The following is a 144,179-nucleotide window of genomic DNA, read 5'->3' on the forward strand; positions in this document are numbered from 1 at the left end:
CAATGAGGAAGGATGAAGCTAAAGAGAATAACTTACAAGGGGTCACATAGCTTGTGATATCTGAACCCAAGTCTATTTGATTCTAAAGTCAGGGCTCTCCCAGTTCACCACAGTGTCTCCAAAGAGGATTAGAATTTAGTCAACAAATTCACTCAACAAACATTTACTGAATGTCTCTTATATGCCAGGCCCTGCTCTAGATGTTCACCATATGGCAGTGAACAAAATAAACAAAATCTCGGCTCATATTAGGTTTAAAATCTGGATGTAATTGAAATGATGGCCCTAATGTTGCTTCCAGGTTTGTCTGACCTTGGACACATGGGTTACATAAGCAAACCTGAATAAGTCTGAGGCTTGAGATAACTTGGATTCCTAATACATCCATTACTCAGCCACGCTCAGGGCCAGCTGCCAATGTCTCCCCCACCACTTGTCTGTACATAATCTGCTCCATTACATTGATTTAGAAGAAAAATATAGTTCACTTAACTTCTGTTCTACAAAGAATGAGAAGAACTCATGCTGGAGAGCAGTTAAGGACAGGGGAGCCAGAATGCCTCACCCAAGGACAGAAATAGAGGACACAATGCTTTTGACGATTGCTGATCCCTATGCAAGAATGTGTTGCATTTAGAAACAGCATCTACCCATACAATTTATACAGAATTAAGTTCTCATCCATATCCCTAAGAACAGATGGCATGCCAAGATAGGCAGGTCAAGAACATTGTAAACATATTTATACAACTGATGCTATAGCAGTATTGGCAAGGGGACCTGGTGAAAGTCAAGCTTAACATTATTGCTGGAAGCTTTCTACACCCCAGTGTGAGAGGTTCAGGGTACATGAGGCCATGATTTGACTCCCATTTTAACTAACTCATTGAAAAGGTAGTATAGCGTAATGGTTAAGAGTGTGAACTTTGGAGAAAAACTACTTGAGTTGGAATCTCTTTTGTGCTGCTTATTAGCTCTGGGATCTTGAGTAAGTGATTTAACTTCTCTTTCCTTCACATCTCTCACCTTTAAAATAAAGATAATACTTAAAAAGCTACCTCATTTTTTATTGCTAATCCAATAATAATAGGATTATTATAAGGATAAGCAAATATAACTGCTAGCTATTATCAATAGGGTGAAATTCTGTGCATCAAAGTCATGATGCATATAATGCAGTGTGTTTACTAAATCCTATTTTACTTTTCCTCTTTCAGGGCACAAAGGAAGATGATATGTCCCATAGTTCCTTTCACTTATGGTTGGATTTTAGCCAACTGCATGTTGATAGAAGTAATATAAGCCACCTACAGATGTGAGTCTTAGATCTCTTTCACCTGGAAGCCATATGATAAGATAGCAACATTCCAAGACAGTGACTCTCCCTCAGCCTAGGTCCCTGGGAGATTATATGGAACAGAGCTTACCTCACCCCACCGTTACCTTTGTTGGATATGTGGCATGAACAAGAAATAAATATTTACTGTATCAAGACACTGAGATTGAGGTTCCTTGTTACCAGAGCATAACCTCGCCTATCCTGATGGATTTATAAATCTCTGTTGACCAATAGCTGGTACTTCTTCCCAGCATGATGGGCTTTCATATTACAGAAGGACCTGAGGTTTTAAGTGCCTATGTGCTAGGTTATCTGCTCAAGTTCGAGGATATGACTGCTTCTTCATTTAAGTCCTTTAACTTTCTTCCTTTCTTTCTTTATGCTGTGCCACGTGGCTTGCAGGATCTTAGTTCCCCAACCAAGGATAGAACCCATGTCCCATGCAATGGAAGTGCTGAGTCCTAACAACTGGACTGTCAAGGAAGTCCCAAGTCCCTTAACTTCTTTAGAGCCATGGGTTCTTTTTATATTACTGAAAGCAATCCATATTTTTAAAGGAATGATGAAACATTTTTCCTTTTTTCTCAAGCTGCTGCTGTTGCTGCTAAGTCGCTTCAGTCATGTCTGACTCTGTGTGACCCCATAGATGGCAGCCCACCAGGCTCCGTCATCCCTGGGATTCTCCAGGCAAGAACACTGGAGTGGGTTGCCATTTCCTTCTCCAATGCATGAAAGTGAAAAGTGAAAGTGAAGTCACTCAGTTGTGTCTGACTCTTCGCAACCCCATGGACTGCAGCCTACCAGGCTCCTTTGTCCATGGGAAAAACATTTTTTGCTGAGATCTAGCTTGAGAAGATCTCAGCAAAAAATGTTTTTCCCACTGTCGTATTTATTCATTTTGCTATATCCTGAGTCATCAAGCTTCATTCTCTCTTGACAGACATCCTGTTCAAGAGCCTAGCCTCTATGAAATATAAAGTCTGCTTAAAACATTAATGTTTCCCTTTTCTAGAATTTTTCACACTTACAATTAACATTGGCACTTAATAATAGGAGGCCTCATTTTGGGGACTTCAGTTTTTGCTCCAGTGAGATTAAGGGCAGGTACCTTCTTTTAGATCCCCAAAGGGCCTAATGCAGCATTAGGCCTTGAGTAGGCGGCTGATACAGTAAGCACTTACTGAATTAAATTTCTAGCCAATGTATCTAAGCTCAGGCTTACCACATTCCTAACCCTTTCTTCCTGGAACAGGTCTGTGGGTAAAGAATGATGGCTGGAAATACTGCCACACTCTGACCTTTTCTTCATACTCACTGGGAGGGTGGATATGTGTGTTGTAGGCAAGCGAGCTGGGAAGGGGTGAGAGACACATTTATTTCTACTTCCTTAAATATTGGCAGGGAGGCCTGGCGTGCTGCGATTCATGGGGTTGCAGAGTCAGACACGACTGAGCGACTGAACTGAACTGAAATATAGTTAAGTTCTTATCATGAGCTTGATATATGTCCTGCTTCTACAGGTAAGCCATAGTATTCTCTGAGGCCAGGGACCACATTTCCTATAGATGTTAACAGTTCTTTTATTTCAAATAAGTTCTTTTATTTCAAATATGATCTTGTATTTCTGTAATTATTTTAAATAATTATATACTTTTAATTATGAAATTAAATGACACAGCTTAAGGTACTTTATAATTTATTGTCTCATCTTCTCTTGGCAGTAACCAAGGTTCCAAATACTTTATTCAGAACTTACTCTGAGAACTCCCAAGTTCAGAAAGAGGTTTGAAAATGGCCTTTAGGATTTTTTTGAATTTCTGTGTACTCAGCAATCATTTCCCTCACTTGAAAGTTAGTCCTGGGTTCAACTCGGTGCCCACTGCTAAGAGCCAGCATCTTACAAATACTGCTAATCTTGGCTGGAGTTGTTTACAAGAGAAGAGGCAGCTTCCTGTTTCCTTAGCCGCAGGGGCTAGGCAAATGCAGACTTGTTTACCCTCTTAAACTCTACTTTGGGACAAGCAAAAAATGATCACAGACTGAAAACCCCTTACCCAGGGTATCACTTGAGCCCCCAGACACCAGAATTCAAAGTTAACACTTGTGCCAGTTGGTCTGGGGCCCCAGCCCTAGGATTAAACCAACCGATTGCCAGGCTTACCAGGAAGCCATCAAGTGTGGCTGGGAGGTGGGGTCGGTGGAAGCTCAGAGGTAACTCAGCCTTCCTGGGCTCAGAAAGGCAGAACCAAACTGGTCTTGGGGGAGGAGAGAGAGGAAGGGAGACGTGTCCTTAGTAGAGCCCTCCCTTTTCTTGAGTTCTATGAGGAAGCCCTACCTTTTCCAACCAATCCTTCCCCTCCCTCTGCCTCACTGGAAGAAGCTTCTTAGGCCCTTGCTGGTTTGCCTGAGCCCCAGGGGGTTTCCAAGCTGGACTTTTGACTTTTAACCCAGGAAAGTGCTTGGTTCACCAGGACTAGTTGGTCACCCTGGGCTTTCTCTAGGCCTTTGAGCCCAGGTCTGGTCTCTCTCTCCACAGTCTTGGGAATTTCACTGACACTACAGCTTCCACCAGTCTTTAAGGCTTAATTCCACACTAAATCTCCACTCTGGCCTCTCCAGACCACCAGCACTTCAACCACCAGCTGGGCAGTACCGTCTGCTCATCTAAACTGAAATCCCATGAGCTCTGAGCTGACTCACCACCTCCCTCCTCCACTCCGCTAGCCCTCTCCTCACTCCTCTCCCAGTGTTTCTGTTTCTGTCAATGCCACATCACTGTCCCCGCTCCAGATGTCTTGATTCATATTTACTGAGTACCTACTTGGTGCCAGATTCCGTTCTAGGTTCTAGGGACTCGGCAATGAACAAAGCTCGCTGCCTTTGTGGAGCACGCACTCTAGCCAAGAAAAGCAAAAAAGAAGGGGGAGGGAGGAAGTTTGGGATTAACATATACACACTACTATATATAGAATAGATAACTAATAAGAACCTACTACTACTACTAACCAATGGCACATACAGCATATTAAAAAGCAGAGACATTACTTCACCAACAAAGGTCCGTCTAGTCAAGGCTATGCTTTTTCCAGTAGTCATGTACGGATGTGAGAGTTGGACTATAAAGAAAGCTGAGTGCCGAAGAACTGATGCTTTTGAAATGTGATGCTGGAGAAGACTCCATCCTTGAGAGTCCCTTGGACTGCAAGGAGATCTAACCAGTCAACTCTAAAGAAAATCAGTCCTGAATATTCATTGGAAGGACTGATGCTGAAGCTGAAACTCCAATACTTTGGCCACCTGATACGAAGAACTGACGCATTGGAAAAGACCCTGATGCTGGGAAAGATTGAGGGCGGGAAGAGAAGTGGACAACAGAAGATGAGATGGTTGGATGGCATCACTGACACGATGCACATGAATTTGAGTAGGCTCTGGGAGTTGGTGACGGACAGGGAAGCCTGGCGTGCTGCTGTCCATGGGGTCACAAAGAGTTGGATACAACTGAGCAACTGACTGAAGAACCTACTGTTATAACAAAGGGAACTCTAGTCAATATTTTATAATGGCTTTTATGGGAAAAGAATTAACAAAAAGAGGGGATATATGTATATGTATAGTTGATTCACTTTACTGTATACCTGAAACTAACATAACATTGTAAATCAACTATACTCCCATAAAAAATTTAAATTAAAAAAAGAAAGAAAAAAATATATATATATAGAGAGAGAGCCATTGAGGGGCTGAGTACTATGGAGAAAGTTCACACAGATATAAGGAGTGCTGGGATGCGTGTATGCCAAGTCTCTCCAGTCAGACTCTGAGACCCTGTGGACCATAGCCCACTAGGCTCCTCTGTCCATGGGATTCTCCAGGCAACAATTCTAGAGTGGGTTGCCGTGCCCTCCTCCAGAGGATATTCCGGACCCAGGGATTGAATCCACATCTCTTACATGTCCTGAAATGACAGGCAGGTTCTTTCCCACTAGCACCCCCTGGGACGCCAGGTTGAAGGGTGAGCTCCGGGAAGCCTTTCTGATGCACTCCCATCTGTGAAGAGGCCCTGAAGAGAGTGAAGAAATAGACCAAGAGCTCTCTGGGGTGAGAGTTTCCTGAGCAAAGGGTACAGTGAGCACAAAGGCTAGTGCAGCTGGACAGACAGACAAGAGAAAGAGTGCTACAAGATAAGTCAGGGACAAATCAGGGGTTGGGGGGCAAGGTCCCACAGAGCCTTGTAGATGAAAACATTTTATTCTGACTCTTCTACCCTCTAACTTACTGCCAAACCATGATAGTCCCCCTCCACAGGGTCTCTGTTTTCCATTTCTGCAGCTACCACCTGGTGAAGATCCTTATCACTTATTTGAATCATACTGGCCTCCTGAGTAGACTTTTTGCTTCTTGCCTCTCCCCACTCTAATCCTACTCATGACTGCTATAATCTTCTTGGAGCACAGATCCGATTGTCATCAGCATAAGATCATTAGCATACATTTATGTAGCTCTGGATAAAAGTATACTCAGAAAGGAGGGGGATGGCCCCAGGGGATGTGTTCCTGCATCTTCCCAGCACGTCCTTGTCGGAAAGAGAGAGAACCATCAAAAGTATGTTGTCAAACATGTCAGAGTTCTGTTTTTATGCCACAATGTAAAAATTGCAAAATTTTCACCAAAATGAAAAGTAAATAGAAAGATGAATTAGTCAGAACCCCTTTGGCTGCCATTAACAAAAACCCAGTTCAAGCTGTTTTTTTCAAAGGTAATATGTTAGCTGGTATAAATTAAAACCTGAGAGCTTCAGGAATGGCTAGTTTCAGGTGTTCAGCAAGGGTAGAAAGAACTCTGTGTCTCCATCTCCCAGATCTGCCTTCTCCCTCTGCTGTCTTTATTCTCAGTCAGACTCTGCCCATGCAGTGGCAGAGGTGGCCACCACTGGCTTTGGTTTACATCTTCCCAGCTTAGCAACTCCAGTGGAAAAAGAGTGCCTCTTTCAGCAACAGTCCCAGTGCGGGTCCTCACTGATGTTCCCTGGACAAAGGACTTACTCCTCAACCAAACACTGTGACTGTGGTTGGCCAAGTCTGGGTCATACAACTGTTCTGGAAGCAGAATAGGGGTGAGGTCAGCCCACCTGAACAAAACAGAAGGAGTGGAAAATGGATGGATTCCCAAAGGACCACCTGGCATTGAGGAAGGGAGAAGGAATGGTGTATAGGCAAAAACAAATTTCCACAAAGGCTAGGAGCACCGTTGTTGGTGAGCCCTACCCTCAAACACCTAGCCCTACGCTCAAAGCCCTACCCTCTGAGTAATCAATAGGCCTCCACCCACAAACACTATCATTTGAACCCAGGATTCTCTGATCCTCAAGTGCTGTTGCAAACCCACACATCATCCGGTTTCTCTGAAGGGGAGGGAAATGACTTCACACATAAGCTCTCACAGCTCTCACAGCTCTGGAAACTCCCCAGTGGCCATGACTGCCTCCCAGGAAGCAGCGAGTACCCAGTCACTAAGTTGTGTCCAACTCTTTACCACTGCGGCCCACCAGGCTCCTCTGTCCATTCAATTTCCCAGGCAAGAGTACTAGAGTGGGTTACCATTTCCTTCTCCAGGGGACCTTCCCAACCTAGGGATTGAACCCATTATCTCCTGCATTGGCAGGCAGATTCCTTACCACTGAGGCATCAGAGAAGCCCCCCCAGGCTCCCCCAGGTGGCCACATTTCACCTCATTCTACTCCTTTAGTGAATGAAAGTCACTCCGTCGTGTCTGACTATACTGGAGTGGGTAGCCGTTCCCTTCTCCAGGGGATCTTCCCAATCCAGGGATTGAACCCAGGCCTCCTGCATTGCAGATGGATTCTTTACCAGCTGAGCCACCAGGAAAGCCCTCTACTCCTTTAAGGGGCGCACAGATTGAGCAGAACCAGGATTAGTGGCTTGACAACAATACACTCGGAAAGGCAGAGGAAGTAGTGGTGCTCAGGCCCCCTGCCACGCTCTCATCTCAAAGATCTTTCTGCCAAATAGATACCACCCACCCACCTCCGAAACCTGTAAGTTGTGGTTAGAACAGTATCCGTGTAAAAATAGCAAGGCCCCTCTTGCTCCACACTGCTCCACTGCTCTGTCCAAAGGCTGTCTGTGGTCCCAGTTCACCCAATGCCTGAGCTGTTTCTACCCGCCTCTGGCTGGTGCCCTGGTCTGATCTGAGCCCTGGTCAGGCTCCTGGGCACCTGGAAAGCAGAGCTTACTGCCCCTAAGAACTCGGGCGGGGTGCTGAGTTTGCAGCCCACTGAGGTCCAGGGGGCCAACTTATTAGTCCCTCAGCAGAGAACGTTCAGTCGCTGAGTGGCCTCCAACTCAGAGGCCCCCGCTCCTACGACACTTCAACTGACCCCTCTTGGACTTCTAGCCAACCTTGCAAGGGATCCTGACTAAACCAGGGTGGGCCTTGCAAGGACTGGGTGGACTTGAAAGTCAGTCTCAGCAGAGGCACCAGGGAAGCGTGTGCACCTCAGAGGCCTAGCGTATCCTGAGCAGGTGGCCAAGTGAAGCAACAGGTGCAGAATATGGGTGCAGGTGTGGTGTGGTATACGCTTAAGGGGAGTGGGTTGGTCTGATGTTGTCAGGGCACAAGACTTCTGCAAACAGTCAGCCGGAAGCTAATGGGCTGGGCTTTCCAAGGGATGGGCGAGGCGGCAAGGCCCTAATGAATCCAGCTCTAAACACACCCCTTGAGCTTAAGGACTAGTGGACGAGTACAGAGCTGGGTAGGCCTGCTCCCATGTCTTGGGAGTGTCTGTCTAATAAAAGATTTGTCTGCTTGAGCTGAACTGAGCTGTAACTTGTCTGCTGTTTAAAACCCTTTAGTCCATCGTTCCAAATTTTTGCTGTGATGGGACAAACACATCTTTCTTTCTCCAAGGAAGAGAAATAAACTGACCTGAAAATTTCCTTTAGGATTGACTGGTTTAATCTCCTTGCAGTCCAAGGGACTCCAGAAGGTAGGCAGTCCAGGGCTAGTGTGGCAGCTCCGTGTAGTGTTTAGGGCCCCAGGCTGTTAACCCTCTGCTCTACCAGTTGTGAACGTGGTCCTCATCCTCGAGGCCAAGATGGCTAATGGAGACTCTGCCCTCTTATCTGCATTCCAGGCAGCAGAATGGAAAAGAGGTGAAGAAGGGAAAACCTCTCTGTATTGGTTTGCTAGGGCTGCTATAACAAAGTACCACAACCTGAGTGCCTTATGCCACAGAAACGTATTTATCGACTCATAGTTCTGGAAGCTGAAAGATGGAAATCCAGGTGTCAGCAGGGCTGGTTCCTTCTGAAAGCTATAAAGAAAAACCTATTCCATGTTCTCCCTCCTTTCTGCTGGAAATTTGCTGGCAATCTTTATTGTCTTTTACCTTTAAAATTATCACTGCATTCTCTACCTTGATCTTCACATGGTATTCTCCTTGTGTGTGTGTCTGTGTTAAAATTGTCCTTTTTTATAAGGACATCATTCATATTGTATTACAATTCACCCTAGTGACCTCATCTTAATAATTATACCTACAAGGACCCTATTTCCAAATAAGGTCACATCCTGAGATACTGGGGCTTCCCTGGTGGCCCAGATGGTAAAAAAAAAAAAAAAAAAAATCTGCCTGCAGTGCAGGAAACCTGGGTTTGATGCCTAGGTCAAGAAGATCCCCTGGAGAAGAAAATGGCAGCCAATTCCAATATTCTTGCCTGGAGAATTCCTTGGACAGAGGAGCCTGGCAGGCTACAGTTTGTGGAGTCACAAAGAGCTGGATACCACTGAGCAACTAACACTTTCACTTGCACTGAGATACTGGGATTAGGACTTCAACACATGAATTGCAGGGCGGGGGTGGGGGGACACAATTCAACTTATAACACTCTCCCATGAGAAGTCTCTTATACCTCTTTGCTTATCTTTGGCCAGAATTTAGTCTCATAACTACACCTCACTGGGAAGCTAGGATTTAGCTGAGCACATGGCCATCCTCCCAAAAGTCAGTTTTCTGTTTTGGAAAAGAAAGGAAAAATGGCTATCAAGGCAACAACTGGCCACCTGCTGTGGAATGTATCCTACCAGACACTTCCTATGCATTGCAAACACATCTGTGTACTTTTCAGGAGACAGTATTCAAGTTTTCATCCAAACAGCTTTACTTCTCACAGAGCACCCAGGAGGAGCCAGGCACTGCCTTAGGGTTCCTGTTTTTATCTATAATCCTCAGAACACCCTGGAAGCAGAGGCTGGCTTAGTTTAAGCCTCAGGGCCCCTCACTAACAAGGCCCTCTCAAGGCCCCACTCCCAACTGAAACTATGGATTCTTCTTTTTGAAAGAGTCCCTAAAGCTGGCTTTTATACAGATTCTGGATCTGTTCCTGCCTACCATCTAGGCATTATTATCTTCATTTTATCCATGAGGAACTTGAAGCACAAAGAGGAAAAGTATTGATAGTTTATCTAGAGGCACAGAGTCAATGGTGAAGTCGGGTTTTAAACCAAGGTCCATCTATTTCCAAAATTCAGACCATTTCCCCAATGCCTTGCCCAGCAAGGGATGCTGAAAACATCCTAGGATGCTTCTCCCCATGGATCCTCAGACACAGCCCCTGATGGGGGTCTGGACTTTTGAGAGTTGGCCGCTGACCAGGCCATCTGAGGCTGCTCTCAGACAGATCTCCTCATAGAGGGAGAAAATCTGTGGAAGAACCTGAGCTGGGGTCCATCCCAGGGGAACACACTTGTAGAAGCTTCCTTGAGCTTCTGTAACAAATTATCACAAACTAGGTGGCTTAAAACAGCATAATTTATTTTCTCACAGTTCTAGAGGCCAAGAGTCTGAAATCAAAGGCTCTACTGGGTGATCTTCTCTTGTCTCTCTCAGCTTCTGGTGGCTCGAGAATCCCTTGGCTTATGGCCACATCACTCTGCTTCCATCTCCACATGGACTTCTTCACATTCACAGGTTCCAAGATGTGGACGTATTTGGTGGAGGTGTGGGAAGTGCACCACCCAACCCACTACACACTCTGTCCCAGGACAGCAGATTTCGTTTCCAGAACCAGGGGAAGGGAATTATGGAAATATGACTATGCACACAGTCCTTCTGGTCCCTTTTAATGAGTGCTGGCAAAAGGGACCACAGTCGAACTGCAGGATAGTACTACTTATTTTGGAAAAGCATTCAAAGCCCAGAGCATTAAAGTCAGAGAAACTCTGAAGGTTCTTCCAAGAATGGCATGTGGGTGTCAAGCTTTTTAAGCAGAACTTGGTAATCTATGCTGGCATGTTTTTCTGTGTTTGCTATCCAGTTTAGAGAGGGCCCTGTGAAATGAATTTTCAACCCAGAAACCAAGTCAGGTGGGGCTCAGGAAGACAGAAGGCTGAGAGAAACATTTCCAGTTTATCAAGCTATGAGTTTCATGATGTCACTTCTTACTTAAGAGCAAAGTGTTGGCTAAGGATAGTGGTGGAAAGTTCCTGATGCCAGATTTTGGAGGTGGGAGAAAGAAATCATCTCAGCCCTACACATGTTGCCATATCTTTTAACTGATTCAAATTCAGGTTCAGCAATGGATACTCATTTACAGAGAGCACACCAGGCCGGTATATTTTCTTAGGTATTATTACTTTCTCCTCTTTCCAGGTGAGATGCCGAGATTCAGAGAAATTAAGGGACTTGCCCAAGATCAAGTAGCTGTAAATGGCTAAAGCAGGACTTTAGAATGTGTCTTTTGATTCCTAACTCAGTGCTCTTGTTCAAGCAGTACAAGACTTGAACATTCCTTCCTACTTGCTGGCTCCCATCCCGGTGAGGTGGTTGAGATGGGAGCAGGGTCTCTCACCCACTAGAGCTTGCTGCTCCCTCTCATTTGAAGAGGATGCGATAGAAGGAGGCATGCAATCTGTATGTCTGTAGGTCTCTAATAGGAGCTCAAGAAACAGCCTGATTAAGGTCTGCAGCATGGCCAGAAGCCTCCACAGCCACCAGAGTTGATTCCCGTGTCTTCTCAGCACCTAATTCTCCATGTTTTTGTGATGCGTGCGCTGTGCTCTGTGAGCTAAGTATTAGTGAGCCGATTTCTCCATCCACACAGCTCCTGAGCTACCAGAAGCCGTCCCTGTTCTAATTTATGATGGACCAGCATGTGCAATCAATAGGTGCCCCACAGGTTATTAAAGGAGAGAAAGATGGCCCCAGCGGCCCTGTTTACTAACAGGGAAATGGTCTTCTGGCAGCTTCTGGTATGTGGCCTGCGAGAGGTCACAGTTTCTTTCCAGCCCAGAAACAGAGGCCGCCCCTTTTCATCTTGGCCCTGAGCCTGAGACAGTGAGCTGGTAGAGGCTCATGCTGAGAGAGCCCTCCCCTGCACTGTCATCCCAGAGGGGGCACAAGGAAAGAGGGACTTGAGGGTGGGTATCAGCCCAAAGCTTTAATAAAGCCGTTGTGTTTTGAGGCCCCAGAGGACAGTAGTGTTCCCAGACAGGGCTAAGACTTAAAGGATGGGAGTGGTTGGATGGGTGTAAGGTTAGGCCAATGAAGCAAAAAGAAATAGGTGATTCCTGCCAGACTGCCAGACAGGAGGTGGTCCTTGGTCAGCCTTGCAGGCTCCAAAGAAACACTTTTATTCAGTCCTTTGCCTTCTCTCTGTTTTGGGTCTTTTGGTTTCAAGTATTTGCAGTATTTTTGCCGTTGACTTTTTTTTTAACAGTTTTGGAGGAAGAGGGCAGGGGTTGGATTTAAAAATAAAGCAGCAACAGCACTGGCTTTTTTGGGTAAAGGGGAAGGAAGAACCTCCTCCAACGCACTCTCTGGAAGGCAGAATGGTGCAATATAGTGGCTCTCAAACCTTTCAGTCTCAGGACCTTTTTACTTTTAAATTTTATGTAGGCTATATCTATTGGTAGAAAATCTAAAATATTTATTAGTTAACTTCAGTCACAATAAATCCATCATGTGGGTGTGTGCTCAGTCACGTCCAGTTCTTTACGACCCCATGTACTGTAGCCCGCAAGGCTACTCTGTCCATGAAATTCTCAGGCAAGAATACTGGCGTGGGTTGCCCTACCTACTCCAGGGGATCTTCCTAACTAAGGGATTGAACCTGCGTCTCCTGCATGGGCAGGAAGCTTCTTTACCACCAAGCCATCTAGGAAGCTCCCTAAATCCGTTAGACGTTAAAATAAATTACATATTTTTGTTAAAAAAAAAAAACTTTCAAGATAAGTAAAATTATAAGAGTGACATGGTTTTACATTTTTGCAAATTTCATAAATGTCTGGATTAATAGTGAACGTTGCAATATGTTGTTTTGGTTGAAGTATGTGAAGAAAATCTGGCTTTACACAGATATGTAGCCAGAAAAATAAAGAGTACTCAGTCATCTTTTTAGATAATTGTGGATATTCTTTTTTGATACTGCACCAAAACATAGCAAGTTTCTCAAAGGTTAATTGCAGTGTGGAATCTTAAAGTATATCAATGAACTTTTCATGTTCTGTTACATTAAACTTTGGTTTATTGTGCATCTTAAATGGATTTTTACCCATGTACTATTTTGTAATACCATGCATTGGTCATGGGAAAATATTGCTTCATTGAGTTATACAGATATTCTAAATATTGACCCATTTCATTATATACTATCAAAAAAATCACATTTATTAATATCACCATAGATCTCTTTGGAACAATCTTTAAGTTTTGGAATGCTGTCAAGCTCCACAGTGGTGGATACAAGTTTTCCAAAATTCTAATTTTTGCTTGGAAGCTCAAATTTTATCATTGGCAATAAATACTATCAGTTGTTTTTCCTTGAAGTGACAGGCCCCCTTTGTTCATTTTGAGAAAATGCCTGCCAAATATCCAGTCTGAAAAAGCATTCTTTGTCATCTAGCCTTTCAAGCAAGGGGGGAAAAAAAAGATGTTGCATGAGAAAAAAAAAAAATGGTTAGTTCAACTCACAGACTCAGCTCCCTCGAGATAACCATCACACAAGGAAATGCAGTAAAAGTAGTTTATGCATACTGCCCATTTTATTACACAGAATGTTTTGAAAAGTATCAATATTTAGTAAGATTCATCATTTTTACAGCTTCATCAAGGACGAAACTGACATTTGTTTTTATGGCAGGTGTGTGGTGATGATGACTGCTACAGCTTGGTGCCTGTTTGATTCATGCTCAAGAGATAGGATTTCTACTCACCACTGCTTTCGTACTTTCAGTGCAAATGTCAACAAGATGAAAAATGCAACAAATGTTGTAATACAATTATGAAGAGGGTTTTAACTTCATGAACACATGGGAAATGACTCAGGGATTCCTCAAGGGTCTATGGGCTATACTTTGAGAACAGCAGGTACAGTAGATGAAATGAATGACTAAAGGTTAGGCGCTTTTTACCCTAGCTTTGCCTCAGGCTAGCTCTGTCTTTTGCAAGTCATTTCACTCGAGTGCCGCCTATTCACTGCAATGAAGACAGGCTGGATTAAATAATCTGTCATCTCACTGTCAGTTTAGGAGCACGGTGGGACACTGAACAATCTTTATAATTTACTTATCAGTATTATTGCCTGTTTGTTTCTAGTATGGCTTGCTCTTTCTGGTGTGCTCTTGTCACTACATATGTATGGGCACATATTCTCTTCCTATCTCTTTACAAGATGGGAGGGCAACTCGCTCTCCCATAGAGAGTTCAGTTGTAGAAGATGGACTGAATACTCCACCTCTATTCTAATTGAACACAGTGCCATGTGTCCTGAATGATTCTAGATGGAGCATTTTCAGTTAAGGGTGTGCTCTTTTTCATGAAACCCAAGCCAGGAAAATCAGGTCCATGTCATAAAAATAAAATAAATACATATATTTTTTATGAAAAATAATGTAGACCAGACTGGGTGATTTTCTGAAGAAATCTACACTTGGGGGTATTGATTTGCATTTGCCTCCACGGTTAAGCGTCTGTCTGCAATGTGGGAGACCCGGGTTTGATCCCTGGGTCGGGAAGATCCCCTGGAGAAGGAAATGGCAATCCACTCCAGTACTATTGCCTGGAAAATCCCATGGACAGAGGAGCCTGGTAGGCTACAGCCCATGGGGTCGCAAAGAGTCGGACATGACTGAGCGACTTTACCTTACCAGTTGGAAAGAAGCCAGTTTTCCCCTGCCTCTGCTCTCTGACCCTCAGCCATGTACCAGAGTTCACCTCCTCACGCTACAGAGGCTGCAGAAGCCTGAGCTAGGGGAAATGCCGTGACACTCGATGCCTGAGGGACAGGCCTTGTAAGGCAGAAGAAAAGATCGGTGCTGGGGCTGCATCATCCTGAAGGAAGAAGTGATATCTGAGGAAGGGCCTGGGACCCCTGACTGGGGAAATAGATGAGGGAGGGTTGTGGAGAAAAGAAGGTTCACATATCATTAGATATCACCCAAAGGCAACACAGTTATGTTTTCCCTTTTAGAAATTTTATTTTAAAAAAGCAACAGAAAACAAAATCTGCTAAACAAAAGTACAACTGCTTGTCTCCCCCACCTTCATAAAACTTTGGAATAAATACCTGAGTCGTCCAATAAGAGAGTAGCCAATAAGCGACTCTCAAAATTTGATATGCATACAGTCTGGGGGAGATAGTGAATCCGTGTGGCAGAAGCTCTTAAAACTGACATCCACCTAACAAGTCACCAGGTTAGCAGATGCTATTTCCTCTATAAAGCCCACAGAGCTCACAGCGCACCAGAAACTCAGGTAGCAGAGATCCTCTTAGGGACTTCCGGGGCCACAAATTGAGCTGCATGCTGACCAGGGTCAATGCCATCTGTTCCCAAACCCATTTATGCTCATAATACTTCCTGATTATGTAATTCCATCATTGTGAAAACCAATAAAATGTGAGTGCAAAAAGAAGTTTTGTTCTTGTGACAACTGACGTTGTATACTTTGGAAAGGCTTGATAAGGACAAGTCATACACACGAAAATTGCTATTGAATCAATGTGGGAACACGTGAAAAAATATTGAGAAAAAAAATCATAAACGTCTTAGGATATGTCTGTACTCAGATTACCTTGAAGTTCCTACTCTACTTTAAAGAAACCAGAAATGGAAGATTCTAGTAAAATGTAAGCTCTTTGATTACAGAGACCTTGCATTGTTCACTGAGGTATCTCCAGCACCTAGAATATTCCTGTAGTTAGGCATATTCTAGGCATATTGTATGTATATTTATTGAGATATTTATAGAAATTAGTGCAGTAGAGACAGACTGGATTGAGAAGTCTTTCCTTTGAAACTTCTCTGACCTAAGAAGCTACAGTGAGGACATGTGAAGGTAACAAACACCTCCCCCATTTCAGACTACGTAGAGATTCTTTGGATTTGAATATTCTTCTGTGTATTAACCTTGTGACCTCGGACAATAGCACACTTCTTTAAGGTAGAATTCCCAACTGGTAGTAAGGAATGGGTTATAGGTCTGCTAAGAATTTTATCTTTTCAATGCTTGGATTAGCCAGGTAAGGTCCAGGGCAGCCAGAATCTCTGAGCCCATCACCTCTGGTGCTAGCAGCCTTATTTCTTTTCCATAGTCAGATATATATAAATTTTCACATATGTTTGTATACATAAGTATGTGTGTATGTGTATGTATATAGACATTTTTTCAATGGTCTATATGTATCATAACCTGGAAAAAGTTGGAAGCACTGAGAGTCACAACTTTCAGTTCAGTTCAGTTCAGTTCAGTCGCTCAGTCATGTCCAACTCTTTGCAACCCCATGAATTGCAGCACGCCAGGCCTCCCTGTCCATCACCAATTCCTGGAGTTCACTTACCGTATGATATCACTTACATGTGGAATCTAAAATTGGACACAAATGAACTTATCTATGAAACAAACAGACTCACAGACATAGAGAACAGACTCGTGGCTGCCAAGGAGGAGAGGAGTGGAGGAGGGGTGGAGTGGGACTTCGGAGTTAGCAGATGCAAACCAGAATACATAGGATGGATGTGCAACAAGGTCCTCCTGTATAGCACAGGGAACTATATTCAATATCCTATGATAAACCATAGTGGAAAAGAATATTAAAAATAATGTTTGTATATGTATAACTGAATCACTTTGCTGTGCAGCAGAAATTAACACAACACTGTATATCAGCTATGCTTAAAAATTTTTTTTTAAAAAGGAGTTGCATCTTTACTTCCTCAGCTAAACAATCCTGTTCTGTCCTTGTCCACAGGTTGTTGTGAGGATCACATGTGTGATATGCTTTGAAAACTGCTGATGGTTATACAAACAGGCGGCACTGCAACAGACCAGGTGTCAATCAGTAGCACAAAGAGAGTTCGATTTCGTGTCTCCAGCCCTAGTTTCCTTCCCAAATTCCTAAATCAACAAAGAAACAGGAAGAACTAAAAAAAAGAAAAAGATGGCATATAGAGGTCCAAACATTACCATATCTCTGATAAGTCTGTAACAATAAGTGTAACTGTAGGCATGTGAGCTTTCCAACATTGCACTTCCAACACTCTAGTGACCAGTTCACCCAGCCAGTCACAGGAACCTCTGGACCATACTTCCAGGCCTCTCACACCACAGGAAAGCTTGTCCTTGGAATTGCAGAGCAGAAAACATACTCCCTGTGTGCAACTTACTCCCAAAAGACAAGGGAGGACTGGTTCAGGCACATCAACTTTCCTCTCCCAAATTTACCTATTAGCTATGTCACTCTACCTCTCCTGGGCTGGAGTGTGTGAGGGGGAAAAGGGGTTGCAGAAGGGTTGCACTAGCTGAGCTCTTCCATGTAGAAGAATGCATATCAGATGCAGCATCTTGAGATGTGAGAGGAGAGTGTGGTCTGTTTCACCTGCTCTTTCCTGGCAAACAGGGTCAGGGAGGCACTGGATTTTTGTTCTACCACCAATGAAAGTTTCAGTGCTCTGCCACCAACTTCCTGGGGACAGAGAAGCAGGAAGAGGGACATTCATCTTGCCCAGCCAGATCAAACAGGGACAGTCTGGCCCAGCAGTGGTTTTTTTGATCCCTGAATACGGGTAAAGGGTGTGATTCTGGAGTCACGCTTACTGTGATGCCTTCTTGATTCCCCCAGCTTCTCTGCTGTGGCACAGATAACAGCCACCCTGGCTAATGTTTCTGCAGGGTTCTGCTGGTTACTGTGGGAGGTAGAGCCAAGACCTTCTCCTCTAGCCCATCCATAAATTTTTAAGCACCTAATGTTCTAAATTAAACCCTTTTCTGCTTAGAGTGTTCCAGTGGTGTCTGTTATCTGAAATATAACAATGGTTGAAGAACATTTTACCAGTATTAGCCTTTCCCAGAAACCTTCCTCCCTCTCGCCTTCCCATCTTCCCGCATTGGTTCTTCTCATTTCTTATTGACCACCACTGGGTCATATGCCTATAACCTAGAACTATCACTAGCCAAGGGAACACAAGTTCCATGCTTGGATTATATGAATCATTAAATCACCAGGCTGGAATGATGAGCATTCCACTTATCTACACCCGTATTTTCCCACTTGGCAGCCCACTTCTACTTATTTTTTTGTCTTGGGGTCCAGTGTGTAGAACTGAAAGAGAAATTGTCAACATACAAAGGCTAACCTTCTTTTAAGCTACCCCTCCAGACTCCTAGGTTCTTCTCTCCTTATAATCTAGGCTGTTTGAGAGTTCTCTTGTCTTGAACTACACAATAAATATCTGTTGAATTGAATTGATTTAATTTCTGAGTCTAGCAGTTTCATAGGCAGCCCTGAGTTACCTACAAATTAGCTACTATTTATAGAGAGCAGACCACAGAGCAATTACACTGAAGTTATAGGCTATTGAAGTCCATACCTTAGAATGGTGATAGGAAGTTCAGTGGAACTTACTGCCAACCCCTCCCCTCCAACTCATTACTTGAAGAACACAGACATCTGGTGCCCTTGAAGGAAGGAGACTGCCAACTTTCTCATGGTCACCTGGGCTTTTTTTTCTAAGGTAATCAGATCTTTTCTCCTTTCTTAGTCTGAAACGGTGATGTAATTTTTGAGTGTTCTAGTGATTTCTATTAAAAAATCTTTCCTCTTGGAGATTCAGGCCAAATGAGTGAATATATAGAGTATTCACTTCCTGCAAAGAACACTTGGGGCTGTAGAGTACATACCTCAGTTCTTATCCTCAAATGATTTATAATCCATTGGAGCAGGGGCAAGAAATGCATAGATAAGGATTTTTCTTGTTTATTTTTCACTACCCAGCTCACTGTAATGCTGGAGAAGACTCTTGAGAGTCCCTTGGACAGCAAGGGGGTCAAACCAGTCAATCCTACAGGAAACCAACCCTGATTAGTCACTGGAAGGACTGATGCTGAAGCTCCAATACTTTGGCCACCTAGTGTGAAGAGCTAACTCATTGGAAAAGACCCTAATGCTGGGAAAGATTGAGGGCAGGAGTAGAAGAGGGCAACAGAGAATAAGATGGTTGGATGGCATCACCGAATCAAAGGACATGAGTTTTGAGCAAACTTCAGGAAATTTTGAAGGAGAGAGAAGCCTGGCGTGCTTCAGTTCACGGGGTCGCAAAGAGTCGGACACGGCTGTGTGACTGAACTGAACTGAACGATAATTGCACATGGCTTTCTAATGGCTCCATGGCCAAATGGCACAGGCACAGTTGGACAAGACTTAGCGCCTGAACAACAACAACCTAGCTCACTGAAAGGATACTTACAATTTGTGCTTCTGAATCATCTGAATATGTGTGTTTGGGGAAGCAGGAAAGAATTTTACTTCAGCTTATAAAAAATCTACAGAAATCTTATAAGTCTTTTCTGGAGTTTGAACAAAACCACTATTTCAGGTCCAAGATAATTGCTGGTCATGATCCCTTTAGGGTCCTCTGCTTGAAGGGCAAGAACTGTGTCTATTTTAACCATTTTTAAATAGCTATCACAGCTGAACTGTTAATTCATCCTGGCAGGGTCTTGATAACCTTTCTCACTTGTCTATCTGCAGTTTCCCATGATTCCATGTTCATCTGCCCTGTCTGCCCTTCCCAGTGGTCTCTCCTCAACCACACTCAGCCAGTGCATCTGTTTCCATGTCATCAGTAGCTTCTGCTAATATTGAAAGTCCCTGAGGACATCCCACCTATGAAAATCAATTTCTGGTGAAAACAGAAAGAATTTTAAAGAGAGGTGAAACTTTCAAAATTCTTTAAGTCAAATGAGACTTTTTTGTAAAGTCATGTCACCTGATGAGTTCTCAAACCAAGGCATGGCAGTTAATTTGTGCAGATGATAAAAGTTCTCAGGGTCAGTGAGGAGGGACCGTTAATATCCAAATATGTGATCTGGGTCCTATGCATGTATACTAGATAAACGCTGCCTAAACATTTGTTATACGCTGAATTGTGTGCCCCAAAATTCATTTGTTAAAGTTCTAACCTCAAAATATGAATTATCTCAGACATCTGAGTTACCTTACCATGTAACCTTACCATAAGCTTTTAGAGAGGTGATCAAGTTAAAATGAGTCCGTTAACAAAAGCCCTAATCCAATCCAGCCATCCTTTTAAGGAAAGGAAATTCAGCGGTACAGAGACACCAGATGTGTGCACTCTCAGAAGAAAGGTCATGTGAGCACACAGCAAAAAGTTGCCTGCCTACAGGATAGGGTGCAGGGCCTCAGAGGAAACCAGACCTGCCCACACCTCAATCTTCAACTCCAGTCTCTGGAACTGTGAGAAGACGAATGTCTCTTGTTTAAGTCACCCAGCTTGGGCTTTTTCATTATGGCAGCCCTAGCAAACTCAAACCACGTTTATTACAGAATTCTTCACTGTGGTGTTATGACAAAGATAAGTTTCTGCAAAGCTTTCAAGTACTCACTGGTTCTGGGTGATTGGGATTACAAAATAAAGCCCAACTGACGGACAGCACAAAGAGCAGGTTTTGCTAGAGGGAAGCAATGGGCAAGACTTTTGACAGTCTCAGGAAATTATACCCCTTGGCTCCTGTAGATGAATTTTCTTACCCCTAAAAATGATTTTTTTAAATGTTTCTTTTTATCTTTTCACTCCATATCCTCTTCTCTCCCCTCTCTGCAACTCTTCCCTATTAACTGCACCCCCTACACGATCACATCCATTTGCCCTCCAGCAAGCCCTGACATCCATTTCTAGCTTTGCTGAATAAAAGATAAAATAGCTATTGTTTTGTTTTGCTTTTAAGGCTTTAAGCAGCTCTCCCCAGCCAAAAGTTGGAAGCAAGTTTTAAAACCTGATTGTAAGGGTAAGATTTTCAACTCAGCTCCTCATCAATTGAGAAGATGGGCTCAGAAAAGCAGCCAGACATCTCGAGGTACCAGGAGAGGATTCATTATGCAAGAGAAATACCTGAAGGCTCTGCTAAGGGTCCTTCCATTTCCAGGGCCAAGGGGCACAGTGGATGAGGCTCTAGGGAGGACACCTACCTGAGTGGAGCAGTGAGCGTCTCTGCTGAGAGCTTGTGGCACTTGGAACCAGGAAGCCCCAGTTAGTGACAGCGGGAGTCTGTCTCCCACTGTGGATGCCAGGGTGCCAAGCTCCTCATATAAGGTGGTGGACTTGGCTCTGGGAGACCTAAAGAAAGTCACTTCGCTCTTCTGACTCTGAACTATAAAAAGTTCTACTTCCTGTACTATCAAGTAAGATTAGACCAGATGAGTCACTTTCCATTGCTTTTAATGAGCTTTTGTAAAAATAACTATGAAAAGAGCTATAATGTGGAAAGAACTGTCCTTAAAGTCTTATACAAAGTGAAAGTGAAGTTGCTCAGTCATGTCCGACTCTTTGCAACCCCGTGGACAGTAGCCTGCACCAGGCTCCTCCATCCATGGGATTTTCTAGGCAAGAGTCCTGGAGTGGGTTGCCATTTCCTTCTCCAGGGAATCTTCCCAACCCAGGGATCAAACCCAGGTCTCCCGCGTTGTAGACAGACGCTTTACCTTCTGAACCACCAGGGAAGTCACAAAAGTCTTACACAAAAGGTCATAGTAAAAACAAGCAAACACATTGCTGGCTTAGCTCAGGACAGAGTTCCATTCGCCCTAACCTTGCCCAGCACTCCCTTCTTCTCCTTCAGGCAAAAACCAAGCACTCTCAGTGGATCTCCTTGGCTGAAGGAAGGTGAAAATCACCAGATTTCATTATCTCTAGGGCTAGGATGCTGAGAAATGTTTAACAACAAGCTTCATGGGGGGTGGTGGGTGCTGATTTGTAGTGTTTGCTGACTTCTGTGGTGTAGATACTACTACCATGGCTACTTTCAAGCTACTGATGTCACATCACTAAACTAAAAACCAGCACAGAACTAAAACTAGATAGCCAGCCAATGAATGACACAATGGCCCCAAGAGGCAATGACCCAGCTCATACTCAATAGGCTCTGTACTTCGAGTTATCTGTGCAATCAGTTGTGAGGATTTATACCCATCCAGTGACATTCTGTCATCCAGGCTTCCATGGAGCAGGAGGTACCAACTGTGGCCACAAGCTATCAGCAATGCACTAAGTTAGGGGGGTCTCCTTAGAGACCATGCAACAGAGACTTCATCTGCTGGCCCAAGCTAATCATAAGTGAAAACTCAGTCAGCCAAGAGGCCAACATAGGCTCCACCTAGACCTCCAGGCAGCCATGCTCACACTGCCCTGAAGGCATATGATCTCCTGTGTCTTATCACTTCTCCAGCTCCCCTGGTGGCTCAGACAGTAAAGCATCTGTCTATCAGTGTGGAAGACCTGGGTTCCATTCCTGGGTTGGGAAGATTTCCTGGAGAAGGAAATGGCAACCCACTCCAGTACTCTTGCCTAGAAAATACTATGGACGGAGGAGCCTAGTGCAGGCTACTGTTCATGGGGTCCAGAGGAGCAATCCCATGTCCAAGGGGTCCAGAGGAGCAATCCCATGTCCAAGGAGCGGTGGCTGCATGGGCGCAGGAGGGCCTAAAGGAGCTGTCCCACGTTGAAGGTCAGGAAGGGTGGTGGTGAGGAGATACTCCTCATCCAAGGTAAGGAGCAGCAGCTGTGCTTTGCTGGAGCAGCCATGAAGAGATACCCCACGCCCAAGGTAAGAGAAACCCAAGTAAGATGGTAGGTATTGCAAGAGGGCATCAGAGGGCAGACACAGTGAAACCATACTCACAGAAAATTAGTCAATCTAATCATACTAGGACCACAGCCTTGTCTAACTCAGTGAAACTAAGCCATGCCCATGGGGCAACCCAAGATGGGAGGGTCATGGTGGAGAGGTCTGACAGAATGTGGTCCACTGGAGAAGTGAATGGAAAACCACTTCAGTATTCTTGCCTTGAGAACCCCATGAACAGTATGAAAAGGCAAAATGATAGGATACTGAAAGAGGTAGTCCGCAGGTCAGTAGGTGCCCAATATGCTACTGGAGATCAGAAGAGAAATAACTCCAGAAAGAAAGAAGGGGTGGAGCCAAAGCAAAAACAATACCCAGCTGTGGATGTGACTGGTGATAGAAGCAAGGTCTGATGCTGTAAAGAGCAATATTGCATAGGAACCTGGAATGTCAGGTCCATGAATCAAGGCAAATTGGAAGTGGTCAAACAAGAGATGGCAAGGGTGAACGTCGACATTCTAGGAATCAGCAAACTAAAATGGACTGTAATGGGTGAATTTAACTCAGATGACCATTATATCTACTACTGTGGGCAGGAATCCCTCAGAAGAAATGGAGTAGCCATCATGGTCAACAAAAGAGTCCGAAATGCAGTTCTTGGATGCAATCTCAAAAACGACAGAATGATCTCTATTCGTTTCCAAGGCAAACCATTCAATATCAGAGTAATCCAAGTCTATGCCCCAACCAGTAACGCTGAAGAAGCTGAAGTTGAACGGTTTTATGAAGACCTACAAGACCTTTTAGAACTAACACCAAAAAATGATGTCCTTTTCATTATAGGGGGCTGGAATGCAAAAGTAGGAAGTCAAGAAACACCTGGAGTAACAGGCAAATTTGGCCTTGGAATGCGGAATGAAGCAGGGCAAAGGCTAATAGAGTTTTGTCAAGAAAATGCACTGGTCATAGCAAACACCCTCTTCCAACAACACAAGAGAAGACTCTACACATGGACATCACCAGATGGTCAACACCAAAATCACATTGATTATATTCTTTGCAGCCAAAGATGGAGAAGCTCTATACAGTCAACAAAAACAAGACCAGGAGCTGACTGTGGCTTAGATCATGAACTCCTTATTACCAAATTCAGACTTTAATTGAAGAAAGTAGGGAAAACCGCTAGACCATTCAGGTATGACCTAAATAAAATCCCTTATGATTATACAGTGGAAGTGAGAAATAGATTTAAGGGCCTAGATCTGATAGATAGAGTGCCTGATGAACTATGGAATGAGGTTCGTGACATTGTACAGGAGACAGGGTTCAAGACCATCCCCATGGAAAAGAAATGCAAAAAAGCAAAATGGCTGTCTGGGGAGGCCTTACAAATAGCTGTGAAAGGAAGAGAAGCGAAAAGTCAAGGAGAAAAGGAAAGATATAAGCATATGAATGCAAAGTTCTAAAGAATAGCAAGGAGAGATAAGAAAGCCTTCCTCAGCAATCAATGCAAAGAAATAGAGGAAAAGAACAGAATGGGAAAGACTAGAAATCTCTTCAAGAAAATTAGAGATATCAAGGGAACATTTCATGCAAAGATGGGCTCAATAAAGGATAGAAATTATATGGACCTAACAGAAGCAGAAGATATTAAGAAGAGGTGGCAAGAAAACACAGAAGAACTGTACAAAAAAGATCTTCACAATCCAGATAATCACAATGGTGTGATCACTCACCTAGAGCCAGACATCCCGGAATGTGAAGTCAAGTGGGCCTTAGAAAGCATCACTACAAACAAACCTAGTGGAGGTGACGGAATTCCAGTGGAGCTATTTCAAATCCTGAAAGATGATGCTATGAAAGTGCTCAATATGCCAGCAAATTTGGAAAACCCAACAGTGGCCACAGGACTGGAAAAGGTCAGTTTTCATTCCAATCCCAAAGAAAGGCAATACCAAAGAATGTTCAAACTACCCCACAATTGCACTCATCTCACATGCTAGTAAAGTAATGCTCAAAATTCTCCAAGCCAGGCTTTAGCAATATGTGAATTGTGAACTTTCCAGATGCTCAAGTTAGTTTTAGAAAAGGCAGAGGAACCAGAGATCAAATTGCCAACATCTGCTGGATCATGGAAAAAGCAAGAGAGTTCCAGAAAACCATCTATCTGTGATATATTGACTATGGCAAAGCCTTTGACTGTGTGGATCACAATAAACTGTGGAAAATTCTTCAAGAGATGGGAAGACCAGACCACCTGACCTTTCTCTTGAGAAATCTGTATGCAGGTCAGGAAGCAACAGTTAGAACTGGACATGGAACAACAGACTGGTTCCAAAGGAAAGGAATACGTCAAGGCTGTATATTGTCACACTGCTTATTTAACTTCTATGCAAAGTACATCATGAGAAATGCTAGGCTGGATGAAGCGCAAGCTGGAATCAAGATTGTCAAGAGAAATGTCAATAACCTCAGATATGCAGATGATACCACTCTTATGGCAGAAAGTGAAGAAGAACTAAAGAGCTTCTTGATGAAAGTGAAAGAGGAGAGTGAAAAAGTTGACTGAAAGCTCAACATTCAGAAAACAAAGATTATGGCATCTGGTCCCATCACTTCATGGCAGATAGGTGGAGAAACAGTGGAAACAGTGGTAGACTTTTTTTTGAACTGTGGTGTTGGAGAAGACTCTTGAGAGTCCCTTGGACTGCAAGGAGATCCAACCAGTCCATCCTAATGGAGATCAGTCCTGAATGTTCATTGGAAGGACTAATGATGCTGAGCTGAAACTCCAATAGTTTGGCCACCTGATGTGAAGAACTGACTCATTTGAAAAGACCCTAATTCTGGGAAAGATTGAAGGTGAGAGGAGAAGGGAACGACAGAGGATGAGATGGTTAGATGGCATCACTGACTCAATGGACATGAGTTTGAGTAGGCTCCAGGAGTTGGTGATGGACAGAGAGGCCTGGCATGCTGCAGTCCATGGGATCACAAAGAGTCAGACACAACTGAGCGACTGAACTGAACTGAAGATCACATGTTGTTGTCCAGTTGCTAAATCTTTGACTGTGTGCCCCTCCCTCTCTCCTGCCTGGGGCTAGACTGAGACTCTGTGTCACACAAGGCATTCTGGAGATTTTGCAAGATCGACATTAAATTCATGCTCAAAAAAAAAAAAAATAAATAAAAATAAAAATAAATTCATGCTCAGATTAAGATACTGCCCCCAAGCCCCATGATGCAGCCAGTCCCTGCTGAAAACCGCCCTGTACATCCATCAGAGTTCCCCCAAAACCGCACTCTGCTGCTAGCCTTGGTGTCAGAGGGTAAAATGGGAATAGTAGGAAGTTCAGTAGGTTAAACCAAGCTCTGAAAGTACTCTTGATTCTCAGTCATCTAGGCTCAGGGGTGCAGAAGAGGGTGTACAGCTAAAATCATCTGAGAAACATTCTAGCTATTTCTACAGAAGAGACGATACAGCCTCACATTCAAGGCACCTACAGCCCTCTCATGGATGCAGAATCCCTTTAAGAACATCTATAGGGCGACTCACTAGTGAATGCAATTACAGAGCACAGAGAAAGAGAGGCTGAGGGGGCGGGAAGTTAAAAAGAATGCTCAGAATGCAGTAGAACCTTTCAGGGAAAGGTTTCTAGAAGTAGTGAGTAGATTGCATAAAAATTAAAAATATTTCCTTGGTACAAGTTCAATACATGCCCATGACAAACAAATCAAAAAACATAGACAAGCAAAGAAAGGGAATTTAAAAAAAAAAAAACCACCTACAATCTCGCCCACCCAAACTCAACTTCTGTTAACACTCTCAACACCTTGACAACCAGATTTTGCAGGAGGCAATGTGCCAAGCTGGAGCACAGGTTGTGTGTGTGGGGCTGGGAAATAGCTGGGGGAAGAAGTGGTCCTAGCATTTTTTAGTCTATGCTGGAAGTGATAAGAAGTCTATTTGATGGGATTGCTGCTAAGTCACTTCAGTCGTGTCCAACTCTGTGTGACCCCATAAATGGTAGCCCATCAGGCTCCCCCATCCCTGGGATTCTCCAGGCAAGAATACTGGAGTGGGTTGCCATTTCCTTCTCCAATGCATGAAAGTGAAAAGTCAAAGTGAAGTCACTCAGTCGTGTCTGACTCTTTGCGACCCCATGGACTGCAGCCAGCTAGGCGCCTCCATCCATGGGATTTTCCAGGCAAAAGTACTGGAGTTGGGTGCCATCACCTTCTCTGATTTAATGGGATTAGGAAGTAGAAAGTTGAGGAAGAAGACTAAAAGAAGATCTCTCAGACCAGGAAGAGAGGAGAAACAGGCAGTAGTACCAAGGAGCCCAGCTAAACAGTAACAAAATTAAAATACTCATAACAGCAATAATAGCAAACATTTGTTGAGAGGTTACCACATATGAGACATTGTACTAAGCAGTTTATAGTCCCTCATCTTATTTTTTTTTTAATTTATTTATTTATTTTTAATTTTTACTTTACAATTCTGTATTGGTTTTGGCATAGATTGACATGAATCCACCACAGGTGTACATGCGTTCCCAAACATGAGCCCCCCTCCCACCCCTCTCCCCACAACATCTCTCTGGGTCATCCCCGTGCGTCAGCCCCAAGCGTGTCATATCCTGCATCAGACATAGACTGGCATTTCGATTCTTACATGATATTGTACATGTTTCAATGCCATTCTCCCAAATCATCACACCCTCTCCCTCTCCCTCTGAGTCCAAAAGTCCGCTATACACATCTGTGTCTTTTTTGCTGTCCTGCATACAGGGTCATCATTGCCATCTTCCTAAATTCCATATATATGTGTTAGTATACTGTATTGGTGTTTTTCTTTCTGGCTCACTTCACTCTGTATAATCTTATTTAATTTTCATTTCACATAAAGCTTTTCTCAAGCTTATCAATGGATGTTTCTTTTTTTTTTTTTGGCCAAACCACACATCTTGTGGGATCTTAGTTCCCCCACCAGGGATCTAATCACTAGACTGCCGGGCAATTCCTAACATTTCTTACAGAGTATTCTATAGGCTACCTGGGCAGGAGGAGAAGGAGACGACAGAGGATGAGATGGTTGAATAGCATCACCAACTTGATGGACATGAGTTTGAGCAAATTCTGAGAGTTGGTGACGGACAGAGAAGCCTGGTGTGCTGCAGTCCATGGGGTTACAAAGAGTCAGACACAACGGAGTGACTGATATGAACTGAACTGAACTGTCCCATGGTTAGATCCCAAGGTGTTTGTTAGAATTTTTTGTGCCATAGTTTGATTGCAGGTCATCTCCAGACCAAAATTTTCAAGTCACGGTCACAAGTGAGCTTGCCCAGAAAATTACTATAAAATGGGGGATGCCCACAGCTGTCTTCTAAGTAACCCACAGTCCTGATTCCTTCCCAAAGTGCTCTAAGGGTGAGACAGACTGTGCAAGAGCCCAGCCTAAGACATGAGGCCTGTGGGCTCTACAGGCCCTCATTGTCCTTGGATTCAGTTCAGTTCAGTTCAGTTCAGTAGTTCAGTCATGTCCAACTCTTTGCAGACACACAAAGGACTCTTTGTCCTTGGGTTAATGATCCCAACAGCTTAGAAAGAGCCTTTGGCAGGAGGTGTGCTGGCCTCAAGGCAATGAGAAGGTAAGTGCAGGACAAACATTCAACAGCACCTGGGGATCCAGGGACAGAATCAAGATTGGGAGAACAGGCTGATAAGGGAAGGTTGGGAGGAAAGAACCCGCACCCTGGTGTTGGTCCCTTATAACATCATGTGACCTGAGCCAAGTCCTCTGGGCTCTCTGGGCCCTTATCTCTCACATTAGGGAGTTGGCCTTAATGATATCAAAGGTCTTTCAGCTCTGGGCGGGAAAACACTATCTCAAACCAAGGGGCGTGTGCTGCTGCTCTTGTTTATCTCTGGGACAAGTCCAGAAGCTCCATGCTGCCTGGAGGACTAGGGCGGATACAGGGTGATGGGACCTCCCGGCCACAAGAAGGGTGACTGCCATGGAGGAGGTGGGGAAGACCAGCAGTTGTTCCAGCCCTGAGTTGGTTACCAGTGCCTCCCACCTCCAAAATTTTATCTCACTTGATCCTCCCCATTCTCCAGTGAAGTTAGTGAGCCCCAGGCATGACTGCAAGGCAGAGATGGAAAGAATGCTTATGGGAATAGAAATGTATTTTTAAGAACACCCAGGTAGGAAAGGAGCAGCCGGCTTTCCAGGTTCTCAATTCCAGGGTGTGAGGCAGGTTTCACAAATTACGAAGAAAGTTTTTGCAGTAGCTCTAAGGACCCACTTTCTTTCTCCTTCACTCATTCTCATTGGCTGGCTGGCTGCCACTCACCATAGAGTCAGCTCTCCTATTGGGCTAAGTTCACCCTTGTCACCTCTGAGGTACCTGTGACAAGAAAATTGTGATATTAATTCACTTGCTGTTTTTTTCCATTACCTTCTCTTTTCAGGCAGGCGTTGCTAATCAGGCTTTTTGTTTTTTCTTGCCTTAAGAATTCTTGCAGAACAAAAAGCAAAAGCTCCTTGAAGCTAATAGATCTTCCTGTCTGGGTAAAAGCCCTGGCTCATTGAGGAGATGATGCAGATATACAGAAGGAGAAGGGGTTGGGAGTAGGAAGAAGGAGGGCTTTGAAGGAAAAGGAAGGGAAACAAGAGAGATAGGAAGCCAGAAAGAGAGAAAAAGATAAACAAATAAAAACAAACTCTGATTATGATAACACGTTCCAGGGTCCTGGGTAAGGGCCAGATCTCAAGAGCACATGAGGCCTTAGATGTGAGTTGCTCAGACGTGTCCAACTCTTTTCAACCTCATGGACTGTAGCCTGCCAGGCAAGAATACTGGAATGGGTAGCCATGCCCTTCAGGGATCTTCCCGACCCAGGGATCTAACAGGGGTCTCCCGCACATTGTGGGCAGATTCTTTACCATATGAGCTACCAGACAAGCACCGTCAAATTTCCAGGATCACCAAAGATTTCTGAGCCGCAAGTGTGACTCAGAATCAAAGTCACCAAACTAAAAGAGACCTGAGGTATCAGACAAATCTCATTATAGACCATGAGCTGATGAGTGGATGGGACACCTCTACAGTTACACCCAATTGCGCACAAAGGTTCACTTTGATTAAAGATTTAAAATATTAAAAAAAAAAAAAAAGCAGAGGAATATACTATCCTTAGCTCAGTTGGGTTGTAAAGTAGGAGTCACATCCTGACATGCCTAGAAACATGAATGACCCCATTGTCCTGGCAAAGATACCAGTTACATTACCTTAATACCCCAATCTTATTAGCTCTAAGCTCCCATCAGCTAAGGGAGAAATTATAGTCCCATGCTCTGTTGGTTGGGATGCTCTAGCCGCAAGTAATAGTATTCTCTTGCTGCAAATAAAGGAAAACTCAGATTCAAACATGTAAAGAAGTACACTGTTATCACTAATGAGAATTAGAAGTAGTGAGTTCCAGCTATAGTATAAGGTGTACTCAAGGTGTAAAGGACTCAGGTTGTCTTCATCTCTCTGTTTTGCTGTCATCAAGATGTTGGTTTTATCCTCCAGCAGGCTCCCTAGGTGGTAATAAGATACCTTCATCAGACAAAATAACATCCCAAGGAAGCAAAGTACACTCTTCCCATGGCTGCTTCTTAGGAGCATGGAAACTTTCCAAAGGTCCCCTGTAGAATTCCTTTCATGTCTCATTAGGCAGAATTGGGTACATTCCCTCACTTAAACTGATCTTTGGCGAGGGGAATGGGATTGCCATGGTTGGCTTGAAGGGAAGCTCAAGAGTCCACCACAGAGAACACTAATCAAGTACTTTCCACCTTCTAAATGCAGGCTTGCCCACTGTGATGTCAGACAGATATAGTTTATCTGGGATCATTCTTAATTTATGTTAAATGCTTTCTTGGGGACCCTAGCATCCCCTTTTAAAGCCTGGAAGGCACTCAGATTTGCTTATCCATTTCTGAACCCCACATGTGAATGCTGCTCAAGTTTCCTTTCCCGAGAGATTCTTCAGAAGAAGCAGCTCCTTAGAGGAACATAATGTCTCGGGAGAGGGGTGACTCATACTGTGTATGCCAGAGAAATCTAACTTCAGATCTGGCTCAGCCAAAACCTCCAGCTTGGGCTCTAGACCTTATGTTACCTTTTACCTCCAGGGGAACATAGAGGTGGCTGGTGGCTGTTGGGCCACCAGCAATATAAGCTGCATGAGCCATGGCAGCCACATTGAGAAGAGACCAGTTGTGCTGTTTTTCTCAGAGGAAGGCTGTGTATTTGGCCTCATAGTTCCCCCTTCCAGTTACTTAGAATTTTGATATTAACCCCACTTTATGTAAGAGGAAAATGAGGCACAGACTAGTTGTGCTTAATGTCACTCAGCTAATTAAGTGGCAGTGCTAGGAACATTCTTGTTTGAGTCTTTTTATGGACATATGTTCTCCTTTCTCTTGGGTAAATGCCTAGAAATTTAATTGCTGGTTTGGAGTGTGTGCATGTCTTACTATGAGAAATTGCTGAGCTGGTTTCCAAAATCTCATGTGAGTACTCCAGTTGCTCCACATCCTCATCAACATTTGCTGTTGTCGAGTTTTAATTTTAACTATTCAGTAGGTGTGTATTTGTTTTAATTTGCATTTCTTGCTGACGACAGAGGAGCCTGGTGGGCTGTCATCTATGGGGTCACACAGAGTCGGACACAACTGAAGCGACTTAGCAGCAGCAGTAGCAGCAGCAGTTATGTTAAGCACTTTTTGACGCGCTTACCAGCCATCTGTACATCTTCTTTTGTGAAGTGTTGGCTATATTTTTTAAATTGGGTGACTTTTTTTCTATTATTCAGTTGTAAGAAAGTTTTACGTTTTGCTAATAACTTTTTTTGTTATGCAAATACTTTCTCCCAGTCTATGTTTTGCCTATTCATTTTCTTAAGGGTGCAGAAATTGTAAATTTTGATGCAATCTAATAGTTTTTTTCTTTTATGTTTATTGTTTTCTGTAAGCTGTTTAAAATTTTTTTTTTTTGCCTTCTCTAAGGCTGTGAAGATATTTTCTCATTTTCTTTTCCAGAAGATTTACAGTGTAGTTTTTACATTTAGGTCTATGACCTACCTCAAATGAATGCTTGTATATGGTGTGAATTAAGGATCAAGTTCATTTTTTAAATGGAAATCAAGTTCTTCCAGTACTGTTTGTTAAAAGACTATCATTTTCCCATTGAAGTGAGTTGGCAACATTGTAAAAAAATTTAGCATTGTTAAAAAAAAAAAAGAAACAGCCATTTTAATGTAAGTCTTTTCCTCTACTCTTTTCAACTTTGGTCTATATGACTATTCTTATCCCAATATCCTACTCTCTTGAATACTGTAGCTTTGTAATAGATTTTTAATTCAGGTAGTTTGAGTTCCCTATCTTCATTCTTTTTCAGAATTGTTTTAGTTATTCTAGATCCTTTGCTTTATCACATATTTTAGAATTTCTTTTTTCAATTTCTACCAAAAAGAAAAAAAAAACACCAACAACTCTGCTAGGACTTTGGGATATATTGAGGTAGGTAAGTGTAAAATGAAAAGCCAACAGTGTTTTTCTTCCTATGTGGAGAAAAACCCAGTTCTTCCTTACTTACGACATCTTTCCTTCCTTTATCTCTCACACGGAACAGGTCCCTTCCAGCCCTGATATTTTGTAACTCTTCAGTCTACAAAGAGGGTATTGAAGCAGGAGCAATAACAGCCTTCAGCCTGTTAGGCTGAGTGCAGAGACTGAATCCTTAGCCCAAGTTTTTGATCCAGCCAATGGGTCAGATTTCTAGGGGCAGAGTGGTCATCAAAGGTCTAGTGGCTCTTGAAGTAGGGGTTTGAGGAAAGACCCAGTGGCCTGTGAAGTAGAGGTTTGAGGAAGATGGAGAACAAGTTTGTCCTCCTTCCTCCTGGATGATCTGTGTAGAAATAACAACTTTCTCAAGATTTTGAGTTCATACCCCCAAGGATTCTGTACTCAGTCCCAACATGTGTAAGGTTTTCTCACAAAAGAGATTCTCTGTGACACGAGGTGGGTGTCCTACAATTCAACTCTGACACTATCTACGTGGAGATAGGGTCAGAGTCTATGGGTTAATGGCTCAGTTCTACAAGACTGCCCGCCTCCTTCCCTCCACTTCACCCAGGTTCAAGGTTGTTCAGGTTATCACCCGTGCTTCTGATCAGCTGGCTTACACTGGAGAAAATAGAGCATTAGAAGAATTATTGTAGATAGATTGGAGGTTCCAATGACCCCTACCTTGGGTTTGATTAATTTCTTAGAGTGGCTCATTGAACTCAGAGAAACATTTTACTCACTCGATTATCAGTTTATTCTAGAAGGCTATAACAGGAACAGCCAGATGGAAGAGATGCTTCAGGCAAAGACTATGCCCTCTGAGTTAGCCACTCTCCCCTCTTCTCCAGGTGTTCACCAACCCAGTTCTCCAAGCCCCATCCTTACTGAGGTGTTATGGGGGTTTCATTACAAAGGCATGCTTGATTTAATATTTGGCCACTGGAAACTGAACTCAATCGTCAGCCCTTCTTCCCTCCCTAGACATCAGGGAGTACAACTGAAAGTGCCAACTCTGTAATCACTTCGTTGGTTACCCTGGCAACAAGCCCCATCCTAAGGCTGTCTAGGGGCTTTCCAAAAGTCTAATAAAGACTTTTTTGCTCTCTTCACAAAAACTTCAAATAGTTTTAGGAACTCTGTGCCAGGAACCTGGAGGAAGACCAAATATATATTTCTTATCACAAATCACAACTCACTTCCACCTTAGAATATTTTTCTGCTGGTGTATCAATCGTCTTCAACTTCTCTGTCACAAAAGAGAAGGATCCCTCCATGTTTTAAGAGCCTACTTCTCTCCCAAACTTCTGATCCCATCTCAGTCTGACTTTTCTGCTCCTTCTCCAGCATTTCCAGCCTTCCTTCTCCAGTAACCTCTGCCCTGTCTTCAAGCATTCCTGCATTTAAAAAATCCTGAATCAAGTTCAAATTACCCTTAGCGTCCATTTCACTCCTGCCTTCCCCTTCCAGGATTCTCTCTAGTTTTATGTAACTGCTGCCTTCCTTTCTCACACATCTGTTCAATTCTTAAATCCTTGTAGTAGAAGGCCCACCCTTTATCAAATGTTATGAATCATCTCCAACTGACCAAACCCCATGCCTCATCAGCCCTCAGTTTCTCCTTTCTGGGACACTGTGTCCAGGAGGCTTTCTTTGTCTCCTTCATGGACCTCTCTTTTCCTGTGACTCCCCTCGCCCTGATCTGCTGCTTCTCTTTCCTTTATAACTGTTCCGATCAGTTTCTTGGTCATAGAGAGACTACAGGCCACCAGACAAACAGCCCCAACTTACCATCTGCAAATCTGAAAATTCATCACGTGTCTGATTAAAAAGGAACATTTGTCTCTTTCCTGACCTGCAGCAGATTCTCCATCTAGAAGGGAATCCCATCCATTCACACCTTTCTCAAAAAATTAGCTTCTCTTGTTCTTGAATCTTAAACTTTGCTGCTATTCTTTCCCAATATCAAGAAAACATTGTTGGACTTCCCTGCTGGTAGAGTGGTTAAGAGTCTTCCCGCCAGTGGGAGCACCAGTTCGGTCCATGATCCGGGAGGATCTCACATGCCACACACCAACTAGGCCCACGCGCCACAGCTCCTTGAGCCTGTGCCCTAGCGCCCACAAAACGCAGCTACTGAAGCCCACACTTGTGTTCTGCAACAATGAGAGGCCCACACCCCGAAACTAGAGTAGCCCCTGCTCTCCTAGAACTAGAGAAAGCCCCTGCACACAGCAACAAAGACCCAATGCAGCCAAAAATCAATGATTCTTTTTAAAAAAGAAAGAAGACATTGTCACCACCTCTTTCTCTTTTCAAAAATTGTCTTGTTTTTACCTCCTTTTATACTTACTTCACTATCAAACTTCTGAGTTATGTGTTCCCACTGTCTCCCCTTAGACCCTTTCTGATCCCTCCTCAGTCCTCTGAAACATGGCTCTTGTTTCCAATGTGTCAGTAAAAATAACCTCACCAAAGTTTACCAGCGACCTCTTTGTGGCCACAGCTTTTGGTTCCTTGTAGTTCTCTTGCCTCCTTGAGAGTACTGACATCGCTCACCGCTTCCTCCTCTGTTTTGCACTTCCCTCCCCATGACCACGCCTGCTCTGAGGGCTGCTTCCCTTCTGTACCGCGACAAACATCTCTCTTCCCACGCGGTGGCAGTGGCCCCCCTCAGGTTCCATCCTGGGCCTCATCCTTTCCTCACTTACCCTGAGGGATCTTGTCTACTCCTCCACTGCACACATATTTATTGAGCACCCACTGTAAGTCAGATGTGTACTGATTTAAGCCCCAAGGGTAAAACAAGTCCCTGTTCTTGTGGATCTGACATTTGCCAGTGGTGTCAATTCCATCTTGATACTGATGACACAAAACCCTGCTCTCGCTCTCTCTTTCTTTTGCCCATTTGGTCTGCTTGGCTATTCCACGTCACCTCAGACTCAGCATTTCCAAAACTGAATTTTTCATCCTTAGCCTACCTCCAGTTTCTCCTCTAGTCTCAGCTACACAAATCAGAAAGTGCTCGTCATCTTTGTTCATCACCATCTTTGTGTCTTCATTTTCCTTCTTCTCCTAAACCTGATTTGTAACCAAGTCCTGTCAATTACGCCTTCGAATCCTCCAAAATACCTCTGAAGCCCCTTTGTTGTTCTCCATGCCTGACACCATTACTCGCTCTTCCTTGATCCCTGACAGGTCCCTCTAGTCTAGATCACCTTCATGCCCCATCCCACCTTCCATACATTGTCCACATCATGGCCACAGTCATTTCCAATACAACTCTGGTCACATGACCTCCCTGTTTAAAACTCCTCATTGCCCTTCAGATAACAGCCAACCCCTTTAACGTGGCCCAGAGTGCTCCTGCTTACCTGTCAACCTCATGTCTCCCCATTATCAGCATCACTCTCAACTCTTCTGTCATATAAGCTTTTTCTTTCAGTGACCTGACGTTTTCTTTCAACGACCTGGATGTGCCGGGCTTTCTCCTGCCTCCCAGCCTCCCTTAGCCTGAAACACTTCCCCATGCCTGACCTCCACCCCTTCTCCTGGCTAACTCTGACTTACTCCAGTCTTAGTTTAAATGTTACTTCTAGAATACTTGCCTTAAAATCTCTAGTCTGTGGTGGTTCCCCACCTCTGCACATCAGTGCCACCCTATCTTATTTACCCTATTAAGACTTTCTGATTTTTTTTGGCATATTGAAAAAGTTTAATACATGTTTTATTAAAATACAAAATTATAATTACTGATTATAATAATTATTAGTGAAATTAAATTATAATAGTATTAATATAATTATACTTCCTTTCTCATGGGTTTTGGCAAGAAATACATCAAAGGACAGAATATGTATACATACCTGCTAGAGATCAGAGCAAAATTCACAGACAAGAAATGGCAGATTTATGATTACAACGTTATGTTATTTTGTTGACAGTTGTAACATTGTTGTTCAGTCGCTAGATTTTCTGATTTGTTTTGTTATTTTCCATGTCCTTTTTTTCCATTAGAATCTAACCCATGAGATCAAGGCAAGGGTAAGGTCTATGTCACTCATGTTTTTTGTATTCCCAACTTGTAGAAAACACCAGTCAACACATATTTGTCAAATGAATGAATAATTTCTTGCCCTCCTCCTCCTACCATCTAAATACAGACATGCTTAAGAATCATATTTCTGAGCTGTATTCAATTTTCTTCTTTATATTCCATCGATTCCTATGATTTCAATGGTCACGGCAGTGTGAAGTCTCCAATCCACCCGCAGGCTGGTATCACTCAGATCCACATCTGCATTTCCAACATTATGCTAAACACTTATGCTTGGAGGGTTTCTCAACATCTCAGATGTTTGTTTAGTTGCTCAGTCATGTCCGACTTTTTGCGATCCCATGGACTAAGGCCCGCCAGGTTGGCCATGGGATGCTCCAGGCAAGAATACTGGAGTGGGTTGGCATTTCCTTCTCCAGATAAATGATACACAACATTAAAAGCATGCAGAGATACATATTCAAGGATGTGTGATGTATCATTGTCTATAATATTGAAAAATTGAAAACAACCCAAATGCCTATCAAAAGAGAATTGGTAAACAAATTACAACGGCAGACCCTTCAGTTCAGTTCAGTCGCTCAGTCAAGTCTGACTCTTTGTGACCCCATGGACTGCAGCACACCAGGCTTCTCTGTCCATCACCAACTCCTGAAACCTACTCAAACTCATGTCCATCGCATCGGTGATGCCATCCAGGCTTCTCATCCTCTGTTGTTCCCTTCTCCTCCCACCTTCGATCTTTCCCAGCATCAGGGCCTTTTCAGATGAGTTGGTTCTTCACGTCAGGTGGCCAAAGTATTGGAGTTTCAGCTTCAGCCTCAGTCCTTTCAATGAATATTCAGGACTGATTTCCTTTAGAATGGACTGGTTGGATCTCCTTGAAGTCCAAGGGCCTCTCAAGACTTCTCCAACATCACAGTTCAAAAGCATCAATTCTTCAGTGCTCAGCTTTCTTTATAGTCCAACTCTCACATCCATACATGACTACTCAAAAAACCATAGCTTTGACTAGACAGACCCTTGTTGGTAAAGTAGTGTCTCTGCTTTTTAGAGCCTTAGAAAGACTAAAAAAGACTCATATATTAATGTGAAAAGATATATCTGATATACTGTTAAGTTAAAAAGGAGGCTTCAGAATAATAAATACGGTTTAGTTTCATCTTATTCAGTTATTCAACATGCATTTATTGAATGCCTGCTATGTGCCAATTTCTGTTCCAAGTGCTGGGGTTGCTCAGAGGACAAGACATTTCTTTTTTCTCACAGAGCTTTCTAGACAAGCTACGCGTGTGCACACACACACATGCATATATATAATATTTCAGGGCTTCCCAGGGGGCTCAGTGGTAAGGAATCTGCCTTCAATGTAGGAGACATGGCTTCGATCCCTGGGTCAGGAAGATCCCCTGGAGAAGGTAATGGCAACCCACTCTATCCTTGCCTGGGAAATCCCATGGACAGAGGAGTCCGGTGGCTACAGGACTTGAGGTCGCAGAGTTGAACACAGCGTAGCGACTGAGCACCCACTTATTGTGTCCGGTAATGATGAGTGCTATGAAAAAAACTTGGAAAAGTCAGCAGTGGCCACAGGACTGGAAAAGGTCAGTTTTCATTCCAATCCCAAAGGAAGGCAATGCCAAAGAATGCTCCAACAACCACACAATTGCACTCATTTCACACACTTGCAAAGTAATGTTCAAAATCCTTCAAGCTAGGCTTCAACAGTAGGTGAACCAAGAATTTTCAGATGTGCAAGCTGGATTTAGAAAAGGCAGAAGAACCAGATAGCAAATTACCAACATCTGTTGGATCATTGAAAAAGCAAGAGAGTTCCAGAAAGACATCTACATCTGCTTCATTGCCTATGGTAAAACCTTTGACTGTGTAGATCACAACAAACTGTGGAAAATTCTTAAAGAGATAGGAATACCAGACCACCCTACCTGACTCCTGAGAAATCTGTATGCAGGTCAAAAAGCAACAGTTAGAACCAAACATGAAACAACGGACTGGTTCCAAATTGGGAGAGGAACACATCAAGGCTGTATATTGTCATTCTGCTTATTTAACTTATATGGAGAGTACATCATGGAAAATGCCAGGCTGAATGAAGCATAAGCTGGAATCAAGATTTCCAGGAGAAATATCAATAACCTCAATTATGCAGATGACACCACCTTTATGGCAGACAGTGAAGAGGAATTAAAGAGCCTCTTGATGAAGGTGAAAGAGGAGAGTGAAAAAGCTGACTTAAAACTCAACATTCAAAAAACAAAGATCATGGCATCTGGTTCCATCACTTCATGGCAAATAGATGGGAAAAAACAGAAACTGTGACAGTGAGAGACTTTATTGTCTTGGGCTCTAAAATCACTGTAGATGATGACTGCAGCCAGGAAATTAAAAGATGCTTGCTCCTTGGAAGAAAAGGAATGACAAACAGAAGCAGCATATTGAAAGGCAAAGACATTACTTTGCCTACAAAGATCTGTCTAGTCAAAGCTATGGTTTTTCCTGTAGTCATGTACAGATGTGAGAGCTGGACAATGAAAAAGGCTGAGCACCAAAGAACTGATGCCTTGGAACTGTGGTGCTGGAGAAGACTCTTGAGAGTCCCTTAGACAGCAAGAAGATCAAACCAGTCAATTCTAAAGGAAATCAACCCTGACTATTCACTGAAAGGACTGATGCTGAAGCTGAAGCTTCAATACTTTGGCCTCCTGATATGAACAGCTGACTCATTGGAAAAGACCCTGATGCTGGGAAAGATTGAAGGCAGGAGGAGAAGGGGACGACAGAGGAAGAAATGGTTGGATGGCATCATTGACTCAGTTGACATGAGTTTGAGCAAACTCAAGGAAATGGTGAAAGACAGGGAAGCCTGGCGTGTTGCAGTCCATGGGACACAAAGAGTCGGACATGACTGAGGGACTGAACAACAACAATGAAAAAAATGTCTGTGTTATTTTAGGTAGAGTGATCAATGAAGGACCCTCTAGAATGGCAACATTTGAGCAGACATCTGAAAGAATCTTGTGAATGAATATTTGGGGAAAGGACATTCCAATCAGGGGGATCAGCCACATAAAGCCGGGAGTAGTGGCAAGTGTAACTGGCTCTGGAAGCAAGAAGGAGCCCTCTGCAACTGGAGCGAAGTGAAGGCGCGGGAGAGTGGGACTTGGGACCACAGAGGCCACCTGCAGCCAGGCCAGGCAAAGGTTCTGGAATCCATTCTAAGTATGACTGAAAGTCCATCTTTGGAGGTGTGTATGTTACAACGTGTTAGTGTTTCACATGTTGAAACACTAAAAACATTTAAGTTTTAAAAATATATACCAAACTGTTATCAGAAAATATTTTCAGGACATAGGATTACAGGAGACTTTCATTTTCAAAACCATATCCTTATGTTGTGTTTTACAGTGTGTTTTATATATATAAATTTGGTAATCAGAAAAAAAAATGATTTTAAAAGTTTGTGCAAACTCTTTGACTCATCAACTCACTTTAAAGAAACATATCCTTTAAAAAAACTGGTTAAGTTCGTAAAACGGTGTGTATAAGGATGTTCATTATAGTGTTACTTATAATAGCAAAAATTGGAAATAACTTAAATGTCTGACAATAGGGAATTGCTTAAATAAATTATGGTAAAATTATACAATGACATCACAGGAGCCCTGACAAATTATGTCATAGAATATCACCCCACGTTCAAAGCCTAGCTCAATTTCCAACTCTAAGAAATCTTTTCTAGCACCCCGGCCTGAAACAATCTCTTGAAACTTATTTGTGCATGTTGTCTACAGCACTCTTGTGACCCTTACTACATACTGTTCCATTATGGAACAACTTTGGTTCCCACTTGGCTTGCCACAAGCTGTGCTAATGGAAGCAGAGCAGGGCAGAACAATCCCAAACAATAGATAATTCATTCCTTTGTAAATCCGTCACACCATTTATCTTGCAGTGGATTCACCTTCCTAATTAGCTTTCCTTATGTTGATATCGAAAGCAACGAGCATCTCTAAGGACACACACAAGTAGCAGAGGGAAGAGATCCAGAAGCCTGAAGTTCCCCTGCGTAACCCCCAGAATTGATGGCAGGCACTGGGGTCCAGAGAGTTGCCAGGGCCCTTCCCCTGCACAGTCACCTTCTCCCTTTTCACAGAGAAACTGGAGCACTCCCCTCTTCTCAGGCTTCTGTGCTTGTGCCCTTGGCTTGCAAGGCTGGGCTTCTGGTTCTGAGCCCCTGTGTGCACACATTTCTCCTTCTGGCGCTGTCCTGGGGCAACGAAAAGCTGCCGATGAGTCACAGAAGCCCTTCTTCCTCCAGGCCCATGGCTGACTCAGCTGCTGCCACAGAGGCCAGGATACATTCCTTCCACCCATCCCACAGTTGGAAGTAGGGGCCAATGTCACTGGGGAGAGAGAGGCCACATGAACTTACTTGCTTACCCCACAGCCATCCTAAACCGAGCTTCCTTTGCTTACAGGAAGGCTCACTGTGGACATCTCTTCTGCCCCAGCAGTGCTGAGAGTCAGGCAGGGTTTCCTAACTTGTGGGACATTTGAGCAGGCTGGAAAGGAATACCCTTCTTCCCTACCAAGTCCTCTGCCAGCTGAGGACTTATGAGTCACAAATGAGTCAACATACGGAGACTATGTTTAATACTGATAAGTGCTGATACAGTGACTATGTTTCTGTTTAGGGGCCACCTACTTCTGAAGCCCAGAAGACTACCTGGATGTCTCTTAAACTTTTCCATATTGATCTTGAAGTGGACTTTTTGGTGTCTCAGTTCAGCTCCCCTTGCAGTAGCTCAGCAACTCATGTTAGGAAAAAACAAAAAACAGAAAGAGAGAGAGAGAGAGAGGATATTGAGTTTTGGAGATGGGAGGTGTGGTTGCCTCTGAAAATTTCCCAGGGGAAGAAGATCTATTGTTTAAAATCCATCCTTTTTTCTTCCCCTCTCTCTCTCACTCCTTTCTTTCCCTCCTCCTATCCCTCCTATCCCTCTCTTTCCCCACTTCTCAGTTCAGCCCATAAGTCCTCTCCCTCCACTCCTGGACTCCTATCTCATTTCCCCACCTTAGACAGGAGCTGGGAGTGATTCTTTCTGCTTTGTTTTTAATATTTTTTTTATTTATATATTTATTTGGCTGTACCAGGTCTTAGTTGCAGTATGCAAAATCTTAGTTGTGGCATATAGGATCTAGTTTCTTGATTAGGGATCAAACTTAGGTCCCCCTGCATAGGAAGCACAGAGTCTTTACCACTGGACCAACAGAGAAATCCCTGGGATGGTTCTAAAAGGAGACCAGGTACTACAATCTCCTGCAGATGCCTCCACTCTCAGACAGATCCAGGTAGCTAGCACTCTTATCTCTTGTCACCCCGCTTTGACACCATCCCATGGTCCCAACAGCTTCTGAATAAAAGTCTGGTTTCCTTTAAGAATGTTTGAAGGCCATTTCCATAGCCCTACTGGCTGAGGTACTCAGAATCAATCCTTTCCATGAGCAAGATGGTGGCTTTCAAAGTGGAATCTGGGACTCCAGAGCTTAAAAAAAACAAACAGCAACAAAAATCATTCCAGAGTTCCCTTGTTTAGCTAAACAAAGATTTGGGTGCCAGGTTCTGTGGGGAGGCCTTCATCCCTCTCCCGGGGAATTCACAGTCTGACTTCTCACTGCTAGATTTTCTGGAAAACAGTTACCAGCCAGCAGAATGAAGCCACCTGTTGGAGGTGGTCCCCTTCCTGACTCAGCCTCTAAGAAATATGGCAGTTCTGCTTCCTTTCAGATTCACAAATGTTCTGGATACGTGAACAGTCCTTCAGCATCTCTTTTTCAGAGGTGGAAACTGAGGCCCAGAAAAGAGACTTGTCCTGAGCAGGTCACAAAGCTGGTGGCTGTGTTGGGCCTGGGTCTGCTTCCTGCTCCCCACATCACTCTGCCTCCCAAGCATTCCTTTGAACTAATGAGCCAGGCAGGATCCATGACAGCTGACTGCTTCTGAGCTTGCCCTGATTGTTCCTCCCTCTTGAGAGGTGTCCAGATAAGCTTCACCAGCATGCTGAGAGGCTCTCCTCCCAAGATGGAAAAACAGTTCTCTGTGAGCATCAGAGCCAAAAAAGCTCAATCAAGTAACCACTGATAACCTCATGCTCTCTGCACAAGTTATTAATACAATAGTCTCCTGCCCTATGACCAGAGCCCTCTACACACCCAAGGTTCTGAGATGTGCTTAAGAACATGAATTCTTGGTGCTTAAAAATATCCAGTATAAAGTTTTTGAACTAGTGGTCCTAATCCATTAGTTGGGTGACAAAAAAGAAAAAAATCTAATTTTTTAAAGGAAAGAAAAATGTAGAAACTACCAGAGTCCATCCTATTTGTGGGAGGCAGAATTCTCAGATCACATCCCCAGTGACCTTTGGTCATGCCCTCCCCTTGTGTGTGGGCAGAACCTCTGAATATGACAGAACATCATTCCCAACATTACAGTAGTCATGTTAGGAGAAGCACTGGCTAAAACTGCCCACTCTGGCCAGGCAGCATAGTAACCACTTGCATGAGTTATCTCAAACAGGAAGTCCTGGTAAGGAATGAGGAATGAACAAGCTGCCACCAACCAGAAGAATTCAGAAAAGGCCAAAAAGAGAGAGGCGCCTCTAGTCCCTGTGTCCACCAACCTCCCAGAATCCTTCTGGCTGGACTCCATCTTGGCTAAGTGATGCGCACACCACCAGGAAGGACCCTGGCTCAGAGTGACTGGCCGGAGACAACTCAGAAACTAACCTCATCACCAGAAACTTCGAGGCTGTACGCCATGTGGCGGAGAAGTCTCCTGGGTTCCCTTACCCCACTGCTCTATGTCTCGGCACCCTTTCGCAATAAAATCTCTTGCTTTGTCAACATGTGTGTTTCCTCTAACAATTCATTTCTGAATGTTAGACAAGAGCCTTCTCTCAGACCCTGGAAGAGATCCCCTTTCCTGCAACAGTTACATGGCAAAGGAAGGGCTCTTGCAACATAGTCAAGATTCATAATGCAGACCCAAAAGCATTACCTTCCATTTCAGTAAACAATGACTTTTGCCCACCATCAGCATTGCAGCATTCCTGAGGGGGATTCAGGACGGAAAAAAACACCAATACTGGCCCTAGACTGTTAAGGTACATATTGAAGGAGTAATATCAACGATCCCAGGATCTTGCATCTTACCACAGATAAAAAGGAACTAAAATCATTAACTTGAGACTTTTGTCTTTTGTGATTAGCAGCGATCTTATCTTCGACTACATGATTTGTTTTGTTTTGTTGGCAAAATCTTCTATATATCCCGTCTCCTCTCTTACATCTTCAGAATGGTTCCTCAGAGCTATCTAAGAGGCTGTCTTTCAGGCTATAGTTTTCAAAGAAATTTCCAAATAAAACATAACTCAAAACTTTTACATTGTATATTATTCTTCAGTCAACAATAATCAGTTGACTTTGAGATAATCAAAAGAGAGATTATTCTGGATGGGCCTGACCTAATTATGTAATCCCTTTAAAAGAGAGGTTCTCCTGCTGGCCCTGAAAAAAACAAAAGGAACAAATGCCAACAATCCCATGAGATTGGAAGAATATCCCAAGTACAGGTAAGATGGCAGCGCCAACTGACACTTTGATAATAGGCTTGTGAGAAGTTGAGCAGAGCATTCAGCTAAAGCTGTACTTAAAACTCTAACCTATGAAAACTGAGATAATAAATGTACGTTGTTTTAAACCATTGCATTGGTGGTAATTTGTTGCACAACAATAGAAAACTAATATAATACTCTAAACCATAAAGATGAGCACTATATGTTATAACTTTTTTCAGTTTTATATATATAGATATATAATCATTAGACCATGGTATAAAATGCATTTTTGTTTTCAGAGGTGATAAAAACATTAGAAGCCACTGATCTAGTTATTTGTTGTTGTTCAGTTACTAAGTTGTATCTGACTCTTTGTGATTCCATGGACTGCCACACTCCAAGCTCTCTGTCCTTCTCTATCTCCTGGAGTTTGCTCAGATTCATGTCCATTGAGGCAGTGATGCTACCTAACCATTTCATCCTCTCCCAGCATGTCTTTTCCAATGAGTCAGTTCTTCACATCAGGTGGCCAAAGTACTGGAGTTTCAGTTTCAGCATCAGTCCTTCCAATGAATATTCAGGACTTAGTTGCTTGAGCGTTGACTGGCTGGATCTCCTTGCAGTCTGAAGAGATTCTCAAGAATCTTCTAGTCTAGAGTGTCAGCTAAAAAAAGCTGCACAACTTGAGAGTCACGAGTTAAGTTTTATTGGGGGCAAAAAGAGGATTGCAGCCCAGGCGAGAGCACCTCTCTGAGAGACTGCCCCAAAGAGGCAGTGGGGGAAGGTCAATATATAAGACTTTGGTGAAGGGGGAGTTCAATATATTAAGCACTACTTTTACAAAAGATTAACTGGAAGTGGGCAAACAGGAGATGGCAAAAGTGAACATCAACATTTTAGGAATCAGTGAACCCAAATGGACTGAAAAGGGTGAATTTAATTCAGATGACCATTACATCTATTACTGTGGGCAAAAATCCCTTAGAAGAAATGGAGAGGCCCTCAGAGTCAACAAAAGAGTCCAAAATGCAGTACTTGGGTGCAATCTCAAAAACAACAGAATGATCTCTGTTCATTTCCAAGGAAACCCATTCAATATCAGAGTAATCCAAGTCCATGACCCAACCACTAATGTGGAAGAAGCTGAAGTTGAATGATTCTATGAAGATCTACAAGACCTTCTAAAACTAACACCAAAAAAAAAAAAAAGTCCTTTTCATCCTGGGGAATGGAATGCAAAAGTAGGAAGTCAAGAGATACCTGGTAAAACAGACAAATTTGGCCTTGGAATACAAAATGAAGCAGAGCAAAGGCTGACAGAGTTTCGATGAGAGAACGTACTAGTCACAGCAAAATACCCTTCCAACAACACAAGAGAAGACTCTACACATGAACATCACCAGATGGTCAATACTGAAATCAGATCGATTATATTCTTTGCAGCTGAAGATGGAGAAGCTCTATACAGTCAGCAAAATCAAGACAGGGAGTTGACTGTATCTCAGATCATGAACTCCTTATTGAGAATTTCAGACAAATTGAAGAAAGTAGGAAAAACCACTAGACCATTCAGGTATGACCTAAATCAAATCCCTATGATTATACAGTGAAAGCGACAAATAGATTTAAGGGATTAGATCTGATAGAGTGTCTAAAGAACTATGGACAAAAAAAATAAAAAGAACTATGGACAGAGGTTCATGCCATTGTACAGGAGGCTATGATCAAAACCATCCCCAAGAAAAAGAAAGGCAAAATGGTTCTCTGAGGAGGCCTTATAAACAGCAGAGAAAAGAAGAAAAGCAAAAGGCAATGGAGAAAAGGAAAAATATACCCATCTGAATGCAGAGTTCCAAAGAATAGCAAGGAGAGATAAGAAAGCTTTCCTCAGTGATCAGTGCAAAGAAATAGAGGAAAACAATAGAATGAGAAAGACTAGAGATCTCTTCAAGAAAATTAGAGATAACAAAGGAAGATTTCATGCAAAGATGGGCACAATAAAGGACAGAAATGGTATGCACCTAACAGAAGCAGAAGATATTAAGAAGAGGTGGCAAGAATACACAGAAGAACTATATAAAAAAGACTGTAATGATCCAGATAACCACGATGGTGTGATCACTCACCTAGAGCCAGACTTCCTGGAATGTGAAGTCAAATGGGCCTTAGAAAGCATCACTATGAACAAAGCTAGTGGAGGTGATGAAACTCCAGTGGAGCTATTTCAAATCCTAAAAGATGATGCTGTGAAAGTGCTTCACTCAATATGCCAGAAAATTTGGAAAACTCAGCAGTGGCCACAAGACTGGAAAAGGTCAGTTTTCATTCCAATCCCAAAGAAAGGCAATGCCAAAGAATGTTCAAACTACCACACAATCGCACTCATCTCACATGCTAGCAAAGTAACACCAAAATTCTCCAAGCTAGGCTTCAACAGTATGTGAATCGAGAACTTTCAGATGTTCAAGCTGGATTTAGAAAAGGCAGAAGAACCAGAGATCAAATTGCCAACACCTGTTGAATCATTGAAAAAGCAAGAGAATTCCAGAAAAACATCTGCTTCTGCTTTATTGACTATGCCAAAGCCTTTGACTGTGTGGATCACAATAAACTGTGGAAAATTCTGAAAGAGATGGGAATATCAGACCACCTGGCCTGCCTCCTAAGACATCTGTATGCAGGTCAAGAAGCAACAGTTAGAACTGGACATGGAAAAACAGACTGGTTCCAAATGGGGAAAGGAGTACATCAAAGCTGTATATTGCCACCGTGCTTATTTAACTTCTATGCAGAGTACATCATGCAACATGCCCGGCTGGATGAAGCACAAGCTGGAATAAAGATTGCTAGGAGAAAGATCAACAACCTCAGATATGCAGATAACACCACCCTTATGGCAGAAAGCAAAGAAGAACTAAAGAGCCTCTTGATGAAAGTGAAAGAGGAGAGTGGAAAAGCTGACTTAAAATTCAACATTCAAAAAACAAAGATCATGGCATCTGTCCCCATCACTTCATGGCACATAGATGGGGAAACAATGGAAAGAGTGAGACTTTATGTTCTTGGACTCCAAAATCATGGAAGATGATGACTGCAGCCATGAAATTAAAAGACACTTGCTCCTTGGAAGAAAAGCTATGACCCACCTAGACTGCATATTAAAAAGCAGAGAACATTACTTTACCAACAAAAGTCCATATAGTAAAGCTATGGTTTTTCGAGTAATCATGTGTGGATGTGAGAGTTGGACCATAAAGAAAGCTGAGTGGCAAAGAATTGATGCTTTTGAACTGTGGTATTGGAGAAGACTCTTGAGAGTCCCTTGGACTGCAAGGAGATCAAACGAGGAAACCCTAAAGGAAATGAGTCCTGAATATACTTTGGAAGGACTGTAGCTGAAGCTGAAACTCAATACTTTGGCCACCTGATGCAAAGAACCGACTCATTGGAAAAGATCCTGATGGTGGGAAAGATTGAAGGCAGGAGGAGAAAGGGATGACAGAGGACGAGATGGTTGGATGACATCAGCAACTTGATGAACATGAGTTTGAGCAAGCTCTGGGAGTTGGTGATGGATAGGGAATCCTGGCATGCTGCAGTCCATGGGGTCAGACATGACTGAGAGCCTGAAGTGACTGACTATCTGCTAATCACAAGGACCTGACGTCACCATAAAGGGTTTTAGGACCTTTCTAGATATGAGAAGATGCAAGGATGCAGATCATAAAATCTGTTACTGAAAGTATCCAGCTTCTAAAGACCCATCCCACCAGATTCCCTGGATCACAGAGTGCCTCACTCCACCCTGAACTCCCTCAGGAGGTGCTGAAGGTCAATAGCTGCAGCAGCACAGGTTTCAGTCTCCACAGAGGCAGATGGCAAATGCCCTTGTTTTTCAGTCCTTGGTAATGCTCTTGGCAAGTGCCAATTTGTAGTTGACAAGAGTAATTTATCTAAGGTCAAGCAGTCATTTATAGACAAATCAAATCTAGAATCCAAGCCTCCCTGTGAAATCAAGTGGGGCCCTGTGGGGCTCCTGGGCACAGAGGCCTTTCTGTCCCCCACCTCTTGTAGGCAAGAGTCCGCTTCCACGACCCTCTCTGGGTTCCAAAGGGCAGTTTTTCAATACAGAAACCAGTATGTTTCCCTTTGTCTGGCAAAGCAATAAAACTCTCCTTTTCCACTTCACTCAAAACTCTGCCTCTAGGATCTGATTCAGCACTGGTGTACAGAGTCAGAGATTTAAGTAACACCTGGTCAATACTTTCTCCATCATAGGAGACTGCTTAATGTTGTTAGGAAATGAAACAGCAGGATCCTGTGAAAGTGAAAGTGTTAGTTGCTCATTTGTGTCTGACTCTGCAACCCCACAGATGTAGCCTGCCAGGCTCCTCTGTCCATGGGATTTTCCAGGCAAGAATACTGGACTGGGTTTCCATTCCCTTCTCCAGGGGATATTCCTGACCCAGGAATCTGTCAACTACAAAATGACACTTACCAAAGGCACTGCCTATGACTAAACAACAAAGGCGTTTGCCATCTGCCTCTGCGGACATTGAACGCCATGCTGCTGCAGCTGGTGACCTTCAACAACCCCTAAGGAAGTTCAAGGTGGAGTGAGGCACTCTGTGCTCCAGGGAATCTGATGGGACAGGTCTTTAGATAGTTGGATGTTTTTAGGAACAGATTTTATGATCTCCACCCTTGCATCTCCTCATATCTAGAGAAGCACTAAATCCCTTCATGGTGACATCAGATACTCATGAGTAACAAAAAACCATTTGTAAAATGAGTACTTCATAGTATTGAACTCCCCCTTCACCAGAACGTTATATATTGGCCTTCCCCACTGCCGCTTTGGAGCAGGCTCTCAGAGCTCTGAGATGCTGCCCCCCAGGCTGCAGTCCTCATTTTGCCCCAAATAAAGCTTAACTCGGAACTCTCAAGTTGTACATCTTTTTTGTCAACAGTTATGGCGACCACAAAGGGACCCAGAGTGGACATCCTTCCTTCAACTGGACTCCACAAGGAACCGGACCTTTGGTACCAGCAGCAGCCCCTTGGGCCCATCTACCTCCTTAGGGAGTGCAGGCAAATTTGGGTAAGTCTCTCCTGGTTCTTGAATCTGCCGTATTGGTTGAGTTTCTGAGTTTTATTTGATGGTGGAGGAGGTTACCTGCCCCTTCCCAGTAGGAAAGATACTGGGTGAAATATCCAGGGTATACCCACTCATGGTCGAGACACTGAGTGGGGCTCAGTTGAAAGATACCAAGAAATTCCCACCCACTGAAAAGATACTGGGTGGCATGCTGGCTGAAAGATGCCGGGGGAATTACCCACCCAGTGGAAAGGTACTGGGTAGAGGGGCTCTATTGGAGAAAAAAATCAAGGAATACCCGGAGCTCAGCTGAAAGATGCTGAGGTTGCTCCATGGTAGGGGACTGGATGCTTTTGGATGAGTGGTTAAGTAAGAGGCTGATCTGACACTTTCCCTCAATTTGACTGCCATTATAGAATTTCCTGGAAAGGGTAATGGCAACCCACTCCAGTACTCTTGCCTGGAGAATCCCACGGACGGAGGAGCCTGGTTGGCTATAGTCCATGGGGTCGCAAAGAGTCGGACACGACTGAGCGACTTCACTTCACTTCATAGAATTTGTCAGTATAAAAGTGAGGAAAATAAATGAGAGCTTTTCTCTGAAGAAAAGGGACAAGACTTCTCCTGGCTGGTTTGGTTTTCTCAAGTGACTGAGAAATTTACGGGAGTAGTGGAGGCCAAGTCTTCATACCGTGCAGTGGTCCCATTGGGAAACCCACTCATTAATTAAAATACTTGCTCATCCAGGGGTCACACATAAGAACTTGCCATTCAGCGACCTGAGCAGCCACGGTGGTCTTAGATTGCTGGAGGCGGAATCCGAGACATGTAAGACAAGCTGGGGTAACTCCTGGCGGAGTTAAGCTCACGCAGCACGTGGGCCCACTACCCACGTTCACTAGTGATTTTTAGCCCTGACAAATTCAGCTTAGAATGGGAAACAGAATCTCTCAAAAACAGAAACATAGGGGTGTCAGAAAGTCAGTCTCTGACTAACACTCCAGCCAGATTAGTGTACAATACGTATGGAGTTCATACTTGCAAGTACCTAGTTAATTGGAGAAATTATACTAAAAGAGATCTCAACTTAAAATGGCCAAACTGGGGTTCCTTTGATATTTCAAAATTGATATTTTTGTGCACACAATTAGAAAAGGCTGGCCGTGCTTACTTTGACTGGTATCTAGAAGCTTCTAAAAGAGGAAATGATAGAGTAACTTCTTCATAGAAAACAAACAAGAAATTGCTTGAAACTATCAGAGCTAAAAAAGGATGTTAGCACTGACTCTCCCAGGTCACAGGTCTAGTGGAACTGGGAAATCACGTTCAGCATTTATGCCATTTGGCTTTTGATTTCTGGGCATCTCTTTGCCTTTTGTTTCAGCGTACGACTCCTGGCTGGTGAAGTTCTGGTTTGGTTTGGTTTGAGCATGCAGACATCTGGTACATACTGCTCGAGCTAATATGAGCTAATATGGGAATTGCTAACTCGAAGGTTCCACACTCCACCTGGGAATTCCTTGGAAAAACAAATTTTTTTTGGACTGGTCCGTCTATAGCTATGACAAGAAAAATGGCCTAAAAATATTAGATCTTTATTGACAATAGGATAGGAAAATGGACTAAAGTTCCCTTATGATCAAGACTTCCTCCTGTAATCAACAGCCTAGGCCTGATCAAACTAAGACCCACACTTCTCGAGAGGGACAATCCCTGCTGAGACCAATCTGTCCTTGTTATAAGGGCCAATTTGAGCACTATCTGGTCTAAATTTTGGCGATAAAACTATGGTCACAGAAATATACTATTTTTGACAATGTGGTCACAATATTCTTCAGACTCCAGAGAAAGCTAGAAGAAAAAAATTCTCTTTGAGAATTCTTGCCCTGAAGAAATAACTCCTCCTACACCTTTAGACTAGAGCTCTCTGGATCCCTTATCTAGACCATCTCTAATTCCTGAAATCAAAAGAAAAAAATAGGGGAAACAAAGCCTTTTAAAACCTTATCCCAAACTTTTTTTCTTTTTACAACTAGTATTCATAACTGAGTTTGGAAAACAAAGCTATAGGATCTCTTACGTCTATTTGGATATATGTATGTCTCTGTGTGTCTTTGTTTTTTGGATAATATTGCTGATTGCTGAGATCAGTGTGTAAATGAGCTCTAATCTAATTAACTTTTTTAAAAATTAAGTGGTTAAAAGTAAGATAATTCTAAATACAAGAGAAATTAACCTAAATGAATTTCAGGTTCATGTGAACTGGGAAATATTCAGTATTAAATACCTGGTATTAATGTTTGTTTGATCTAACTAATATAGATATGTCTGGTTCCAAATATGAAAAGGGGTATGTCAAGGCTATATATTGTCACCCTGCTTATTTAACTTCTATGCAGAGTACATCATGAGAAACGCTGGGCTGGATGAAGCACAAGCTGGAATCAAGATTGCTGGGAGAAATATCAATAACCTCAGATATACAGATGACACCACCCTTATGGCAGAAAGTGAAGAGGAACTCAAAAGCCTCTTGATGAAAGTGAAAGAGGAGAGTGAAAAAGTTGGCTTAAAGCTCAACATTCAGAAAACGAAGATCATGGCATCTGGTCCCATCACTTCATGGGAAACAGATGGGGAAACAGTGGAAACCGTGTCAGACTTTGTTTTGGGGGACTCCAAAATCACTGCAGATGGTGATTACAGCCATGAAATTAAAAGACGCTTACTCCTTGGAAGGAAAGTTATGACCAACTTAGATAGCATATTCAAAAGCAGAGATATTACTTTGCCAACAAAAGTCCGTCTAGTCAAGGCTATGGTTTTTCCAGTGGTCATGTATGGATGCGAGAGTTGGACTGTGAAGAAAGCTGAGGGCCGAAAAATTGATGCTTTTGAACTGTGGTGTTGGAGAAGACTCTTGAGAGTCCCTTGGACTGCAAGGAGATCCAACCAGTTCATTCTAAAGGAGATTAGTCCTGGGATTTCTTTGGAAGGAATAATGCTAATGCTGAAACTCCAGTACTTTGGCCACCTCACGCAAAGAGTTGACTCATTGGAAAAGACTCTGATGCTGGGAGGGATTGGGGTCAGGAGGAGAAGGGGACGACAGAGGATGAGATGGCTGGATGGCATCACCAACTCGATGGATGTGAGTTTGAGTGAACTCTGGGAGATGGTGATGGACAAGGAGGCCTGGCCTGCTGCGATTCATGGGGTCGCAAAGAGTCGGACACAACTGAGTGACTGAACTGAACTGAACTGAGGACCAAGTTTAAAATAAAGTTAATTAAGTTTACCTTTTAAATAAGCTGGTGCAAAAACTTGAATTTAGCTTTTCTCTTTGTTCAGAGGACATCTTTTCTTCAGATATTGAACTGCCTTTCATAATAGATTTAAGTTTCTTTATCTCTTAAATAATCTGTTTTGAAATCCTTTATCATTACGTTGGCTAAGTGAATAGTATTGTTTCACAATGATCTATGATCCTATGTGACTGAGTGTTCTAAACCTTTTTGATATTTGTTGACAAAACTTTCTAAATCACTCTAATGAAGAAGATTTCTAGCTAACTTTGGGATGCTTCAGAGGGCCCCGAAACATCCCAAAGAGAGATATTATACTAATTAGGTTCATTTTGTATACAGAATTACATGCAGAATATTGTCAAGTGAGTAATAAGTCTCCAGTTATATTGTATGGTAAATGTTACTAATATAGATATCCTAGAAACTGTTTAGAGTTCCTAAAATCCTTATATATTTGGGTAAAATGTTATCAGATACAATTCTAGTTACTATCTCAAAATATTGTCATAATATTAACCACATTTTACAAAAATGCTTCCTCTTAAAGAAGATTTATAGAAAGGACTTTTGGATAAATGCCAGTTTCTGAACTAGGTAAGGATTCTAATGGAAAACCTGATGACTTCACAAAGGTAAACAAAAGGACTGAATGAACTGGCAAATATGCTTATACTTTCATGGTTTCAATCTAAAAAATTACTGGGTTAAATCTGTGTTTTCCAGGTGTAAGAAAAACCCTCCCCTCAAACTAATTATGACAGCAATTTGCCAAAATTATATTTTATAAACAAATTAAAACATTTATCTTTTCTCTCTATCTGAACCCTCAAGAGATTGGAAGCTGTTCAGTTCAGTCACTCAGTTGTGTCCAACTCTTTGTGACCCCATGGACTGTAGCACACCAGGCTTCCCTGTCCATTACCAACCCCTGGAGCTTACTCAAATTCATGTCCATCGTGTCAGTGATGCCATCCAACCATCTCATCCTTTCTTGTCCCCTTCTCCTCCCACCTTCAGTCTTTCCCAGCATCAGGGTCTTTTCCAATGAGTCAGTTCTTCACATCAGGTGGCCAAATTATTGGAGTTTCAGCTTCAACATCAGTCTTCCCAATGAATACCCAGGACTGATCTCCTTTAGGATGGACTGGTTTGATCTCCCGCAGTCCAGGGAGTCTTCTCCAACACCACAGTTCAAAAGCATCAATTCTTCAGGGCTCAGCTCAGTGTCCCCAACCCTGCACCAGGCCACCACTGACCCATGCCTTTGCCAGAGACTCCGACACTCACAGGCAAGTCTGGGTCAGTCTCTTGTGGGGTCTCTGCTCCTTTCTCCTGGGTCCTGGTGCTCACAGGTTTTGTTTGTGCCCTTCAAGAGTCTGTTTCCCCAGTCCTGTGTAAGTCCTGGTGGCTCTATTGTGGAGTTAATGGCGACCTCCTCCAAGAGGGCTTAGGCCATACCCAGGGCTGCTGCACCCAGAACCCCTGCCCCTGCAGCAGGCCACTGCTGACCCTTACCTATGCAGAAGACACTCACACACAGTTCTGGCTCAGTCTCTGTGGGGTCTCTGGGTCCTGGTGTACACAAGGTTTTGTTTGTGCCCTCAAAGAGTCTGTTTCCCCAGTCCTGTGTAAGTCCTGGTGGCTCTATGCTGGGATAAATGGCCATCTCCTCCAGGAGGGCTACTGCCATACCCAGGGCTGCTGCACCCAGAGCCCCTGCCCCTGTGGCAGGCCACTGCTGACCTGTACCTCCACAGGAGACACTCAGACACTCCAAGAGGTCTGGCTCAGCCTCTGCAGAGTCTCCTGTTGCACACAAGGTTTTGTTTGAGCCCTCCAAGCGTCTCTGGTGGATTTGGAGTTTGATTCTAAACGCAATTTCACCCCTCCTACCATCTTACTGAGGATTCTCCTTTGCCCTTGGACACAGGGTATATTTTTTTTGGTGGGATCCAACATTCTCTTATCAATGGTTATTCAGCAGTAAGTTGTAATTTTGGAGTTCTCGAAGGAGAATATGAGCTCACATCCTTCTACTTCACCATTTTCCATTTATTTGGAAACTCTTAGTTTCTGGTAACTTTATCAGATAAGTTAGGAAAGTTATCTCACTAACAGGTACAGAAATTTCAAGGAATTTTGGAGACCTTGAGAAGGGAGGAATTCACTTAGATCTGTTAGACAAAGTTTGTGATAAAACTTTGGGATGACTTTCCTAGCCCTGAAAGGTTTTATTTTAAAAATTCAGTCTGAGACTCTGTAAAAGTTTCAGCAAAGCAAAAGTGTCTTTGATCAATTATGGTTATATAAATCATCAGGCCTGTTCAGTCCTGTTCTATCTATTCATGATATTACAAGATGGGATCCTCTCACCTGGCCAATTAAAAATACATGCTCTGATGCTGGCCATAGATTTAAGTTTTCTCTTAGAGTCATTTGAACTCAATTGGAGTGATGAGCTAAGTCTCAATAAAAAAATTAACCTCTCATCTATTACAAGGAAAGCTCCCATGATTATGGGATGGATTTACATGGTTAACACCAGGCTATGGTCAATTAAGTTTAAAAGCTCCTTTATTTTGGGAAGGGTTAAATCATACTGAAATTGATCAACCAGGTAATTATGAGAAAACCTGGGTGCTTTATGAACTATGCCTATTTTTATTTACCCTTAGAGTAATTGGTATGGGACTCAGTGGTTTTGTGGTACTAATGTATGGCCTTGACATCTACAGGGATGGATACAAAGGTGTAAGGTCATACATGTTAAAAAAATTAGAGGTAACCCCAACCAATCTACCATTGGTATAATCTCAGTGGGTCAAAGATCTGTATTCTACAAGTATGACCATTAGGCAACTTTGTGTGTGTGTGTGTGTGTGTGTGCACGTGCGCACGTACCTTCAGTGGGGTTCAGTTCAGTCAGTCAGTTCAGTTGCTCAGTCCTGTCCAATTCTTTGAGACCCCATGGACTGCAGCATGCCAGGCTTCCCTGTCCATCACCAACCCCTGGAGCCTACTCAAACTCATGTCCATCCTCTGTCATCCCCTTCTCCTCCTGCCTTCAATCTTTCCCAGTATCAGGGTCTTTTCCAATGAGTCAGTTCTTCACATTAGGTGGCCAAAGTACTGGAGTTTCAGCTTCAGCATCAGTCCTTCCAATGAATATTTAGTACTCATTTCCTTTAGAATGGACTCATTGGATCTCCTTGCTGTGCAAGGGACTCTCAAGAGTCTTCTCCAACATCACAGTTAAAAAGCATCAATTCTTCGGCAGTCAGCTTTCTTTATAGTCCAAATCTCTCTCATATCCATACATGACTACCAGAAAAACCATAGCTTTGACTAGACAGACTTTTGTTGGTAAAGTAATGTCTCTGCTTTTTAATATGCTGTCTAGGTTGGTCATAACTTTTCTTCCAAGGAGCAAGTATCTTTTAATTTCATGGCTGCAGTCACTATCCGCAGTGATTTTGGAGTCCAAGAAAATAAAGTCTCTCACTGTTTTCATGGTTTCCCCAACTATTTGCCATGAAGTGATGGGACCAGATGTCATGATCTTAGTTTTCTGAATGTTGAGTTTTAAGCCAACTTTTTCACTCTCCTCTTTCACTTTCATCAAGAGGCTCTAGTTCCTCTTTGCTTTCTGCCATAAGGGTGGTGTCATCTGCATATCTGAGGTTATTGATATTTCTCCCAGCAATCTTGATTCCAGCTTGTGCTTCAACCAGTCCAGCATTTCTCATGATGTACTCTGCATAGAAGTTAAATAAGCAGGGTGACAATATACAGCCTTGACGTACTCCTTTCTCAATTTGGAACCAGTCTGTTGTTCCATGTCCAATTGTCTTGACCTGCATACAGATTTCTCAGGAGGCAGGTCAGGTGGTCTGGTATTCTCATCTCTTTAAGAATTTTCCACAGTTTGCTGTGATCAATGGGGTCAGAGGATGTAATTGGTCATATCAAAGCCTTAACAACTTTCATAAGCTTTAAATGATAGTAACCAGGCTATTAGCCTACTGAATTCTGAGATCTCTATGATGAGAAAGTCAGTGCTACACAACTGCAAGGCCCTTGACAACTTACAGCATCTCAGGGAGATATCTTTGCTATAATTCAAACTGAATGCTATATTTTCATACCTGATAAATCCTTTAATGTAACACATTTGATGAACCACATGAAAAATCTGTGGTTAAAGCAGAAAGATTTCTGCTTCAAGTGACCCGTTCCCTAGTCTTAATGATCTTTTTTAAAAAGCCTGCTTTGGTGTGGGAGGCTCATGGCTAAAACAATTACTTTTAATTCCACTAATGTTGTTAACTACACCATTTGTATTTTGCTTGTTTCACAAGATTATTATTTCTTGTATTACTAAGTGTATGACTGAGCTTCCAGTGAGTATAATGATGACTAAACTTAAAGCAGTTGATCAAATGTATAGCTTGATATATGATTAATGATTGTAATAGTGTAACTCTAGACATGGGAAGATGCAACAAAAGGAAATACTTTCCAAGACCTTAACTAAAAGACAGGTGTCCAGAGATCTTTGACGATTAAGACTTAATCCAGTAATAGCATATTGAGAGGACTATCAACAAAAACCTTCTCAGAACTGGGAACGAGCCTCCCCAGCAACACGGGACAAAATGGTCATGAAATGCCCCCCAAAGTACGGTCAGATTTATGACCACAACGGGGGGCATGTCAACTACAAATTGACACTTACCAAAGGCACTGCCAACGACTGAACAACAAAGGCATTTGCCATCTGCCTCTGAGGACATTGAACCCCATGCTGCTGCAGCTGGTGACCTTCAACAACCCCTAAGGAAGTTCAAGGTGGAGTGAAGCACTCTGTAGTCCAGGGAATCTGGTGGGACAGGTCTTTAGATAGTTGGATGCTTTTAGGAACAGATTTTATGATCTCCATCCTTGCATCTCCTCATACGTAGAGAAGCTCTAAATCCCTTCATGGTGACATCAGATCCTTTTGACTAACAAGAAAACTTTTGTAAAATGAGTACTTCATAGTATTGAACTCCCCCTTCACTGAAACCTTATATATTGACTTTCCCCCACTGCCACTTAGGAGCAGCCTCTCAGAGCTCTCTGAGATGCTGCCTCCTGGGCCTGCAGTCCTCATTTTGCCCCAAGTAAAACTTAACTCGCAAATTGTACAACTTTTTTTTAGTCAACAAATCAAACCCAGATCTCCCACACTGCAGGCAGATTCTTTACTGTCTTAGCCACCACGGAAGCTGGGTCCTCTGGGACCCTCCTAAGTACAAAAATATGTTTGTGTCCTCCATTTCTTATTTGTAAGAAAAGCCTCCCTGAGTTCCAAAGGGCAGATTCAAGCCGTTACTGTTAGGGAAGTCGGGGAAAGCAGAAACAAAAGAAAAACAGTCAGGAAATAATAGTGAAGCAACAAAACAGAATCTTAGTTTCTCCTCAAGGGATATACATAACAATCTGATACAGATCTTTGAGTTGTTCTGTAGGAACAAAGGCTCCTCCCAGGTGGGAGATGGTAACTGCATGCTGAGATTCCAGACTGGTTGGAACCAAAAGGCTAATGATTGAGATTTCTGTAATACCTCCCTGTTACCTCACCACCAACCGATCAGAAGAAAGTCACATACCTGCAACCCTCACCCATCAGTCAGTTCAGTTCAGTTCAGTCGCTCAGTCCTGTCCGACTCTGTGACCCCATGGACTGCAGTACACCAGCCTTCCCCATCCATCACCAACTCCTGGAGCTTACTTAAACTCATATCCATCAAGTTGGTGATGACATCCAACCATCTCATCTTCTGTCATTCCTTTCTACTCCTGCCTTCAATCTTTCCCAGCATCAGGGTCTTTTCCAATGAGTCAGTTCTTTGCATCAGGTGGCCAAAGTATTGGAGTTTCAGCTTCAGCACTAGTCCTTCCAAAGAATATTCAAGAATGATTTGCTTTAGGATTGACTGGTTTGATCTCCTTGTAGTCCAAGGGACTCTCAGGAGTCTTCTCCAACACCACAGTTCAAAAGCATCAATTCTTTGGTGATCAGCTTTCCTTATAGTCCAACTCTCACATCCATACATGACTACTGGAAAATCTATATAGTGAGGATACATCTCTGGGCACACTTTTATGTATATTTCTGGTTCTTTTGAAGCTTATTAATGTTCTATGTAATAAAAAAATAAAGTTTAATAAAGAAAGATAGGAGAACATCTAAAAGCTGGAGAAGCTCCAGCAAAGATGGAAAAGGTCTATACAGTCAGGAAAAACAAGACTGGGAGCTGACTGTGGCTCAGATCATGAACTCCTTATTGCCAAATTCAGACTTAAATTGAAGAAAGTAGGGGAAACCGCTAGACCATTCAAGTATGACCTAAATCAAATCCCTTATGATTATACAGTGGAAGTGACAAACAGATTCAAGGGATTAGATCTGTTAGACAGAGTGCCTGAAGAACTATCCACAGAGGTGAGTGACACTGTACAGGAGACACGGATCAAGACCATCCCAAGAGAAGAAAAGCAAAAAGGCAAAATGGTTGTCTGAGAAGGCATTACAAATAGCTGTGAAAAGAAGGGAAAGGCAAAGGAGAAAAGGAAAGATATAGCCATCTGAATGGAGAGTTCCAAAGAATAGCAAGGAGAGATAAGAAAGCCTTCCTCAGTGACCATTGCAAAGAAATAGAGGGAAACAACAGAATGGGAAAGACTAGAGATCTCTTCAAGAAAATTGGAAATACCAAGGGAATATTTCATGCAAAGATGGGCACAATAAAGGACAGAAATGGTATGCACCTAACAGAAGCAGAAGATATTAAGAAGAGGTGGCAAGAATACACAGAAGAACTGTACAAAAAAAGATCTTCACAATCCAGATAATCATGATGGTGTGATCACTCACCTAGAGCCAGACATCCTGCTGTATGAAGTCAAATGGGCCTTAGAAAGCATCACTATGAACAAAGCTAGTGGAGGTGATGAAACTCCAGTGGAGCTATTTCAAATCCTAAAAGATGATGCTGTGAAAGTGCTTCACTCAATATGCCAGAAAATTTGGAAAACTCAGCAGTGGCCACAAGACTGGAAAAGGTCAGTTTTCATTCCAATCCCAAAGAAAGGCAATGCCAAAGAATGTTCAAACTACCACACAATCGCACTCATCTCACATGCTAGCAAAGTAACACCAAAATTCTCCAAGCTAGGCTTCAACAGTATGTGAATCAAGAACTTTCAGATGTTCAAGCTGGATTTAGAAAAGGCAGAAGAACCAGAGATCAAATTGCCAACACCTGTTGAATCATTGAAAAAGCAAGAGAATTCCAGAAAAACATCTGCTTCTGCTTTATTGACTATGCCAAAGCCTTTGAGTGTGTGGATCACAACAAACTGGAAAATTCTGAAAGAGATGGGAGTACCAAGAACACCTGACCTGCCTCCTGAGAAATCTGTATGCAGGTCAAGAAGCAACAGTTAGAACTGGACATGGAACAACAGACTGGTTCCAAATCAGGAAAGGCGTACCTCAAGGCTGTATATTGCCACCGTGCTTATTTAACTTCTATGCAGAGTATATCATGAGAAACACTGGACTGGATGAAGCACAAGCTGGAATCAAGATTGCTGGGAGAAATATCAATAACCTCAGATATGCAGATGACACCACCCTTATGGCAGAAAGTGAAGAAGAACTAAGGAGCCTCTTGATGAAAGTGAAAGAGGAGAGTGAAAAAGTTGGCTTAAAGCTCAACGTTCAAAAAACTAAGATCATGGCCTCTGGTCCCAACACTTCATGGCAAATAGTTGGGGAAACAATGAAAACAGTGAGAGACTTTATTTTTGGGGACTCCAAAATCACTGCAGATGGTGACTGCAGCCATGAAATTAAAAGACACTTGCTCCTTGGAAGAAAAGTTATGACCAACCTAGACAGCATATTAAAATGCAGAGAACATTACTTTGCCAACAGAGGTCTGTCTGGCCAAAGCTATGGTTTTTTGAGTAGTCATGTGAGAGTTGGACTATAAAGAAAGCTGAGCACCAAAGAACTGATGCTTTTTAACTGTGATGTTGGAAAAGACTGTTTAGAGTCCCTTGGACTGCAAGGAGATCCAACCAGGCAATCCTAAAGGAAATAGGTCCTGAATATTCATTGGAAGGACTGATGCTGAAGCTGAAACTCCAATACTTTAGCCACCCGAAGTGAAGAACTGACTCACTGGAAAAGACCCTGATGCTGGGAAAGATTGAAAGTGGAAGGAGAAGGGGACAACAGAGGATGAGATGGTTGGATGGTATCACCGACTCAACGAACACGAATTTGAGTAAACTCTGGGCATTGGTGATGGACAGGGAGGCCTGGCATGCTGCACTCAATGGGGTTGCAAAGAGTCAGACACAACTAAGCGACTGAACTGAACTGAATGCTAACAAAAGCAAATAAGTCCAAACATGCCTGCTAGTGTCTCTAAGTTCGAAGCCCAGCCTTTTGTACTCTGCTTTGTGAGGTTGGAGCAAAGGTTCTGCAAACCACATTTCCACATTGCCTGCTGCCTCTCTGTTGAGCTCCATCCAGCAGAGCCAAGAGAGGCCTTGCTTGCCTCTCTGGTGGCAATTCCTGTGAGTCTCACTGCAGCCTCTCTTCACCCTGGCAGCAGAGTTCCTTCTCATAGCAGCAGTGACATGCAGCTTACAGTTTTTCCAAAACTTAAAAAATTAGCCTCATTACATCACTTTAGAGACACCAGCACCAATCAGCAGGCACCCTCTTTTCAAGCTCTTAAGTTTCCAATCCTAAGGGCCCCTTCAAGGAAGTCACAGAAGCCAGCCCCAGCCAAGTGTCCCCTTTCCCTCAGAGGAGCTTTGAGTTTCAATTCCACAATTCCTTTCTAAGTTTCTGAGTTTTAAAAATATTGACATATGGACATCATCGTGTAAAGCACAGGAAGCTCAGCTTGGTGCTCTGTGATGACGTAGAGGAGTGGGATGGGGAAGCAGGGGGTAGGAGCGAGGTCCAAGAAGGAGGGGATATATGTATGTACATAGTTGACTCACTTCATTATACAACAGAAACCAGCACAACATTGTAAAGCCAGTTTTAAAAATTCAACTTCCTCCTTTTATTCTCTCAGCAGTCGGGGTGGTAACTGCTTTCTATTGTTGCTACTATGAGAACTCAGAGTAGCAGTTCTCAGAGTGTGGTTTGTGGATCCCTCTGGAGGATCCCTGAGCCCTTTCAGGGGATCCATGAGGTCGAAAATATTTTCAAAATAATCGTAAGACATTCTTTTCCTTTTTCTGTGTTGACATTTGCACTGATGGTGCCTAAGGCATAGTGAATAAGACGGTTGACCCTTTAGCATGAATAAAGGGAGTGCCACACTAGCAGTCATTGTATTTTTTACCATTATGTACTTTCAGGGGAAAAAATCCAGTTCTACTTAAGAATAACCCTTGACAAAGCAGTAAAATGAGTAACTTTATTAAATCTTGATTCTTATGTTCAGATCCTTTTGTTGACTACAAATTGGCACTTGCCAAGAGCAAACTGGCGTAGAAGGTCTTTAGACAGTTAGACATTTTCAGGAACTCATTTCATGATCTTGCATCTCTTCATATCTAGAAAAGCACTAAATCCCTTCATGGTGACATCAGCTCCTCATGACTAGCAGAAAACATTTTGTAAAGTGTTGACTGCACTGAACTCCCCCCTTCACCAAAATCTTATCTATTGACCTTATCCCATTGCCTCTTTAGAGCAGTCTCTTAGAGCTATATGAGGTGCAGTCTGCTTGGCTGTAGTCCTTACTTTGCCCAAAATAAAACTTAACTAACAACTCTCACATTGTGCATCTTTTTAGTCAACAACTTCAATATTCTTATGATAACTGAAACATTTGTGCTGTAGAGTAAAATGTGATATTATGACTGTCTCAAGGAATAGCATTTGCACAATTGTTTTAGTTAGCTGAACTAGCCATATTTTTCATTGCACACCAATTTTTACTTTCAGAAACAATGAAGAGGCAAACTATGGTTACTCAGATTTGGACATTAAGCAGACTTTTCTCAAAAATGAACAAAGTAAGCCTGTCACTTCAAGGAAAACAACTGACAATTTTTGTTGCCAATGACAAAATATGAGCTTCTAAACTAAATTTAAAAATTTGGAATATATGCATCTGCCATTGTGAGCTTGATAGTTTCCAATACTTTAAAAAACTTTTCTGATGAGATTTGTGATGATATTAACAAATAGGAACTTTTTTGAATGATGTATAATGAAATATGGCAACATTTGAAATATCTGCATTATGAAGTCAACTGATATTTTCCAATGACCGATGCATGCAATTACTAAATCATGCATGAGGAAAAGATCCTTTCAAACTGCAAGACAGACCAATGGGTTTTAATATAACAGATTAACAAAATGTTTTTTAGATATGGTTTTAGATTATACATTGCAACCAATCTTTAAGAAACTACTATTTGTCTAGTGTTGCTGTAATATCCAAAATATAATAATTATTAGCTAAAAAGCCTATTAAAATATCCTCCCTTTTCTAACTATATATCTATATAGCCAGATATGGATTTTCTTCACATATTATGACCAAAACAACATATAATAGACTGAATGCAGAAACAGATACAAGTATCCAGCTGATTTCTGTTAAGCCAGATATGAAAAAGGTTTGCAAAAATGTTAAATAATGCCACTCTCCCCACTAAATTTTTATATAGTTGTTTTTCATAAAAATATGTTATTTCTGTTAACATGAAAGTAAAAATCCCTTAGTCATGTCCAAGTCTTTGCAACCCCATGGATTGCAGCACACCAGGCTTCCCTGTCCATTACCAACTCCCGGAGCCTACTCAAACTCATGTCCATTGAATCGGTGATACCATCCAACCATCTCATCCTCTGTCATCCCCTTCTCCTCCTGCCTTCAATCTTTCCCAGCATCAGGGTCTTTTCCAATAAGTCAGTTTTTGCAACAAGTGGCCAAAATATTGGGAGTTTCAGCTTCAGCATCAGTCTTTCCAAAGAATATTCAGGACCTATTTCCTTTAGGATTGCCTGGTTGGATCTCCTTGCAGTCCAAGGGACTCTCAAGAATCTTCTCCAATACCATAGGTCAAAAGGATCAGTTCTTCAGAGCTCAACTTTCTTTATACCACAGGCTTTAGCCAACATATGAGCTCCTTGGGGTCCTCAGTGAGTTTGTAAAAGTATTTTTAAAACTCTTGAAACCAAAAAGTTTGGGAAATGCTGCCTTAAAGTTCTTTTTAAAATCTGTGCAGGTACCTACTTATTAATACCTAATTAACAAATATTTATATTAAATTCTGTCTGTTAAAATAAATTTTGTGGGTTCTACCTCCTGACTGGACCCTGACAGGTATACAAATATATTTTAAAAGTATAACATAATCTTACTGAAGTGAGGGGGGATAATTAATCCAAAGAAATTTTGAGCACAATATTTTGATTATATACACTCAATCTAGTGAAAACAAAATCTTAAACTTTTTCTTAGTTTATTTTCTATAGTATTATATCTTCTAGTAGTACAGCAAAATTCTGAAACAATGGTCAAATGAACATATATGTCAGTGTTGTTGGGAGCCAGGGTTCTTACCATGGAGAAGTGTTCTTACCATGGAGATACATTTATGAGATATGCTGGATTGGAATTGAATGTGTTACATGAATTCATGACTTCTAAAATCCAAACACACATACTTCCACAACTGCCACCATTACCATTGCTGTCAAGGTACAAAACACTTTATCACCTCATAAAGTCCTTCTTGTGTCCCTTTGCAGTTATGTATATCCTGCATGGTTGAATTTCTTGAATCTTGTGAGTCAAAATTAAAATTTTTTTTTCACCCATTATTTTTTCAAAAATATTTTCCACTTCTCTCCTTGTTTTATTATTTTTTAAATGTATTCATTAGTTATCTTACTTTTTGGCTGTGTGGGGTCTTTGTTGCTGCTTGAGGGATTTCCCTGGCTGTGGTGTGTGAGCTTCTCCCTGTGGCAGCCTCTCTATGGTGTGAGAACTCTAGAGCGTGGGCTCAGTAGTTGTGATGTCAAGCTTAGTAGCCCCGAGACACGTGAGCTCTTCCTGAATAAGGGCTCAAACCTGCGTCCCCTGCATTAGCAGGTGGATTCTTAACCGCTGGATGGATCATCAGGGAAGTCCCTCCCCTTGTTTTGTTACTACCAACGCATGTAAGTCAGACTTTGTGATATTTTTCCATAGGTCATTAAAACTTCGTTCATTTTTGTTCATTCTTTTTCCCTGGTGTGCTTCAGTTTGAATAGTTTCTATTACTGTGTTTTTAATTTCACTAATATTTTTCCTTTGCGGTGTCTAATTTTTCATTTTAGATGTTGCATTTTTTACTTCTAAAAGTTCCATTTGGTTTCTTTTTATAGTTTCTATTTCTCTCTTGGTTATGTTTTCCTTCAAATCCTTTAGCATACTTATAATGCTTTAAAAGGGTCTCACCTGTTAATTGCCTCATATCTCTCATTTTTTGATTTCTCTCTCTCTCTGTTTTTGTATGTAAAGTAACTTTTTTAACAAATGCGGGACATTGTAAATGTTACACTGTTGAGGGACCAATTTTTTTTTTTTTCTTCCTTCAAAGAGTTTTTAATTTTGTTCTGGTGGTCAAAGTCTTTTACAGATCATTATGAGTTCGCTGGAGAAGGAAATGGCAACCCACTCCAGTGTTCTTGCCTGGAGAATCCCAGGGATGGGGGAGCCTGGTGGGCTGCCATCTATGGGGTTGCACAGAGTCTGACATGACTGAAGCAACTTAGCAGCAGCAGCATGAGTTTGCAAGCTTTGTAGGGGCTGATCTTGAGTGACCTTTAGTGCAAGGCTATTTGGGTCTCATTCCCAAGGTCTTGCTTTTCTAAGATCTTTACTGAATATTCCAGATGTTCAGTGTGGTCTCTTTATTCTAGCTGATTAGAGCTTAGCAGCTCCAACCACGTACAAGCTTCTGGAGGCGTTCAGTCTGCAGCTCCCCAGTACTTGTTCTTTCCCCCATAGTTGCTTTTTTCCTCAAAATCATGAAAACTATGCCTGTGTCCTAGGATTCAGCCAAATCCTTTTAAGAACTCCAGCAAAGCTATTTGCAGTTCTTCCTCTGAGCGGTGCTCTTCTTCCTGGTTCTCTGTCTGGCAAATTCCAGCTGACTCAGCCTCCCCTGGTCTTTGTCTCCTCCAATCAGTAAGATTTGATTTCCACATCCTGCTTGTTTTCCATCCCTGCACTGTGGTCTGGAATGTGCTTCTAGGCAAAATGCAGAAGCAATCTAGGGATCACCTCATTTTGCTTCCATTCTCTCAGCAAATGTCTGAAATTTGTGAAAACAGTGGTTTCATACACTTTGTCTAGTTTTCTAAATGTTTACCGTTGGAGAGCTGGTCCAATATTTGCCTGCTTGGTTTTTGATCAAGTAAATTGACAGGTACACTTTCTCTACTTCTAGGCAGTTCCACCTGGTCCTCTTTCTCCATATGGACATAAATGAAAATAAATGCTTAAAACCAAAGGTCCTGGATTTTAGTCCTTTAGAACCAGTCCTGCTGGTATGTGAGCTCTGTTCTATCTTAGCCCCATAAAAGAAGTTCTCTGAGGATTACCGTAGAGCTAATCATAAACTCTGGTGCTAAACGATATATCCTTCAGACACTTCCAAAAGATTGAATGGCACCACTGTATTTTTTTTTTAGCATCCATAAATAAAGTTTTATTGGCACATAACCTTGTTCATCCATTTACATATTTGTCTCTGGCTGATTTCATGCTACAACAGCAGAGTTGAGTAGTTGCAACAGAGCTGTATATGGCCTACACAGCCTAAATTATTTACCATCTGATCCTTCACAGAAAAAGTTTGCTGGTTCCTAATCTGGAGTATAGGTGGGGGCTAGCAGTCCATGGCATAAGATTGTTCCAAATAACATGAGTCTGGATGATACCATCAAGAAAGCTGGTTAGACTTCAATAGGAGGGTCATAACCCAGAAGGAATTCAGAGCCTAAGGAGAGAGGACCAAGCAAAGACACCTGGGAAGGAATGATGGGGAGGAGAGCTGGGGTGGGGGGCGGGGCACAGAACAAGACAAAGTGTTCTGTATTCACAAAATGTCTTTGTATTTTTTAATCAAAAAACACTTTTTTTTTCATGCTGCTGCTAAGTCGCTTCAGTCACGTCCGACTCTGTGCTGCCCCATAAGACGGTAGCCCACCAGGCTCCCCTGTCCCTGGGATTCTCCAAGCAAGAACACTGGAGTGGGTTGCTGTTTCCTTCTCCAGTGCATGAAGGTGAAAAGTGAAAGTGAAGTCGCTCAGTCATGCCCGACTATTCGCAACCCCATGGACTGCAGCCTACCAGGCTCCTCCATCCATGGGATTTTTTTTCATAAACAGGTATAAAATGGAATAGAAAAAGAAAGGTAGAAAATACACCAAAAGGTTAACAATAATTATCTTAGAGAAATGAAATTCTGAATGTTTTTTTCTTTTTGCTTTTCCAGAGTTTCTAAATTTTAAAATAATGAACACATGCTGCCTTTATAGCAAGAAGATGAATGATGCCATATGTTTGTGCACCCTTCCCACATAATGACGTTTCACTGTGTGTTTTTAAGGTCATGGGAGTAACTGATGTTGAGGATACTCAGCCCTCCTGGGTGATGGCCAAGCTCTGCCCTTACTCAACAGAACAGGCCTATTGAATTCTCACACCCTTCTTACTCTCTTCTCCCCAAACAAAAGATTATTTGAAGAGTTTCCTTGTTCTCTAAGCAAATGACATCAACTCCAAAAAACCTTTTTTGCTCAGAAGGGTTTCCAGGACATTCTGATAAACCCAAATCTCCTACAGGTGGAGTCCAGGGTCCAGGAGAAAGAGGAGACGCTGTTCCACGTGGGCATCGGCATGACTGTGCACTAGGTTCCTGGGCATTCTCTCAGGCACAGCTGGGAGCTGTGTGCTGTGCCTGGGCACTGCCCTCAGCACAGCTAAGGGCAGAGGAGAGGACAGAGTTTCTGCCAGCGGGACTCACAGGGCCTACACTCCAAGTCCTACATTCCCAAAGACAAAACAAGAAATCTGCTCCTCAAAACTCCAGGCCAGGAACTCTGGAGACATTAGCATACTCTGGCAAGCAGCCAGATGGCTAATAGATAGCAGGTAGTTCAGGAAACAATTAGAAGCCTGCGCCCACACAGATCAGTTGCAAAAAATGACCTCTGTCATTCAGGATATGGCCCTGGAAGTAAAGAACCCTTTCTTCTATCACTTTCGGGGATTGGGGAAATGTCAGATCTCTCTCTCTTCTTTGATGCGGTGACAAGTTAACAAGTGCTGAGTCTCCAACAGGCACTTCTGCCCCACTAAGCACAGGGTGGGGAGACCCAGCAGGTTCGCTCCAATGAGGCCTGGTGCCCGGGAGGAGGGAAGCAATCCCTCCGGTGCCAGCCACAGGGTAGGAGGCCCTTGCCAGCTTTCTTTTTCACCATTTACTGCCTGTGTCTCCAGTCTTCTTGCCCTCCTGCCCACACTTCTGCCCTGACCTGCTCCTTTCAGAGTCCATGCCTGGCTTCGGAGGGAGGTCTTTCTAGCCCTGCTTTTGCCTTCCCAACTCAGTACATTGCCCTCCCCCAGCTGGTCCCCTCCCTCTACAAGCGTACACACACACTTGGTTTGATTTGGGGAATCGGGAGGGAGCAAGATTCAGAAAGAAAAGCTTCTGTTTACTTATGACGAATGCAAGTGTATTCACTGTCACGGATTTCATCGTTTGTGTATCATTTGTTTCATTATCATTTGATGTAAATTGTTGCTTTCAAAACTATTTTTTCTTCAGAACTTTATCCTTTTCTCCAGCAAGATGTACAGAATTTGAATGTTAAAGAGGAATGCAATGACAGATTGAGGCGTTCTCACTTTCTCTTAAGTAGATGGAAACTGCTAATAATTCTCTTCTTATATATTATGTAAAATCAGTCAGACTTTGCCTGTCTTTACATTTGGTCCCCATTTTTCTCTCATAAAATCAACAGTAATAACAGTAATATTAATAACAGTACCTATTGGAGTTTCAGCTTCAACATCAGTCCTTCCAATGAACACCCAGGACTGATCTCCTTTAGGATGGACTGGTTGGACCTCCTTGCAGTCCAAGGGACTGTCAAGAATCTTCTCCAACATCACAGTTCAAAAGCATCAATTGTTCGGTGCTCAGCTTTCTTCACAGTCCAACTCTCACATCCATACATGACTACTGGAAAAACCATAGCCTTGACTAGACGGACCTTTGTTGACAAAATAACGTTTCTGCTTTTTAACACATAGTCTAGGTTGGTCATAACTTTCCTTCCAAGGAGTAAGCAGCTTTTAATTTCATGGCTGCAGTCACCATCTGCAGTGATTTAGGAGCCCCCAAAAATAAAGTCAGCCACTGTTTCCACTGTTTCCCCATCTATTTCCCATGTAGTGATGGGACCAGATGCCATGATCTTCGTTTTCTGAATGTTGAGCTTTAAGCCAACTTTTTCACTCTCCTCTTTCACTTTTATCAAGAGGCTCTTTAGTTCTTCTTCACTTACTGCCTTAAGAGTGGTGTCATCTGCATATCTGAGGTTTTTGATATTTCTCCCAGCAATATTGATTCCAGCTTGTGTTTCTTCCAGTCCAGCATTTCTCATGATGTACTCTGCATAGAAGTTAAATAAGCAGGGTGACAAGATATAGCCTTGACGTACTCCTTTTCCTATTTGGAACCAGTCTGCTGTTCCATGTCCAGTTCTAACTGTTGCTTCTTGACCTACATATGGGTTTCTCAAGAGGCAGGTCAGGTGGTCTGGTATTCCCATCGCTTTCAGAATTTTCCACAGTTTATTGTGATCCACACACTCAAAGACCTTGGCATAGTCAATAAAGCAGAAATAGATGTTTTTCTGGAACTCTCTTGCTTTTTCGATGATCCAGCAGATGTTGGCCATTTGATCTCTAGTTCCTCTGCCTTTTCTAAAACCAGCTTGAATATCTGAAAGTGTTCATTGGAAGGACTGATGTTGAAGCTGAAACTCCAATATTTTGGCCATCTAATGCGAAGAGCTGACTCATTTGAAAAGACCCTAATGTTGAGAAAGATTGAAGGCAGGAGGAGAAAGGGACGACAGAGGATGAGAGGGTTAGATGGCATCACTGACTCAATGGACATGAGTCTGGGTAAACTCCGGGAGTTGGTGATAGACAAGGAGGCCTGGCGTGCTGCAGTTCACAGAGTCGCAAAGAGTCAGACACGACTGAGTGACTGAACTGAACAATGTTTGGAACACTAAGATGTGCTGGACTGTGCTAAGTACTTGCATGCATTGCCTTATTTAACCTTTTCCACAGTCCTGTTTTATTATCCCCATTGTATAGATGAGAAAATAGATGGAGACATACAATAACTGTCCAGAGGTTTTTTTTTTTTTTTTTTTAAGATAGAGACAGCAAAGACTATGACATTCAAATCCCTGCCTGTCAGATTCCAAAGTCCTATCCTCTGTCACCTATATCCTAACTCCTTTAAGGAAGCAGCAGGTGAGAGTCCTGGGCCCTGGGAGCTGGGCTAAAAGGGATAGTGATCTGCAGAGGAGGGAGCAGAGAGCCCATTACTGATGTCATAGCATCCAAAATTGTCCATCATGCTTGGAGTTCCAGTGCTCCACAAGCATCATCTCATTTGATGCTGACTGTAGTCCCATGAGTCAGGCATTATTTTTCACCAACCGCTTCCCTGGTGGTTCAGAGGTTAGAAGTGTCTGCCTGCAGTGTGGGAGACCTGGGTTCGATCCCTGGGTCGGGAAGATCCCCTGGAGAAGGAAATGGCAACCCACTCCAGTATTCTTGCCTGGAGAATCCCATGGATGGAGGAGCCTGGTGGGCTACAGTCCACGAGGTCACAAAGAGTCAGACACGACTGAGCAACTTCACTTCACAGTGACCTTCAAAGTGACATGAATGAGGTATGTGAAAGGAGCTTAGGATCACGCTTGGCATGAAGAAAACTATCAATAAATGGAAGTTATTATTGCTACTTAGCCATTTTGCTTAGTACCCAATAACTGTATTGACAGAGAAATTTTCAGCTAATATACATTACATTTGCCTGCCAAAGACAAGCCGTCCAGACTTCTCTGCCATGGTTTGAGTTCTTCCCATGAGCAGACTCTGGGGCAAAGATTCAAGTTGCAAGTAGTTGATGGGGGTGGTGATTCCAGAAAGTTCTTTGAGAGAGTAGGGAAAGTGAGACAAGAAAGGAAACAAGTCAACAAAGGGAGTTAGTGAGCCACTCACCACTGGTTGGGGGGATGGGGGCTCTATCCTACTGGGCTCCCCCGAGAACCTAGATACACAGACCCCAAGAGTAAAGGTTGCTCCTGGGGCATTCGGTCCCTGTCCCTGTCGACCTCGGGGCTAAGCATGCTCCAGGCGCCAGGGCATACCACCAGGCAGCAAGCAACAGAAAGCTGCTGTAAGTGAGGAACACATTGTAGATGACCCTGGGGCAGGCCAGGAACATATGGGTGGGGCCATACTTATCAGCTTTACTGTAATTGCTCAGTGTTGCTAATACTCTAGAGGTATTTTTTTTTTCCCTCAAATACATTTGCCAAACAATCCCTTTCTGTGCTCTGGATCTAGTTTTGAAAAGCAAAGTTTCCTCTTTGAACTACAAGTGCCTGCTTTGAAGCGTCTTTAGAAATTCTAGATAATCAAGGCCCCCTTACTGTGCAAAATTCTGAAAGAGATGGGAATACCAGACCACCTGACCTGCCTCTTGAGAAATCTGTATGTAGGTCAAGAAGCAACAGTTAGAAGTGGACATGGAACAACAGACTGGTTCCAAATAGAAAAAGGAGTACGTCAAGGCTGTATATTGTCACCCTGCTGATTTAACTTCTATGCAGAGTACATCATGAGAAACACTGGACTGGAAGAAACACAAGCTGGAATCAAGATTGCTGGGAGAAATGTCAATCACCTCAGATATGCAGATGACACCACCCTTATGGCAGAAAGTGAAGAGGAACTAAAAATCCTCTTGATAAAAGTGAAAGTGGAGAATGAAAAAGTTGGCCTAAAGCTCAACATTCAGAAAACGAAGATCATGGCATCCAGTCCCATCACTCCATGGGAAATAGATGGGGAAACAGTGGAAACAGTGTCAGACTTTATTTTGGGGGGCTCCAAAATCACTGCAGATGGTGACTGCAGCCATGAAATTAAAAGCTGCTTACTCCTTGGAAGAAAAGTTATGACCAACCTAGATAGCATATTCAAAAGCAGAGACATTACTTTGCCAACTAAGGTCCGGCTAGTCAAGGCTATGGTTTTTCCTGTGGTCATGTATGGATGGGAGAGTTGGACTGTGAAGAAGGCTGAGCGCTGAACAATTGATGCTTTTGAACTGTGGTGTTGGAGAAGACTCTTAAGAGTCCCTTGGACTGCAAGGAGATCCAACCAGCCCATTCTGAAGGAGATCAGCCCTGGGATTTCTTTGGAGGGAATGATGCTAAAGCTGAAACTCCAGTACTTTGGCCACCTCATGCGAAGAGTTGACTCATTGGAAAAGACTCTGATGCTGGGAGGGATTGGGGTCAGGAGGAGAAGGGGACGACAGAGGATGAGATGGCTGGATGGCATCACTGACTCGATGGACGTGGGTCTGAGTGAACTCTGGGAGTTGGTGATGGACAGAGAGGCCTGGCGTGCTGCAATTCATGGGGTCGCAAAGAGTCGGACACGCCTGAGCGACTGAACTGAACTAAAGCTTCCATACTCACAACAGTCCAGCTCACCTCTGTACAGTGTGCCTTCTAGTTTACAGAATACTTTTGCACATGTGACCTCATTTAATCCTTACAGTAAGCAGTGAGGTAGATGATGGTCCTCGGAAGCAATCCCAGAGTTGTCAACCCTCCTACCAGGGATTAGAAACAGGTTAGTGGTTTCAGTTGACACACAATTCCGAGACCCTGAGGCAAGTTTCATAGCATCTCTTCTCTACCTGAATAGTCCCCAAGGTCCACTCTCCTCAGGCTTGAAAACTTTAAGAATATTGATGATTTGAAAATAATAAGGCAACCCAGTTGCTCTATTCATTTTTCTGAGTACATATATAATAAGATGTTAGAAATTTTGAAGGCAGTAGAGCTCACATTCCAAGGAGAGGTTCAGACCATGGTTCAGGCTTTGGAAGAAAGGAAGCCAGAGAAAACCAGTTTACTATCGTACCCCTCATTCATAGTGACAAAACAGCCAGGAGCTTGGAAACGAAAAAAGAGGGTTTCTAGGCAAAGTTGTTGCTGTATTGTGAGTCTAGTCCCATCCTTGGTGGGGAGAAGGGAGTATAGGGCCCTTGTCACAAGCCTAGAAAAAGAGGGATCAACTTGTCCACTGAGAGAGCGTAATATGTGTCCCTCAAAGCTTAGGGGACCCTGTGCACAGGTACAGAAAATCTAAAGGACAAGTGACGGGCTGACTATGGCTTTGATTGCGGAGTAGAGGGAAGGTCAGGAGGAGGAAGCTATGTCAGCTTGGGCTTCAAACCTAGCTTTCTGTACTCAGCCTTGTGATCTAGAGCTGCTGCTGCTGCTGCTGCTAAGTCACCTTGGTCGTGTCCGACTCTGTGCGACCCCGTAGACATCAGCCCACCAGGCTCCCCCGCCCCTGGGATTCTCCAGGCAAGAACACTGGAGTGGGTTGCCATTTCCTTCTCCAATGCATGAAAGTGAAAAGTGAAAGTGAAGTTGCTCAGTTGTGCCTGACTGATCGTGACCCCATGGACTGCAGCCTACCAGGCTCCTCCATGCTGGGACTCTGCAAATCAGATTTCACCTTTGCCAACTGGCTCCAGATTCACTCTTCCAATGGGAGACCCTAGAGGGAGACAGCATGGCTGGAGGAGTAAGGAGGGGCTTGTTCCTTCCTGCGTGGGTTTCCTGTTCCTATCCATGTCGGCCTAGTCTCCCCTCTTCACCCTGGCAGTGAAGGTGAATCTTGCACCAAAATTTGTACGCAGTTTTTATGCAGGATGTGTACGCAGTTCGCCATTTTCCCAACACTTACAGCCTCATCACACTCCCTCCTCCCAGGAGACACCGGGTCCCCACACCCTACCTCCCCAACTCTCCCTTCCCAAACCACCTGGACCCCTTTTCCCCAACACTTACAGCCTCATCACACTCCCTCCTCCCAGGAGACACCGGGTCCCCACACCCTACCTCCCCAGTTCTCCCTTCCCAATCCACCTGGACCCCTCTGTAGCTCCGAGATTCCAGCTCAGCTGAGCAGAACCTCCTCCTCAATATCTGATTTCAGGTTTCTAAGTTTTAACAGTTCCCACCTCTCCCCACTCCTGGTCCTAGGGGTGGGGGCTGCTCCTGCAGTTGCTGACCCTGTGATACCTTAATGCACTCTTTTTGCCTTTTCTGTTACCTAGATAACAACTTTACACTTAGTTCCAATCATTAGATGACCCTCTCTGTTTAAATAACTGATATTTCTGTCTCTTTGCCAATCCCTGATACCCCTCTTAATAACAACTGGAGAACTGGAGTATCTCAGGGGACAGAGTGGGGTAAAGAGTCCACGAGGCTTCTGGGGAGAAAGGCTGGAAGATTTTCAGAGTAGTTCCTCTTTCTGAATCATGGAGCTCTGTGAAAGACTGATGAAAACAATGTGCTTTCTTCTCTAGAAACTGTAAGTATCTGTCAACACACCCCCCACCTCCAAGCCTCACACACAACCCCACACCCAGTTGCAGGGGTTGTGTGTGCTTGTGAGTGTGCGTGCTGAGTCACTTCAGTCGTGTCTGACTCTTTGCGACCCCATGGACTGTAGCCCACCGGGATCCCCTGTCCATGGGATCCTCCAGGCAAGAATACTGGAGTGGGTGGCCATTTCCTCCTCCAGGGGGTCTTCCCAACCCAGAGATGGAACCCGGGTTTCCTGCATTGGTAGGCAGGTTCTTTACCACTAGCGCCCCTTTATAGGGGTTGTATGCTAGTCACTCAGTTGTATACGACTCTGTGACCCCACGCGGACCCCAAATCTCAGGTTCATAATTCCTGTGGTAAAATGCTGGCCAGGTTGAGTCTCTCTCATGGAGAAAATCTGGTTGGCTCTCAGAGGCTGTTGCCTCAGAAAAGTCAAACAAAAGGACCGTCAGTACTGGGTTGCCAAGGAGCTGTCCTAGATTTTCAAACTCCCTGAATTTGAGAGAAATATCCCGACTGTGGACCTGCCAGCCATCCTGGATCTGTAGTTCTTTTGCATCTGAAGCTTTAAAACTGTATCTTTTTCAGTAGCAATTATTTTACTTATGGGGGTTTAGCCAACAAGAATGAAGCATTCTGAGGCAGAGCCTTGTTTGGGGGCTCTCCTCCCTGAAGGCCCTGCCTGGCTGACCCAGCCAGCCGACCTGGCCAGGCCCAGTAGCTCTGCGCCCTTCAGTGGCCTGCTACTGTGGAGACCTCCTGGAGAGAAAGGCGAGTCGCCACCTCCTGGGCGGCTCTATTATTGCATGTCAAGTTTCCGGAAAGCAATTGTTCACTCAGTCGTGTCCGAGGTTTGGGACCCCCTGGACCGTAGCAGGTCAGGCTCCCTGTCCTTCACTGTCTCCCAGAGTTTGCTCAAACTATGTCCTTTGAGTCGGTGATGCCATCCAACCATCTCATCCTCTGTCGCCCCTTCTCCTTTTACCTTCAATTTTTCCCAGCACCAGGGTCTTTTCCAACGAGTTGCCTCTTGGTATCTGGTAGCCAAAGTATTGGAGCTTCAGCTTCAGCATCAGTCCTTCCAATGAATATTCACAGTTGATTTCCTTTAAGATTGACTGGTTTGATCTTTTTGCTGTCCAAGAGACTCTCAAGAGTCTTTTCCAGCACCACAGTTCAAAAGCATTAATTCTTTGGCACTCAGCCTTAAAAAGCAATTGGTGGTGTTAAATTTCTAAGGACAACAACTTCCCTTTTACTGTGAGTTAGTTATCTGGGTATGTTTTATAGATAATTATGTCCTAGGCCATTAAAGGGGAGAACACAGAGATTGAGAAAAATTACTACCTTTGGGCCTCAGTTTTTCGTCTCTAAGACAAGGCTGGCTGTTATCTTAATGCTCAGAAGCCTGTCACTAGTTTTTCCTTTCTCTATTAAACTGCCTTGTTGAGCTTTCCACATTAGAAGGCAGTACCTCAGAGTAGAATAAAATTCTTCCCCACATCACTGACACAATTAGATAGCTACCACATACCCCTGCAAATCTGTCTTATGTATATTGCTTATTAGTTGAATGTTATCTTTTAAGCTATCTAGACATTGCTCCAGATATAGACTGATTTTTTTTTCTATTGATTAAGAAAGTCTCTTTTGTTTTATACATTCATTCATTCTGCAAAATGATGCATACATTCACCACGTTTTTAGTGAGTGACCACTGTTTTCCAGGCATTAGAGATGCAGCCGCAGACAGACCCAAGTCTCTCCCTTGTGGAGATTCTCATCTAATGCAGGAGACAGACAACAAATACAACACATGAAATATGTAGTGTGTCAACTGAAAAAGGATGTGGGTTAAGAGCAGGTATTTGTTTTGCTTTGTTTTTTTTTTTAAGTAGGAGAAATTACGGTGTGTTTGTCTGTTGATGGGAATGATCCTAATAAGGGATGATGGTGATAGAGAGAAGAAGGAGTGTTAGTGGCACAATGCCCTTGAGGAGGTGAGAGGGGATGGGATGCAGTGCAGAAGTGGAAAGGATGTATCAAAAACTGTCAGGTGTCAGAACCTGGACCGGTGCTAGAGACAATAGCAAAGAAAACAGACTTCCTGGAGAATTCATCCCAGCCTTCCTGGAGATTTCATTCTAATTAGGGCAATGGACAATAAAAAGGCAAACAAATGAATGGATCCATGGTACCCATGGAGTGGGTAAGTGCCATATTACATAAGCACAGTGGTCATGGAGGTCCCCTTTGAGACATGAGAGTTGAGCTGAGTCCTAAAAGCATGATAGGGGCTTCCCTGGTGGCTCGGTGGTAAAGAATCCTCCTCTAATGTGGGAGACATGGGTTTGATCCCTAGGTCAGGAAGATACCCTGGAAAAGCAAATGCCAACCAAATCCCATATTCTTGCCTGGAGAATCCCATGGGCAGAGGATCATGGCGGGCTACAGTCCGTGGGGTCTCAAAGAGTCAGACACAACTTAACGGCTAAAAAAACAACAACAAAGCATCACAGGGCACTATCCACACGAAAAATCTGAGGGATGAGGATTCCACACAGAAAAAAAGAACATGTATAAGAGCTTGAGAGGGAAGAGCTTGGCCGTCTGTACACTTGTAGGAGGTGACGCTGCAGGAGGGTAATTATCAAGAATGAAGCCTGAGATGAGGTTACAGAGGTTGATTATTGATGGCTTTTTGTGAAAAGCCAATAAATTTTATGATCAAATTTATAAGTTACTCAAGGCTAGGAAGGAGAGATAACACTGTTAAATGACATAATCAGAAATTAAAAAGAAAAGAAATTTCAATAGATGGCTTGTGACAAATTCCCATGTCAGTTCTTGCACTGAGATTCCAAAAATCAAGTGCAAAAAAAATAGTAAAAAGATCAAGTGCACCACTAGCTCCTGTACAAAAGGATTTGGGGGTTGCAGAGAGCAGAGCGTAAAACAGAGACCTGAGTGCAAGCTCTCTGGGGCATGCAATCAAAGGAGGGGAAGTGAGGGAGGATGGAATTGATGCAGGAAGAAAAAAGAACTAAGACAGAGCTGTGTCTGGAGGTGGCCATGCCTCCAGTCTTTGGCTTGTACTGTCCAAGGAGACCAGACAGTCACTGTCTGAAAGGTGTCTCAGCAACAACCATAAGGGGGAAGTGGGGTGTCAGCAGCTCTCCACTGCCACCCAGACCACTGGGCAAAGGTTGTCCCCATGGACATCTGCTGTCACCCATGTGTGTGCTAAGCACATTACCATGTGGCCCCACCCACAACATTACTCAGAGGCCTGAAGGCAGAAAGTGAGACCATACAGAGTGGATCTGAGGTCAGCATGGTCAGCTGCACCTGTGGGAACTAGCTGGCGCCCCACAGAACTGGACACAGCACGAATAAGGGACAAGTGAGGCCCAGACCTTGGAAATGAGTCTCAAGATTTGTGACATACACACACATTGGTGAGAAGGGACAATTCTCCTTTCACCATTTTGCAATTTTATCTCTATCTTTTTAGATTTTTCATGAATATATGTGTCTAACTAAATCTCACTGGCAATGCTTTCAAGACATTTAGGCCCTTAGAGGTAAAAGGTTCCCCACAAATACTGTCCCAAAAGCTATAATAATCCCTTCTTCAAAATCTCCCTAATTCAACAAAAGGATCTTTATTAAATATTATCTAAGTCTTCTAAGTCTTTATAAAATGCTGCACTTATGTAAACTCCTTAGTTCTGCTAATCCAAGGGCTACTGAGGAGGTGAGTACTATGTTGGGGATACTATTTATCCCAAGTCAACCAAAGGCTTCAGATTTAAAATTTTGATTCATCTCCAAATGAGGTTACACATACAGTCTCAGAGCTACTCCGCAGCAAAACTGAAAGACGATGATGTTCATCATACAACTGAAACACATTGTCCCATTATCTAACTCAGACTGCAAATCATACATTATAAATTCATATATTTTAAAAGCCCTATAATTATTTTGTGAATAACTCAGTGCCTTTGGTGCTAAATTATACCAATTTATTAAATGAAAGTTTGTTTTTTTTTAAATCACAATTCTTGTGATTGTTTCGACATTTCTCCTTTTTTTTAAATATACCTGAAAAAAAAATGAAAGTGGCCCATGTCTTTCTTGTTCTCTAAGATATCTTACCTAATCCTCACCCAACTAGCTGAAAGTACTGCTGATGGAAGTTCCATTTTTCTCCCATTTCGAGGGCTCATTAGTCCTACCACTTTTGTCTGCACAGGAAAAAGCAAAGAACTAGTTAGAGGGTGAGTGAGGAACTGTGCTCCTTTCCCCACCTCTGGAGGTGCTGTGAATACCACCCAAGGCACTCTGGTATTGCACTGGAGATTGGTTAATTTTTCATCTCCTGAAGGGTTAGGAGCCCCTTTATGTAACTTTCTGTGGAAGGCCACTGCTCCTGGATATGCCTCTGTTGGATCCCCAAAGGGTTGTCTTCTCTTAGAGTTTCTTCAACCTATTTATTCTCCAGGCTGCTTCAAGTTCACACCTTGATGCTGCACACTCTCCTCATTGCACCCCTGCTCGATCTCTAATGGTGCCTTTCAGGAGGGCTTGCAGAAGTCGGGGGTCACTTATCTCTGCCCTCCAAGCCCTAAACTGGCTGGTTGCTGTTATGCCACTGTCCACCTCCTCAGTGGGCTCCTGGGCCTCCTCTCCTTGCCCTTTGGGTTCTAAGTAAGGGCCTCACATAGTCAAAAAGGACAGCACGAGCTTGCAGAAATATCTACCATATATAGAATAATCACCATGATATTTGGGCCAAAGTGCCTCTCCTTAAAGAAGCAGAGACTTAGGCCAGACTTCAGTTTTATTCTTGCTAATATGACTGGTTGTCCCTAGCCTATGTGTACCTGGCCTTGTGCTGATGTTGCTTAGTAGCTGCTGCTGCTGCTGCTAAGTCGCCTCAGTCGTGTCGGACTCTGTGAGACCCCATAGACTCCCCCATCCCTGGGATTCTCCAGGCAAGGACACTGGAGCGGGTTGCCATTTCCTTCTCCAATGCATGAAAATGAAAAGTGAAAGTGAAGTCGCTCAGTCGTGCCCGACTCTTAGCGACCCCATGAACTGTAGCCCACCAGGCTCCTCTGCCTATGGGATTTCCCAAGTAAGAATACTGGAGTGGCCTATGGGATTTCCTGGGTAAGAATGCTGGAATGAGTTGCCATTTCCTTCTCCAGGGGATGTTTCCCACCCAGGGATTGAATCCGCATCTCCTGTGTTGGCAGGTGGATCCTTTACCACTTAGCCACCAGGAAAGCTGCTTATTTCTGATGTATGCACTCCCCATTTGGCTTTCATTTCTTTAAACGGTCCAGAAGCCTCTCTCTCCTCACCTACCACGTATCTCCATGTTAATCTTCCCTCTAAGCCTAACCCTGGGGGTTAGAGAATAAAACAGGGATGAGAGGAACAGAAATGGTTCCAATAATCTTCTTTCCAGGAGACTGTTGAAAAACAAGATTCAAAAAAATGATGTGGAGGTGCAGGAGAGTCTTCCCAGTCCTAAAGGAAAGCCACAAGAAATGCAAGACGAGGCTGTCATTCCCCAGCCTCCCAGCATAGACCACACTCTGTCTCTGCTGTCAGGCTCCACTGGAACTGAACTTATTAAGACCTATTTGGCCACCTCTCTGGGAACTTCTTTTCCAGTCCAAAGAAGCTAGAAATTACACCAAAACCTGGACCCAGAACAGTGGCAACTTCTTCCATTCCAGTCATTCACAGAAGCCCAGCCTGGCCAATGGCACTGTTCCCACCCGGTAGGGCTCCTCACTGGAGAGGCTCAAGCATCCTGAGAAGTTCACAGAGGTCCAGAGCCCAGACCCCACAGGGTGTCTGGGGTCCAGGAATTGAGCATGACTTGGTGAAAAGGAATGGGGGTGGGAGGGGAGAGAGCACAGAAACTTCAGTCTAGGCAGGGAAGAAAGTCTGTAGCCTCAACAAGTTTCGCTCACTCTCCCAAGGTCCATGGAGCATGTGCTCTATTAAGTTTCTACTTCTGAGACACATGCACCTTTTTGGGGAAATGCAACAAAGCCACAGAAGAGATTAACAGGAGTCAACCCCTGTTGATGCCCTTGTTCAGCCCCCGTTCATGCCACTGGAGAGGCACAGGCGATAGGGAAAGAGGGAGCCCAATGGTCAGAGCTATGGGGAGCTTGACTGGGCTCTGGACGGGAGGGGCATCTGGCCAGGAGGACATTCTGAATCCAAGAAAATAAAGAAATAATTTCATGGAAGTTCTTTCCACTGGATGAAAGCGAGTTCAAACTTTGAATATGATTCCCTCTGTGCTTTTCTGGGCTTTCCAGGTGGCTCTAGAGGAAAAGAAGTAAAGTGAAGTGAAAGCCACTCAGTCGTGTCTGATTCTTGGCAACGCCATGGACTATACAGACCATGGAGTTCTCCAGGTCAGAATACTGGAGTGGGTAGCCTTCCTCTTCTCCAGGGGATCTTCCCAACCCAGGGATCAAACCCAGATCTCCGGCATTGCAGGTGATTCTTTACCAGTTGAGCCACCAGGGAAGCCCAAGAATATTGGAGTAGATAGCCTATCCCTCCTCCAGCAGATCTTCTCAACCCAGGAATCAAACCAGGGTCTCAACGCAGGTCTCCTGCATTGCAGGCAGATTCTTTACCAACTGAGCTGTTAGGGAGGACAGTGGTAAAGAACCTGCCTGCCAACGCAGAAAACATAGGAAATGCAGGTTTGATCCCTGGGTCCGAAGATCCCCTGGGGAAGGGAATAGCAACCCACTCCAGTATTCTTGCCTGGAGAATCCCATGGACAAAAAAGCTTGGCGGGCTATAGTCCATGGGGTTACAGAGAGTCGGACACGACTGAAGTGACTTTACACACACACACACACACACACACATGCTTTCCCTCTGGACAGAGACAGAATCTCTTCTTACCCTTTATCCGTTCCTCCAAGTAGTCTACAGGGAATCAAAGCACTCAAGAACCTGGTGGTAATAGAGAGCTATTATTACCACCACTGACACTAATACTAGTGGTCATGATTTTCATTTACTGAATGTTTTCTCTGCTCCAGGCACTGTGTTTAATGCTTTACAAACGTTAGTCTCATTTAATCTTTACAACCACTTTACCGTGTTAGTACTATTATTATCCCCCTTTTATAGTCAAGAAAACGAAAACTTGTAAATGTTCAATTATTTGTCCATATGAATAATAACTGGTAAAATCCCAGGCTGGAACCAAAACTTTAACTTCAGAGCTCTAACGTCTAACTACTGTGCACATTATTCCACAGTCCTTAAGTATTTCTTTGCCCATTTAGACAATGAAAGCCACATTTCTACAAGATGGATTTACTCATCTGCTTGAACTTTACCCAGTTCAAGTCTTATCATCTCTCTGAGACCTTCCCCAGCCCCGCAGAGCCTCACAGAGTTCCCTTTTCCTGAAACCTCATGGCACTTAGAACATGTGTCACTCACAGCACTTCATCATCCAAGGTCTCAGGTTATTATCTCATTCAAGTGGCAACAGCTTGTCTTTCCAGCAAGGCTGCAAATAACCGCAGGTAAGGACATGCCTTACTTCTCAAGCCGATAGAAACACTTGGTAAATGGGATGAATAAGTCCTCCTCCAAGTCCTTCCTGTTGGCACAAGGGCAAGCCTGCAGTGTGCCCTCCAAAGGGCCCTGCTCCAGACTTCAAGGTAGGGGTGCTGGCCCCTGAGATATCTTGGCTGGCCGCTCCTCTCCCTACTCCTTCCTTGCCCTTATCAATATCCTCACTCACTTGCACATAGTCACCTGGCAAACAGAAGTCCGACAGCCCTCTGCCACCTTCCTGATGGACTGTCTAGCTCTTTTCTATCCAGAGAGGTCACGGCAGCCTATTCCGGGCCTTCCCCTGGGACTCCCACCTGGGCAAGAAGTGGCTCCGGCGGTGCTGCCCTGGAATGTCGCTGAGTAGCATCTGCGTCCCCACCCCCTTGGTACTTTCTCCGTAAACTGCCATCTCTGAGGAGGAATCAATCCATGCTATAATCATTGTCAAGGGGGGCCTGGGAGCTGATTGATGGATCTAGTTGTTTTATTATTAGCCAGTGTAAGTTAAGTAAGTCAATCAATAAACTTTATAGGTCTCCCCAGATGCTCCAGGGGTGAAACCCAGCTGCTCTCCCCTCAATAGATTCAGACCCCTGCCTAAATAAAAAGCAATACTCACCTAGAGAAGCAGTTTGATTTCCTTTCAAGAGAATCTCGTAGTGCCCTTGAGCCTGTCCTGACTTAAATCAATAACCTTAACAGCTTCCAAGAGGAAATCAGTTGCCTTTGGAGCGTCTCTGTGCACCACCCGCTCTCCCTGGCATGTGACAACGTAAGATTCCTGGACTGAACCAGGCAGAGCGGTGAGCACCGAGGCCTCCGCCTGCCCCAGTCCTGGGCTCCGGGCCCTCCTCCCAGCCCTGCAGGCCAGACCTCTCCCCTCAGTTCACCATTCTCTTCTCCTGTCCCACTGTCCCAGACCTCTCCCCATCCAAGACCCACCCCACCCCCCAGAAACCCACCCTGCTCTGCATGCCTGGCCTCCAGGACCCTACATGACCAGGCTGATTACCAAGGAGCTGGTCCTCCTTGTCACTTTCGTGGGGATGTAATAATCCCTCCATGCGGCACTTTTGCGTCTTTACGAGTGTATCTAGGAAGCGGAGTGAAGACGGCAGTGCTAGTAACAGATGCTACGGCAGGACCACAGTGGAGTGACTGCTGCGGTAAGACTTCCAGGTCCTGGGTGGGGGAGTCTATCTCAGGGAAAGGCAGCACCTCTGTCCACCTAGGGCCCCTCCTGGCCCTGTCTGCCAGGACTGGTTTAGGGGTCAGCCTCATTGCCTTAAATGTGTCCCTTCATCAGACTGGTGAGTCTCCACTTCCCCATCCTGCAGGGACAACACACTGGAAGCAGCAGGGAAATGGTCTGTCTACCAGCCAGAAACAAGCAGCAAAGTAAAGGGACCTCCATACCTCTACCCAACGTCAGGGTATTATGCCTGTGAAAGCCCCCAAGCTGCCCATCTGGAATGGTGGCTAGAAATTTTCATTCTTAAGTGGGAAGAAGACCCACCACTCCTCAGCCATGGGATCAAACTCTTAAATACTGGGATTTCCATGGATGCTCCAAAGCCCATTCCGGGCTGCCAAGACAGGTTCTTCAATCAGGCCATTAAATAGTCAAGACCAGGTTGTGTTAAAAACATCCCTATGTTGGAAAAAGCTTTAAATATTAATAAAATGTTGAATCTTTGTCCTGAAGAGATGCAAGAGTTCCTGCAGCCCAGAAGCCATCTCCACCTGAGAGATTAAGCAGACCTCAGAGCAATGGTGTGTTAACATTGTGGGCAGATCATTTTAACAACCCCCTATTCCACGTGACAACTCTGAGCAACAATCAGGAAATGAAACAAATGATAATAATGGCCAGAAAAGATTTGTCAGAGATTCATAGAGATCCCATTTCACAACCAATTTCAGAAGTTATAACACTGTCCATATATTTGTTTGTTTAGAATCTACTTTAGCTGCTTTTCAATGGTCTCCACGGTCAAAAAATTCAGCTAAAATATCTTCATCAAAAAACTCACCATAAATTTCTGTTATAGTTGCTAAAATTCTGAAGGTTTTCTTCTGTAAAAAACTCAGAGGAAATGGCTGAGTGACAGTAAATATTGGAACTATTCACTGTGTTGCTTTAGAACAAGCATCCAGCTCTCGATGAAAACAATCAAGGCACTTAGACATTGTTCTTTTGAGTTCTTCTAACATAGTCACATGGACAGCAAGATGGAACTATCTTGTATTCTGTTTCATCATGTTCATAATCATTTGCTATCATTGTTTATTTTGACTCTATTGTTTAAACACAGGAATATGTAATTCCACAGAGTTTGGAACTAAAGTGCTTTCAAATCATTAGATACTTATTCTGGAAACAAATACTTGTGGGTGATTCCACATGAGTTAGGGGTTAATTCTCAAATTAATGTCCATGTAGAGCACAATATTCATCAATAGATAAGTTATAGAAATGTGTTAATTTGAAGCATACAGCTATAGATAGACAGAGATATATTTAAAACTCAACAACAACTGCAGCAATTATTTAGAACTTAGACCAACAGAAGTTTTTTTTTCAAGGAGGATATTTTTATCACTAACATTGTTCAGGATTGCCAACACATGTTGATAATAGAAAGCAGACTGAATTTGTTTATTATTGTTTAAAGTGTGCTCAATATATCCCTTATTGCCTGCATATGGGATGGATAGATGCCACTGTCTGCTCCACCCCAGTGCCCCACTGCTCAGATGAGTGCCAGGGGTAATTGCAGCCCCTGACCATTAGCAGATCAACCTATGAATCTTGCCTTCAAAATCTTACAAGGAAAGGATGGGTGAGAGAACTCACAAAGTAGAGGCCTACAACCAGGTTATAAACCTGTTTTCCCCCAGTCTATAATGTTAAAAACAAAACAAAAACAAACATTAAACAAAACCTAAGGTCTCTCTGGTCAAAGATATGCTTTTTCCAATAGTCATTTGCGGATATGAGAGTTGGACCATAAGGAAGGCTGAGTGCTGAAAAATTGATGCTTTCAAATTATGGTGCTGGATAAGACTCTTGAGAGTCCCTTGGTCAGCAAGGAGAGCAAAGCAGTCAATTCTAAAGGAAATCAACCCAGAATATTCACTGGACGGACTGATGCTGAAGCTGAAGTCCCAATACTTTGGCCACCTGATGCAAAAAGCCAACTCACTGAAAAAGACCCTAATGCTGGGAAGGATTGAAGGCAGGAGGAAAAGGGGACGACAGAGGATGAGATGGTTGGATGGCATCATCAACACAATGGACATGAGTTTGAGAAAACTCCAGGAGACAGTGAAGGACAGGGAAGCCTGGTGCACTGCAGTCTGTGGGGTCACAAAGAGTCAGACACTACAACAACGTTAAAGGAAAAAAGACTCCCCACACAGTTAGCGAAAGTCACTTAGTTATGTCCAACTCTTTGCCACCCCATGGACTATACAGTCCATGGGATTCTCCAGGCCAGAATACTGGAGTGGGTAGCCTTTCCCTTCTCCAGGCAATCTTCCCAACCCAGGAATCAAACCCAGGTCTCCCACATTAGGGTTTCCCTGGTGGCTCAACAGGTAAAGAATCCTCTACCATGCAGGAGACCTGGGTTCCATCTCTCTGTTGGGAAGATCCCCTGGAGAAGGAAGATCTTCTCCCCTGGGAAGATCCCCTGGCCAGTATTCTGGCCTGGAAAAGTCCATGGACTATCCATGAGGTCTCAAAGAATCAGACAAGACTGAGCAACTCTCACTTTCAACAAACAGTATTTCAATGTCTTCTAGTAGTACGTGTGCTTATAACAGGTCCCAGTACCTACCACGCCCCATTTTATACCCTGATTTGCCCACATAAAGTCATCTGCCTGGCCCTTGTATTCCACGACTGTTTCTAGAGCTGTCCCAATAGTAACCAAAATGTTTTCCAGTTCGTTTTATAAGACTTTCTCTGTCCTTCTTCACCCTCATTGATCATAGCTCATGGACCTCTTCTTAACCCTTTAGCTCCACACTTCAGAGGCCCTCTTTCCTCTTGTTTAAACCTGGTGGTTTTCTTCCCTTACACCTCACTTCACGACAGCCACTCTTCTTCAGGAGGAAGGCACTTAGGCAGCCACGAAGTGTCCCTTCTTGAGCACGAGTCAGGCAACTGCCTCCCTGTGAGTGGGAACCTTGGCCTTCAGCTTCATCTGCGACACTCAGAGAAGCCAGTGATGCACGGTGAGCACACACGCAGCCTCCCCAGAGTCCAGCAAAGGGCTGTCTCCCCTGGTTGGCAGTCAGGGAAACAGGGGAAAACCACTTCCAAGCCCTGAATATACACGCCGAGTCCCATTCATGGTTGATTTAACTGAGTATCATGCAAAACACATTCCTGGCCAAACTATTCCCCACCGACTTGAATGGTTACTTTCAGCTAGTGGTGTGCTGGAGATTTGTTGTTGTTCAGTTGCCAAGTCATGTCCAACTCATTGTGACCCCATGAACTGCAGCACACCAGGGTTCCCTGTCCATCACCATCTCTTGAAGTTCGCCCGACTTCATGTCCATTGAATCTGTTACGCCATCCAACCATCACATCCTCTGTCGCCCTCTTCTTTGCGGAAGGTGCTAGAGCTGGTCTCTGCCAGTTCCTGAGAAGCTATTGTTAAGTACTCTGGAGTTTTACCAGCAAGTAGGTACCTTGAAATCAGCCCAGACACAAGGACTTACACACAGGAAATTGGCAAATGTTGACCAACAAATCACTGCTTTTAGCCCATCCCAACCTTTTCTTTGCACTCAGACAAGGACTAGAAACTCTCAGCTCTGTTTGGTTTATTTCCCTGACTGATGCTTTAAGAGAGACTGTAGAGTGCAGTTAAGAGGTGAGACACTCCACCTGGGTTCGAGTCTACCTCCCACCTGTGTGACCTTGAACACACCGTGTAATCTCTGTGCTTCACTGTTTCCATCTCTAGGGTCAGATTAGTATTAGCACCTTCTCACAAGACTTCCATGGGCTTAAACAAGTCAATACATATAAAGTACCCAGAGCAGTGCTGGCACATAAAAGGCACTCCACAAATATTAGCTATTATTCTCAAACTGAAATATCCTTTAGTTCTCTTATTTTGGCTGTGTAGTTAGAAGATGCAAATATCTAGTAACCAATTTAAGCCCTGCACAGCTTGCTGAATATAAATATCACTAATACATCACTCTTTCAGGTAGGTATATATCAAATCAACTTCTGTCCTCTTCCTGTCAAAATAAAAATAGCAATGACACATGGTAAAAAGCCTATTAATAAATTACTCCAAAATATGGGTATTGGTTTTACATCTCAATACCAGAATTAGAAAAGTCTCTTCTCAGATTGTTTTTTTCAATCCTGCTTTTTTATGTCATTTTTAAGATGCACTGTATTTTTCACATGTTAATAGTCACGCAATCAAGATAGGTGTTTGAATTGTTGTGTACCTATGATGTGACCATGTTTCTTTCCCCCTCAATGAAAGCAGTTATTAAAGTGATGATGGATCTTATAATCAGAGGTATCTGAGAATCTGGGAAATGCAGTAATAATAGTCAAGGGCAAAGTTAGGACAGGACCCAGAACTCTGGCCTCCATGTCTTAGTGTCATGTCCCCAAAGACACAGTCTTCCAGGGATGAGGTTTGTCATGCGTGTGGCTGCTGAGGCCACTTGTCCCTACCCTTCGGCGGTTGTTGGTGGGGGCTTGGCCCTAGCTTGGACTTTTTTAAGTGTGCAAAGATTCATCCTCATTCTTCAACGAAAAACATCGTGCACCCTCCCAGGGGCTGGGTTCTGACTGCCAGCGAGGAAGACAGTAAGACAACATGAAAGCAAAGAGGAAGTAGGAACAAGGCTTCAGTATAAGGGGCAAGCCCAGCTGCAGCTGGCAGAAAACCACATGCGCACGCACACACACGCACACGCGCACACACACAGCGGTGTTCGGCTCTGAGTCACCCCCCTTCCCGATTTCACATGCTTGGTCTGAGTGCCACACTTTCTCTGTAATTTCAGTTTCATCCACCTGGTTTCCTCCCCAAGCAGCTTGTGGAGTTTAAGAAGAAGAAATCAACAGTCAACTACAAGGGCCATGAGACTCGTTCTGGGTGTGGTAAATCTCACGTCACTCCACCCCAGCCCACCCACCACTGCCCCTTCCCAGCTCTGATGGCATGAACAGCCATAACATTCACCACTCAGCAGTCCTCTTACAGGGAGTAGGCCCGGTTGGAGGCCCCAACTGCTGACCCCCAGAATCTACGCCCACACTCACTCTGAGACCACACTCCCCAGGCCTACTCCCAGCTGATGCTGAGTATGGAGGCAGGGGTGCTCCCCCCAGGTGCCCAGAAGTCCTCCAACGGGCATCTTTGGCTTGAGGACGCCCTTCATCTGCCTGGACCTTTCTCAGAGCTGCACTACTGAGACTCTTCCTACCTGTACAGTAAAAAAATTGAACCTTTGCCCTTGGCTCCCAGGAGATAATCTCTATTTGCCTGGGGCCTTGAGTGTCAGTGTGGCTTACAGTGAGGGCAGGCCACACCAGAAAGAACCACAGTATGATTTATGGCGGGGCTTTGGGTCATGCTCATCTCACATGCTAGTAAAGTAATGCTCAAAATTCTCCAAGCCAGACTTCAGCAATACGTGAACCGTGAACTCCCTGATGTGCAAGCTGGTTTTAGAAAAGGCAGAGGAACCAGAGATCAAATTGCCAACATCCGCTGGATCATGGAAAAAGCAAGAGAGTTCCAGAAAAACATCTATTTCTGCTTTATTGACTATGCCAAAGCCTTTGACTGTGGGGATCACAATAAACTGTGGAAAATTCTGAAAGAAATGGGAATACCAGACCACCTGACCTGCCTCTTGAGGAATCTGTATGCAGGTCAGGAAGCAACAAGTAGAACTGGACATGGAACAACAGACTGGTTCCAAATAGGAAAAGGAGTACGTCAAGGCTATATCTTGTCACCCTGCTTATTTAACTTCTATGCAGAGTACATCCTGAGAAACGCTGGACTGGAAGAAACACAAGCTGGAATCAAGACTGCTGGGAGAAATATCAATCACCTCAGATATGCAGATGACACCACCCTTATGGCAGAAAGTGAAGAGGAGCTAAAAAGCCTCTTGATGAAAGTGAAAGAGGAGAGTGAAAATGTTGGCTTAAAGCTCACCATTCAGAAAACTAAGATCATGGCATCCAGTCCCATCACTTCATGGGAAATAGATGGGGAAACAGTAGAAACAGTGTCAGACTTTATTTTGGGGGACTCCAAAATCACTGCAGATGGTGACTGCAGCCATGAAATTAAAAGACGCTTACTCCTTGGAAGAAAAGTTATGACCAACCTAGACAGCATATTCAAACGCAGAGACATTACTTTGCTGACTAAGGTCCATCTAGTCAAGGCTATGGTTTTTCCTGTGGTCATGTATGGATATGAGAGTTGAACTGTGAAGAAGGCTGAGTGCCGAAGAATTGATGCGTTTGAACTGTGGTGTTGGAGAAGACTCTTGAGAGTCCCTTGGACTGCAAGGAGATCCAACCAGTCCATTCTGAAGGAGATCAACCCTAGGATTTCTTTGGAAGGAATGATGCTAAAGCTGAAACTCCAGTATTTTGGCCACCTCATGCAAAGAGTTGACTCATTGGAAAAGACTGATGCTGGGAGAGATTGGGGGCAGGAGGAGAAGGGGACGACACAGGATGAGATGGCTGGATGGCATCATGGACTCGATGGATGTGAGGCTGAGTGAACTCTGGGAGATGGTGATAGACAGGGAGGCCTGGCGTGCTGCGATTCATGGGGTCGCAAAGAGTCGTACACGACTGAGCGACTGAACTGAACTGAACTGAACTTGGGTCATGCAATACCGGTCAACCTGACGACTGAGAACAACTACATGGACAATCAGTCAATCATGCCTACACAATGCAGCCCCAGTAAAATCTCTGAATACCAGAGTTTCCCTGGTTTGTAATACTTCATGCAAATTGTTACACATCAATGCAAGAACAGTAACACACCCTGGCTCCACGGGGAGAAGACCATGGAAGTTCAGAGTCTGGTAGTGCCCTGGACTCCATTCTATGTACTCGTTCCCTTGCTGACTTTACTCTGTATCCTTTCCCCATAATAAACAGTAAACACCAGTATGATAGCTTTCAGTGAGCTGCTTGAATCCTTCTGGCACATTATTGAAATGTGAGGGTGGTCTTGGAAGCGTTTAAATCTGCAGCTGGCGTCTGAAATGAGAGCAGTCTTGTAGCCATTGTTTCCTCTAAATGTCACTGTTGCCCTAAGTCTTTTTACTGCCCATCCCTCTCCTTCCCAGGGGCCAGATCTGCACTGGGGCTCAAGTTCACCTCCTCCCTGGGCTCCCACTCAGGCATTTCCCCACCAGATCTCTTTTGTGTTCCATCCCGTCTTGACGTCTCTTTCTCAGGGGACCTGAATGAACATAGGTGGTCTGTGAGCCACCAGCACTAGAAATGCAGAATCCTGCACCCCATCTCAGGCTTGCTGAGCCACACTCTCAGAGGTGGGGCTGGGGGGGCCACCTGGGGTGAGCTGCCCACATGAGGCACTCATGTGGGGCCACTGGCCTGGAAGAAGGCCCGTTCCTGACAGCTGCTGCTGTGAAGACTCAGAGAAAAGTCTGCCACCTGTGGGAAGTGAGCTTCTGAAGCACCAGCAGGCTGCAGCCCTCGGTGTAACACTAAGTTCTCAGCGGTAGGTAGGATGAGTCCTGCGGTAACCCCAGGGGTGGGGTGAGTGCAATGAGTGTAGGAGCCGGCCCCACATGTTAGGCCCCTCCACTCCTTACCTGACACATCAGCCCATCACCCTCACACTCAGCCTGCTCTTCAGGAACCCAAGCTTCAGAACATCTCCCTGCAGCATCTGCCACCACATCCCTTTCCACCAAGATTCTGGGGCTCCAGCTCCTCTCTAGGGCTTTTTATAGGCCTGCATCATAAAAACTCAATCATCCAAAGCCTGACAAACTCAGGCCACTTCCTCTTTGCATTTCCTCATACAGATCTCCATTTTTCACAACACTTCCATTTATCCCACAAATATTATAGAACACTTAGTTCATACCAAATACCTAGTAGAATAAATGAGCCATAGCCCTCAAGTGGAATCAACCCAGATACAATGGACCAAAGAACCACAGATGTTGAGACCACAAGGTAGTATATCACATAACAAGAATAATAAGGTGGTCAGATTAGTCACCTAGATATTGTCCTAGAAATAAACTACCATGATATTCAACATGTGAATGCACTGCTCATGTGATTAAGGTGTCTTCAAAACTCCCCTGGGAGCTTGGTTGGTATGAATCAGTGCTCCTGGCCTTGATGACCACATCTCCAATCCCTCCTCCAAGACCTGAACCTAGATAGATGAGGACTTCATCTCTTTGGATTAGGGACCTTGTTGAGAATATGATGAAAGTTATGGGCCCCTTTCTCCACAAGTAGCATTATACATGCAAACTTGTGTATACATTCCAGACAGTTCCATTCCCAGCTCACAGATTTAGCTTCAAGGATGTTTATCACAGCATTACTAGTATTAGCAATTAAAAGAAAAAACTCTCTCTCTACTCACAACATTTCTTACTCCAAATGTGTTTGGAGACCAGATATTTTTTATTGTGTCACAGTAATAAAAACATGATAAATGACCTAAATGTCTAATAATAGGATTAAAGTATAGAATGTACATATAATAGTGTATTCAGAAGCCATTAATATATTTTTAAAATAACCTTGCTGACATGGTAAAAGCTAACACATACTGCTTATCCTGTGACAGTCAAGATATAAGTTCTTTAATTATATTAACTCATGTGATTCATACCAATACCCTATCAGGTATGTATATATGTGTGTGTGTGTGTATATATATATATATATATTTATTTATTTATTTATTTACTATGTCTGAAATTGTTTCTAACAAGATTTGCAGCTGTATACACATATTTTTATACACATTTTTTTGGTCGCACTGGGTCTTTGTTGCTGTGCATGGGCTTTCTCTAGTTGCAGTGCGCAGAGACTATTCTTCATTGCCATTCGAGGGCTTCTCATTGTGGTAGCATCTCTTGTTGTGGAGCACAGGTTCTAGACATACAGGCTTCAGTAGCTGTAGCATGCCCGCTCAGTATCTGCAGCTCCCAGGCAGCTCCCAGATTCTAGAGCACAGGCTCAATAGTTGTGGTGCACAGGCTTAGTTGCTTCGTGAAGATTAGAGATTCTCTTGATATTTTTAATATATGTCCTTTGTTCTTTTTCCAAAAAAATTCTTTTTCTTTCAAGAGTTGGAAGTTAAATCCTCTCCCCTTGAGTGTGGACTTGACTTAGTGATTTTCTTCTAACAAATAAGAGTGTGGTGGAAGGGACAGGGTGTGACTTTCAAGACTAGGTCATAAATGATACTGCAGCCTCCTCTTTGCTCTTCCTCTTGGATCACTTGTTCGGGCAGAAGCCAGTTGCCATGCTGTGGAGTTACTCAAGCAGTCCTACAGAGAATCCATGTGCTGGGGAACTAAGGCCTCCAGCCAACAGACTGGTGAGTGAGTCACCTTGGAATCAGATCCTCCAGCCCTAGGCTAATCTCATTCATATGGTTCCAACCTTATGAGAGCTCCTGAGCCAGAACCACTCAACGAAGCTGCTCCCAAATTCCTGACCCATAAAAACTGCAAAATGATAAACGTCTTTTGTTTTAAACCACTAAGTTTTGGGGTAATCTATTATGCAGCAACAGATGAGTAATACATCCCTAAAATGTTAGTCACAATGAGATTATGGGAATTTTCATGTTTAACTTTTTGTCTTGTCTGTATCTTCAAATAGTTCTTCAATGAACCTATATTAGTTGTATATCTAAACAAGCACACATAAAATAACATATTAAAAAGACTAGAAAGAATAAACAAAAGAACAGCCACCCACCATCCTGGGTTACGGATATCCATCAATTACAACCACTTTGTAATGTTTGACTTGAAACTTCTGAATCACCTTTTGCAATATGTGTTCTAATAACACCACAGGGGATGAATCTGTGAGAGGAGACTCTGTGGCTCTGCAGGCAAGTTTCTGAGGAGAGCAGGTCAGCCTGCACTCCTTTCTGACTCCTGACAGAGTAGGGCAGGCTGGAAAGAGCCCTGGATCTGTGCCCAAGAGAACTAAGATCTCGTCTTCTATGTGGCCTCAGGAAAGTCACAAAGTCAGTAGGTCCATTTTCTTGTCTGTCAAAGGAATGTTGCTTATAACAACAGGAATTTACTTCTCACAGTTCTGGAAGCTGGAAACCCAAGATCAGAGTGCCAGCGTGGTCAGGTTCTGGTGAGGGCCCACTTCTTGGTTCATAGCAGGTACCTTCTCACTATGTCCTTGCACGGTAGAAAGGGCCAGGGATGTCTCTACAGCCTCTGATAAGGGCACAAATCCTGTTCACGAGGGTTCCACCCTCATGATCTAAGCACCTCCCAAAACCCCCACTTCCTCATACAGTACCATCATTTGGGGGTTAAGGATTTCAATATATGAATTTTGGGAAGACAGAAACATTCATATTATAGCATTTATATAATATGTATGACTCTATGCAATTATAAAATAGAAACATATTTCCCTACAAGAATGATTTTTGCGACATATGGTCTTGTGAATGTAATACCATGAACTAACGATTCTTGTTTTTAAGCTTGTTTAATTAATGCTGAAGTATTTTAAAATAAATTATAGATATATTATGATTTTTACTCCCAAATACTCTCTTTAAAAAGTAAGAACATTTTCCTGCATAATTGCCTGACATTTTGGCCAATCAGACAGCAAGAAAATTCAATCAATAAAATTTCAGAAATGACTGCCTTCCCCTCACATACACCTTGCTTGTAAGCCTAGGTTATCTGGATCCAATAATTTCATGGCAGTTACAGTTGATTGACAGGCCTTTTGCAAATGAATTGAAATGGACCGGTTGAAATGGAGAAATATCCATACCTAGCCACTTGCAATTAAATAGGTTTCTACCCATCTACAAGTGAAGGAGGATCCAGCCTGGAGAGGTTACACAAGAAACAGAAGGGAGCCAGAAGGAGAATTCCAGGCTCTGCCAACCTGGCATACCAGGAGGGCTGCTGGCTCTCTTTCCCAAATCAAGGCCAGAGCAACTACAGAGCAAAACAGGGATTCCAGGAATCAACAACAACAGCAACAAAAGCAACAAGGCATGAGAAGCCCCCAGGAGGATGGCTCAGACAAGGGCCAGGCCTTGCGCAGTTTCCTGTGTACAACACCAGACAAGCAGCCAGTGCTCCTGGGGGTTGTGTGCTCCCAAACAGGACACTGTCACTCCTGCAGAAGGAAAACAGCAACCCACACACGCTACTATCTGAAGCAGAAGGATTAGAACATGAGCAAACAGACCAACATTTAAACCAAGACTCAAGTAGAATGAAACATAGAAGATAAAAGTGATATTAAACAAGAAGTTTAAAGAACCAGTAAAAATGTCAGGTGTGTGCTAAGTCACTACAGTCACGTCTGACTCTTCGCGACCCCATGGACGAAAGCCTACTAGGCTTCTCTGTCCTTGGGATTCTCCAGACAAGAATACTGGAGTGGGTTGCCATGCCCTTCTCCAGGGGATCAAGCGATCAATGTTAGGTATGAAAGCTCTGTTATAAAATAATGGCCACAGGTCCGGGGTGGGGTTGAAATAAGACCAAGGACCAAGCCAAAGAGAAAACCAAGTATTAACAGACCTAGAGAGGCAGATAGTGGGGCTGATTCACCACCTCCAATCCTCCCCCGACCCCAGTCTGGGTTTGCCGTGAGAGCCTTCTCATTAAAGAGCCTGATGGAGAAGCTGGCACCTCCAGTCTCCAGCGCCTTGCTCAGTGGTACTTGCTTTCATCAGACCTGCACCTTGGAGGTCCCTCTCCCTTCCCATGGGGCCTTTTGGCCCAGCAACTTCAGGTGAAATTTCTCTTTTCTGATGCCATACAGGTGGGACTGGCTACACAATCTGCAGGTCCCAGTGCAAAGTAAAAATGCAAGGCCACTTGTCAAAAAAAGTATTATGAATTCCAAGATGGTAACAACAGAACGTTAAACCAACAGTGTGGCTGTTCTGAGGGTGGGTCTGTGTGTGACTGCTCAGATCATGTGACCACAAACTCTACTCAGCCCACAAGGCCTGGGGACTCGGGGCCTGCCCATCTCCACCCTTGCAGCTGGGGATGCATAAATTCCGCTTTGGTCAACATCGCCCCTGCCTCCCAGGTCATGTCTCCTTGCAGGATTCAGGCCAAACCTTACCAGAAAATGTTGTCTTTTCTCACCAGCATCTTCCCATCAGATGAATAACCTCAGAGCAGTAGTTTCTTTGGGAATCTCTTGGGGTCCTGAATTGCTCACAGGCAAGCACTCAGACCCACTCAACCCTCAGCCCCCAGCAACAGCGGTAGTGGGCTGCCAGCAACCGTTCTTGGGGGATCTCATTACTAAAAAGAAAAAAGAGAAAAAATTAGGATTTATCTCTTCCCCTAGGGCTATCAGTTCATAAAACTGCATTATCAAAAAATACCACCAGACTTAGAAAAATTTTGAGTCAGCCTAGGAAATTTTATTTATCTGCTGATGAATGATGAGGTAGTTCAGAGTCCTGAAACCTCACGGTGAAAACCTAAGGGTTCTGGCACTTTGTGGGTTCTGATTTGGGCAGATGTGAAAGCCTCTGTGCTAAGGGGGAAGGGAGGGTAAAATTTTTATACAACACAAAGTTTAACCATTTAAAAATGTACATTCAGTGGCAACATGTACATTCACGCTGTTTTGCAACATCACCATTATCCTTTTCCAGAACTTTGTCATCATCCCAAACTGAAACTCCCGTTAAACAATCGTTTGACATTCCCTCTTCCCCCAGCCCTTGGGCATCTCTGTTCTACTGATGGTCTCTGAATTTGTCTGTTCTGGGTATCTCATGTAAGTAGAATCACCCAATATTTGTCCTTTTGTGTCAGGCTTATTTCACTTAGCACAGTGTTTTCACTTATTATACATGCTGTGGCATGCATTAGAATTTCACTCCTCTTTATGAGTGAATAGTATTTCATTGTATGTATGCATCCCATTTTGTTTATTCTTTCATCTGTTGATGGACAGGTGGGTTGTTTCTACCTTTTGGCTATTGTGAATAATGAATAATATGTGAATATTAGTATGCAAGCATATGTTCAAGTCCTGGCTTTTGATTTCTTTGGGTGTACACCTAGAAGTGGAGTTGCTGGATCATATAGTATTTCTACGTTTAACTTTTTAAAGAATCACCAAATTATTTTCGACCACATCTCCGTTAGTTCATATTCCCACCAGCACAAGGGTTCTAATTTCTCCACATCCTCGCTGACACATTATCTTCGGAGTTTTTGTTTTGTTTTGTTGTTTGTGTCTATAATAGATGTCCTGATGAGTGTAAACTAGTATCACATTGTGGTTTTGATTTGCATTTCTCTAATTACTGACATTAAGCATCTTTTTATGTGCTTATGGGCCATTTACCATTTCTGAATTGCACTTCTGTTGTTGCATTTTCAAAGTTTTTTATATGTTCTGGATATTAATCCTTGATCAAATATATGAGTTGAAAATATCTTCTTCCATTTTGTGGACTCCTTTTTTCATTCTTTTGTTAGTGCCCTTTGATTCATATAGTGAGGAGGTTTTTGAAGAAATAATACTAACACAGCAGACTACTTATGCCTAAAAAGGACACAAGACATTTTGCGTTGGCCTGCCCACCTCAGATTCACTCTCCAGCCTTTTCCACCCTGTTTCTGTCACCAGCTGACTAGCTTCTAGGTGCAGCTATGTTTGACTCCCTCGCCCTCTGATTTCCCATTTGGGTTAAGTCAACAGGAGACACCATCAGGAGACCTGCAGGACCACAGGCTGGCTAAGCCTCTACCAAAGGCGACAGCTCCTGTAGGTGGCTCTCCTGTCTCTAGGTCTGGTAGCTGGCTCCCCCTCTTGCACCTTAAGGCCTTTTACCTTTAGGTGCAGGAATGACTCCCTACTACTCCCTGCCATGACTCCCTACTAGCTCACAGATACTGAACCATGCATATTAGTTTTCCTTAACCTCGTGTAGGGGAAGAAAACCTCCTCTGGGACCCTCTCAGGGTGACTCTGAAAATTAAATTGACAAAGACAGATGAGGAGAAAAAGCATAGAAGTTTCATTAAATTTTTACATGTACCTGGGAGTCTTCACCAGAGGATGAAGACCTGAAGAAGTGAATAGAGCAGGAAGCTTTTATAACCTTCTAGGTCAACAGTAAATTTGTCAAGATTTGACAAAGCACAGGGATTTGGGCTTGGGGTAGTAAATAGTGAAGAAGTAACTGGGAATTAAGGGCTAGTTTAACAAGAGTTTTAGTACAGATTTCTTGGCCCCAATTCCCATCTCTAGTGATAAAAATATTCCTCCTGGTACATGGAGAGTACCTTTCACATAGGACTTCAAAATGCTAAGGTGCCATATTTTAGGGTAGCTTGTCCTGAACCCCATCACCTGCCCACAGCTTTATAAGCAGCTCCTTTGTTAAACTCTCCTCAATAACTCCATTTGAACATTTCCTGTTGGAACACTGACTGATAGAAATGAAAACACTTTAGAGACAGGAAGACCAGAGTTCAAGTCTTGGCTTTACAGTTCAATAACCAGTAAAGAACCTTGCCTGGAGAATCCCAAGGACAGAGAAGCCTGGTGGCCTTCCATCCATGGGGTCACAGAGTCAGATGTGATTAAAGCGACTTAGCACACACCTAACATTTTTACTGGTTCTTTCCTGGGCAGGTTCAACTGTCTGAGCCTCCTCTTCTCCAGCTGGCAGACGGAGGTAATGATTCCTACCAAACGATCCTCCTGTTGGGAGGGTGGAATGAAGGAGCAAACGTGAATACCCAGCATACAGTGTATGCTCAGCAAATGTTAATTCCCTTTCTTTTGCTGGGCAAAGCTGCTCCTTGTCCACTCTCCCGGCCTCCTTCTGCTTCCCAGCTCTGCTGCCCTTACTTAAAGCTTCTATCTTGGTGCTTCACCACTGGTCTGGTGAGTCCTCTAAGTCTCTTCCCTGTCACCTAAGTAGCCCCACAAACATCCTTACAGACACTGTTTAAAACAGCACACACAATTGTGCCATTACTTTAGAAGTCTTCCTGCCTAATGAAGTGGGTGGGAACACGTTACCCAACAAATTCATCCCATTCCTACTCATGCAAACATGACAGTCTCAGGAAAGAAACGTGCATAACTCCATTAAAATTTCCAACTCCTTTAAGTGTACATAAAGCCAAGAAGAAATGCTCAGGACACTTGGCTAGTAGTAATTCTCCCATAATCTGGCCTGTAACAACTTCTGAAATCCTGCCAGATCTGTATTGGGGTGGTAAGAGGCAGAACAGGACTGAGAATGTGGCCTCTGGAATCAGTCTACCTGGGTTAAAAGCCAGCACCTCCATTCACTAGCTGTGTGACTTAGGCAAAGAAACAAATCACTCTGATCCTTCGTTACCTCACCTATGAAATCAAGGGTATTCATGCCAACTTCATAGGGATGAGGTGGTAATTACATAAATAATCCACTATAATAATAAAGTGCTTACAGTTCCAAGTATATGAGTCACACTCAATAAAATTTAGCTAATATTTCAATTCTACTCCACACTAGTATAATTAGAAGGATTCACAGTGTACAGTGAAGGCAGGTACTACCAGCAAATGTTTTATCATACTGGTTTTAAAATAGGTTCTTTTTGTTGTAAAAGTCATGACTATTCATTGTGTAAAGTTTGGAAACTGAAAACATATAAAGAAAAAAAAAAGTCACCTGTAATCTTACATAGGAATATAACCACAGATTCTTTTCAGTGATTTTCCTTCAGGATCTATATACATTTACTTTCTTTCATGTGTATTTGTATTTACAGCTGGGTAGTTTTATAGACCAAGAATTTTTATACTGATTTATCACTGCCATGACCTTTTCCCCATGTTATTGGTCTTCTAAACTGTGATTTTTAACTTAAACTCTATATTGGTTTAGTTACACATACATCTTTAAAATCACGTACTGCATAAAACAACACACTAAGGTAGAAATACGACTTTCTTCCACTCTTACATTTCATGACATAATGTATTCAAAGTCTTCCCATGTCTCTTTCACATTAGCGTCTCTTATCTTCCCCAGAGCCGCCTTTTGAGTCATCTCAGTTTTCTAGAGTACATTACCTTCTCTTCCATCCAAATTGTTTGAGTTATAGCACTTTTTGGATCCACTTTCTGTCACTGGAAATTTTATCCTCAACCACAAGTAGGAGAGTTAGTTCCACCTAAAACAGTTCTGCTTTTCTTTTGAAATACAATGCAAAATAATAGAAGTTAGGTTTTTCACGTGCCACGTAATCTCTACAACAGACTTATAATTGTTTTGTTTTGTTTTTTCGAATGTTACATTTCCAACAAGTATTATACGGACACAACAGTCGAAAAGAAAGGTGATTTTTCACTGATAAATGATTTTCCTTCTTAAGATAGAATATACTTAATCTGTCCCCTATTAATGGATAGTTAGATTGTTTTCCTTCTTTCATGGAGTTTATTTTTGCAATGGCTTGGAGAAGAACTGGGAGAGAGAAAAAAAAAATCAAGATATGCTTCAAGAGATAACCTCTATTTTTGACTGTTCTTAGCAGCATCCCTCTGTCCTCCTCCTACCTTCTTTAGAACTAATGTTCTTTGACTGTCACTAGCGCTCAGGTGGCTGAAGCCCCAGGCCCAGGCATTGTTCAAGGTCATGGAAGAAGTGGATGAGGGGGCAGGGCAATAGTTTGTCAAGCAGCTCTGCTCAACTCCAAAGCCCCAGGAGCTGCCAGCAGCAGAGACACAGCCCAGCAGGGAATCTGGTCATCAGGCAGTTGCTCAAGCCTATACTTCCCCAAGTTTCTGCACACCAATGTCCCACCTCTTTGCCCCTTCATCATTTTATATAAATCAAGGTCACAGGCCTCCAGGGAGTCACCAACTGAAGGCAAGTCAGGACTGAAAAGAGAAAGAGAATAGAACAGGGATAGTCAACAGGGATAACCAGAGGCCTCTGGCCCAATAATGTGCCATCTGGGATTGGAATATCCCAACACACAAATACAGCATTGACAGGGGACAATCAGGGACCCTGACAGTTGTTAATTTGCAGTCGGGATATATAGAAGAAAACAGATCATTTCTTTCCTGAAAATTCTGCCTAATATCTCCAGAATCTACACAACCACATACCTAGTGGCGCAGTGAGTTTTTCATGGTGATTGAGCAGTTAGAATGTTCAGAACCAAGTGAGAGTTCAGAAGCAGCTGAGAAAGTTGGGTTCTGCCCAGAGGTGTGCTAATAAAGGGGTAACAGCAGGCTGTCATGTGTGTGGAGTTTGGGGAGCAGGAGCCACAGTGAGTAGCATTTGCCATTTTCAATGGTGTGCATACTCCCGTCTTGACCAGTTTCAAGCTTACCAATATGATGTCACTGAATACAGAGTTGTAAAGGAAGGGTGGACACTAGTAATTATATAGTGTCTCCACCATACAGACACAATAGATAGAAATAACTTCAAGAGCAAGGATAAAAGTATATGTAGTCAAAGAGTTAAGATGTGATCCTTTATGTATTTATTAACATTGCTTTTAATATAACTTAATTGTAAGTTTACATAATTCAGTTTTGAATAATAAGTGTTTGATGGCTTGCAAATTTTCTGAAAATTGATCAGCTTTCATTAGCTTGTACAAGACAGTACACCATTTTGCCCTTCACACCCCACCCCCCACCCCCGTCCCTGGCATATCTTAGACCCCACTTCACTGTAGACTTGGGAGAGCAGCCGTGGGCAGAGTTAAAAAGCCATGTTGAATCTGAATGGCATTTGGACTGTTCCCTCATATCCCTATTTCTCTGATGACATAACCTGTGTTAGTCAGGATTCTCCAGAGAAACAGAGACAATGGGATATACATAGATGACAGACAGACAGAAAGAGAGAGAGAGATAAGAGGAGATTTATTAAAAGAATTAGCTCACATAGTGATGGAGGCTAAGAAAATCCCACAATCCACTGTCTGCAAGCCAGAGAACCAGGAAAGCCAGTGATATAAGACAGTCCAAGTTCAAAGACTTGAGAATCAGGGTGGCCAAAGGTATAATTCCCAGTCCTAGGCTAAAGGTTTCAGAGTCAGGGGTCACTGCTAAAAGTCCCAGAGTACAAAGGCCCAAGAACCTGGAGCTCTGATGTCAAGGGCAGGAGAAAATGGACATCCCAGATCAGGAAGAGAGTCAGAATTCACCCTTCCTTGGCCTTCTTGCTCATTCAGTTCCTCAACAGATTGGATGATGCCTGCCCAACTAGGTGTAGGCAGAGCCTCTTCACTCAGTCTGCTCAATAAAATGCTAATCTCTCCAAGAAATACCCTCACAGACCCAGTCAAGATGACACATAAAATTGACTGTCATACAACAAAACCCCTCTTTAAAATTTGTTTTTAAGTATAAAATATAGCATATATGCAAATAAAACTGCATAGACCATAATATAATGAGAATTTGCAAATTACACAGTTTGCAAAGATGAAACATTGCAAACTCACTGAAAGTTTTCTGTGTATCCTCCTCATCATATCCCCCTCCCTCTTCCTCAGAGGAGACACTGTCCTGAATTTGGTGATTAACATTTCCAGGTTTATCTTCATTATTTTAGTACACAGTATATATATATGTACATGTGGATATACAGGTGTATATACATATGTGCATATAGTATTGTTTCTAGTTTCTTTTTACAGATAGGAAAACAGAACTCAAAGTCCAACTTGCTTGAATAAAAATATCTTTTATTAACTTTTTTCTTGAGTGTCTGAAAAGAGCTCACTCAAAACAAGGTTTGGGAGTGAAAAAATGGAAGTGAAAGTCATGCAGTCGTGTCTGACTCTTTGTGACCCCATGGACTGTAGCCTGCCAGTCTCCTTGTCCATGGAATTCTCCAGGCCAGGATACTGGAGTGTGTAGCTGTTTCCTTCTCCAGGGGATCTTCCTAACCCAGGGATCGAACCCAGTCTCCCACATTGCAGGTGAATTCTTTACCAACTGAGCCACCAGGGAAGCTTTATTTCTAGCCTAAGGACAATTTAGAAGGGTAGGTGCACAACCCCCCATTTCCGGACTAGAATAAATGCTAATGAGCAAAGGGAAGTCTTTTTTAAGACTTCCAGATGATGGCCTGTCTTCTGTTTCCCTATGAATGCCGTCAGCAGCAGACCATGGTTGTCACTAAAGATTTCACCTTCTGGCTTTTCATGGTCATCCTTTATAAATGCCATTATGAAGACATCTTATTCATGATGCTTTACTAACAGCATTTTTTTTGTCCAAGAGGTGAGAGTTTACATGGTATTTCTATCTCATCCCTTTTAAAAAATGACAAATATTGACAAACATCAAGGCAGGAAAATGTTATTAACAAAGACTGTTGTAAGCTGAAAGTCACAAGATGGAGATTTGTGATTCTTTATCGAACCTGATTATAAAAGTTTTTATCGAGCACTGTCAGATTCTAAGCTGGGGAGAGACTTCAGATTTATAACTTGGACCTAAATGGGCAATAACAGATATAAAATCTTGGAATTTAATATCACCTTTGAAAATGTTAAATTGAGAGTTTGAGCAGTTTTCACGTTATGAGCTGGCACACTGTAGAGAGCAGAGACTCTATTGATTTCTGATAGAAGAGGCCATCTCTCAAACGGATTTAAGCCTTTTCATATTCCATTTAATTCTAAAGACACATTTTAAGTGATGTCCTCTTCATTCCCAGTTAGTGTATGTGACTTAATTGAAGAAGAAAGAAAACAGCTTTTCAGAGAAAGACCTCTTCCTGAGAGCTGGTTGGGGTCACAGCAGGGGTGGAGAATATAACTAAAATATCTGCTCAGTGACATGAGGTTCACATTGTAGATTTTTTTCCCAAAATGTTCTAGTTCAAAGAAGATTCAAATCTCTTTCCTTGGGCTGTTTTTGCAGTAGAGTGCCAAGAGGAAAGGGGTCCTTTGTGTCACTCCTTAATTTTTTCACCGATCATCCCTGCCTGGAGAGGCCTCCTGGCCACCTCTGCCTGCGTCTCTTACTTGCCTTTCTGAAAATGCCATGCTCTCAACTCAAGGTCTTGGGGAAGGGAGGACCCCAACTATTCCTGGCCGGGTGAGCAGTGAAGAACAAGGTCTGGGAACATGATTATTGGAGTGGAAGCTCACTTTAGCATCAGTTATGCATGTTATGAGACAGATAACCAAGGTGACCTTTATGCTCAGGATTCCAGTCCATTGGTGTCTATGTAGAGACCCAACTCTGGTTGGCGAAAAAGCTGCCTTAAGTGGTTTTAGTGTAGCCTGTGATCAAAGGATGCTGGAAAGGAACCTCTACCCCCAGATATCCTCCGTGTTTGTTTTCTGATTCTGTTATAAATTACATAAATTTAGTGGCTTAAAACAGCACCAATTTATTCTCTTACAGTTCTGGAGGTCAGAAGTCTGAAATGGGTCATATGGGGCTAAAATCAAAGGTCATGCTCCTTCTGGAGGTTGTAGGCAAGAAGCCCTGCCTTTCCTAGATTCTAGAGGCTGCCTGAATTTCTTAGCTTGTGGACCCTTCCCTTCTGTCTTCCAAATGCATCAATCCCATCTCTGCTTCTGGCATCACATCTCATCTCTCAGCTCATGACCCTCTAGCCTCCTTTATACATGCTGCTGCTGCTAAGTCGCTTCAGTCGTGTCCGACTCTGTGTGACCCCATAGACGTCAGCCCACCAGGCTCCCCTGCCCCTGGGATTCTCCAGGCAAGAACACTGGAGTGGGTTGCCATTTCCTTCTCCAATTCATGAAAGTGAAAAGTGAAAGGGAAGTCACTCAGTCGTGGATGCTTGTAATTCCATTGGCTCTGCGTGGATAAGCCGAGCTGATCACCACAGCTCATGATCCTTAATTTAATCCATCTGCAAAGTCCCTGTTCCCATAGTTGTTGTTCAGTCACTATGTCATGTTCAGTTCTTTGCAACCCCATGGACTGCAGCACGCCAGGCTACCCTGTCCTTCACTATCTCCCTATGTTTGCTCAAACTCACATCCATTGAGTCGGTGATGCCATCCAACTACCTCATCCTCTGTTACCTCTTTCTCCTCCCGTCCTTAATCTTTCCCACCATCAGACTCTTTTCCAATGAGTCGGCTCTTCACATAGGTGGCCAAAATATTGGAACTTCAGCTTCAGCATCAGTCCTTTCAATGAATATTCATGGTTGATATCCTTTAGGATTGATTGGTTTGATCTTCTTGCTGTCCAAGGGACTCACAAGAGTCTTTTCCAGCACCACAGTTTGAAAGCATGAATTCTTCAGCATTCAACCTTCTTTATGGTCCAGCTCTCACATCCATACATGACTACTGGAAAAACCATAGCTTTGACTATACAGGCCTTTGTTGGTAAAGTGATGTCTCTGCTTTTTAATATGCTGTCTAGGTTTGTCATAGCTTTCCTTCCAAGGAGCAAGCATCTTTTAATTTCGCAGCTGCAGTCCCTGTCTGCAGTGATTTTGGAGCCCAAGAAAATGAAATCTGTCAGTGTTTCCACTTTTCCTCCATCTATTTGCCATGAAGTGACAGGACAGGATGCCATTAGTTTTTTGAAAGTTTTCATTTAAGGCGACATATTCTGGAGAATGGGATGTGCACATTTTGAGAGACAATCTTCAGTCCACCACACCTCCCTACTGCCTCCCTGGTAGCTCAGCTGGTAAAGAATCTGCCTGCAATGCAGGAGACTTGGGTTCAATCCCATGGGCATTGGGAAGATCCCCTGGAGAAGGGAATGGCTACTGACTCCATTATTTTTGGGCTTCCCTGGTGGTTCAGATGGTAAGGAATCTACCCGCAATGTGGGAGACCTTGATTCTATTCCTGGGTTGGGAAGATCCCCTGGAGAAGGGGAAGGACTACCCACTCCAGTATTCTTGCATGGAAAATTCCATGGACAGAGGAGCCTGGGAGGCTACAATCCATAGGGTGGCAAAAAGTCAGACATGACTTTCACTTTCTTTCATGCCACTTGAGAGACATTGCTTTGGGTCTTAAATTTCATTTGTTTAAGAATCTCTTTTAAAACACAAACACTCCTGGTAAAGGTGATGCCAAGTGTACTGGAGAAAGCCCTGGCCTGCTCTTGAGTTCCCTCTGCTCTTAATTCTGCTATCCAATAAGGCTGAATTACATTGGCTTATGGAAGCTCCCACCCTGGCCCTAGAAACCATGAGACAATGAAGAAAATAAGATGATAAGATTATATAAGTGAATCCATCCCTAAACTGATCAGATAGAGATGCCCAGAGTCACCTTAAAGAAAGAAAATGAGCAGGAAGCCCCCTGTGTAGCCAGATCCAAGGAATTACCCTGAAATGTCTCAAGTAGAAGCAAAGTGGTCCTGACAAAGAAGCATGGGAATGAAGAGGCACAACGCTCACAGGCCTTGCGCCAGGCTCACTGTCCACCCATCAAGATCCACTCTCTGCCTTCTCTGCCTCCCTCTGTGATCTAAAAAGCTGCTCTTTGTCCAGCCTTTTGTCTTCCAGGTGTGTTCAGCCAACTGGAGGCCACATGCGGGATCAGAAGGCCATAGGAGAGATGGGCAGGAGTATTTCTTCTCCCAGTTCCCTCCCCATGAGACCGTTTTGGCAGTGACTGTCTTCCTTCATCAAAGGCCATGGATCATGAGGAAATGCTCCCCTTAGAGCTGCAGGTACAGCTGGAGACTGCTTCCAAAAAGGAAGCAGCAGAAGATACCGCTGGAGGCGGTCTTTACTCCCAGAGTTGCCAGACTGGAGACAGACCAGGGGTGATTCATCATCCCTTGTTGGTTTTGAAATATGCTTGAAAAGAATAGTCCCTTTGTCAAACTCTCTGCAATTACTATTCCCTTTTGAGAATGCTGTTTAGTATTTTCTGCCTAGACCTTGTCTGATACCTGCCATGTCCTAGCACTGCCCCTTCTGATAAGAGGATGTGCCTAGCCATTGCGCCTCAGACTTTCACACTCAATACCATTGAGCTCTGGTCATTCTGGAGTTTCCCCTGTGCAGTTCTAGGAGCCTTGAACAACCAGCCAATATCTTGATTCTCCGTGAAGTTTCTCTCCCTATTCAAGAGAAGGCACTGGTCAGGCTAAAGCCAGCTTAGCAGGTTTGTGTCTTATTATACATTAATAAATTGGCTTTTTTGGAGAGGGTTATAGTTCTCTTTGAGCTATGTTACTATAAGTCTTCATTGCTGCATCCATTCGAATTTGGGGCATAAGAAGACAGAGTGTCTAAACTGGTAAAGCTGGAAACAGACCACAGGGAATGCACAAAGGTCAGTGCCACCTTGCAAGGCCTCCTGGTAGCCAGGCCCTCCTCCAGGCATCTCCTGTGATGTCTGTCTTAGCACACACTTGCTTTTAGAGTTCTACAGCCTTTAATATCCTCCACTGCTAACAGTGTACAATCCTCCCACAGACTGTTATCAGCTAACACCTTGCAGGGATTATGACAGCTGGCTCAGAACAGGAACACGTAGAAATGGGACATGGCTCAAAGCCTGGAGTGGGGAAGGAGGTAGGAGGGGAGAGGTGGGGTGAACTTGAGGCAGGATGAAGCTGACAATAAAGAGGGGGTCAATTTGACTCATGTTACTTTTTTGCAGCTGTTTCCTGGAGCTCTTGATCCCTGTTCCCTCTGTGGGTCCAGCTGTTAACCTTGGCTCTGCCACTAACTACCTGTGCAATCCTTATCTTCTTCAGATAATGGTGAAAATCCATGAGTCTATTCTACACATATTTAATGTTACATTCAAGTATTTTTTTTTAATGTATATCTGAGTAGCATCTTGTTTGGAAGTAGAGATTCAGTTTGATGTGGGTTATTTAGACCTCAGGTTTAGAGCACAGGAGGTCAAATGAATTCAGTCTTGTAACACAGCTCCACTACTTACGGGGTGACCTTGAGAAAGTTATTTTACCTCTCTGATCCTTAAGTTCTTCATCTCTAAACCAAGAAAATGCTTCCCGGCTTGCACATCTGTGAGGGTTATATGAGATAATGTTTATGCATCCTGGATATAAGCCAGGATTTCACATCCCCAGAGTCTGCACAGAGTTACAGTTGAAGACATTTCTAAAACCAAATGTAATTTATAAAGTTTTCTAATCTTACTAGCAGCACTCAAAGAACATAAAAGGGGATCCAATTCACTTGAAGAACATAAAAGGGGATTCAGTTTATAAACCACAGCAACACTTCTTAAAATAATATTTTCCTCTTCTGTCCAATTCCCCTACCTCTCACCCACTACTACTCCAGAATATCAACTCTAGAAATCTCCCCAAATTCTCCCCAACACTAGACTTCACAGATTTGGCAAAACAGAACAAACAAGAGAAAGGGATGCCCAGTTAAACTTGAATTTCTGATACACAACAAATGACTTTTTCAGTACAATGATTTCCCATGCAATATTTGGGACATCAGTTCAGTTCAGTCGCTCAGTTGTGTCTGACTCTTTGCAACCCCATGAATTGCAGCACACCAGGCCTCCCTGTCCATCACCAACTCCTGGAGTTTACCCAAACTCTTGTCCATCGAGTCAGTGATACCATCCAGCCATCTCATCCTCTGTTGTCCCCTTCTCCTCCTGCCCCCAATCCCTCCCAGCATCTGGGTCTTTTCCAATGAGTCAACTCTTCGCAGGAGGTGGCCAAAGTATTGGAGTTTCAGCTTCAACATCAGTCCATTCAATGAACATCCAGGAATGATCTCCTTTAGGATGGACTGGTTGGATCTCCTTGCAGTCCAAGGGACTCTCAAGAGTCTTCTCCAACACCACAGTTCAAAAGCATCAGTTCTTCAGTGCTTAGCTTTCTTCATAGTCCAACTCTCACATCCATACATGACCATTGGAAAAACCATAGCCTTGACTAGATGACCTTTTGTGGCAAAGTAATATCTCTGCTTTTGAATATGCTATCTAGGTTGGTCATAACTTTCCTTCCCAGGAGTAAGCGTCTTTTAATTTCATGGCTGCAATCACCATCTGCAGTGATTTTGGAGCCAAAAAAAAAACAAAGTCAGCCACTGTTTCCACTGTTTCCCCATCTATTTCCCATGAAGTGATGGGACCAGATACCATGATCTTAATTTTGTGAATGTTGAGCTTTAAGCCAACTTTTTCGCTCTCCTCTTTCACTTTCATCAAGAGGCTTTTTAGTTCCTCTTCACTTTCTCACATAAGGGTGGTGTCATCTGCATATCTGAGGTGATCGATATTTCTCCCAGCAATCTTGATTCCATCTGGTGCTTCTTCCAGCCCAGCGTTTCTCATGATGTACTCTGCATAGAAGTTAAATAAGCAGGGTGACAATATATAGCCTTGACGTACTCCTTTTCCTATTTGGAACCAGTCTGTTGTTCCATGTCCAGTTCTAACTGTTGCTTCCTGACCTGCATATAGGTTTCTCAAGAAGCAGGTCAGGTGGTCTGGTATTCCCATCTCTTTCAGAGCTTTCCACAGTTTATTGTGATCCATACAGTCAAAATCTTTGGCATAGTCAATACAGCAGAAATAGATGTTTTTCTGGAACTCTCTTGCTTTTTCCATGATCCAGTGGATGTTAGCAATTTGATCTCTGGTTCCTCTGCCTTTTCTAAAATCAGCTTGAACATCTGGAAGTTCACGGTTCATGTATTGCTGAAGCCTGGCTTGGAGAATTTTGAGCTTTACTTTACTAGCATGTGAGGTGAGTGAAATTGTGCGGTAGTTTGAGCATTCTTTGGCATTGCCTTTCTTTGGGATTGGAATGAAAACTGACCTTTTCCAGTCCTGTGGCCACTGCTGAGTTTTCCAAATTTGCTGGCATATTGAGTGCAGCACTTTCACAACATCATCTTTCAGGATTTGAAATAGCTCCACTGGAATTCCATCACCTCCACTAGCTTTGTAGTGATGCTTTCTAAGGCCCACTTAACTTCACATTCCAGGATATCTGGCTCCAGGTGAGCGATCACACTTATAGTCGAAGACTATTTGTTATTTATCTGGAATTAAAATATAACTGGAGTCCTGTATTTAACCCCACCTAACACCCAACCCACAAAGGTTTTTTTTTTTTTTTTTCTGCTGCTTTTCATTCCTCCCCATCCCATGTTTGTTTCATAGATTTGTCATGGTTAAAGCTCACTAACAATTCCTAGAAAATAAAAATAGAAAGTGGGTAATAAAGTCTAACATTTTTCCCCCTTTTCCTTGGTGCTTCAATGAGTTTCCCTTGCTCAGAAGGTGCTGTGTGCAGTGGCCTCGCACTCAGCACTTGAGGCCAGAATTCGCAGTGTGACATGGCTGCGCTGACACCTCAGCTCCGCCGACCGTGTTCGGAAACAGGGCAACTGACACTTCAAGACGGCGGCGCAGGCTGTGTACAGACGCTGCTTCCACACTGCAAGCTGTAACCTGAGTCGCCCAGCTGCACGGGATCCCGGAGAACTTGGCTCCCTCCATACTGATGAGCAGCCCTGCTCAGGGTCCTTGGGGAGAGCATGTGGTCTAGGGCAGCTCAACTTTTTGGCACCAGGGACCAAAGGTTTCATGCAAGAATTTTTCCACAGACCAGGGCAGGTAGGGCAGATGGTTTCAGGATGATTCAAACACATTTCATTTATTGTGCACTTTATTTCTATTATTGTTACATCCTCTCCACCTCAGATCCACAGGCATTAGATCCCAGAGCTTGAGGACCCCTTGTCTGGAGCTCAAGGTTATTCTGCTCCATTCTTGGATTGGAGAATAAGGCTTTCCTTCACTTCTGAACTGAACTCAGTCTGTTCTGTCAGCTCCAGTGACACTGGGCAGAGGGAATCCTTATTGGGTCCTGACTTGCAAAGGTCAGCAACAGGCTGTCTTAACTCACTGTTTCTCTTCCTTGGTGTTTTTTTTTTTTTTTTCCCCTCTACACTTTACCCAGTACCAGCCTTCTACACAGCAACGGAGAGTTTGGGAGCTGGCCCAACAAGAAGAATCCTTTCCTTTCCCTCCCGCCTCTCCTGTCCTCCCCCTCTCCATATCCACTCTCCTGATTCTATGCCTCCCAAAGCTCAGTAGCCAGGAAAACCCTGAGAAGGCAGGAGAAAGTTCATAGCTAATGAGCAAAGACTAAATTTTGGGGCGGTTAGGAAGTGAAGGCATCGCTCTCACACGTGTCTAAATAAGGTCCTTAACCCAGGGTCTGGAAGTACAGTAAGCACAGAACAAACACCTGCCCTTACTCCTGCCATTCCTCATTACTATTACTAGGTGGACATCCTCTCCCATCCACCCAGCCCAAATCCATGGCCTTGTTCTCTTTAGCAAGGGTCCCCAACCTCCAGAATCTAATGCTGGATGATCTAAGTGGAACTAACGTAATAATAGTAGAAATAAAGTTCACAATAAACGTAATGTGCTTGAATCATCCTGAAACCATCTCCACACCTGCCCCAGTCGATGGAAAAAACTATCTTCCATGAAAACGGTCCCTGGTGCCAAAAACTTTATGGACCACTGCTTTATAGAACACTCCAGGGAGCTTAAAAGCCTCAAGGAGGCCTGTCCAACAAACTGCCCCCACAGATATATCGGTGATGATCCCAAGCCCCTGAGGACTGGATCCATACCAGCCCACAGTCTCTCCACTTCAGGAATGGTCTCTGCTGCACTGCTTGGAAGCCCCAGGTAATCGTTGCATCACTCTGTTTGCAGGGTCACGTGACCCACTCTGCTGGCCACCCAGGAAGTTAAAGATTTCCAAAGCACCCAAGGAGCCAAAGGACCCCTCCTGGGACAGTGACCTCGGTTCTCTTTCCAGATGCTGAAGCCCCACTGCTGCTAACGGCAGTGATACGGCTCCATTCGGGGCCACCTCAGGGAGTTAAATTCCCATTATGAAAACAAAGCCCACTGAACTGGAAGAGAGTTGGTCCTGAGCACCAGCAAGAGCCTTGCCTCATTCCCAAAGGGGTGCTGGGTCCATTAAAGCCTTTCACAGCTGACTGCCCACCTGTTCTTCATTTTCCACTTCACTAGGTGCACCAAACAGTGTCCTGGGGAGAAGGACCCAGCAGAACAAACCAACAAACTTGAGCGTTTCCCCCTCAGTCCTCTTTGAGGCAGACCCTTCAGGCTGACTGGATGAGAAGATGCAGCTTCATTTCTCCTTCCTTCTAAGACTGGGAATTCAATCTGGGACAGAACAGACCCAGGGCTTTAAAAAAAAAATGCCACCACATTCATTTCCCCTTACAACTATCAAGGGATTGCCCTACTGTTCTTTCTTCCTATATCATGGCTACTTTCCAAAAAACATACATTTAAAAAAAAGAAGAAGAGGGGAAAAAAAGACTTTAAAAAAAACACTGAGCTGCATGGGACACATTCTAATTTCAATTCTTTTCAGCAAACATATGCTCTGAGGAACCAACCCAACTTGGGGGATACAAATTAGGATAAAGCCAGCACCCGCCCCCTCTTGATACCCACTGTTCTGTGAGACTCAGATGTAAGTAGAACAAAGCAGGCTGACCCCACCATCATAGGGAGGACCTGTGTGTGCACCGGGAAGTGCGTGGGAACAGGGAGTGGATGAGAGCTGGATTTAAGGCTTCAAAATAGGAGCAGTGTTGTTGTGTTTCTGCTCTGTTAGTTTTGTGTTTTTGTTTTGTTTTGTCTTACTTTCTATTCCCTCACTCTTGTCATCAAGCCCATCAGGCCCCAAATGGCTATGAGGATGGCTTAGCTTGAACTTCATAATCCTCCACACTCCTCAACATTCCTTCCACCTCTGACTCCTGTTTATCTACCTGTTCCTATAGGTCACTTTGTCCATAAGAGGTGCAATATGCAACATACACATATATTTTTACTTGAGTATTTATGTGGTAAGCACGGAGAAAGTGGCTCTGGAAACCAGCCATAAGCAAAACACCTAGACCTCACCTTCATGGAGCTTACAGAGCAGAGCAGTGGCTGCACAGAGTTGGAGTTTTAAACACACGCACTTTGGAGTTGAAAAGAGTTGGATTGCCTTATCTTGCATAAGATAGCAAGCCAACTCAATTCTCTGTGACTCAGTTTGCTGATGTATAAAATGGGGACAATAATACCCAACTCAGTGGCTTGTTATGAGGTTTAAACAAGATGTGCATAAGCGCTTGGTGTATGTCAGCATCTACTTCTAGTGTTTGTGGGGCTACTATTGTAACACATATTTCAGCACCAAAACAATAATGCTGACAACATTTATTGTGCTTTGCTGTTCTCAGATTGTTTCACATGTGTCTGTTTCATTTCACCAAGAACATCATAAGTTTCTTGAGGGCGTGACAGCACTCAGCATATGGTAAATATTCAACAAAGAGCTGTTGGTTTTAGGCTGCAGGAGAATGTGGGATTTTTCTGCAAAACCTCTGAAGTTTCCATTTTAGGCAAGAGCAAAGTGGTGTCAGAGAATCTCCATGGCTGAAATGTCAAATGCACACGTTTGCTCAGCGAACAGGGCAGAAGGAAAGATCAAGTGAATTCCAATTGGGCTGTGACAGCCTCCTGTGACAGATAGCCTGCGGAGCAGAGGAGAACACAGCTGAATAAACCCGGGCACAGGGAGAAATGAGTGCAGCCAGGAGGAGGCTCGGCAGGATGAAAGATAGTGGGCCAGTGTGAGGCTGGAGAGGAAGCCTCATTACTGCCCAAAGAGACGCAGGGGCTGCTCTTTAGGTGAAGTGGTGCTCAGGAAATTCCAGAACCTGGATGCATGATCCAATGAAACAGCTGCTAATTGGCAACCACCAACTCAGAGGGAGGGGAGGTAGGTGATAATAAATGCATAAGTGAGCAATAGGATGCTTCTTTTCAACACCCACCCCCACCAACCTCCACCTTGGAGACCCGGGTTCTACCAGAGAGAGAAACCTGTGTGATACCAAGAGACTGGCAAATGTTTCTTTTCTGGGAGATCCCACAGGTGCCTGGCAGATAAAACCAGGACAATTAATGTTTACCCCTGACTATTTGAGTTCTGAGAATCAGAAACCTATTGGTTGGCCCAAAAGTTCATTTGGGTTTTTCCATAACACCTTGTGAAAACTTGAAAGAATCCTTTTGGCCAATCCAGTATGATACAGTGCTGTAAGGGGCTTCTCTGGTGGCTCAGAGGTTAAGTAACCCGCATGCCAATGCAGGAGAAGCAGATTCGATCCCTGGGTCAGGATGATTCCCTGGAGAAGGAAATGGCAACCCACTCCAGCGTTCTTAACTGGGAAAACCCGTGGACAGAGAAGCCTGGCAGGTGACTGACCATGCGGCCACAAAGCGTCAGACGTGACTTAGCATCTAAACAGCAACAACATAAGGGGATTATCTAGGCCTGTCCCTTCACTATATTGGGTAGAAAACTAGTCCAGAGAAGTCAAGTGACCTGCTCAAGGCTGGGAAGTATTAGCTGGGATTGTAGCTCCAACTGCCCAGGTCTGGGTTCATTGCTTGTTCTTTAGGCAAACTTATCCACAATTAGCAACATTTCTGTGTCTCATGGCTGGAGTCTCAGCAGCACCTTGACCTTCATTCAAGCTAGAGTGGCTTCACCATGGTGCTTTCCTTTCCCCAAATTCTCCTCCAACCTGGGTTACACAATTGCTTTGCCTTATTGCCTCCCTCCTGGTTCTAACCACACGTCTTTCAAAGTGGGAGAAACCTTAGCAATGGGTCAACATTCCTTCCTTCACAGAGCAAAAGCCTCAGTCCAGCGTAGCTCTTGTGATTAACACTGTCATTATCATTACTATTATTGTCTGGGCATCAACGGCTAGCTAGGCCCAGGCAGTGACAGGCCAGCAACTGAGCTGGTCCCCCCAACCAGGCACTTAGAACCCCTCTGTCCCCTGGCAGACACTGCAGGCCTCCTGCAAGCCTCCCACAGCCAGGAACAGGAAGAAAATAAACAAACCAGTTGATGCTGGCCTGAGCTGAGTCATAAAGACTCAGACGGCAGAGTCTGAAGGGAGGTGCCTGGATTGTCTGGGCCTTGTGAGCAAATAACTCTGAGGCTGTAGGAAGATCTCTCCCCGCCCCTCCTGGTGACAGAGCTCCACAGGTGATCCTCAGGGCCCAGGGTGAGCTGGGGCTCCTCAAACTGACATTTTATTGCTGATTCTAAAAACTGCCCGTCATTGCCAATCCCTGTTTTATGTCTTGTAATTGTTTTTAACTCGTGTGCTCTTTGCCCTGAGGTGGTTGGAACACCAAGGGCAGCACTTCATAAAATAAACAGATAACGAGCTGTATTTGCTTTCCTGCAGGGTGGAGATGAAGCAGGCAGGAGCTGGGGAGAGGAGACACAGAGGGAAGGCTTCTGAGGGTTTGCAAGCGCAGGGCCTTCCCCTGGCGGGACCTTCCTTCCCTTGTTCCCTCTACAGTGTCGGGCTGGGGATCCGAGCACCAGCAGGAGCCAGAAAATTGGAGGACAGGAAGTTGCAGGGGTCTTTTGGAAGCATCTGTGGGCTTCGCCACTGCCCAGCCAGCCAGGCAGAGCCAGCGTGAGAAGATGAGTGAAAAGGACTGTGTCTCTGTGGAATTCCAGAGAATGTAGGAGAGGAGATCTAGAATTAAAAAGAAAAATCTAGGCCAGCAATTCCACTCCTTGGTATATATATCTGGAAAATAAACAAAAATACTGATTCAAAAAAATACATGGACCCCAATGTTCATAGCAACACTATTTACAATAGGCAAGGTATGGAAGCTACCTAAATGCCCATCAACAGACAAATGAATAAAGATATGATATGGCAATTACTGAGGCATTAAAAAGCAATGTATTGATAGATGAACCTAGAGAATATTATGCTTAGGGAAATAAGTCCAGAAAAAGACAGATACTGTGTGATATCACTTATATGTGGAATATAAAAAATAATACAAACAAATATATATAACAAAGCAGAAGCAGACTTACAGATACAGAAAACAAACCACTGGTTATCAGAGTGGAGAGAGGAGGAGAGAGGGACAAATTAGGGGTATGGGATTAAGAAATACAAGCTACTATGTATAAAATAAATATATAGATAGCAACAAAGATACATTATATAGCACAGAGAATTCCAGCCACTATCTTGTAATAACTTTTAAAGGAGTATAATCTGTAAAAATACTGAATCATTATGCTGTACACCTGAAATTAATATATTGTAAATCAACTGCACTTCAATTTTTTTAAAAGAAAGAAAAAAGAATAATCTAGAATATCTTCCCCAACTCCAACTGAAAGGCCAAAAAACCAACCAGGAGTTGCTGACAGCCTCCACGTGCTCCTTGCAAAGGGGCCACTTCGGCCTGGTGACTGAGACAGAGCAGGTCCGGATCCCAGTCCCCTGCTCTGCCACTTACTTGGTGTTCACTTCAGGCCAGTGGCTTTGCTGTTCAGAGTTCTAGTTTCTTCATCTCAGTTAAATGGTGGTAAAGAGGGTGTGTGTATGTGTGTGTGAGTCACTCAGTTGTGTCCAACTCTTTGTGACCTCATGAACTGTAGCCCACCAGGCTCCTCTGTCCATGGAATTCTCCAGACAAGAACATTGGAGTGGGTAGACATTCTCTCCTCCAGGGGATCTTCCCAACCCAGGGATCAAACCAGAGTCTCCCGCATTGCAGGCAGATTCTTTACCATCTGAGCTACCAGGGAAGCCCCACGATAAAAATACCTTATTCATATCAGTGTTGGGAAAAGCAAAAGGAGATGGATAATCCAAGTAAAGTGCTTGCTTTGCCTAATGCTGGGCATGTGGCAAACACTAAATATTAGTTATTATTGTTATTATGTATTTAGTGCTGTATTAGGCAATCATAGAAGATGCAAAAAGAGCCAAAATAGTCCCTGTCACTGAGAAATATGTTCTCCAACATCCCACTCTGTCTCCTCTCTGCCCACCAAACCTGATTTATGCTCAGAAGCACCTCCAGGCAGTGCAGAGAGCCTGGATTTGTGGCCCCGCTCTGCTACCCTCCAGCCCTATGCCTCTGCACACATCACCTAACTTCTCTAAACCTCAGTTTCCTCTTCTGTAAAATGGAAATAATGATAAGGATTTTGCAGCTTCATAAGATCATCATGAGGTTCAAATGCGATTATGTGTGAACATGCTGCAAAAGCTGTAAAATACTGCAAAAATTAAAAGTTACGATTCTACCCAAACTTACAGGTTTCACTCAGATGCCACCTTCTCCCATCTTTCTTATGAATGAAGTCCAACTCAAACTGTCTTAAATGGGGAGAAAAAGGATTTTCCTAGCTTTCACAACTAAAAACTTCTGAAGTAGCTGGCTCTGGTTTTCAAAAGATGACATTTTCAAAAATCTGATTCTCTCCTTCTCTCAGCTCTGCTTTCCTCTGTGTTACCTTTACTCTCAGGTAGGCTTTTCCTGTGAGCCTCTGACAAAGACAGCCACACGCTGCTCTGGACTTGCAGTCTATCAACTCCGCAACCCAAATGGAAACCGTCCACCCATTTCTTGAAAGTTCCAGCAAAAGTCCCAGAATTGAGTCTCTGGGGCCTGACCCATGTCCCATGCTTGTCGGTGGCCCTATTGCCTGTGGCCAGGAGAATATGTGTGCTTTCTCACTCAGTCATGTCCTTTGCGATCCTATGGACTGTAGCCCTCAAGGCTCCTCTGTCCAGGGGACTTTCCCAGCAAGAATACTAGAGTGGATTGCCATTTCCTCCTGCAGGGGATCTTCCCGACCCAGGAACTGAACCCACATCTCTTAAGTCTGCTGCCAGGAGAACAGAATATACTAACTGGCCAAACATGGGTCATGTCCCAGGTGATGAGGTTATTCCACCCCCAACCACATAAACAATGGATGGAGGTGGTTCCTTAGAAGCAAAGCAGGGTGCTGTTTCTAAGAGAAGGGAGAAGGAGACTCTGGATGACACATGCCACTGCACACAGATTTACTCTTGTATTTTCTGGTAGGACATAGGGAAAAGAAATGAGAGTCAGACAAAAAGTCACAAAGAGCAACCAAACATTTGCTTGGTGGTATGTGGTTGAATCAGCAGTTTCTTTCCCTGGAAAACTCTGCCTAGTAATATGACTTCAGGGAAATGAAGGTGCTGGCCGTTTCAGGAAAGGAACCCTCCTCTTGCTGGGAAACACAACGGTGAATGATAAAGGGAAACAGAATCCTACTTCTTGATTCATTAAAGCAAGACACAGTTTAATAAATAGAGCATGAATGCACTCTCAGTTGTTTCAGTCGTGTCCGACTCTTTGGGACCCTATGGACTATAGCTGGCCAAGATCCTCTGTCCTTGGGATTCTCCAGGCAAGAATACTGGAGTGGCTTGATGCTTTTTGCCAGGGGATCTTCCTGACCCAGGGATCAGAACCTGAGTCTCCTGCATTACAGGTATATTCTTTACCAATGGAGCCACCAGGAAAGCCCTATAATAAATAGTATTTGATGATAAAGTTTTGGCAAGACCACTCAATAACCATGATGCTGACTCTGATTCTTATTTCACTTGAGAATCTGCAAAAGTCCAGATTTCTGGCTGCTATTAATAGGGGTCATGTTGTGGGCAGGCTGCCTGAAGCAGGTTCTGTGCACAAGAAGGCAAATCCTGGGTGGGTATCCCTAAAAAATCACAGTTATTTCAGTCTAAGCCACAACATCATTGCAACCCAATTCCATTTTCCTTAGGGGCCTGGCAGACTTCCTACCCTCCTATCACTACTTCCACCCCTAAATAAAACTTCTTTTACTGTTTTATCATATTAGAAAAGCTATATACACACTTATTCAGGAAACTCAAATAGAAGCATAAGGTCCCCATACTCTACTCAATCTTGTTGCAAATCTTCACATCCTTTTCCAGGCATATACAGTACATAAGATTTTTAAGTGAGATCAAATTGCTTCATAATATATACTAGGAATACCTCTCTATGCTTATGATACCCTTATATAGCATCAATTGTAATAAATTCATGCTTTTAACTATATGAATATACCATAAATTACTTTTGTGGTCCCCTACTATTGGACAGCTAGATTATTTACAAATGTTACTATTATTGTATTCTCTGGAGACATTTAAAAGTAAAATGAATGTACCCCTGGATAATGGGGCTACAGTAGGGAGCTATAATGGTCAAATAGGGTAGAAAATATGGGACCCAGTACAGAAGAGGGACTATAAGAAAAAAAGAGCTGTTCTCAGAAAAATGTTATTCCTATCTGACATCATCTAGACCACAGTTGGAATCCTGGAGTTTTTCTGGGCTTTGCTCCCAGCTCAGTGGAAATTTTTATTTGAATGACATAGAGATTTATCCATCTGGGATCCGTTGTTTCCCTGTGGTAATAATGGTGGATTGGTCACTAATTCCATTAGCTTTGATTGTATATGTTTTAGTTAACTAACTAGATAATAAATCACCCCCAAAATTACTGGCTTAAATCGACCGTCTTATTTGCTTATGATACTCTAAGTCGGCCAACAGGGCTCTGTTAGGTGGTTGTCCTGCTCTATATGCCATTGGCTGGAGTCACTCATCTGGCTTCCTTTATTTGGTGACTGGGCAGGTAGGGCTAAAACAATCACTCACATGAGTAGCACCTCCACGCTTTACGCCATAGCCTCTCTCTCTCCCCAAGGTTAGCTTGGGCTTCCTAACAGCATGGAAGTCTCAGGGAAGCCAGACTTCTTACATTTCCAGTGCACTCTGTTTGTCAAAGCCAGTCTTAGGCTCAGTCTAGATTAAAAGAGGACACAGACTCTACTCTTGATGAGAGAAGAGGCAAAGGATTTGCATCCATCTTTAACCTACCACAGTAAACATGATGAAAATAAAAGGTTATAGGGTTTACCTGTCATGAAGAAAAAATGGAACATTATGATGTTGCAAATTGCCAAGTCCCAAGTGCAGACTCAAGAGGCTAAAAGAGTTTACCCCAGGGAGACTTCCCTGGTGGTTCAGTGGCTAAGACTCTGCACTCCCAGTGCAGGGGGTCTGGGTTTGATCCCTGATCAGGGAGCTAGATCCTACATGCCACAACTAAGCATTTTCATGCAGCAACTAAAGACTCTGTGAATCACACCTAAGACTCAGTGCAGCCAAATAAATAAAAGTTATTATTTTTTTTTACTTTAAAAGAAGAGTTTGCTCCAGTTCTGAGCAATAAACCAAAGAGACTATTACCAGGGTGGACTGTGGGGAATGAAATCCCCGGCAGAACTCACACTCAGGAGATGACAGTAACACTCATCCTGACCCACAGTGCCACCCACAGTATTGGAGAAGGGCACTTCCACTGGGTCTTGGATTTCTCACCCAGCTCCTCCCTCTGCTGGGGCGCTTACTTGTCCCTGGGCTCCAGCAAGTCACCTGCTTCTCCTTTTGCAGATCCCTGCTCATTCCTTAAGTATAGTTACTCATTCCTTAAATATAGTAATGTGAGTTCTGAGATCTTAGTGAGAAACTTTCTCGTTGAAATTACAAATACTGGTTCTGAAAGTGTAGATACGCTTCCTTAGATTAGCAAAATAAAAGAAGGTATAAGTTGTCCCATGAAAATAATGAATTTCCTATGTAACAATAATAATATTTTTAAATAATATTTTTCCATATGGGAGCCTTGAAAAAAACTAAAATTCCCCTCAGGTCATTCGGTCCTAGAGGTCTAAGTGAATCAACCAGAGGGAAGGAGCCTGGCTCTCCCCATAACATTTCTTGGGATGGCACAGAGAGTTTCTTGGTCATTCCCACCTCCATCTCAGAGTTAGTTTTACAGTTTCTTATAGGTCTGTCCAGTGCTGGTCTAAATTTTATATTAAGTCATTTATTGCCTGATCCCCACTTGGTTGATAAAAAATGCTGCTACTTGGTATACAGTAACTCTGAAACAAAGCCAGCCATTTGAGGTTAGTATGTGGACGATTGGGCCACACAATGGCAAAAAGTTGGATCCTCTATAATCTATGCACAATCTTGGGCCCAGCCATGGAGGTCTAGCTTCTCTGCAGAAACATACAGACTGTGGTCTCTTTAAAAAGGTCTTACACATAGTGTCTTTACTTTTCACTCTAAATGGATCAGATTAGAGCTGACCAGCTCTTTAATATTTAAAGTTTCTTTTTCACAGTCCAGCCTGAAGCCTTGTGCCTATTTGATTTGTATAACTCATATCTGGCTGACGGTAGATTGAGACAAATATCATCTTTTCAGAACTGAAAATGACTCCATTTTTTTTCCTTCCCCGTGCCTCCCTCCCACCACAGGACAGTGTTCGAAGAGCTGGGAGTTGGACAGATGCCCACTTCCAGGGGCATCTATCTCTACCATCTACCCCACTTCTATTCTACCCACTTCCATCTATACCCCACCCATCCCTTAGGCTTTAGATTCTCTAGTTATTGTCCCTAGACCTCTGGGAAGAAATCAAGACATTATTTCACTTGATCAGGATCATTTAGAAATAGCGGAACCACTTTCTGCTTCACTGCCACTCAGAGTATTGAGATGAGTGAATTAAAGTAAATGGCTATTAGAGAAAGCAGGGGAGTGAATGTCAATGCAGCCCATGGATGACCTTCCTTTGGTATCTTTCCACATCATGACCATCACATAGACACTGGGGTATGTGGTTTGGAACTTGTATGCCAAGTTTTGGCCCTGGATACAAGCTCTGGATGGGCTGGACCAAATGCAGGAAGATGGAGCACGAGGCCTCACGTGGTCCTCCCATCCACCTTGCCACCTTCTAAGCCCGAAGTTAGCAGGTTTCTACATGCTGCACTTCCTTCCATGGCCTCAGGGGAAGAAAGTGCCCCCTTTTCCGGAGAGATGTTCTGTCCCTCATAGAAAGGGCCCCTTTACCAGTTATCAGAGTGTTCGGAAAGATTCTACAAAATAAGAGGGAAGAGATGGGGAAGGGTGGGGAGGCATGAGAGAGAGAAAGAACGAAGATTCATTTCTGGGCTTTCTCACATCCTAGGCTGGCTGTCAGCTCTCACTGAGCTGGGTCAGTACCTCCCGCCCAGGCCACACCCTCCCTTTCCTCAGAAACCTAAAAGGAGTCATCAAGGGGCCTTTGACTTCATTCCCTAGCCTGATGTGGGCATTGTAAAATGACTCTCTCCTGGCTTCATGTTTGGCCTCTGGTGACACCCTGAGGGAGACGCTCCCTTTTCCTCAATCACACACAGGCACGTACACACACCCTCCTCATACTCCCTCATTATGGCAAGATTCTCCTGCTTTGTTCAGGAGCTGTGAGAACCTAAAATCTACAGGGCAGGATGAGTGGGGGAAACAGGGGCAAGGAGAATGGGAGGAAAACTTGCCTATAAGGACTTTCAGTCTGAAGATGGGCTATTTTTTAATCTTTATTTTGAAATCATTTCAGACTTACAGAAAAGTCCTTTTTACAGAAAAATACAGGGAATTCCTGTAAACCACCTCATTTGCTTATCATTTTCTATCTATCCATTTATCTTACATACTTTTCTTCCTGAACTGGTTGAAAGTAAGTTACAGATATGATGCTCTTTTATCTCGAAAGACTTGAGTGTGAAATTCCCAGAGGAGAAAACGGACACTTTCTTTTATGACATCAATACCTGATCAAAATCAGGAAATTATTTTGATACAATACTAGTACCTAACCTACACATCTTTTCCGGACTCCATCAGTTTTCCTAGCAGTGTTCTTTACAGCAATAAACAAAAAAGTATTTGATCCAGAATCCAATCCAAGATCTCCTGTTGTTGGGTCTCTTCAAGTTTTTTTCAATTAGGTTAGTTCATCAGTTTTTGTCTTTCACGACATTGACATTTTTGAAGAATAAAAGCCGCTTATTGAATAGACTGTCCCTTACTCTTAGACCTTCTGATGTTCTTTCACAATTAGATTCAGGTTGTGCAGTTTTGGCAGGAGTACCACAGAGGTGATACTGTGCCCTTCTTAGCGCATCACATCCAGAGAGGCATGATACTGATTTGTCCCTTGTGATGCTAATTTGGACTGTTTGTTTCAGATGGGGTCTTGTCAAGCCTCTCCACTGCAAAGTTACTGTATTTCTTTTTGAAATCAATACATATTTTATGAGAAAACTTTGAGATTGTATAAAAATACTGCTTTTCATCAAATTTTTACCCACTGGCTTATACCTCCATTGATAGCTCTTGCCTGAACCAATTACTATTATGAAGGTTGCCAAATGGCAATTTGGCCAGTGGGAGCGACTTCCAGCTCTCTCCTTTGTCCTTTTGACATGTCCAGGCAGGGCTATTTTTGAGAGAGGATGTTCCAGAACTTGTGCAGAATATTCCTCCAAACTATGAAAATTTCAATATCAATCAGGAATCTCGTTTTTAACATTATGACAAAATAAACATTATGAACCAATGAATTTTAGAGTGCCAATGGAATAACAAAATGCTTATTAAAGTGCATTGTATTTTCTCTCTCTGTACCAGACTCATGGTCAAAGCTTGACTCCTCCCCTCTCCCGGCCAGTCCATGTCACAGTGGACCTACTAAGGAAATAGAAGAGGAGAGAGAAGAGGCAGGGAAGTGGGGGAAAGAGAACGGCAGGTGGAGAGGCGAAGGAAAGGCAACGAGAAGGAATGAGGTGGACTCCTCCCCTCCTCCTTTCAGACCACCCTAGTACCAACAGCCTCTTCACTATGCCCATCCACACTGACTCCTCCAGGAAGTCAGCCCTCTGCTGCCACGGGGATTCGTGTTGGCAGGATGCAGGATATTTTGTCAGAGGTTAGAAACAGTCACCTTCGTCTCACAAAAGGCACTGGGACACAATCTGGGTTGCAATGGAAGCAACTCAGGTTCCTTCACTACAGAAATACACTGGAAGGGATGGAGGGGAGAAAACACCAGATCAGGGATGCCCCCATCTCTCTCCTCACTGGGACTCCCACCACAGGCTGGAGGTGCTTCTGGCAGAACTGAGTGCTGGGGGAAGCCAGCGATAAATCAGCTCTGTCTTTACTAGCCGGGGGTTGCTATGGCAATAGGAATACACTGTAGGGTTTAAGAGATGTAATTTTCTGTGATTCACTGTATATTTTTAGCATTTATCTTCCTGTATTATCTCCCTGTGGCAATTGCCTATTAATGCTGGTCCACACCAAGATTGGACTAAATGGTCCCTTCTCAGAAGTGATGAAAGTCCTGGAGACCAGTAAGTACCAGGGGGTTATGGCCCTTAGACCAAGGGGAATCTAGAACAGCCAGACTGGTTAAGGAGCTGGGTTAACAGGCATGGGTCATGCTACGTCTAAGGAAGAATCATGGAGAACGAAAGACCTCAGAAATGCAGCGCTGGGTTGCTTGGAATGGGAAACTGAGTCACAGTACTCGCGGTAGTCAGCCTGCAAGGTGTCAAGGGCAAACCTTTACTGGTCAGGAACAAAAACCCTGAGGAGGGAAGCTAGGACCCTAGGGAAGCTAGCAAGTTCTGGACATGGAACTATAAAAGCATACCCATCTTCTGTCAGACTAGCTCAAGTCTTACTACTGTGTGTCGTTCTTTTCTTCTCTCCTTCCTTTAACGTTCTCACTTTCTCACCGAAATCTATGGAGGAGGGACTGAGAGGAGCTGGAAAACTTCACTGGTCTACTTGGCTATCTGTTAATAGTTATATGAGGAGTTTTTCATTTCAGGCAACAGAAAATCCAACCTAAACTGTTGAAGCAGAACGAGAATGTACTGTCTCTATAATGAAAAGTCCTGGGCATTGAGCTAGCTTCAGGCACAGCTGTCCTCACGGAGCCAGATGACATCACCAACATCTGGGCTCTCTGTCACACCACGTTCTTCTGATGTTTTGGTGTTTTGGCTGTAATAACATAAAACTCAGCTAATAGAGCCTTCAAGGAAGTGTGGTTTGTTTTTCTTGTATGAGAAATCTGGAGATAGGTTTATTTTTCTCATCTAGTAAGTAGCCCAGAATAGGCATAAATGACATCACCAAGCAGCAGTTCAGTAATATCATCAAGAACTCAGCCTCTTTCTTCATTTCTGTTCCACCATCTTTAGAGTCATAGGAGGACAATTCTAGTTCCAGACATTCAAGGCAGAAAGAAGAGACTGCACCTAATTCTTTTATCCAGAGAACAGCAAGAGGAACCCAGCCTGGTCAGGAAATGCCTCTGCTCTTGGGCTTCCGATCAGCCTGGCCAAGACTTTCTTGGAGCTGAGCTCCAGCCTAAGGTTCTTTCTACCCAAATCCTCTTTCCTGTCCTCTCTCCTTTGGCAAGTCTCAGGCCTGCCTTGTTGCCTGAAGGCTCTTCTCACCAACCTCTGCTCCTCTGCCCTTTATTCTTCAAAGGTGTCCTGCCAGGACTTCCCTGACGGTCCAGTGGTTAAGACTCCATGCTCCCAATGCAGGCAGTCCACACTCACTCCCTGGTCAGGGAACTAGATCCCACATGCTGCACCTAAGATCCAGCACAGCAAAATAAATAAATCAATGTTTGTTTGTTTGTTTTTTTAAAAAAGGTGTCCTCCCCAATTCACCTATTGCATACTTCATTCCATCCTGGTGTCTGTTTCTCAAAGGACCCAAAATGACATGCTTCTTGTGCCTGCTTTGACTCACTGTCTGGACTATACTACAGGTATGCATATTTCCAAAGATTCTTGAGTGTTAAGAAACAAGCAAGCAATGAAAAGAATAATTCAGAGTTAGGAGTGGGGCAGATCAAATGCAGACCAATGAGGGAGGCTCTCGGCCTGACACTCAAAAAGTGAAGCCTCCTTCTCTGAGCAAGTTTTTGAATAGAAGGAAGACAACAGTCACTGATGATCTTAAAGAAAACTACTGCATTGCCTGTATTGGAGGTGAGTGGGAGTCTGAAACTTGCCAGGAGTCACACTGCAGGGCTGCAGATAGATTCTAGTCATTCTCATTTTCATCCAGAAACTTTCAACACTACTTAAGCGAGGAATTGATTCTTTATAGAAAGGGCAGAGACTGCTGCTTAACTCAGCCCAAGGGAGAAAGTAATCAATTAGGCGAAATACACCGGCTTTTGACAAGGCTCTCCAAAGGATTGGTCATGGGATTAACCTTGCTGCCCCCAGGAGCATGCACCACAACCACCCCAGCCCACCCCCCTCACCCACTACCTTAAGCCTTATCCAGTGATTGCTAACTGGTAGTAAAGGTGGATGCAGCCTACAGACATGTTTGACTTTGTTCCCACAGTGTTTTGTTTTGTGTTGCTTTTTATAAAACTTAATTCATGTCCGTTGGATGGCATCATTGACTCAACGGACATGAGTCTGAGCAAACTTTGAGAGATAGTAAAGGACAGGGGATCCTGGCAGGCTGCAGTTCATGGGGTCACAAAGAGTCAGACACAACTTAGCAACTCAACAACAACATTAGTTGGCAAGATTTATCAATTGGGATATTTCACATAAAAATCTGGAGTCCTTGCTTCTCTGGAAAAATCAGATGATCTGGTTATACTCATTCTGCACGTCTATTCCTGTGTCAGACAGGGCCGGAATCCCCACTGTTTCTATCTTATTGTACCTGTTGGCCCTGAAATCTTTTGAGCTTATGGTGCAAGGGTTAAACTGCTCAGGACAGGAAACCTCCTTGATTTTGAGCACTCGGGTTCAGATCATGAGGCCTAGAGAGCACTGGGCTGAATTTAGCTGTGAGTTCCTTAAGAAAAATGAGTTACTAAGCAAATTAATAGGTAATAAACCACTTATTACCTGCAAAACAGCCTAAGTGCTTTATAAGTCTCCTCCGACTTCACACCAAGCTTGATTTTCACACCAAGTCAAGCCCCAGAGTTATCCCCAAGCACAGGAAAACTTCATGACCTGTCCAAAGTCAGAGAATCCATAAGCAACACAGTCAGAATGTGAAGCCCAGACGCTGACTTCAGAGCCCACACTGTATCCACTACACTGATGCTTCCATTGGTATCACAGGGCTGTCCGTGAGAATTATACAAATGGTGTAGGCCAGGTGCTTTTTGTAAACTGTAAAGTGCCAGAGCAATGTTCAATATTATCTATCACTTGATCACTGCAATTTTTTTTCAAAATTGATGTTTCACCTAAAATTCACCCAATCAGTTGGGCCCCTTTCTGTTCCTTTCAAATTAATGATTTTTCTTTTAAAGAGAATCAGAAGGAGCTATAGGTCAAACATCATTAGTCCTATAGTGCCCTCTGCTGACCACAGCCAGGAAAATTGTGAAATTCTAACAGGTGATGGGGACTCCCTTGGATCCCTTGAACAAATGTTTCCAAAGCATGTACTTTGTCTCTGCCATGTGGCCTAGAGAGACTAGGAACAGAGGACACAAGAGGTCCCTTTCCAGCCAAGTCTTCCCTCTGTGATTTAGGTATAGGAAAAGGAAAGCCAAGGTCAAGGGTGACCCCATGTCCCATTGTAACATCACAGAGAGAAGCTCAGAGTCAGACATCACTGTCACTGTCTCCCTTAAAAGGCCAAAGCAAGCCCAAAACCATGAGGTAAACGGTGCCCCTGTCCAGGGGAATGCAGGTAAACCAATTCTCTGGCAGCGAGAAACTCTGGTTTGTAGTGTTTGTCCACTTTCATGGTGGAAATACTCCCCCAAGACCAGTTTCAAGCTGTTATCAACATGATGATTCACATGATTCTTGAAAACAGAACAACTGGCCTCTTGAAAGCTGGCAGGAGCTGACTCCAACACACCACTTCTTTTATTTCTCAAAAAAACAGGCCTTCTCATTTTCCTTCCCAATCAACCAGACTTGAGAATTTTTCCAGCTGGTCCACACTGATGAGCGGGGATAGACCAGCCTCACCCCAGCGAGGCTGACACCCAACAGAGAAGGAAGACTGCCAGCTGCAGCGTTCCCTGAGCACCCTCTGATGGCTCTGCCAATGGTTCCATTTACTTTCCCTCTTTCCAGCTCTGAAAGAGAATCTGCTTCACCCTCCACCTCCCTGTCTTCATCTCTAAACTCCCTGCCTCAGCCTGGAAACCTCTACTCCATCAGAGGGCACCTCTTAGCTCCTAGAGGAGCCCAGGACTAGGGTATAAAGAGGCTGGCCAACCCTGGATCTTGTGCCTCTCACTTTGTCCAACACAAGGAAGAAACCCTGCCTTGGGCCCAGGAAAGGAGGAAAGGGACTGCAGGGAGCAGTTCCCTAAATGTCTCCAACTAGACTGGTGAGCTGGGCAGAGCAAAACCCAGCTGCTGGGAGCTCCAGAGGACCAATACCCTGAGGGCATGCTTTCTACTCAGCTCAGAAATCATCACCAAATGAAACCAGAAGAATGATGCCCCCAGTTCTCCAAAAAGCAGCCGCCAACCTTCACCTCCCATGAGGTTAGCATTTCCCTCTGCGGCCTTTCAATCCTCTCATCCCAAGATTCTGGAATCCTAATGGATGAGGGAACCTATAGTAAGAAGACCAAGTTCCACTCTGGCTTGTACGTGTCCTTGAGAAAGTTTTTAAACCTCCTGAGGCTTGTGTTCTGAAGCTGAAATAGAAATCATCATCAGAGAGTGCTGTTGAAAGGATTAAATTAGAATGTATGTGAGAAGGACTTTACAAATCAGAGTGTTCTATAAATGTTTGTTATTTTTCTACCTGAGAGAGGTAGTTATGTGGGTTTTTTCCTCTCCTTATTAAACAAACACATATTCTCTGTGGGAATTCTGAAAAAAAAAATTAAGCATTAAAAAAAAAATTCAAATCACCTGCAGTGAACCACCCTGCACATTTGGTGTTTTCCCCAAGTCTTTTTTTTCTACGTGGATATAGATACACCGTTGTTAAAAGAAAGGATGGGGATATTTATGACTCAGGGGTAGTGATCTCTCCCCTCTCCAGCCCACAGGCCTGACAGCAGTGTTTCTCTCCACCCCTGCAGAAGGGAAGAGGGCAATTAATCTCTTACTAGAAACAGGGCTTGCTGGGATCCCAAATAAGCAGACCTCGGAAACTGAACCTGTTCTTCCTGATAGAGAATTTCAAACTGTTTGCCCTGCAAGCTATTTTGGAAAGACTACATGCCCTTAGGGGTCTCCTTGCCTGCTTACCCTGATTGGTAAAATCAATTTTAAAAAATTATCTACTGTACATAGGTTTGATTCCTGGTCTGGGAAGATTCCACATGATGAAGAACAACTAAGCCTGTGCTCCATGACTGCTGAGCCCAGGAGCCACAGCTACTGAAGCTGGACTGCCCTGGAACCCGCGCTCTGCAACAAAAGAGGCCGCCACAATGAGAAGCTCATGCACTGCCATGAAGAGTAGCCCCTGTTCGCCGTGGCTAGAGGAAGTCCATGTGCAACAACGAAGACTCAGTGCAGCCAAAATAGATAACTAACAAACGAATGAATGAAATAATGTCTAGAACAGGGAATGCTACTCTAGTGCTCTGTGCTGACCTAGATGGGAAGGAAATCCAAAAAAGAGGGGATATATGTATATGTATAGCTGATTCCCCATTCCGCACAGAAGAGACTAACACAATATTGTAAGGCAACTAGACTCCAATAAAAAAAATTTTTTAAGTTTTTTTTTTTTTTTAATCAGGAAGCCTTTCACCTAGTAAAGCATATACTGCTGCAGCTGTGCTGTTCAAATGCTCGTTCTTGGGTGCTTTTCAATATGGAACTGAATTTGCTGTAGGAAATACTTTTGAAAACCTCACACGTTTTTCTGTGGCTGGCCCATGAATCACCAGAGGAACCCATGTAAAACATCAATGCAAATCTGTTCCGCTAGGTCCTTTCTCGGTATCAGACAAAACGTCATGCTTTCATCAACATTACCAAGATCCTATCCCTCACTTCTGCCCCGAAACAGGTATTTCTCTGGCTGTCAGAAGCAACCTGGGTCTTTCCCTGTCCATTATGATAATGCTCACGGCCCTCTGAGTCCACCTCACCCTGACTTCCCCAACATTACTCTGAGAAAACGAAAGTGTTAGTCCTTCAGCCGTGTCTGGCTCTTTGCAACCCTGGACTGTATAGACTGTATAGACTGCAGCCCACCAGGCTCCTCTGTCCATGGAATTCTCCAAGCAAGAACCCTGGAGTAGGTTGCCATTTCTTCCTCCAGGGGAGCTTCCCGGCCCAGGGAGGGAACCTGGGCCTCCTGCATTCCAGGCAGATTCTTTACCATCTGAGCCACCAGGGAAGCCCCACAATCCACTTGGGAGCAGGAGGTAACTTCAGGTCTCCGAACCCTTGGGAGGGACCTCAGATGCTTACACAACTTAAATGCACTGAGATGAAAGAATGTGTCCTAAGAGGCACATCCCAAATGCCACTTCTCTGTGGCGTGCAGGTACCAGGAGACCTTATGACTAAGTATTCACAGATGTTTCAGGCTAGATGGTGTGAAATCCAGGGCAAGCACTCTTCCCTTGAATGCCTACGACAAGCCCAGGAGCCTCTTGCTACTGCTCCTCTCCAGACACATAAATGCAAGGAGCAAAGGATACCTCCTCCACTGGTCCTTTCTGCTGCTGCCACAACAAAAGTCTTGGTGATTTCTGTCCCCTAAGAAAATGTGTAGCTCCACCCAGAGCACAGGTGCTGCCATATTCCTTCAGGGTCCCTGTGTATGAGAGGTCCCCTAGTGTCCGTGGTCGGAGAAGGCAATGGCACCCCACTCCAGTACCCTTGCCTGGAAAATCCCATGGACAGAGGAGCCTGGTAGGGTGCAGTCCATGGGATCGCTAAGAGTTGGGCACAACTGAGCGACTTCACTTTCACTTTTCACTTTCATGCTTTGGAGAAGGAAATGGCAACCCACTCCAGTATTCTTGCCTGGAGAATCCCAGGGACAGAGGAGCCTAGTGGGCTGCCGTCTATGGGGTCGCACAGAGTCAGACACGACTGAGCGACTTAGCAGCAGCAGCAGTGTCCATGGTAAAAACCTGGGCTCTGGACCTAGGCATGCATCCTGTCTCTCCCACTTCCCAGGGAGTTTGGCCTCAGGAGAGGGTCTCTACCTTGTGAGTTTGAAGAAGGGGTTGTGAGTGTGTCCAGCAGTCATTCGTGAAAGACTGCTTTGCAGGAAATGGTGATGAGAGAGACAGGGCTTCTGAAACAGGCAGCTTGACACTTCACTCCCAAGCACAGCTACAGTAGTGGGAGCTGCTGGCCAGGCTCAGCAAGGGTGGTCTCACTGCTCTCACATGCCTGCTGCACCTGCCTGTCTCCACTGAACTTTCACAGTTCCACCACAATCCTCCAAAGTCAGCACCGACCAGTCAGGACTTTCCTCTTCTCTCCAGTGGAGCTGTGCTTCTGAGTGGCCAGCCCCAAGGCCTTTCCCACCTCTTAACCAGGACTCCGTTCCTCAGCAGGTAAAGGTAAAAGTGGGCTATCTCCAGCCCTCAGGAAAGCACATCACCTATTTATGATTTGTTCTTTGTAGGCTCACTTCCCAGCACCCAAGGACAGCAATTCTCTGATTCCAGTCCAGGGTTCCAGAGCCTACTCCAAAGCAGGGTAAGACTTCTTCAGCTCTCCCCTACCCACCAGCATGTCCGCAGCCTCACTTCCAGGGGCAGGAGTCAATGTAGACAGAGCTCCAAGCCCTAACACCATCCAGATAGCTTCATCTGGTCTTCAGCTCTCACCCCCAGAACCTGGGACACCTTCCCTGATCCTGACTCTCTTCCCTGTAAGACCCAGATGTCACCTGTCACTGAGGCCACCCCTGAAAAAGCACACCCCCCCACCATCCCCCGTCCCTCATTTCCTGTTGAACGCCAAGCCTAATTTTCCATGTGGAGAAGTTTTAGAAAAGCACCTCTCCTCCCAAATTCTCTCAAGATGTGACTCAGACAGCATCTCCTTGCCAATTTCTCAGAGTCCTTCCTAACTCTCAGGAAGCCAGACTTCCGGCCCCGCCCCCAGCCCTGTCAGCAACCGGAGCCCTGTGGGTGCAGTCAGATCGCGATGGAAACCAGCCATCACATCTCCGGTGGGTTCACAGCTTTGGGGCCAGCACAGCAGTTACGGCAAAGCACTCTCCAAACATTCTGATCTGACAAGCCTGGAGCTCCGGGGGCCCGTGGAACAGTCACTGGGGTTAAGTCCTTGTTGGTTTCCCCACCCTAAACAGTCTCTTTCCCCCGATACAGACAGTTCCACAGGCCTGCTGACAGGAAAGCTGCAGAACCAAGGGAAGCAGCTTCTGACTGGAAAAGTGAAAGGAACCAAAAGCCAAAAGGCTCAGATTACTTGTAGGGGCTGGTCTGGGAGGCCCTCGTCCAAGCTCTCAGCTCAGAGGAGATGACGAAGAGACTGGAGACACGGAAGGTGAAATCAAACCTGTCCTGGCAGCTGCTGATCCAGTCGCCACCGCAAGGAGGAAGTCACTGCTGCTGTGCTTCCAAAACCTCCAGCAAAGACCCAGAATCACAGAGTGGGGCCACAGCTCCTGCCAGGCCAGCCAACAGGCAGCTGGGAACCGTGGGCATCAGCAGGCTGCCCTGGAGTAGGAGGCAGGGCCCCTGCACCTCAGGGCTGCCGGCAGCACCTGGAGGACGAAAGACATCAGTAAGAAGGACCAGGAGGCCCATCCTCTGCTGGATTTGCCTGGACAGCTGAGCCGAGTTGAGGACTCCCACTCACATGGGCTGGTGGGTTTAAGGGAGAGGAAGGAGAAGGGGGTTTAACCTGGAGATGGACAGAGAGAGGGCAGGGAAGTGGCGGAGGGATGGGGAAAGGATGGAGGAGAGAAGGGAAGAGATGGGAGGGGACCTGGAAGGCAGTGCCTAGTTTTAATGGAGGGGAATATTTTCCCAGTGTAAGCCACCACACAGCTGCCCGTCATGTTCACACAGTTTTCCTTAAAAGCTGTACAGAAGAAAGTCATTTTTTTTCACATGCCCTGGTAGTTAAAGGTCAGGGATCTGGAGTTAGTCATATAGATTCAAATCCATGCTCTGCTTCTTCTCCCAGGGGTTGACCAGGATAAACGTCTTAACTTCTCTAAACCTCCATTTCCTCATCTATAAAATGAGGACAGTAGTCCCTACCTTTAGGGTTGTTGTAAGAATTAAGTCAGGTAATGTTTATAAAACACTTAACACAGTGCCTGGTACCTAGAAAACTTTCCCTTACTACTATTGTCACTAGCGGTAGATAAGCATCTGGATAAACAAGGATTCCCAAAGCAAAACCTTACGGAAGATGTATGTCTAGCCCCAGGATCACAAAGATACAAAAAAAAAAAAAAAAAATTTTCCCGATAGCCAGTGGTAGGGTGCTAATGGCTCCATCTGTAGTGTTCAGTGGCTGTGGCTTGATCTCTGAAGTCTGCAGCCAGATTCATTGTAGACATGCTCCACTGTGACAGTAGCAGACGATTTGATTTCCCTATTTCTTGTTTCTTTTTCTTATACGAAATTTTCTCTGCCTCCCTCCAAGATGGGATCTACAAGGCCTGGGGACCTTATTAATTCACAAGGAGGGCCAACAAAAGCAGGAAGAGCACTGACCAGCATGGCCCAGTGGCCCCATCCTCTTCCTGACTGTACCTTGGGCTATAAGCCTTCCTGCTCCTCCACAGAGTGTGCATGGAAGGTGTGGAGAGGCCACGACACAGTCCACATCTCAGGACATAGCCAGTGGTGTCAGGAAACGGACTAAGTGTAGCCAGCTTGAGGCCAACATTTTAGCTCAGTTTTCACAAGGTCACCTAATCTTTAAATTGGAGAGGATGGCAGGTGCTTGAGCTACCCAGGTGTGATCCTCACTCCATGGCATGAGCTCAGAGGTGCTGCAAACCATGGCTCTCAAATCTCCCTTCTACACCCCTGTCCCAACACCTGACATCTAGACCAAGAAGGTCATTCCTTGAGTCACAGGGTTGGCAAACAGGTATTATTGCAAGTGCCAACTCCAAGTTATTGACATTAGATTTTGTTTCAGAAAGATTCTCAGGCCTTTTCTGGTCTCAGCGGGATGTTTCCAATCAATTAGCAGTGTCTGCAATGGACACTGGAAAAGAAGTGCCAGTGGTTTTGTACAGAATTACTGTCCTTAAAAAACACTTTCTTTTTATATTTACAGTGCAGCAGTGCAACTATATGGCCAGTAGAGAACACGTGAACTTGTAATGACTAATAACCATATCAGGGCCTTGAGGGCATAGGAGGCAGAACAGGGACTTTCTTTATTACCTATATGCAGGTCAGGAAGCAACAGTTAGAACTGGACATTCAAACTTTTATTTTACATTGGAATATAGCTGATTAACAATGTTGTGATAGTTTCAGGTGGACAGCAAAGGGACTCCATCATACATATACATGTATCCATTCTTCCCCAAACTCCCCTCCTATCCAGGCTGCCACATGACATTGAGCAGAATTTCCTGTGCTATATAGTAGGTCCTTGTTGGCTATCCATTTTAAATATAGCAGTGTGTACATGTCCATCCCAAACTCCCTAACTATCCCTTCCCTCCACCCCCTGCCCCCCAATAACCATAAATTCATTCTCTAAGTCTGTGAGTCTATTTCTGTTGTGTAAATAAGTTCATTTGTATCATTTATTTTTAGATTCTGCATATAAGGGATATCACATGATATTTCTCTTTCTCTGACTTATTTCACTCAGTGAGACAATCTCTAGGCTCATCATTACTGCAAATGGCATTGTTTCATTCTTTTTAATGGCTGAGTGGTATTCTGTTGTATATATGTACCACATCTTCCCTATCCATTCCTCTGTTGATGGACGTTTAGGTTGCTTCCATGTCTTGGCTATTATAAATGGTGCTGCAATGAACACTGGAGTGCATGTATCCTTTCAGACCAGGTTTTTCTCCAGATATGTGCCCAGGGGTGGGATTGTAGGGTCATATGATGGCAACAAACTGTGGAAAATTCTGAAAGAGATGGGAATACCAGACCACCTAACCCGCTTCTTAAGAAATCTGTATGCAGGCCAGGAAGCAGCAGTTAGAACTGGACATGGAACAACAGACTGGTTCCAAATAGGAAAAGGAGTACGTCAAGGCTGTATATTGTCACCCTGCTTATTTAACTTCTATGCAGAGTACATCATGAGCAACGCTGGACTGGAAGAAACACAAGCTGGAATGAAGTTTGCCGGGAGAAATATCAATCACCTCAGATATGCAGATGACACCACCCTTATGGCAGAAAGTGAAGAGGAACTAAAAAGCCTCTTGATGAAAGTGAAAGAGGAGAGGGAAAAAGTTGGCTTAAAGCTCAACATTCAGAAAACGAAGATCATGGCATCCAGTCCCATCACTTCATGGGAAATAGATGGAGAAACAGTAGAAACAGTGTCAGACTTTATTTTTTGGGGCTCCAAATCACTGCAGATGGTGATTGCAGCCATGAAATTAAAAAATGCTTACTCCTTGGAAGAAAAGTTATGACCAACCTAGACAGCATATTCAAAAGCAGAGACATTACTTTGCCGACTAAGGTCCATCTAGTCAAGGCTATGGTTTTTCCTATGGTCATGTATGGATGTGAGAGTTGGACTGTGAAGAAGGCAGAGCACCGAAGAATTGATGCTTTTGAACTGTGGTGTTGGAGAAGACTCTTGAGAGTCCCTTGGACTGCAAGGAGATTCAACCAGTCCATTCTGAAGGAGATCAGCCCTGGGATTTCTTTGGAAGGAATGATGCTAAAGCTGAAACTCCAGTACTTTGGCCACCTCATGTGCAGAGTTGACTCATTGGAAAAGACTTTGATGCTGGGACAGATTGGGGGCAGGAGGAGAAGGGGATGACCGAGGATGAGATGGCTGAATGGCATCGCTGACTCGATGGATGTGAGTCTGAGTGAACTCCGGGAGTTGGTGATGGACAGAGACGCCTGGCGTGCTGCGATTCATGGGGTCGCAAAGAGTCGGACACGACTGAGCGACTGAACTGAACTGAACTGAACTGAACTGATGATGGCTCTATTTTTAGTTTTTTAAGGAATCTCCAGAGAATCTCAGGGACGGGGAAGCCTGGTGGGCTGCCGTCTATGGGGTCGCACAGAGTCGGACACGACTGAAGCGACTTAGCAGCAGCAGCATACTGTTCTCCATAGTGGCTGTACCAATTTACATTCCAACCAACAGTGTAGGAGGGTTCCCTTCTCTCCATACTCTCTCCAGCATTTATTGTGTGTAGATTTTTTGATGACAGCCAATTTGACTGATATGAGGTGATATTTTATTGTAGTTTTTTAAAATGCTTTGTTTAGACATGATTTTCTTTTTGCAGGGGACGGATACTACACTGATTCTTCATTGCTGTGTGTGCTAGCAGTAGGCAGTGGGGACTATTGTTCCTTTGTGGTCCATGGGCTTCTCATTACGGTGGCTTCTCTTGTGGAGCATTGGTGCTAGGCACAAAAGCTTCAGAAGCTGCAACGTATGGGCTCAGTAGTTTTGGCTCCTGGGCTCTAGAGCATGGGCTCAGTGGTGGTAGCACACAGGCTTATTTACTCCATGGCTTGTAGAATCTTCCAAGACCAGTGATTGAACTCGTGTCCCTGCATTGGCAGGCAGATTCTTATCCACTGAGCCACCAGAGAAGTCCCCTCATTGTAGTTTTGATTGGCATTTCTCTATTGGTGATGTTGAATATCTTTTCACATGCCTCTTGGCCATCTGTTTGTCTTGTTTGGAGAAATGTCTAAGAACACAGACTTTCTTAGAGGGGATTTAAGAATGGTATGCTGCCTGAGGCCTGGTATTCATGGTTGAGGAGGACAAGCCCAGATGGGGGCACAAAAGGAAAGCTGGGATGACTATGGAGCAGTAACAGACCTTGGGTTTCTTGGGAAGGGACCAAAACATAGGTAACCACCTCCAAATGGGTCACCAAAGCAAATTCTAGCACAGCCCTTTGAGTTCCACCCTCCTGCCAGTCTAGGGCACCCCATACCCTCTGCCCAGAGGGAAGCAATCAATTCTAACTCCAATGTAAGTAGCAGCTACCATGTACCTACCTCTATGTTCCAGCGGCAAGCTTGGGGCACATTTAACCCACTCCCACGTGGTAGGATTTTCCAAGTTCCACAGTATTATATGTTATTTATCTATTTATTATAAATATATCATGTTCTCATAGTTTTTTTTTTTTAATCAAATAGTACAGAAGGGTCTGAAATGAAAAGTAAGCCCAAGTCCTACTGTTCAGAGATAACTACTCTTCAAAGTCTCTTATTGGACACCCATGATTGTAACAGCATTATTCTCAATGTTCAAAAGGTGGAAGCAGCCCAAGTGTCCATCAACAAATGTGTGGATAAACAAAATGTAGCATGTTTGTACGGTGGAATATTATTAGATGATAAAAAGGAATGAAATGCTGACACGTGCCACAGCATGGATCGACCTTAAAGACATTATGCTAAGTGAAATTAAACAGACACAAAAGGATTTGTCCTTGTATGAGCCCACTTATACAAGCTTACCTAGAATAGGCAAATCCATAGAGACAGAAAGAAAGGTGGTTACCAGAGGCAGGGGGAGGGGCAGAATGGGGCACTACTGATTAATGGGTGCAGAGCTTCAGTCTGTGATGATGGAAATATTCTGGAGATGATGGCTGTTCAACATTGTGAAAGTACTTCATGTAACTAAACTGAGTACTTAAAAACATTAAAATGGTTAATTTACATGTATTTTACCACAATTTAAAACAACAATCCAAAAATGCTATTCTGTACTTTTCCATGAGGAAGTAAAGGTAATCTTGCTTTGCACAGCAGCACAGGACCATAAACATAACCATGCAAGCTGACACCATTCAAACTGACCTAAATAGTCAAAGGGAAAAATGAGGATTGTTCCATGACCTTTAAATTTGTTGTCAAAATTAAAACCCTCTTACTGTCAGTTATAAAGGTAGAGGGAAAAACTGGTAACTCTATTATTTATATAATACATTGTTATTTAAAACATTAGGAATTTTGAGAGTGTGTTCTATTTCTTGGTTTAAAAAAAAGCTTATCAAGAGTAGTTTGAATAGTGCTTGCCTTCTTTTTCTCTTCACATAATTCACAATACAGGGCAAGCATCATTTACATGCCTTAGTGAATTTTCATGCTCCTTTGGATCTTTTCAATATTTATCCACTGAACTTTCAATGCTGTGAAATCGTTCTAAGGTTTTCTTTAATGTCAGATGATTTTCAACGTCACTTTTTCTGGGACATCCTCCTCCTTTTTGTCACAACCACTTTCCTCATTTATACCAACAAATCCACCTTCACCAAATTCCTCTGTCCATACATCTAGAGTCTTAGTAATGGCAGCAGTGTCAACATTCCTGTGGCCACCTATTTTTTTCCCTACCTTCATTTACATTAGATTCAAATCCTGAAAGGTTATTTGCACAGTGGAGGAAAAGTTACTGCCATACTGCACAGACTCCAAAGCAGAAGTAAATGCTCCATTTCAACTATGACCAGCTTTCTGTTCCTAGTGCAATTTAAATTACAAGATGTTGAAGGGACTTGAGCCTGTATTTATATTCACTGGACTTTTTCAATACAGTTTGCACCATGGCTATTCTTTTAGATCTCATATCTTTGCTCTGATGTTGCCATTTTTCAGATCTTTTGGTCACATACGGTTCTACTTCCAGTCTTATCACTTTTCACTTATTTGCTGCGCTTACATCTCTGTTGGACAGTCCTCTTTTCTGATGAACCATCTCTGTAAAATGGCATGTGGGTTTATCACTGGAAGACAAGGAAGCCAAATAACCAAGTCCTTTGCTGTCTGTGCATGAACCCAATACAGGTGTGCAGTTACCAATACCCACTAGGCTTTAAAATAAGTGGCACAACTAGTCATTCACTGATCATGGTGTGCATCTGTTGTTCACGTAGTGATTTGTGGACTGAAGAGCTAGCAGCAAGTTGTACTTTATGCAGTTATATTTAATACACAATGGTAACTGAAATATGATCTGTGTTACTAGGGGACTAGTGTTTCTTAAAATGTGATAACAAGTTTGTACATACTGGGGCTATGCAAAGCAAGGACTGCCTGTAGTAACAATGGGTGTTTGACAATTTGTTATATACCAGGTCTTATTCGGGGCTTCCCTGATGGCTCAGATGGTAAAGAATCTGCCTGCAGTGTGGGAGAGCTGGGTTCAGTCCCTGGATTGGGAAGATCCCCTGGAGGAGGGCATGGCAACCCACTCTAGTGTTCTTGCCTGGAGAATCTCCATGGACAGAGGAGCCTGGTAGTCTAAACTCCTAACTCCCACTATTAGTTCCCACTTTACAAATGAGGAAACTGAGTCACAAAGAGATTTAATAGGCCCAAGGTCACACAGCTGGCAGTGGTGGAGCTGAGCCTGTGTTTTAAATTTATATGCTGTACTTCCTTTGGTAGAGATAAGGAAGAGGGATTTGGGGTAGGGGTGTCATGTGGCTCATAAAAGAGGCTGTGTGTAAGCTAGTCCATCACAGCTGCACCTCCCTCCCAACCTATGTGGGAAGATTATCATTCCAACACGAGTGCCTTTCACCACTTACCCTGCTCACCGAGGAAGAGAGGCACACCTTTGTTTCTTCACTTTTCTCCATTTCTTTTGGAATCGGTAATACATTCACGTAAGTACAAATTCAAAAGGTACAAAGGACTGCATCATCCTCTCCTCCAGCCATGACTTTCCTCCCCAGAGACAACCAAGGACACCAGTTCCTTCTCCCTCCACTCCAAAACTATCCCAGAATGTCTCACACCACCTGCCCCTCATTTCCTGTATCTAAAGTAAACTAAAGTTTGGACAGGACCAGAATCCTGGGTTATAGAAAATCTTGGAATACAAAAAATAATAAAAGCACTAAAATTCTTTAAAAATTTATTTGTGTGTTTCCATGGAGTTGAGAACCATTTGGATACCATAAAGAAAAAGAAAGAGTCTGTCTGCTTTGGAATTTGAGAAGGGAGGCACAGTGAAGGACCAAGAACTCCTGGTAGGATGACTGGGCCCACAGGAGTGCTCAGAGAGGGCCCTGACTCCCGAGGGGAGGGGAGCAGAGGGGTGGCAAGTGGGGCCCTACCCTGCCTCGAGGTCTGCCAATCACTCATGTTCAGAGAGAGCTCCACATGCAGGCTGTGAATCTCGCACAGTCTATTGAGAGATAGTATGGGGAGGGAGGTGGGAGGGGGGTTCAGGATTGGGAACTCATGTACACCCGTGGCGGATTCATGATGTATGGCAAAACCAACACAGTATTGTAAAATAAAGTAAAAATTTTTAAATATATAAATTAAAAAAATAAATAAATAAAGGGCAAAGAAAAGAATATCTTCACCTACTATGCTGGATTTTTCAGGATAATACTGATTTCAATGGGCTTCCCTGGTGTCTCAGTGGTAAAGAATCTGCCTGTCAATGCAGGAGACATGGGTTCGATCCCTGGATCTAGAAGATCCCCTGGAGAAGGAAATGGCAACCCACTCCAGTATTCTTGCCTGGAGAAGTCCATGGACAGAGGGGTCTGGCAGGCTACCGTCCATGGAGTTGCAAGTCTGTCTCGACCTGGGGACTAAACAACAAAATTGATTGCAAATATTCTATCCTGCTGTCCCCTTGAGGTACCACAAATGTTTTAGAAATTCCAACGTTGCAGTCTGTAAACCATACCTTCAAAACTGCCTCTCTCTAAACTTCTTACCTTCTGCAGCCTTTCTTTGAACATATATTTCAAATTTTCAGCTCAGATAATAAGGTAATCATAGAATATTTGAACAGAAGGACTTGGCAATTTAAAGGAAAAAGGAGGAATAGTCAATGTAAAAACACACCCTAACCCATCTTTATTGAGAGGCTGTTTAGTGTAGCACAGATGAGCATGGTTGCTGGAGCCAGTCTATCTGGGTTCAAATCCCAGCTTTGATGCTTACTGACTGTGTGTCCTGGACACAGTGATTAACCTCTCTGGGCTTCAGTTTCCTCATCTAGTAAAATGAGGGAATTGGTACTTGGTTCTGAGGGGCTTTGTAAGGATTAAGTATGTTAATACAGGACAGTGCCCAAGGCAGAGTATCATACTCTATGGATCTGGGCTGGGCGCTAGTCTCTTACATGCTTGAAGTCATTTAACCCTCACACCAGCCCTCAGTATTTCTAATCAGCATTTGAGGAAACAGACCCACAGAAGCTGAGTTGCCCAAGTCACCCCCCTCAAAATAGAGAAGCCAGAATTCAATGCCAGCCCCCAGATGCAAGCTTTTGCCCCCATGCTGTCCACTGTTACGAACACAGTGAGTGTACTGCAAGAGATGTTTTTGAGTAGACCAAGGTCCTTCCTGCATCTCTGCAGCCTTGCATTTCACTGCCTGCTCACCTGGTGTTGCTCAAAACCACTTTGGTTGCCTCAGTCTAGTCGCATCTCAGTATCAGCTGCTGATCAGTCCATGTCCACCTGCCCCCAGTGAAACTGTCACCACATGGGAGAGTCAGAGGGAGGCCTTCGGGTAGGAACAGCATCTTCCAGCCACATGAGGTCTGGGGGAATGAGCTTCTGGGGCTATCCTATTCTCTCTCCAGCACCATCTCCGGAAAACACGACAACAAAACATACCCACGTCAGCTTCCAGGAGGGCTATGGCAATGTGGGAGGAAGAAAAGGCTGTGGGAATGTAGGATAGCTTGGTAAATGCTTTGAAGTCTTTGGAAATTATTATTGTCCCTGTTTTGGGCCACCTTTCACTAATTAATCAATATGCCTGATTAACTGGGATCAAATTCAGGTGAGTTATTAAAACACACATATAAAGTTCCCACACAGGCACTTGATGACTGTTGATAATACTTATTGGACAATAAGGTAAACAGGATAACATAAAGACCGCCAGACTTGGAATGGCCCAAAAGAATTTAATGAATGGGCTGCATGGGCTATATTGACGGCTAGGGGCTGTGTGACTTTGGGAGAGCCAGGTAACATCTCTGTGCCTGAGATCCTCATTTGAAAGGAAAGGGTTTGGCCAGTCTGTCTCTTTTAGCTCATCTTTTTCTACTCAGCCCAATCCAGCCAACTGTTTGAATGTCTCTTACATGCCTGCCAGATAATGCTCCTCCAAGCACCCTGTTTTTCCTCCATGACATTTCTCACAACATATAATTATGCACTTGTTTTCAATTTTAATAACTGTCTACCCAGCCAGACAAATCAAGGACCATGTCTGACTCAATCACAGCACCTAGCACGCTGCCTGGAGAAGGCAATGGCACCACTCCAGTACTCTTGCCTGGAAAATCCCATGGACAGAGGAGCCTGGTAGGCTGCAGTCCATGGGGTCGCTAAGAGTTGGACACAACTGAAGCGACTTAGCAGCAGCAGCAGCAGCACACTGCCTGGCACGTGTGCCTGAGTCAGCTAATGAATGAAACATGGGGAAGGCTAGTCACTCTATTCACTAGGACATAACATGATATTTACTAGAGCAAGTATGTAAAGAGTCTGAACTTGCAGAGGGCCAGTGATTAAATGTAAGAGAGGGTAGAATTGAAAAAGACTTCCTAGCATTTTGTTTTAGCTGCTCTGGGTCCCAGAAAATCCCTAGGCAGATGTGTATGAGTTTTGTGGAGTGGAGGAGGATTAATAACTGGAAGGATGGAAAGGGGGAATCTTGTGTATTGATTATCAAAGAGAAACTTCCTTGGTGGTCTAGTGGCTAAGACTCCGTGCTCCAAGTGCAGAGGGCCTGGGTTTGATCCCTGAGCTGCTGCTGCTGCTGCTAAGTTGCTTCAGTCATGTCCAACTCTGTGCGACCCCACAGACGGCAGCCCACCAGGCTCCAGCGTCCCTGGGATTCTCCAAGCAAGAACACTGGAGTGGGTTGCCATTTCCTTCTCCAATGCATGAAAGTGAAAAGTGAAAGTGAAGTCGCTCAGTCGTGTCCGACTCTTAGCGACCCCATGGACTGCAGTCTACCAGGCTCCTCTGTCCATGGGATTTTCCAGGCAAGAGTACTGGAGTGGGGTGCCATTGCCTTCTCCGGATCCCTGGGCAGGGAACTATTAATAGATCCCCCAAGCCGGAACAAAAGCTCTTTCATGCCTCAACTAAAAGCCAGTGCAGCCAAATAAATAATTTTTTTAAATAAAAGAGTATCAAGGAAAGGCAGGAAATATAAAAATATATGTTTGGGGGAAACTTTAAGCCATCTGATATTTCTGGAGCATAGAGTGGGAGGCAAGAAAAAGCAAGGATAAAGAGAAAGCAGCATCACTGATGGAGAAGGCAATGGCACCCCACTTCAGCACTCTTGCCTGGAAAATCCCATGGACGAAGGAGCCTGGTGGGCCGCAGTCCACGGGGTCTCGAAGAGTCGGACACAACTGAGTGACTTCACTTTCACTTTTCACTTTCATGCAATGGAGAAGGAAATGGCAACCCACTCCAGTGTTCTTGCCTGGAGAATCCCAGGGACGGGGGAGCCTCATGGGCTGCCGTCTATGGGGTCGCACAGAGTCGGACACGACTGAAGTGACTTAGCAGCAGCAGCAGCAGCAGCAGCATCATTGATGATCAAGGTACCAGAGGAGACAGGGAGTGAGGATCTGTAACGTGGGGTTTCGCAAGCCCAGGGCCACATCTTGCTCTGAAGCAAGTGGTAAGGAGGGAAAGATGGGAGGAGCAGCTGAACTCTGAGGAGGAACAGCTCTGAGTCTATCCCTATGTTCTTTTGACACAGAGGTCAGCAAACTTTTTCTATAAAAAGGCCAGATAGCAAATCTTTTTGACTTTGTCAACCACAAGGTCTCTGTTACAATGACTCAGGTCTGCATGGGCGAGGCAAAAGCAGCTACATACAATACTTAAGGGGTTCCCTGGTGGCTCAGATGGTAAAGAATCTGCCTGTGATATGGGAGACCTGGGTTCGATCCCTGAGTTGGGAAAATTCCCCTGGAGGAAGGAATGGCTACCTACTCCAGTATTCTGGCCTGGAGAATTCCATGGCCACAGAAGCCTGGCCCAATACAAGTATATGGGGTCACAAAGAGTCGGACACAACTGAGTGACTTTCATTTTCATAATACTTAAAGGATGTGTCTGTGTTCCAAATACATTTTACATATGGACACTGAAATTCGACAGATTTGAGAGAGACTTCAATGATAGAGCCTAACCATGGCTGCACGTGGAGCTTGAAGGGGAAGAGAAATCCCAAGTTTCTAGGCTGAGTGTGAATGGCTTCCGTAGCCTCAATGAAACAGCAGGCAAGTCAGCTGCAGAGATTTGGGGAGGAGACTCAGACTGGCTACTTGTCCCCCCTGGAGCTGTTACACTGCTACACAATGACAAGGGTGAGGTCCCCGTGTTTTGTTTTGTTTTTTAATGTTTATTCTTTCAAGTCATTTTTACCTGTCCTAAAACAGCTGTTTATTGCTACCAAAAGTTTCAAGAAGCTGACCACCAATCTCAAGATTCTCCTCAAAGCATTATGTTCTCCAGCATTTATTGAGTGACTGCTATACGTAAGACCTTGAGGATTAAATGAGGCATGAAAGAGACGATCTCAGTCCTCGATCTAGGAGGGTTGCGTGTATGGGCTCAGGTGCATCCGACTCTTGATGGCCCCATGGACTGTAGCCCACCAGACTCCTCTGCCTGTGGAATTTTTCAGGCAAGAATGTTGGAGTGGGGTGCTATTTCCTACTCCAGGGGATCTTCCCCACCCTTGAACCCATGAACTGTTGTCTCTTACATCTCCTGCACGGGCAGGTGGATTCTTTACCACTAACGCCACCTGGGAAGCCCCAACCTTGGAGGTAAAACATTTCAAATCAAAGGAATAGCATTAGATATCATGCCATCAATCCCCTTCACTATTTTACGTCTCCTGTTTGGAAAAGTGATTTATCTTAGGTTACTATAATTAACAAAATATCTAAGCAGTTTCAGTACCTTCTGGATATGGACATTTAAGAGTAAGGCAAGTTTTACTATTCAGCAAAGGCCAGTAGAAATTCATTTTCTTAGACATGACTAACTTTCTTAGACATGACTAGATTGGGCTAGACAAGTATAGACCTGGGTTTAAAACAGAGTTCTGGCACTTACTGGCTGTATAATTGTACATAAGTGTAACTTCTCCAAGCCTCAATTTGTAAAACGGGATAATGACCTGGTAGAATCTATTAAGTGAGATAGTACATGAGAGTGGCTTGGCAGAATGTCTGATATTTAA

Source organism: Oryx dammah, unplaced genomic scaffold (assembly GCF_014754425.2).
Source record: "Oryx dammah isolate SB20612 unplaced genomic scaffold, SCBI_Odam_1.1 HiC_scaffold_26, whole genome shotgun sequence".
In the NCBI taxonomy this organism is placed as follows: domain Eukaryota; kingdom Metazoa; phylum Chordata; class Mammalia; order Artiodactyla; family Bovidae; genus Oryx; species Oryx dammah.